General features: G+C 37.5%; 3 protein-coding genes across 6 annotated transcripts; 2 read left to right on the plus strand and 1 right to left on the minus strand.

Moving 5' to 3' along the window:
- Positions 1–26455: 26455 nt before the first annotated feature.
- On the minus strand, positions 26456–33279 carry CGGBP1 (CGG triplet repeat binding protein 1). Of its 2 annotated transcripts, XM_087418211.1 has the most exons (4): positions 33131–33279; positions 32375–32579; positions 31649–31719; positions 26456–30465 (listed from the first exon to the last, which is right to left on the minus strand). In XM_087418211.1, exon 4 carries the CDS (start codon positions 30444–30446, stop codon positions 29943–29945), a length of 504 nt encoding a protein of 167 aa, XP_087274337.1. In that variant the 5' UTR covers positions 30447–30465; positions 31649–31719; positions 32375–32579; positions 33131–33279; the 3' UTR covers positions 26456–29942. The 2 variants fall into 2 exon arrangements, with proteins under 2 accessions (XP_087274337.1, XP_004440126.1); XM_004440069.3 differs by lacking the exon at positions 31649–31719.
- Positions 33280–33573: 294 nt separating this feature from the next.
- ZNF654 (zinc finger protein 654) lies at positions 33574–114271 on the plus strand. Of its 3 annotated transcripts, XM_087418212.1 has the most exons (9): positions 33574–33804; positions 57888–58033; positions 79149–79230; positions 92670–92805; positions 95528–95730; positions 96314–96453; positions 104759–104900; positions 108169–110509; positions 111169–114271. In XM_087418212.1, the coding sequence occupies exons 1-9, from the start codon at positions 33628–33630 to the stop codon at positions 111174–111176; spliced, it is 3375 nt and encodes a 1124-aa protein (XP_087274338.1). In that variant the 5' UTR covers positions 33574–33627; the 3' UTR covers positions 111177–114271. The 3 variants fall into 3 exon arrangements, with proteins under 3 accessions (XP_087274338.1, XP_087274340.1, XP_087274341.1); XM_087418214.1 differs by lacking the exons at positions 92670–92805; positions 95528–95730; XM_087418215.1 differs by lacking the exons at positions 33574–33804; positions 57888–58033; positions 92670–92805 and having other exon boundaries at positions 79151–79230.
- Positions 114272–118527: 4256 nt separating this feature from the next.
- C27H3orf38 (chromosome 27 C3orf38 homolog) lies at positions 118528–125989 on the plus strand. The gene is made up of 3 exons (XM_004440067.3): positions 118528–119058; positions 121918–122156; positions 123940–125989. Exons 1-3 carry the CDS (start codon positions 118932–118934, stop codon positions 124609–124611), a joined length of 1038 nt encoding a protein of 345 aa, XP_004440124.2. The 5' UTR covers positions 118528–118931; the 3' UTR covers positions 124612–125989.
- Positions 125990–144179: the final 18190 nt, after the last annotated feature.

Genomic DNA, 144179 nt, shown 5'->3' on the forward strand with positions numbered 1-144179 from the left:
CGTGCTGTTGGCCAAAGCAGGTTACAGGGCCAGTCCAGATTCAAGAGATGGGGAGACACTGCCTCTCAACAGGAGGAGCTGCAGTCATGTTGAAAGGGTAGAGATACAGAGAAGGGACTGATGGAGGCTATTTTTGCAATCAATCTAACTTAGGATCATTATTAAATCATATATTTAACCATATTTGATGTATTGTAGTCAGTTGCAGTTATCCTTATTGATATTCGAATTGTCCATATTAGGACAGTGGGGGCCAGTGTTCACTTAGAATCACTGCCACGTCCTCTAAGTGGGGAAACTACATTTCCCAGAGTCAACTTTCCTGTGTGGTTTTGGGTCAGAGCTTGTTAATGACAAGAACTCGTGCAAAATTTGAAAGTTAGAAATGAAAGTCATTATTCTCAGGAGGTTGCTGTGACCAACTCAATCACTTCACAGACCTACCCATGAGCTCTCACTTTGAAGCCACCATACGTAGATTGACAGCGTCTCAAACTCTTCTAGAATTTTTGCCTTTCACACCGCTCCAAGCTTCAGGCTGAAGACATTAATGATGTGATCCCCTGGCTTCTTTCCCAGCTTTTCCACACTCATGTAAGTTCAAATTCTTATAATAAACCCTTTTATGTCCATAATAGTTGTTGTGGCTCTTCTCTTGTTTGAATCCAGGCTGATGAAGAGTTTCTTCAAGTAGACTCCTGAGTCCTTTTGACACAACATGTGCCGTCTTTGATAACTCACTCACTTACTTTCTGGTATAAGAAGATATTCTAAGGTCATCTTTTACTATTACTGCCCAAGATATAGTTCAGCCATTTCTAAAGGGACCTCTTGTTTTTCTGAAGTCACTTGGAATAGTTTCTGTCTGAGTGTACGATTTATTAATAACAGCTCCTATCACTATCCGACATTAAATCATCTATTTGCTCATAGTCTGTCTCCTCCGTGAATATCAGTGCAATGAGAGCAAGGACTTTGCTTTGTGCACTACTGCATCCCTAGTACATTTCCAGATACTAAAAAATTTTTTCTTACTCTTTTTGAGGGATTTCTTATAATTTCTGTTTTATTACCTATAGCTTGAGCCCCTTTAATGCAGGATTAACTCCTCCACCAGAAATGTAAGAGTTTATGTTCTTAACTTTGTTTATTTATAAATCTATCCCAAAGATTTCTGATGTCTTTTTTTTAAAGCTATATGCAATGAAGAAAATGTTGGCAAAATAAATGTTTAAATCTTTTATGTTAAAATTTACTATGCAAGGTGACAAGTTAGCTGCTGATTTCTTGTCTTTATTATACTGAAATTAAATTCAACATTTACAATCTCAAAAACAAAAAGTGTCTAGAAAAGTGTCTATGACATTCCAGGCATTTTTCCTCCAGGGACAAGACTTCGAATACGTAGAGGAAGAATCCACTACACTGGGACAAAAGTAAGTGTGGCTTTGAGCAAAAGTTTGCTGCAATGCAGCTGTTATGCAACACCTGGTAGCTCTGTGGTTTTTGTGGACACAAAAAATACACAGTGAACTCAGAAAATTATCACCACAGCAGTCTATTTTGTATGAGTACACTGGTGCCAAACATTTAATGCTAACCACAGAGCCAGAATGTCAGTATGCAGATTAATACATGGTAAAAATTGAAATGTAAATAATCATAAGCACACCACTACAAACCACATGTTTTTCATAAAATGTCTTCAAATTTCTTACTGGCAGCCTGAGTACCTGTAATTGGAAAAAGCCTTCAGACTAAAGAAATACAATCTTTCTACTATAAACTTCATTGATTTGAATTTATTGAGATAGAAGAGTAGCTATAAATTTTTTGGTGTTTTAATAAATCCAAATTACCACAGCTAAACTAAAAGAGTGTAGCTAGAGAGGTTCTTTATGTTTTACTAAATCAATATGCTTTAATATAAAAATTAACACACTGAAATTATATGTGTAAAAAGTGTTTCCAAAATACATAGGTTTTTTTTTTTAACAATTCTTATCTTATTATTTTAAATATGCATTCTTCCATCTTCTTTATGAACTTGCTTGTACAACCTACAAAGATATTCTAAACTATTGATGTCTGGATTCTTAAGTTTTAGTGTTTTGTAAGGTAGTAACACGTTAAAGATGGAAAATGTTAACTGAATGAGTCAGAAACCACTCACAGATTTCCTAAAGCCAAAAAAGTAAACAGGAACGACCTAATCAGTACTGTGAAACCAATATCCAAGTTGTGGTCTAGTCGCAAAATACATCTGTTTGGTAGACTATGAATGGGTTAAAGAGATCATGGTAAGCATTTGTGTTCTTTTTATACCACAAATATAAAATATGGTGTGTCAAGCCAGGGAAGCCTATAGAAAAAGAATCTATTGATCTATAATAAAAATATATCTATTTTTGAGAGCCCAAAATTCATTTTACTGTAAATTTTGATGAGGCAGGAATAGGAAAAGCAGAGCATGCTGGGTAACAACAGTACCACTCCCATGGCAGCACATGGTAAATGATCAGATTTCAAGTCTTCCAGGCTGGGCTTTCTCCTTAAATAAATACACACACACTCATTTTTTGGTCAGTCTGGGTCGTCCCGGAAGCAGACACCAAGATGGAATTAGAAACACAAGAGTTACAGTAGAGGTAACACCTGTGCAAGATCAGGAGCAGAGGGAGCAAACATGGGCAGAGAAAGCCTGCAGTCCACAGTGCAGGTCTGACACCTGTGGAAGTGAAAGGGGAAAGATGACAGACAGGGAGGAAGAGCCTCAGACTAGGGTGCAGCTCTGAGCAAGTCCCAGTCAGCCCTAAGGGAGCGCTGGTGCAGACCGCCCACAGAGGAGTCCGGAGCTGGGAGGAAATTGACGTGCCCTCGTACCCTTGCTGTGCTTAGTCTCTCCACGGAGCTGCCTGAGAGAGCCTAGCCTTGATTTGAACACGAGCAGATCTGGAAGGCACTGCAGTTGGAGACTGTCAGTCCACTGCCCTCCTTGTGGCAGCTTGTCTCCCGAGGGGAGGTCTAAGTGGCACACCTTCATTCCACCACGTTTCCCATAAAGATTATAGTGATCCATAAATCTCTTTCTCTTTAAGGATAGATCATTTCTAAATGCCAAATACAATATGTGCTATCTTATGGATGTCATATGGACTATTTGATCTTTCAGTTGTTGTGAAAATAAAATACGTACAAGGAAAAAATACTCTAAAAGTTTTCAGAGAGATTCATCAAAACATGTACAATGGAACAAGAATAAAAATGATGTCTGGCTTCTCAACTGCAACAGCAGAAGCAAGGGAACAAGAGAGTATTCATTTGAAAGTGCTGAAGGAACTTTGAATTAGAATTGTATAGCTAGGAGTCACTTAAATGCGAGGTAAGATGAAGATGACCTCAAGCATACAAGGTCGCAGAGGTTTGATCACACATAGGCATTACCAAAAGCAATTTTGGAAGAAGCATTCTAGAAAGAAGAGAAAGCAGCAATTAATAATATTTACTGTTTTTTATATAATAATTACCTCCTAAAAGAGAGAGAAAAAACAATAAAAAGATGGAAAAAAAAGGAAAAAGATGCATCAATAAGGATTCTGAGATAAATTAATAATAATATCAACATAGTTGGAGAGTGACAGACTGGTGGGAGTTGAGAGAGAGCTAAGATATTAATCTTCTTTGAAGGGAACATATCAATATTGTTTAGGCTGGATTTTCCCAGAATCAGACACTGAGCCAAGGATTTGGGTGAAATATTTTATTTTGGTAGTGACTCTAAGAAGCACCAATAGGGAAATACGGAATTGAAACAGGGGAGGGAAGAAAGTCAATACAAGATATGTATGTTAAGGAGTAGGTTATCACTTTGGACAATGAGATTAAACCCCACTGGGGCCCTCTGAGACTCAGATTTGTCCCATTCAAAGAGCAAAAAAGCTAAAGTGTTTACCCACCAACTCCTACCCCTTACGAATTAAATGTTGCCATGGGCATTAGCTCCCTGGAGATTCTACTCTGCCCCACATATGGCCACGCACCCTCTTGAGACCCAGAAAACCCTCTGGCTAAGGGTCACAGTGCTGGGAGTAAGAAGCTATTGGCATGTATGGGAAACATAACTGCACCACCAGTAACTGCTGCAGTCCACCCCTTGCACTGCACAGATCTACTTATGCCCAACATTAAATTCCCTCTCTCTGGTCACTATTCTTCAACTTAGTGACGAGTCACAATTTGAAAATGAAATGAAATGAAATACTAACAACAGGAAGCTAATGGAACAAATGCAATCTCTGTTGCTGTAGCTGGTCACGAGGCCATGACTTCTAGTCATCACCTTCCTTCTTTAGCAGCCGTTTTACATGCCACTCATCCTCCGCTAGCTCTTCTGCTAGTCTGGGTTGCTTCACTTTAATGAAACTCAGACCCTCATCCCTGAGGGGTCTGATCCCCTTTTTACCGTTTTCTAACCCATCCATGGCTGCTGTGATTGCCTTTTCACTTTATTGTTAGACATAGAAGCACCAAGAGGAATTCAGTGAATCCCCTAAGTTCCAGATATACTTCTCCTTATCCTCATTAGGTGTAGTAATTCTATCTCCTCATGATAATAAGTCAATTACAACTTCCTGTATAGTAACTGTTTCTTTGCTTGCTAGCCTATTGGCTCAAGGAGTCAAAAATGACCAGGGGGCAGCCACAGCTTCGGATTTAGTAGAACCTTACTGGTCCATTGGAGTCTAGCACAACCCAAGTTTTACAGATAAAAGTACAAACATCCAAACTGGTTCATTGTGAATAATGATAAGAGCCATCCTACTTCTATCCTTTGATTCCTGGACCCATGTGTTCTGGCTGTCACAGTCATAGCACATATAATGACCATTGGTTCAAAGTATATATCACACCCTGAAGGACAGCACTCCAATGCTACAGAGTGTCATCTACAAGCTGATGCCTTAGCTTGTACCTGTAAAGACACCATTTCGACATTCTATCAGAGCAGCAGATTCTGGTAATGTGGTATATGGTAGGACTGGTAGTCCCTGCTCATCCGCATATTGTCATGCCTCCTTTGCTGTAAAGGGGTCCAATGCAACCAACTTGCCATCAAGTTGTTGATTGATCTCCTTGAGTGGTAATACCATTTTAGGGCTCAGCATCAGTCTCTGTTGCTGGAAGATCTGATATTCAACAGCAGCACCAGTTGGATTAGCATTGATAGGAGGAAGATATGCTGTTGAGCCGTATACAATCTCCATCTCCACCACCATGACTGCTTTTTATGAGTCCATTGTGAGCACTGGCATGACCAAGGACAGAGGCTAGCTAACCTCCCTGGATGAGTTTTCCTGTATACTAGGTTGTTCAGTTCCTCCTCTTCGTTTTATACTCATTCCAAAGATCTATCCACATGTCTCTTACTCAGTCTTCCTTGACTCTGTTCTTTCAATCTTGTTCCTTCTAGGCTCCTGACCTACCAGCCGAGCCACGTGGCACTTCTCAAGATCTTATGTATAGTCTTCTTTCAGACTACTTTCTGTCCACACAAAGGTGGTGACCTAGTGTGCTGCTTGAGCTCTGTCCTCTGGGAGGATTTCTCCTCATCACTGTCTTTCAGGGCCATGCCTGAGTAGGTCCATAGTGTAGCAACAGCTCATTTTTAGCTCACTCCCACATAGTGAGCCAACTCATCTATAGAACCAGGCATAAAAGAATGCCTTAAAAAATCCCATGTGAGCCAGCAGTGATGGCCTAGTGGTTCAAGTTTGGTGCTCTCACTGCTTGGTGGCCTGGGTTCATTTCGTGGTCGTGAACCACACCACCAGTCTGTCAGTTGCCATGCTGTGGCAGCAGCTCACATAGAAGAACTAAAGGGACCATTACAACGATGATATACAACCATACGTGGGGCTTTGGGGAGAAAAAAAAAGAGAAAGATTGGCAACAGATGTTAGCTCAGGGTGAATCTTTCCCTGCAAAAAAAATAAATAAACAAAAAATCCCATGTGTTTGGAGATTTTAAATAGCATGCTACTAAATGACATTTGGTTAAGCAGAAAAAAATAAGGGGGACTAGAGAAATACTTAGAACTAAAAGACAAGGTACTATATATCAAGTCTAAAGAACATTCCTAAAGCAATGCTTAATGGAAATGCTACAGTTTTGAATGACTTTATTAGAAAACTAGAACAATTAAATGAGCTAAGAGTTCAACCCAAGAAGATAGAGAAGCTGGTGGGAAAAAAAAAAGAAGGCAATAATATAGAGGCAGAATGAATAAAATAGAGAATGAGGAAAAAATTAAAGCTCAAGGGAGAGATCAACAAAACCAAGAGCTGGTTCTTTGGAAAGACAAATAAGATAGACAAGTAAATACGCATATAACCTATGACTCAGAAGCCCCAGTTCTGGTTATATACCCGGAGAATTTTGCACAGGCCCATAAAGGAACAGATACAAGATAGCATATCTCAGCATTATTTGTTAAAGGGGGCATTTGAAGACACCTTAGTGGTCCATCATTGAGATAATGTAGATAAGATGTGATGATGCATATTATAGAATGCTATAAAGTAGTCAGAAATAACGAACTAATTGTAACCATAGCCACATGGATAATCTTGCAAATATGCTAAGTGAAAAAAAATACATAGTGTGATATCACTGGTGTAAATTAAAAACACATGAATACAAAAGAAACACTGTGTTTTAGGGATGCAAAAATTTTCTAGGACATAAAACATATTATTATATATGTGGGGGAAGGGGAGCAGATATGAGTTGGAATAGGATCTGAGGAGGAAATATAACAAAATTAAATAAGACAAAATCAAACAAGAGACGTGCTGTGCTAATAATGATAGTGTACCATGAACCAAAAAGTGAGACTGGCAACTATTTGCACCTGAAGTTAAAAAAAATTGTGTGTCACTATTAACTACTAATTTCATGACATGGAAATTGTCTTTTATATAATGTAGAGATCACATTCTTTCACGGAGCCAAGTAACTAGACACCTCTCTCTGAAAGATTTGGAGATTTAATTTCTAATTCAGGGTTCTGTTAAGCTTTATTATGCTTTTTCTGTGAGCAAAGTTTGGCCAAAATATTCTCAGTCCCTAAGGAATTCAAATACTTATCCAACTTAAAACTTCATAGAATATTGTCATTCTGGATGAGTTAATTAAAATAATAACATTCAGTGAAAAAAGGTCAATAGTATGATTCATAAATAGAAAATTTAGAAAATGTCTTATACTTAAAGATACCTAAACAAAATGTGTTTTTTCCTACATATCAAATGTTCTAGGCAGAAATTTCTAGATTTTTGAATTCTCAACATTTATACACATAATCAGAAACATTTTTTTAATAAACATCAAAATAAACATCTAAAAACAAGTACTCAGCAGAATAAAACATTCTCTAAATATCACCAGTATCAATTTTATCATGATATATTTTTTTAAAATTTCATATCTAAATAGGAAAGTTGGAAATCATGGAGAAGTATATAGTTAACCAAATAACAAAATATCCTAAAAATAGCGAATTGCATTATCTGATCCTAAAATCCTAGTTTTAGATCGACATTTTTAATGTTTTGATTCCTTTTTTTACCTTAAAATATTTTAATGATTTTTTAAAGTTGATGTACCTTAAAACATTTTTAGATCAACTCTAAATACTAATTTACTTATGTTATAAAGTATACATTTTAAAGAATACATTTTATAACTATAAAGATCTTTAACAGAGATATTAATTTATCTCTGTTTTGGACACTTTGAGAACATAACCAAATTCATGTACTTTCCATTGTTTGGAATACTGATGATATCTTTGTCCTAAACCAAACACAGTTTTGTACAAAAACAGACATATTTAAGTTTGGTGGTCAATTTTGGAGTGGAGATAAAATAAAATTATCTTTTAGGCAAAAATAATTATCTCAAAGAAATCTTGGCTCCAAGGTCACAGGGTATTAAGGCTGGAAGAGGCCTTAAGATAGTTCATGAAAACTGTTTGCTAAAAGAATAACTTGTGTTAAAAATAAAATTTACATGATTTAGTATACTGGAAATATAGCTAGTACTACAATAATACTTTTGAATGCATGAAGTGCCAACATATATTATCACAGCATATCATTTTCTTTTAAATAAACTTCATTGAACTCCTTTGTCTGGAGAAGACACAGGAAGGTTCAGGAGGCAGGAGAGAGGTTCTGGAGGGTGGTGCAGATGGGGCCGAGGGAGAGTTTCATCTGCTCTGTTTTCATTTTCCCTGGTAATGCTCCTCGTGTAGCCTATAACAGGCCTCTGACTGAATATGTATCAGGAAATGTCGGGTGTCCTTGAGGGTAGCTGACTTTTAGAGCTGATGTAGATCAGATGTAAACATACATATGTATGTACTCATGTTACTAGGTGGGCTACTGAGAAGTTATTCTGATTAGTTTCACTTTCAGTTTCTCCCGGTGTAATGGTCTGGTTCCGCAATGTGTGTTCTGCTACTGGCACCAACTGTTCAAATTTACCTTTTTTTACACTTCTTTAACAAAAGACAGCATCTTGTACCAAACCTTTTACAAAATGCCATTCAGAGGCTTACGTTAATTCCGCATATTTAATTCACTTGGGTTTTTGTTGCTCAGATTTTATTTAACAATATTTTACTTGTTCTCAACTTCTCTGTGATTTTGAGAACATGATTTGTCTCCTGCTTCACTTGGTGCTTATAGAGAATCTTTCCTGCTGAGTTTCACATCACTTCAGTATCTTAATAACTTCCCTGGATTTTGTATTCTGTTCTTTTAGCTGTCATAATGTGTAAATGAGCCCTTACAATTCCTCTGGTGTGAGCTATATGGTTTTACATATCTGATTTAATTTCCAAATTCTTCCCTGATCTCTGAGCTCCTCAAGGCCAGAATTTGTGACTCACCCACCTTTGTACGTCCAGTATCTAGATCAGAACCTGAAATATGGCAGACAATCAGTAATTGCTGAAGTGAACAGAAAGAGAAGCAATCTCCCAGACTTGAATCCAGGAGAAAGTTATTCTAATCATCAAATTTATCCCATACTATTCTGTATATCATATTTTATGGCTGAGTTATTTTATAGAAGATGCTTTTTTTATATACACTTGCTACCAGTCTTACAACAAAATAGGAATTATTATCCTCATTTTATCTCAAAACAAACAAACAACAAATCTAGTGCTTAGAGAGTTTGACTAACTTGCCTGAAGTGAAACAGGGTTAAGGTAGGTAATAAAAAATTCTCTTTCAAAAAGTCAGAGTTCTTCTGTCTAAATCCAGCTATGGAATTTCTCCCAATCCCAACATGGTGTCAACCATGGAAGGCAGAAATATTTTGGGGTAAATTGCCTGTTTAGAACAAGAAGTTGTTGGATCTTACCTACTGGAGCTTGGATTACCATTCGACAGACCTAAAGGAATTCTGGTGCTCTAATTGGCATGCGGCCACCCAAAAACAGAAAGGAGAAGGAGCAAAAAGGAATATAGGAGTAATGCAATTCTCTCTAGATGTAACATTCAAGAAGTCATCGAAAAGATCCAAGATTAGAACGTCTGATTTCACAAACTGTCTCCCCAGTATATCACAAACCAAATAAAACTTCAGGGGAAAAAGATCTACTTCTAAGAATCTTTATCATATTGTTTCAGTTACCTATTGCTGTGCAACAAATTTTAGCAGCATAAACAAGATTTAGCAGCATCAAACAACAATTTCAATGTATCTCACAATTTTGTGCGTAAGGAAGAAGAGCTGGTCTCAGCTGAGAGACTCTTCTGCTCCACGTGGGATTGACTGAGACCATCACTGTATAAACAGGTAGATGGGGTGGTCTGGAAGGTCCAAGACCTTTTACCCACGTGACTGGTACCTTGGTGAGAAAGTCTAGAAGGCTGAGTTCAGCTGGAACTGTTGACCAGAGCACCTGCTTATAAACTTTCTAGCCTGACAGTTGCAGGGTAGTTGCATTTCTTTTTTCTTTTTTTTTTTGTTTGAGGAAGATTGGCCCTGCACTAACATCTGTTGCCAGTCTTCCTCTGTTTTCTCCCCAAAACCCCAGCACATAGTTGTGTACCATAGTTGTGGAGTTGTGGCTCTTCTATGTGGGATCCCGCCTCAGCGTGGCCTGATGTGTGGTGAGTAGGTCCGTGCCCAGGATCTGAACTGGGAACACTGGGCCACCAAAGCAGAGAGCGCAAACTTAACCGCTGCGCCACCAGGCCTGCCCCAAGTAGTTGGATTTCTTACATGCCAGCCCAGGGCTCCCAGAAACAGTTTTTCAAGAAACAGGAAATAGAAGCTGCCAGTTTCTTCAGATCTGGTCCTGGAGACTGGCACAGTGTTGTTTCTGCCATCATCTATTGGTCAAAGCAGGCACAGAGCTCACTGTGATTTAAGGTGAGGGGGCATAGAACCTCACTTCCGGATGGGAGGAATGTCAAAGAATTTGGGGCCATTTTTAATCCACCACACAGCACAATTAACTTTCAGCAATTCTTGTTTGTAAATGACACACTTCAATGTATTGTTTTCAAAATCCAAACGGAAAAAAACTCTTTGCTCCTGTCTTCTCAGATTACTACTCCCCGCCTTGTCACATGCTACCTTATATTATGCTACTGGCTACGTTCTAGTTCTATCACCACTTCTAAAGGCTACACTAAGATATTTTTACATTTATGCCCAGGTTTTCTAGACAACAATATGAAGGAACAGTTCAGGCAGAAATTTCACAATGCTTCTTGTTGTCCCCACTCTTCCCTACCTCCTTGCCTGCAACTGTTGCAACTTCTACACGGTGCTCTTCCAAGAGCAGGTTGAGTGTGCTGCTATTACTAGCATCTCAGTGTGCACAGAATTTTTCTCATTATCATTGAATAATAGAATGTCAAGCCAAAAAGTATTTCAGGGACCATATAGACCAAACTTCACATTTCACAGAAGTAAAAACTGAGGTTCAAAGAAGTTTATATGAACTCATCCAAATCATGCAAATAATTTTTAAGTCAGGCAGAACTAACATCCAGGGCTTGTTGATCCTCTTCGGTTGTACTGATGGCATATGTATTTTCTGTTGGTATTTTTTCAAGAGGAATTTCATTAGGAAACTAAAAAGGAGAAACAAAAAAATGGAAAATTAACCAAATCCAAAATACCAAACCATGCAAACTATTGAATTTCCCGAAGGCAGGTTTTTTTTAAAAAACTTAACCAAAACTATTAATCATTAGTTAATAAGTGTATTATGGCTCATTCTAAATGGTATTCACGTCTCTCTTTTCTGGGGGGGCGGAGGGAGATAGGCCCTGAGCTAGCATCTGTGCCAATATTCCTCTATTTTATATGTGGGACACCTGCCACAACGTGGCTTGATGAGAGGTGTGTAGGTCCGCGCCTGGGATCCAGACCCTCGAACCCCAGGCTACCGAAGCAGAGTGCACAAGTTTAACCACTATGCCACTGCCAGGCCCTCTTTCTTTTTTTTTTTTAAACTAACTTTCTCTTCCTCAGCCCCATCTCCTTCCCCTTCCTCAAAGGCATCTTTCCAGTCCCTCGTCCTTCCTCTGGTTACCCTCTTAAGTCCTTTCTGTCTCCAAGGTAGTTCTGGTCACTTGAGCTTAATGGGACCACTGGCTCTTAATTGTTTACAAGATAAGTTCTTGCAGAAAACACCATGTATTTCCACCCATAGGAACGTGCTAACATTAGTCCCTATCTTACATATCCGATAGAAAACCTATAAAAGGCAAATCAACCTCAGATTCCATCTCAACCTATTGGCAAACACGGTTTCCCTGAAATTCCTCGAACTGCTTGCCTGGTGTTGAGAATATGAGTGATAATAGGATTTAAGTAGATAAAGTATAATGCCAACATTTGTAATTAATTCATATACTCATTTAATTGATTTTATAAATAACTAAAAGAAATTCAGTCCTTGTAAGAAATCTCACTCCAAGGAAATTAGTCAAATTGACAGCCAACTGTCTCAAACCACACAAGCAAGTTGAACATTTTTTATAGTTCTTTTCCTGTAGTTTATTCTCCTGACTGAGGAAACAACACTTGCTTTATGTGATCACTGTCAATAAGCTCTAGCTGTTGTAATTCTGAAAATACAGACAAAATTCTTTAAATAAATCAATAAACACACCAGTCCACTCGCCAGGGTTACTGAGCACCATACACATGCTGGTGTGTGTTAGTGGCAGTTGGGTAAAGAGGGAGGATGCCAAGACGTTATCAGTGACTCTGAAGGATCAGAGTATCAGGCATGCAGTGAGACAATCAACACCTTCCACACAAATCCTAAAGATTTTAATTCTAAATTTATATGACCAACATACCTTGGCTCCTCTCATACTCGTGAAAGCATCACATAAAAACAGAATCTTTTTGTAATGGATTTGATAGGCTCTCATTTCCCTCTGGTCAACTCTTTGCTCCAACTGTTAGCTCCCTCACATTTCCAGGTTAGAAAGTGTGAATATACATATACAGGAAAATAAACATCCCTGAGATTCTATTACCCAGAGATAAATGTGAACACCTAAGGATGGATTTATTTGTAATTTATTTTTTCATTTATTGTAAAAATAAAATGTGAAAATTTTTTCAAGTCTAAGTCCTCCTCTTCAGCATCTTTTTCTAAGAGTTGTGTAGCATTCTGCCCTATGGCTGGTTCATAAAAATGTACTAACTATTTTTTTTTTTTTTTAAAGATTTTATTTATTTATTTTTTCCCCCCCAAATCCCCAGTAGATAGTTGTATGTCATAGCTGCACATTCTTCTAGTTGCTGTATGTGGGACGCGGCCTCAGCGTGGCCGGAGAAGCGGTGTGTCAGTGCGCGCCCGGGATCCGAACCCGGGCCGCCAGCAGCAGAGTGCATGCACTTAACCACTAAGCCACGGGGCCGGCCCATGTACTAACTATTGAGCATTTAAATTAATTTCAATTTTCTGCTAGTGAAGAAAATACTGTCACGAATATCCTAGAAGCATAGTCATTGCATACATTCATGACTATGTCTTCACGACAGAATAAAAGGAGTGGAATCTCTGAGCCAAAAAGTTTACACATTTTAAGGATTTTACTGCATTTTCCCAGATTGTATCCAGAATCTACCAATTTTTATTCTCTTAGCATTGTGGGAGATATCCATTTTTCCCATACACTGACTACATTAAAAAAAAAAATAGTCATCTTTACTAGTCAAAAATAAGTTTACCTCACTGATATTTCAATTTTCGTTTATTTGACTAAAGTTATTGTGCTATCGTGGGATTTTTATTCTCTCAATTTTTTCCACTATTAGAGCCTCTTAAAAAGAGGAACCCAGTCTTGTGTCCCTCAGGTCTAGAGCAAAGAGTGTCTCACAACATCCAAACCACAGTCTGCACCTAATAATATTTGTTAAATAAATGAAGGTGACATCAGAAAACATTAGACCAGAAACATGGTAGATAGTGAGCATGGGTCACCCATGATTAGGAATTGGTTACACACACACACACACACACACACACACAAATATACAATAGAACAATTCACAAATAAATAAATAATGTTAATAAGAAATTCATTCTCTCATAAGCATAATACAGGAACTTTATTTGGGACTAATTGGTAAAAGATGAGTCTAAAAGAGTGAAAATCCTTAACTTAGGAATTTTTTATATGGTTTTACTGGGTTATGAATAGACTCCCACAACTTGAAGTAGGAGCTTCCAAATCCTTTCTAAGCCTATTTATGGGCTTGCTGCAACGAACAGATGAGATGCATCTATAATTGGAGCTTTCCCTTGCCTATATTAAATTCATTGCTAAAACCTCAAAAAAAAAAGTATATTCTTTTAAGTAATATGATGAATTCTGTTGCTTACTCAAATGCAGATAAAAGAAAAAACCTAGTTATCATACATAATATAATAAAAACCTTATGTAGATCAAGGAATATAATTCAAACCAGCAGAACACAAGGTATAAGTGTGTGGCACTGGTGGGTGTGTATGTGTGTTTGTGTCTCTCCATGATACCACCACTGATTGAAGGAAAGAAGTTCATTGCTCCGAAGACCTTCAGAGGGAAATCTTCCTTGATGACAAAGCAGTATCGATGTCTGCTGTTACCCCCGTGGGAACTCAGTTCAACCCCCAAGCACCTTTTGTTCTGTCTTTCTTCCTTTCACTAGATCCCAGGATTCAGCCAGCAAAGGGGGAGGAGAATGGAAGAGTGCGGGCAAGAGGTTAACGTTCAACTTCCACTCCCGCTCCACTGGCCAGAACTCCATCACCTGGAAAAGGAGGCTGGGAAGTGCATTCTAGCTCTGTGCAGGTTTGGTGAGCAGCTAGCTGTGCCGTGCCATATCACCTTTTGGGTTTTGTCATGACTGTGTAGTTTCACATGAAGCCTTAGAGTAGTTGACTCTACCCAAGTCTCATATATACTGTTATTTACTTGGTATATTTTACACTCACTTGCTTTTTTTGTTTGTTTTTGGTGAGGAAGATTGGCCCTGAGCTAACATCTGTTGCCAATCTTCCTCTTTTTGCTTGAGGAAGATTGTCCCTAAGCTAACATCCATGCCCATCTTCCTGTACATTGTATGTGGGATGCCACCACAGCATGGCTTGATGAGCAGTGTGTAGGTCTGTGCCTGGGATCTGAACCCAAGAACCCCAGCCCGCTAAAGCAGAGCCTGCAAACTTAACCACTATGCCAGGGGCTGGCCCTCACTTGCTTTTTATACTTCAAAAGATTTATTTAAAAAGAAAATTATCAAAACTGTAATTGGAAAATCAAAGTGAAATATCCATGAATAGAATTTAACTATAAAAATAAATATACTAAAAACAGAACAATGTTATAAATTCTAAGGCAATATTAGTGCCTGCAGAAGCTTATAAGCTGAGGCTGGCTCTTTGTTGGAAAGGGAGACCAGCAGGGATAGAAAGAGGCACAGTGTATATTTTATCAATACCAAGAAAGTATTCTATCCATTTTATAATTGTGAATTCCATCTGTTCTTAATTGTAATATTGTCAAAATTGTTCTTATTTTCTTAGCATTTGATTAGTATATTATTTTCAAATTTTTGGTGAAATTTTGTCATAAATATAGTTCTTTTCAATCATACATAGAGTTATTTTTTTAATCCAATATTCTTTTAATAGAAGAATTTTATCTATGATAATGACAGATATATTTGAACTTATTCCTGCCATCTTATGTTTTGTCTTTTGAAGTATTTTCTTCTTCTTTTATTCCTTTCTTGATTTGTTTGATGGATTGAATTTCTTTTTCTAAGTTTCTTTTCCATTAATGAGATTAGAAGTTATATATCCAGTTCCTGTTCTTTTTTCATTTATATACAAATATATATTCTTAGCAATATCTGTAGTTAATTATAGCAACATCTAAAAGTTATCATTTTAGCAATATCTAGGGTTAATCTTAGCACAGTTTTAGGTTTTATTTGCTTGGGTTTTTGTCCCATTCCTTCATCCCAATCATTAAATGTTGTTATCATCAGGAGTTTTATGACAATATTTTTCACTGTGTTTAAGCATTATACATCAACAATATTAAGACTTAACTGTGTATTTGTGTGCTGCTCTTTCTTGTAAATCACATCTTCTGTTTCCTTGTATTCATTCAAGTTTTCTTTAATGTAGTCTCATGTAATTATTTCAGACACATTCTGTGGGTGATAACTTTTGGAGCCTTTACAGGGCAGAATGTTACTTTATTTTGATCTCATATTTAAATTCTAGTGTGGACAAGTATGTTGACCTTAAGCAAACAGACAGCCAGTTATTTCCCCAGCAAAAATAGGTCTATTCGGGATTAGCAAAGAATTGCAATTCAGGGCCTGCAATCAAGGCAAGCCACCTGCAAGTCCCCCAGCAGCAAGGGGAGGAGGGACTCTTTTATAGAGGGGAAGAGGACGTTGCCAGGGCTATTGTAAACAAAGAGACCACTAGAGGAATTCAAAGTTCCAAGTGTAGTGGCTTTTCATTGGCTGAGTTGTGACAGTCTTTCATTGGTTGAGTTTCTTGCCAGTCAAGAAAGGAAGTCTTTCTACTTCCTGTTGGGCTCTGCTGTAGAGGTAGGGTGTGAGAGCTCCCTCTTCTGGCCTCTTGACTCTGTTTTAAATGAGGTTTCTGTTTATTAATATTCTCAAGTATATACTTGTGTTTTCAAAATACATCATACTCAGCATTTGGAAGTATTTCTGGAGTGTTTTCCAACACCGCCAAGCAATTCTCTGACTCTCAATGGACACTGACTGGGTGTCCTACAAATTTAACTCAATTCCGACACTCTCTACATGGAGATAGCATTATATCCCACCAGTTAAGGACTCAGTTCCATAAGACTGACTCCCTGTCAGATGCCAATCACAAGTCCAGGTTGTCACTTGTGCTTCTGACCCACTGGCTTCTAAATCAGAGGTTCCCACAACTCCCTCCTTGGTTCTGTTAATTTGCTAGAGCAGCTCACAGAACTCAGAGAAACACTTATGTTTAATACTTTATTATAAGGGATATAGATGAATAGCCAGATGAAGAGATACATAGGTGAGGTCCGGAAGGGTTGCCAGGACAGGAACCTCTGTCCCTGTGGAACTAGGGTGCATCACTCTACTGGCATGTGGGATGCATTCACCAACCTGGAAGCTCATCAAATCTTGTTGTTCAAGAGTGTTTATAGAACTTAATCTGCAACACCCTTCTTCCCTTTCCCAGAGGTTGGTGGGTGGGGCTGAAAGTTCCAAACTTCGAATCACTTGGTCCTTCTGGTGACTAGCCCCATCCTAAAGCTATCTAGGGGCCCCACTCTAAGTCACCTCATTAGCATAAACTCAGGTGTGTTCAAAAGGGCTTGTCATGAATCACAAAAGACACTTCTATCACTTAGGAAATTACACGGGTTTTAGGGGTTCTGTGCTATGACTCAGGGATAAAGACCAAATATACTTATTATTATACCACAGTATTGATCTATTGACTTCTAATACCCATCCAATACTAAAGCATTGCCCAGATCCAGGAGGTATTTTCTGACTTTGGGACACAATGCCAGGGAATGTCATGCACATGGTGCCTCCTGGAGTTTGCAATGCCTCTGTTCACGTCTAAATAGTATTTTTCCTTTCGGGAAGCTTTTAGCAATTTCTCTGAGTCCTAAGAGTTCTGAAATTTCACAAATAATTGTCTAAGACAAAGATTTTTATTGTCTTATCATTTGCAGCACTCTTGTGATTTTGAGTGTTATCGAAAATTTTCTTCAGTTACATATTTGATTATTTGTCCTTTTCATTTTCTCTTTTTCTGTTTTTCTGGTACTTTTATTTGATAAACAATATACTATATGCTGAATTACTACTTCATGTTTATTTTCTCACAGTAACTATCTCTTTGCCTTTTGCTCTACAATTGGGGAGTGTTCTGTAACTTTGTTTTCCAAATCAATCATTTGGTATTGATTGTCCGTTTATTGAATTTTATTATATTTAATTTGTAGGAACTATGTTTTCCTCTGATTGCAATCTTTTGTTGCAGCCTGTTCTTCTTTTGTGGATACAATATTCTCTTGAATGAGATCCTCTTGGAAGATAGTCAATGCATTTTCAAAATGTTCTCTTTTGGTTCCTTGGATCATCTGATCCGTCTTGTGAATGCCTTTTGCCTTGTCAAATACCTAGTTAACTTTTTGATTGATGCACTAAATTGATGAGTTAAGGTGGTATTATGGGTTGAACTATGTCCTCCAAAAAACATGTTGAAGTCCTAATCCTAGTACCTATGAATGTGAGTTTATTTGGGAATAGGGTCTTTGCAGATGTAATCAAGTTAAGATGAGGTCATTAGGGTGTGCCCTAATCCAGTCTGACTGCTGACCTTATAAGGAGGAAATTTGGATACAGGCACACAGGGAGTATGCCATGTGACAACAAAAGGTGAGACGGAAGTGCTGCAGTTACAAGTCAAAAGATTGCCCCAAACCCCTAGAAGCTAGGAAAAATCAAGGAAGGATTCTTCCCACAGGTTTCAGAGGGAGCATGGCCTGGCTGACAAGCTTGATTTCAAATGTGTAGCCTCCAGAACTGTGAGAGAATACATTTTACTCATTCTATTGATTCAAATGTTAATCTCCTCCAAGAACACCCTCACAGACACATCCAGAATAATGTTCCACTAAATATCTGGGCACCCTATGGCCCAGTCAAGTTGACACATAAAATTGACCATCACAAGTACACCCATTATCAACTTGGCATCCATATGCATCTCAATCTTAATCTTCAAATAAAGACAATAATAAGGTCATAATTCCACCTAACATGATACAACTATCCTGCATACAGCCAAAAAGGTACTAATCCCTTCCCTAGAAGAGGAGATAAAGTCCTCGAGTGATGTTTTCTCCTTGATATCCTGTAATTTAAATACTATGATGTAAAATTAATAATTCTTAAATACTATGATATAAAGTCAATACATTTATGTTATATGATAAGGGAATAGGAGAGAAAAGGAGACAAAGATATAGATACAGATGTAGATATATACACACACCAATGTATTCATAGCAAAATAAGGAGGGAGTACTCAATGACAATTGCCATTCTCATTTCCAAAATTGGTCATCTGGTCATAGCTGTTAGTTATAACTACCTTGTTCCACTACTCACTCTGTATTCCTTTTGCCTTTAGCAAACAAAGCTGGTCATGTTTCTTTACCTGGTGGGGTGATCCAAACCTTCATACCTGAAGGGGCTGGGCCATCAGTAGTCCTACCTGGATTCAGTTGCTGTAGATTTCCATTGATTTTAATCACAGGGCATGGTAATACTGAGACACTAAATGGGTTTCTAGAGTTTTTGACCTAATTTCAATGTGTAGGTGTGGGTAGGGGGTTCCCCACACCAACAACATACAAAAATTTAACTCAATTCTGACACTATCTACCCAGAGATAGCATCAGATTCCACAGGTGAAGGGTACAGTCCTGCAAGACATCTTCCTCCCATCTCACCATGTCTGATGCTAGTCACAAGCCCAGGCTGTTACCTGTGCTTCTGACCAACTGGCTATAAATCACAGGTTCCCATGACACCCTCCTTGGGTTTGATTAATTTGCTAGAGTGGCTTACAGAACTCAGAGAAACATTTTACTTATTAGATCACTGGTTTATTATAAAAGGATGTAACTCAGGAACAGCCAAATGGAAGCGATGCAAAGGGCAAGGAATGTAGGAAGGGGCACAGAGCTTCCGTGCCCTCACAGAGCACAGCATTCTCCCCAAATCTCCAAGTGTTCACCAACTTAGACGCTCTCTGAACTCCATCCTTTTGAGTTTTTATAGAGGCTTCATTACATAGGCATGATTGATTAAATCATTGGCCGTTGGCGATTGAACTCAATCTCCAGCACTTCTCCCCTCCCTGGAGGTCAGGAGGTAGATTGAAAGTTCCAACCCTCTAATCACATGGTTGGCTTTACTGGCAACCAACCCCCATCCTTAAGTGCTTTTCAAAAGTCACCTCATTAACAACAGTTTATCACTCTCAAAACTTTCAAGAGTTTTGGAACTGTGAGCCAGGAATCACAGACGGAGACCAAATATATATGAGAAATATATTTTGGTTATCTGAATGACCAAATATAAAATTTTCTTATAAATCACAATATCACAGACATCCTAAAGGATCTGCATATCCTACACATACTCTTCCTTACCTCCATTGTGGAGTAGCAGTCAGCTCCCCCTTGGTAGTCAGGATCCATCACCCCAGCCAGCACAGTAGCTTCCTTCCTGGCCTGTTGTTTTAGAGGCATGAGGAGTCCAAAGTGGCTGGGTGGCAGTCTTAACTTCCAGTTCAGTAGAAAATCATTGGTGTGTCTCATGGTGGAAGCATTCCTCCCTTTGGAACTAAGACCTCTAGGCCAGCAGAGCATGAAGTCATGGGAATAGGAAGCACGAATTTTGCTAGTGGGTCACTAGAGGTAATAGCGAGTGGTGCCACTCCCATTTTCACCCCTTGATTCCTGCACGGACTATGGGAGAAACAGCACCATAGGTTGGATGTTGATTCAGAGTATATGCAGCCTTCTGGAGGACCTTGTCTGAGTCCTGCAAGGTATTGCACTAGCTGGCCTTGTTAGCCCTCTACCCTGATGATTACTCAGGACAACTTCTCCTGCTCTTCATATTTGTTCACTTGGAGCTTGCCGTTTTTCTGGATCTGCTCTGAACTCGGAAGTGGTTTTCTTCAGGATGTGGTTTTCTTCGAAGCATTTGGGCCTTGGTTTTTCTCACTCTCTCACTTCTCAATTAATCTAATACAATCTAATTTCCATTGTCCATACAATTAATCCTCTCACACAATCAATCTTTCCATCATCCAGAAATTCCTCAAGATGTCTTATCTGTTCATGGAACCCTTTCTTATTTTATAATGCTGCTATGCATTTCTTCTCAGATTTTAAGGGATTTAGGGCATACAGGGAAGTAAATGTCCAGAAGCATCCCCAGGGCAGGAACCTCTGTCCCTGTGGAACTGGGGTGCACCACTCTCCTGGCATGTGGATGCATTCACCAACCTGGAAGTTCATCAAATCTTGTTGTTCAAGAGTGTTTATAGAGCTTAATCTGCAACACCCTTCTTCCCTTTCCCAGAGGTTGGTGGGTGGGGCTGAAAGTTCCAAACTTCGAATCACTTGGTCCTTCTGGTGACTAGCCCCATCCTAAAGCTATCTAGGGGTCCCACTCTAAGTCACCTCATTAGCATAAACTCAGGTGTGTTCAAAAGGGCTTGTCATACATATCCACTCTGTGGCTTTGATATTCAAATGTAACATATTGAGACCAGAAGCAAAGGACTCCTGGTGAAAAATGGTGAATTAGCATCTATTTATCTTCTTTCTCTCATAAAACTTTACTAAAATAAAAATACATGAATTAAATATATATATGTGTGTGTGTGTGTGTGTGTGTATAAAAGGTAAGGACAGATGAAATGGAAAAGGACACATAATGTACGAGAAATTTCCTCAACTTGAAAAAGATAGTTGAGAGCATATGTGGTTGGGTGGGTGATGAGCGACCAGCCAGAGCAGGCTGCAAGGATGCTCTTGAAGTGCTCCAGGCTCACTCCCTAGACCACACAAGTAGGTAACTACTTTCCCACTCACATACACACCCCTCACCAAGAAAGGACCAGAAGGTTATTCTCTGGATAATTCGAACCAGAGACACTCCAGATTCAGGAAAGCCAGTTGAATAGAGGGTTGTAATGAGGAAGGGGCTAACAACATGGGATTAAAAGAATTATTGCATATTGAACCATAGTTTCTTCACACTGCTGTAACAAAGTACCACTAACCACTTGGTGGCTTAACCAACAGAAATGTATTGTCTCACAGTTCTGCAGGCTAAAAGTCCAAGATCACGGTAGGCAGGATTGGTTCCTTCGGAGGCTGTGAGGGAGAATCTGTTCCATGTGTTTCTCCTAGCTTTTGGTGGTTTGCTGGCAGTCTTTGATGTTCCTTGGCTTCTGCTGCATCACCTCGATCTCTGACTTCATCTTCTAATGGCATTCTCCCTGGGTGTGTGTAGCTGTGTCCAAATGTCCCCTTTTCACAAGGCACCAGTCATATTGGATTAGGGGCCCATACTATTCCAGTATGACCTTATCTTAACTAAATACATCTGCAATGACCCTATTACCAAATAAGGTCACATTCTGAGGTACTGAGGATTAGGACTTCAACATATGAATTTTGGGGGAACACAATTCCATCTATGATAGCTTTCTTTTCTCAGAATTCCAGTAATTGGGCACATTATACACATCCTGGGATGTCTCTTTGCTTACCTGCTTTTCTGGAGGTAAATATTTATATTATAAATATAATCTAAAAATAATATAAAACCACCTTATAGACTAAAGAACAAGATTGAGCAAAGCTCTAGACTTCTTAATACAACACTGGACACTAAAAGACAATGGAGCAATGCCTTCCAATTATCAAAGAAAATTATTTTCAACCTTCTTAGCCAAAGTTTCAATTAATCGTGAGAGAATGATGAAGTTATTTGTAGTCATGAAAGATATCAAGAAATAAACCTTCCGTACAGTCTTTCTTAGGAAGCTTTTGGAGGATGTGCCTTACTCAAGCAGTGGATTAGGCGTGAGATGTGGGACACAGGAAAGGAAGGATCTGGCCAGAGAAGCAGCAACACATGCCAGGATGACCACTAAACACGTTCAGATTTCAGCACGAGGAAAGGAGGCTGGGAAGGTAGGGAAATAAATGGAATTTTCCAGGAAAATAAATGGAATTGATAGTTTATTTGACATTTTTAAGCATGTGAAAGGTATCTGCCATATATAGGTATTTGCCATATCTCTTGGTGTATTTGGGAAAAAAAGAGAACACAAGCAAATGAAAAAATGATAAAATTATTAACATTAAGAAAAGTTAAAAAAATGTATGAGAAAGGAAATAATCTCAGTACACTATTTGGTTTCATGGGAAACAATCATTTACATGGCTGTAAAAATGAACATTTTCTATTGATTTTAACTACATAAAAATCCTATGGTGAGGGAAAGTGTGGGATGATGATAGTGGAAAGAACAAAATCTTCACTTTTAAGCATCATGTCTAAAATTGATAAATGAATTGTAGTATAGGCATATTATTCAGAAATATGAAAGTAAGTATCAGAAGAAACAGGTAAAAGAATTTAAAGTGTGTGACGGGGAACTGAAGACCAGGGAAGGGTGGGAGAGGAAGGCAGGATTACTGCCTATCGGTCACTTAGCAGTATCTGACATTTTAAACTAGGTGCACGTATTGCTTTGACAAAAATAACAACACAAGAATACAGAAGCAAATAAAATGACAACAAAATATGCTGAATATAATGAAAACCTCTCTTTAAATGTTCTTTCTTTCCTAAATGTAGTATGATGATTGATACTCTACATAGCCTTAAGAAAACAATTAAATTGAGCAGATATTTATAGTATTAGCTTCATTATCAACATTGGTTAACAAACAGAAAAGTCAGTGTGGCAGACACATTAGTATATACTTAATGAGTTGAAGATTAATTGCAGTTAATTGCAATGGCAGGGAATTCTATTGTAAAACCTATTTTTACAGAAATGTAGACTAGAGTTGTGTGCACGTATGACTCAGCAAAGATACTAAACGCAGCATTTCGGCAGTGTTTGCAGTTTGAATTAAAAAAATCTGCTTCATTTTGTGGGCACACCTAAAAATGTGGATTAATGACTACATGGATTATAGACATGAATTTGCTACTTACAACTCCTGTGATCTCAGGATAATATTTTGTTGATAATATCGAGTTGATAATTTGAGTTGATAATATTTTGTGTTTGCCAAAGATATAGCATTAAGAATCTGCAAGCGGAAGAGAGGAGGAGGCATTAGAGGAGAAAGAAGAAAAATCAGATAGGAAAGAAATATTAAGAACAGATGGTTATGCGAAAGATCGCACCTTGATTGTTCAATGTTACTACTATACTGAGTAGCAAAGAAATTACTGTTGTGTCAGTAAGCAAGGAGGGGCCAGGTGACTCCCTAGTAGAAAAAGAATATCCAAAAGACTAAGTTCCGAAATAGCAACCTTCATAAAGAGGAATAGAGTTAGATGACAAATGATTACCAGACATGGAGTTCCAGTCTGATCTAATGCTGGTTTTCTGAAATAGGAAATGAAGGTGTTATTAGAAGCTATAAGTGATATAGAATTACCTGAAAATATTTTAGGACATTCGTCTTATTCCAATTAACTGACAGATTTTGAAACATGTCTACAGGGTTTTAGCAGTGGTTAAATTTATGTTTCTTATAGGCATTATTGAAGCACAGTGACATAATGTACACAATTACTGTAAACAGCTAGAAAGTTTAGGCTGTTTATAGAATAAAAGTACAGGGATACTAAAGCCATAGCTTTGAAACTGACTCCTCATTACATACTTAGCAATGAATAACTTGGGAAAAAGAAAGATGACTTAACTTTGTAAATGTGCAACTAAATTTTATAAAAGTAAATTTTAAAGAATTAAAAAAAGATGTTTTTAAATATTTGCTCAGCAATTAAAATTCTTTGATATTTCCATTAATAAGGTAGATAAATTATGTGATATTACTATTCTTTATGGTTTGGATATAACTATCATGTGAGCAGGTTTCAATAAAAGTCTACTTCATATCTTGTGTGTGTTATAAAGATAACATGTGCTTGTTGTAAATAAGTCAACATACAGGGTGTATAAAAAAAGGCAAATATTCTCCCCTGCCCCATTCAATATCACCACTTGCTAGTAATCTTTAGTGTGTGTTGATCACCAGATACAAACATAGTACACTTACATAACATTGTTCTTTTTTTCTCAAGAGAAAAATACACTGTGTAATTTTTTTTAAACTTAGCAATATTGTAGACATCTCTCTGATCCACACTTTTAGATCACTTAAATGGCTCTGTAATATGCTTGTGTCATAATTTTTGGACCATTCTTCTCTAGTCGGACATTCATAATATTTGCAGTTGTTTACTACTATAATATTAAAATGAACTTCCTTTTACATATATCTTTACACATTGACTATTTTGCTTCTGTAGAATAGATTCATAGAAGTGGAATTTGCTAGATTAAAAAGCATACGCAAAATTATTATCCCTATTGAATAGCTACTATATAAGCATGGTAAGAAAAAATCGAAAGAGGAAAAAGGCATATAAAAATGTCTTCCATTACACATTGATTCCTTTTATGCTTAATAAACAGAAAAGTTTGGAGAGTCTGTTATCTAATATACACACCAGCCTTGGGGTGAGGATTATGATGATCATTAGTTAACGTGTGATTAGGTACACCAGTGACTATCTTGATATCCATTATTCAATGAAGCACTTGATTTACCATGGGCGGTGTATTAAAATATGTGGCAGTTCTTATCTTAAAGGCATTTAAACTGGTCAATCCCAATGCTTAATAGATTTTAATCTGGAAATTGATATTTTATGGATTACATAGACTACCAGATTTTCAAAGGATATGCAGGCTGTTTAATCTGCAAATTTTCAATTTTTATTACTCTTCTTGTATAAAATAAGACTTCGAGAATCAAGAAGAAACCAGTGATAACTATTTGGCTGGGAACTAACTAGTCTCATGAGGAATGCTTAAGGGAGGTGCCTAGAAAAGTTGATATGTGCCCTCCTCCCACACCCCATCCCATCCCTGTAAATCGTCACTAGAATGTATGCTCCTTCAATGCAGAGATTTTAAATTTTCTCTGATGTGTCCCCAGTGGCCAGAGTAGTATCAGGCCCATGACAGGAACTCAATAAATACTGATTTCATACTATTCAAACTTAACCAAGAACTTGAAGACATGAGCTTTTAAATCTGATTCCAACATTTTAATAGGAGAGCGCTAAGAAGTATTCACTTTAAATAGTATGCATAAAAAACAACTGAAATCAAGTAACATATTGGAGGGGTAATCAGATGCAAGTCACATCTTACATAGCAGATGCATCACATCAAAAGTAAGTCCTATTCTACTTCCTAGTTTTAGCTTTCACAGGGCTAGGTTAGCTAGTCTGATCCCAGGAGCATCTCTGCATCATGACACACTGAATTACAGGTACATAATAAAACTCAATTTATACACATAAAAAAAAGAACTGTTATGAGACCCAGAGGCACATATATTCAATTGGTTTACATTTAGTAAAGGTTATGATGAGATTCTTTAGGAAAAATGAAGACAGGTCTCTGATGGTTTGGAGATACTAAACTGAAAGCAGAAGTATTGATTGATTTCTTCAAGTCTTTTCTACCATTTTGATTCCAGGAAACAAAAGTTAATTACTTTATAAATTCATTAATTTTTTGCCAAACAGAAGTGAATAGAAGGAGGAATATTTGCCCTCAAAACTACATAAAACTACTAAAAGGCAAGAAAATTTTCAACTTCTATGCATTTTTTCTTTTTGCCCCCAATGGCAAATAAGAATATAGCAAACCTTGCAAAAACCAATTAAACGTATGAGATGCAAATTAGGCCCTTGTCTTTCACAATATTTCTAAAAGGGGAAAATTAAAACATATTTCTAATTAAAAGCACTGATTAAGCTTATTTAAATACTACCTATATAATTTTTGGGCAAAAGGGCTATCTGTAGCTATGTGAATCTGATTTGACAATATGCTTTTACATTGGGCATGAGGACTAATCATCCTACAGACATACAACTGTTAGAAAAATAAAACTCAATTAGTAAAATTCTGTTGATCTTTTGGAATTATGAAATGTTATTGACTCACAGAACACAATGTGCTTTCAGAAACTTCTGAAACAATTTTTTTGAAATTTATTTCTAAAAGTCACAGAGACAAAACTTTAAAAGCGACACATTTATACTAAGCATACATGCATGAGCAAAAAAAAATAAGCACTGGAATACAAAAATGGACATAGTCAAATGTTAATGAATACAGTATTCTGGATACAAGTAGAATACCACTAGGTGATAACTGTATTTACCTCAGAAGTCTATGATAGTGTGGATTGAGATAAACCAAGGTTTAGGATAGCCACTTCACTATTCACATTTTAATCAGTGCTAAAGCAATTTATTTCAGGCTAAGATTTTCAGTGAATTTGTAGAAGAAATCTTCTACTTGATGAACATGTTTTGAGGTGATGTGTCCTCAATTAAAGGCAGTTGGGGCAAGTCAAACCATGGAGAGCCCTTACAAAGACTAAGCACCAAATGGCAAACTATCTGTGGCTTTTGTTTTGGGCCACCTTAAATTTTATTTTGTTTAAATGTTTTCCATTAACGTTCACATACAAACTCTTTCAAGCAAAAGTTTTAACATGGAACTTTCTGCTTGGAGATCTTGCCAACTGTTACTTAACGGTAGTTTTTAAGCAATGAATACTTCAGAACAATCCGAAGCCGATATTTAATTGGTTACAATTCTAAGATACAGAACTTTTTCTTTAAAGTTTTCTGGTCCCTGAAAATTCAGTAGGGCCAAATGCATTAACTGGAAGTAGCATTTGTTTTTAAAAAAAGTCTTACTCAAAGATGATAATGAATAAAATAACTATTTAGGCTCTCATACACAACATTTCTAATTTTCTCCCTGTAAGAAATGATTACAAATGTCCTTCAGGCTTGCTATATGCCCCATAGAATCAAAAGAAACCAACAAGGAATTTAACATTTCAACAAGCTAGGAATTATTTACTGTAAGCATATAGTGAAATTCTGGAAGACCTACTACTATACCTTGAGAAAACACTATTAACAGATAAGCATGTGTTGAAGAAGGCAGTTTATAAATGAAACATTACAAATCTTAAGTTTCTGCATACAACTTATAAAATAGAAAAAATTCCTATTTTTCCAATAGTATAGCATCACACTAACACTATATAGTTAAGATTGAAAGCTTCTGTACACATGTCCACTGCACCTCCACAGCAGCATATGCCTCTTAGACATTCCCATTTGTTATCTAACATATGCCAACCATGGTTTCACTGATTTGTACCAGTTTGAGCAGGCTAAAACAATCATTCTGTTTTATCTATTTAAGTATGAGACAAAGTTAACCAGTTTCAGGGAACGAAAAGTTTCGTAATCAGTAAAGAAACATACTAAACATCCACAACAGGATGGAAAATGCTTCTAAGGACATGATATAATCCCAACAGGAGGGTGGATTATGCCCCTAGACAGGGAATATGGGAATAATTAGGAGCCTGGAGAAATACATTAAGATATACGGGATCTAAATAATCATCAAATCAGTCATAACTACCAGAAACTCCAATGTGAACTATCAGTGTTTTTCCAGTGCAGCATCATCCAGTCATGGCTCAGGCCGACTCAAAGCTGTCCCGCACCATGTGTTTGCTGTTGGTGCAAATCAATATCCACACAATACGGAGCAGTCTGAATCATATGCAATTTTGAAAAATTATAATGATTGTATATCTAACCTTATTTTTGTATTCTGAAAATAGTACTATAAAACTCAATTATTTTCCTAGCTTCTTAGCTCTTCTATCTTAGATAACTGAAATTAAACATGGTTGCCTAAAAATTCTTTACTAGAGGAAGTAAAAGCAAAGTACATTTGATTGTGTTTTACTGCTGGTCTCCTCACGTATGTGCTTTGTCAGAGAGCACTACTCCAGGCATTTATTGTGCTACTTCAACATAACTGAACATGAGAAAAACTGTTCATTCAAAATGAAAACAAAAAAAAACCCATATAAAATCTAAACTCAGATGAGCACTTTGACAACCTGAACTAGGAACTTAAGTCTGTAAAAGAAACTCAGACATGGAGAGCCGTTTCTGAAAAATATAAAATCTAACTTTTTTCTTAATTCACTTTGGTTTTTTCTAAATGGTTTGTAGTAAAATGACCTCAAAGATAACTCCAAGTCACATAGGGCATCAGCTGTCAGTGCTTTGTAATAGAAATATATTTTATAAATATTTTTAACTTGAATGTTTTCAAAGAATTTAAGATTTTTTTTAAAGCTCTAGTCCAAGTTTTCAGCTGTTCAGTTTTTTAAAAATATAATTTGGGTCTCCCATAGAGAAGACATAACTGGGTTAAGCTACTCTGCTAATATTACAGGATAGTGAGGTTCAGATCGAGATCATTTCCTGAACATGGCTGACCTTTAACAGAACTGATTATTTCCTCACCCAAACAGTTGTGCAGGATACTGCCAGATCTCCACTACAAAAATCTTGCCAGTATTTCTAGACAATTGTTTACCATCCATGTTTAAAAACTTTGTACCACCAGAGGCAAAGCACATGAAAGTGAAAGTAAGTAAACTTGTTTCTAGTCTATTTACCTAAATAAACTCTTATGAAACCATATGGAAAAATTAATGTGTAGAAGGTAATTTCCTTATTATCTGATCTGTCAGCCAAAAAGTACTTACTAATTCTCTGTAAAAACGGGAAACTCAGATCATAAAACATCTACGTGTTTAAATTAAAATGCCAATCTTGAAGTCTTTTAACATCAAGACATAAAAAAAAACGCTCGCAAATTCAAGATGATGCTTGAAATGAAAGCTGTTGTTCAAAAATTTGTATTTATAATAAGAGACTAAAATCTTGTCACTGCAAAAGAAAGATTTTAGTCTTTTGGTCACTTGAAGCTGCTACTGAATACAACAATAAACCTTTAAAAAAGAGGAAAAAGACAGTGAGGAACTGAAGTATAGTCAAGGTAACTACATCACATACAAGTAAAGCACAGTCTGAAATAAACAGTCATTTTCTGCTAGGGATCTGAAGATACAGGAACAGTTTCCCACCATCCCTTCCTTTTTGAAGAGGATCCTCTAATCAGAAATAATTCCTTTAAGTGACTGTGAGTGGTGTTGCCTGGCAGCAGCTTCAATTTCCTAGACTAGTCTTCAATCCAAGTAATTAAGTAATCTCACAAGGATAATCATACATGGCAACAGGGTAAAAAAGCAGGGCAGTTCTTCCATGCACGAACATTTCAGGAGAAAAACCATCAATTTGAAAGATAACCATCAGGTTTCAGGTATCCTAGCACACTCTAAACCCTAAGTTTTGCTTACACCATTGGTGACTAAAATTAACAAGTTTTGCAGTGAGGTTTTTTTTTTGCCTGCAACTATATACACATTGCAAAACTATTCTGCATCACATGATTTTAAATGAAATAAATATAAAAATGAACCACACAATCAACACATAACTTTAATACTCCACATTATTTATCCTGATCACAATGGTGGTAACCTTGTCAACAATCTTGTGAGTTGAGGAGTTGATTCTCATTCTCATATCCATCGGGCAGATACGCTCTCCTCAGCTGGTCTGACTTAGGTATGGAGCCTCCATTCTTCACATGGCGAGACAGGAAAGCACGGACTGCTGGGTGATCAGCCTTCTCAAGTGGGATGTTGGCCTCCAGGCACATTTTCACAAAGTCCTGGATGACACTGACTTTCTCGGTTTGTGCAGTACTGTTGCACTGAAGGGATGCAGTTAGGGGCCTCTGCTTCTTTCTCACATTCTGCTCTTCAAATTCTGCCTTCCTCTTGGTATGAGTCTTTGACTTGAGGTGGTCACTAATGGCAGACTTGCGAACATGATTCAGAACCACATTGCAAGAAGTGCAGAAGAGCTTTCCTCCATCCTCGTGCAGCTCGCCTCCAAACTCCGTGACGCGATCCAGGGGAGTCACGTACAAAGCAGTCTTAGAACGGTTTCGCGCAGGTGGTGCCGTCACTACAAATCTTTCCATTTTGACTTTGAATAAGGTTCTTGCAAGACATGAGAAACAAAACAACAAGTGTTAAAACAACAGTGCATTCAGAAAAAAATTAACAATAAAAGACAAGTATAAACATTTTAAGATTAAAGACTTCAGAAAACTTAATTCAAATTAATAGACTGTGTGTCTATTAAATCTTAACTTACCTGAAATATGTAAGAGAAGGCAAAACCAGAGCAAGTTACTAGTAACAACTAGGTCCATTCCTTGATTTTTAAAACATTCAAAGAAATTAGAACTATGAAAAGAGAACTCCAATTATCCCATGTCACACTACCTTTTAGAAAAACCTAATCACCGGTCAATATTTAGAGTATTAATTACATGTGTATTTAAATTTAAAAGAGCTGCTTTCCCTTCACAGTTCTGGGCCAACTGATTTTAGGAACATAATTTTAGGGAATTGTGTAGTTTGTTCAAACAGGTGGACCACTAAACTGGCATAAGTCTGTTATGAAGACAGACAATCTTCAAAATTGTTCTGAGAAGAGAAAAACAAACCAAGAGAGAACACAGACCAAATGCAATTAACAGCAGCAACAGTGACAGTAAAATTTAAAGCCAAAATATAGAGCTCAAAGTAAGTCATTTTTTAATGCATATATACCTCCACTAAGTTTTCCATTAGGTGATAATCAAGATATGCAAAGGGCTTTTTCTAACACTCCTCTTTTTTCCATTCAAGACTAATACTTACATTTGTTAATATTTACTTCACTTATTAACTGTTAAGTCAGAACAAAACTAAGAATATAGTGCCTAGTAATGACAGATGCTCAATCACAATTTGCTGATGGATTAAGCCAATGATTATCTTCACTATTTTTCCACATATTTAACTCAGACACAGCTTATTAATTTCTTAATTTATCCTAATAACAAATTTTTATGATCATTGCCCAAATCATGAAAACTTGAGATAACAAACAAATGCTGTTGGTGACAACCATTTGTTCCCTGGGGCCATGTCTTTGGGCTAAGCTCTTACATTAATCTAGATATAAGAAATCAAAATGAATTTGATGGAATTCTGTTCTGTATAAATATGCTAGAGAAAGATTCCTAAGAGTGCTCTGAAGATCTATGCCTTATAAGTGTAATCAGAAACGGTGGAGTATTTCATGAATCCATACCAGAGAATTCATAGCTGGGTGACGTGAAATCTCTCTCACCTTTAAATTGCCAATGTGTTAGACACTTGTGGACATAAACTCAGAGAAGGACTTAAGGTTTCACAGAAATTCTGGAAAATATGATAAAGTTTAGGTTTTGATAGGTTTAATTCAATTTTTTTCCATTAAAAATTTGTTTAATGCATGGCTCTCATGTGCCAAAAACCACGTTAGGCTGTAGGTGTTCAACGGTGGATAAGACTGATATGATTTCTGCCTAGTAAGCGGTTAGGGAATTACCATTACACGTTTGTACTTTAAGTTAACGGTATGTTTTATACTCCTATAGCAAATCAATATGATTAATGGCTCTAAGCTAGTTATGAAAAACATTAAATATTTGTGCCCAGTAATGTCTAAATCTTTCTATGTGAAAAGTCTTCTGTCTATAACTTTTGGATTTCAAACTTTAAAATAAACATGTTCGTTATTCTTTGAGGCATAAAACGCTCAATTACTCGTGCTAATGTGCAAGGCCTATACATTCCTATGTCTTGTAACTCTCAAAAGTCTGTTTGTGTAGCTGCAGAGGCAAATATCCACCCAGCAGAGGATGCTCGAGTTTACAGACCCGAAAAACAAAAGTGTTTTCAATAGAAAGTAAAGATATTTTAAACGAGAAAGTTAAAAAGTTAAGAGCAGGAATTAGCCAACAAAAGAGCAGCAGCAAATCATTTACTAGATCAAAATAAAACTCATCATAAGTTTTCAAGTTTAAATGTTTACCGGATTAGTTTCCAGTTTTTTTCTTCTTGATACTTAGCAGGGAAGGGTCTCCAGCGCAAATCCAGAGACGCATGAAATCCTGGCACTTTCCGTTCGTTCAAACCCGGAGATGCCCTCAAATCAGTTTTTCAACAAGTGGTGGTGGGGAAATAGTTTCTGGGCTTGCACCCGATTTTCCCTGCCGTGCCAGGAAGTCATGCCTTTACTGTAAAACACGAAAAACAAATGGAAAAAAAAAATGGGGGAAAGGGAGGGAGAGAGGGGTGGATGAAAGACCAGCAAGAACGTCAACAGCAGCCACCACACAGGTGTCTTTAAACTGCTCTCCGGGGGTGACTCCACACCACCATCCGATCTCAGCGCCGACCCCAACCCCGCTCGCCCGGTCGCCCCCGCCGCCCGCCCCGCACCTCCGCGCACGCCCCAGCCCCGGGTGCGGAGGGGGGCGGCGCGGGACGCTGCGGCGTCCGGACCCTCCTCCCGCGCCACGCCCGCCGCCGGCCCCCGCGGGCGGGCCCGGCCGAGTCCCAAGGCGGCCGCGGGCCCCGCACTCGACGGCCGCGCCGACGGCGGTCTCCGGGGACGAGGCGGCAGGCGCCGGCGGAGGGCCGCTGTCAGCTTCCCGTCTCCGCCCTCGTCCTCCCGCCGACTCGGGCGCTCGGCCCCGCCCCCGGCCCCGCTCCGGGACAGAAGGCCCGGGCCCGAAGCCCGCACCAACGGCCGGGCCCAACCGCGGCCTCCCGCGCTTCTCGGTACCGTAGGATCGGGGCCGCCGCCAGGGGAAGTGGACGAGGCCGGGCCGGAAAGGAAGGAGGAGGAAGAAAAGGAGGAGCAACGGCGAGAGGGAGGAGGACTCGCCGTCGCCGCCGCCGTCGCCCGAGCGAGCCCCGCGGCGGCCGCCGTGTCCCCCGCCGCGCCCCGTCCTCCTGCGCCGCCTATGGCAAAGCTCGTAGGCGGTCCCCAGCAACGCCGAGCAGCATTGACCAACGGGCCGCGGGCCTAGCAAACAGACGGCTGACTTGGCCAATGGAAGTGGAAGGGCGGGCCTGAGCATGATTGGCAGAGAGGGTTCCCCAATGAAAGCTGGGGGCGTGGGGGGGCGGAGCCGGAAGTAGAGCCGGCCGAGAGGCCCCTGTCCGGCTGGGGCGGGGGAAGGGGGAGGAACTAGCGGAGGAGGAGGAGGTTAGCCGAGGCGGCGGCGGCAGCGGCGGCGGCGGCGCAGGGGTTGGTACGCGCTGGGCGGCGAGAGCCTCATGGCGGAGGAGGAGAGCGACCAGGAGGCCGAACGCCTCGGGGAAGAGCTCGTGGCCATTGTGGAGTCCCCGCCAGGCCCCGCCGGGCTCCGAGCTGCGGGCGCCGGCCGGGGCGCCGGCGGCGGCGGCGGCGGCGGCGGGATCTGCAGTCGGGATTACTGCCGGCGCTTCTGTCAGGTGAGGCGCCGTCGGCCGCCCGCTGTCAGCGGGCCTCCCGCGGCCCGCGCCGGGCTGTGTCCGGTGCCCGGCCCGCCGGCCCGCCGAGGGGGGTGCGGGGAGCCCTCCGGCCTCGGGCCCGGGTGGGGGGCGGGGAGGGGCCGGTGCCGCGTCCGGGGTCGCGGGGAGGGGCCGGAGGAGCGCGGGGTCGCTGGCGGCAGCTCCGCGCTGACAGGCCGGCCCGGCCCGGCAGACCCCTTGCCGCCCGGGGGTCCCGCCTCCCCGGGTTCCTCCCCGCTTCCTTCTCCCGTCGGAGTCGGGCAGCGTTTCCTGCTTCCCTCTCCGCCCTCGCCCCCCGTGTCCCCGTCCCCGCCGGCCTCTGCTGTCACCGCGCCCCGCGGCGCCCCGGGCCTCTGGGAGGTGGGGTTAGGGCGTGTGGTTGTCACCGGTCCCTGCCGGCCACTCTCCCGGCACGCGCGCTGGGCTCCGCGACTGCGGGCAGAAAGTAGTTTCCCCTCAAGCGCCGCTGCGGTTACATCACCGCCTCCTCGTTCTTTAAATTACGGCGTGTGTAACGCAGCCTGGGGGACGGTGTCCGCACGGTGACAGGCGGTTACTGGCTCGGTCGACTGCCGCTACAGTGGGTTGTAGTTTCAAGTGTTTGCCCGTAATCAAACATTATAGCGCCAAAGTACCCGTCTAGGGGTGAGATTCACATCTACATATATTTGTAGTTTAAACATTTTGTTCTCATTTACAACACTCTTGTTTTGCAAACTGTTTCGGAATAAATTTTTGCTACTCCTTTTCTGCCTTTTTATTTGTTACGTTGGATGTATAGGGTTCAAATCATGGCTTCACCACTTCCTAGCTGTGTTACCTTGGACAAGTTACTTAACCTCTCTGTGCCTTAGTTTCCTCTTCTGTCAAATAAGGGTAGTAATTAAACGAGTGAATATGTAGAGTTTGGATCCTTTAAGTATTAATTAAAGTTACCTATTAATTTCATTCTGGTAACAAGTAGGAAATAAAGTTAACAAGAAGTGGGCATCATGTTTGCTGAAATTTGATTTTATGCCTTTCCAAGCATTGAAAGAAAAAGGATGGAGTTGACATTTTCAGGTAAGTTTTTAGTACTTTAGTTTAAATTGTCTTTTGATTTCAAACTCTCCCCTCTTCAATAGATAAGTTGGTTTGAAGGTGGAAATTGTCTTGGTGAAGAGTATTGTCAGTTTTCTTTGCCATTGGTCTCTATTTAGTGACTTTTTTGAAAATGTGGGGATTTTTTTCCTGGTGTTGGCATTCACTGGAGTTAGAGGTTCGATGTCTTTACAGTGCTTGTTTTCTAACTATGCATTCTACGTCTAGAAATCATGTTATCGGTAGACTTTGTATCTACAGGAAATTTAAACTTCTGAGAATTAGACTACAATTGATCTTTTAAATATATTCACAGGCAGAAAGGCTTTTTATTTTTTTCTATGTTTTGCTTTTTATTTCATTAATGAGCAACTTGGTTTTGGTTACATTTAGCTTTGTTAATTTACTTGATCAGATAACCCTTAATTGCTGTCGAGTTTGAAATTTTATTTGAGGGCCAGAACATTTTTGGAGAACTTTTAACTATTCTTATTCTATTTCTTGAAATAATTTTAAGAACAAATGAATGAATTCAGCCTGTGAAATACAGTGTCCGAACAGTGACAGTAAATTATTGTAAGAAAATTGAAGTTGACTATTGTATAAAACTACACTACCTCTTAAATATCCAAGGAAATAAAACCAAAGAGGAAGAACTTAATGAACTTTTATTTTATATTGGTAAATTATGGGTGTTACACTGACGTACTTAAAGGTTGCCAGCTTTTACCTGAAGCCTCCTTACTTATTTTATAATACTCTGGATTACCAATAGATCTGTCTTAGGGTTCCTGCCCTCCTTCTGTCTTGCAGGTGAGCTTTGTGAAGTCCTTTTTTGTATTAAAACTTTAAGATGGAATAAAAGATTACCTGTATTAAGTTGAGTTTTATCCATTGTTTAATATATTTCTAGGATAGTAGTTCTGTTTTATTTGCCAGTGAGGGAAGCAGTGGATTATATAATCTAATTCCCAGTGATTGTTTCTTTTTAAACATTTGGTTTCCTGATATTTACTAAGGGTAGTAGTAACTTGCATTCATTAGTAAATGGCTTAGTCATGAGTAATCCATAAAATGTATAATATGCACTAGGGTGGGTGACAGTTAACTACATATATGAATTATACACACAGCCTTGTGGCATTGAGAAGAAAGGCTCCCATTTATCTTCCTCCTTTTAGAGAGAAATATGAATCAAAATTTCTTAGCAGTTAGTTGTGTGGGTGAACGGAGAGAGGAAGGAACACTTCTTTTCAAGAGAGGTTCTTGTGTCTTTTACCACCAAGAAAAGTAAAACAGAAGACAGTAGATAATATAAGTGATAAATTATGTATGCACTTAATGCATTTGATGATATGCTTTTTTATCTGAGAAACAATACCAGTAATTCTAAAATCTCAAATTTAGGGAATAAAGGATTACCCTTAGGCTTCAGCTGATTTTTGAGATGGTGGATTTGGGAGATTGCAAGTGTCGATTTCCAGACATTTACATGTGTAATGCTGGACTCACTGCCCCATCACATCCTTCCTTGGCTCTTATTAGTGGACTGTCAACAAATTTTAAATAGCATTTGCTCTTAACTGATATTTAATTTGCTTCGAGGACAAAAGGAAGGGAAAAGTAATTTTTATTGAGGACCTGCTAACTCTTAAGGCCTTCAGATAAATCTTGTTATGCAAGTTACATAGTTGAAGTTGAGGCCTGAACAGGCTAACTTGTCTTCAGTTCCTGTAGGTGGACAAGCTGAGATTTGAACCTAGCCTTCAATTTCTGCTGCAGGCAGATTGAAATTACAGATAAATCCTTAAATAATCATAAAGTGGATTTTTTTGGCAAGTTGTGTAAAGGGGAAAAAAAGTTACTGGAAGTGCTCAGGGAATCATGGATGAAAAATTGAGAAAGTACTCTTTCATTATGGCACAGTGTAAAAAATACTTCAAGAAACAGATAGTTATTCTTTCTCTGACTTGTTAGGTGCTATGAACATTTCCCCAATTCCTGAAGGTTTTAATAATTCAATTTATTTTGTTGCTAGATGTATAGAAATGTTTTGATCATAAATTGATTGAAAACTAAGCAAGTTAAGGTACTTTCTTCTTAGTTCGGTGCCGAATGAATATAGTAAATGATAAATAAGTATTTCTGGAAACACTTTGATACGTTGATTAAAACAGACTTGAACATTGTTTCTTAACTGCAGTGGAGTTAATACCCGTTGTGAGGATGTCATGAGTGTAAAATGGGAGAGTGAACGTGAGGTGCTCAGTGCTGTACCTAGCACATAGATGCGCTTAAACAGATAGAAGCGATTAGTATTTCTCGAATGTGAAACCCTCTGAAGGCTTAAAAGGGACATTAGTGATAATCCAATCTGTGGGTCACTTATCGTTTGTATCCCACAATAAACTTTAGAGAAAATTTAGAAATGTTATACTTTTATACTTCTAAAATTCTGTTATTTAACTAGAAAAGCTGAATGCTCCTGATGAAGCATTAAATGGTTTCCAAAAACAACTACATTTTCTCAGGGATTTTGTTTCCTGCGGGGGACGTTTGGCAATGTCTGGAGATATTTTATTTGTTTTAATTGGGGGGTTGCTACAGGCATCTAGTGGGCAGAGGCCAGGGATGCTGTTGAATATCCTACAACTCACAGGGCAGCCCCAACAACAGAGTTATCTGATCCAAAATAGCAATACGTAGTGCTGAGGTTGAGAGACCCCGATACCCTTACTTTGGAACTCTTAGTGGATACTTTATGTCTGTAATGCTGATATAAATGGAAACAAGTATTTAATGAGCCTCAAGTAATTTCAAGCAACTTCTTTGTACCAGGCACTTTAATAGGTGCCTAAGAGACAATCTAACAGAAAAGAGTTTGCCTCATGGTTTTATAAAATACATGCTAATATCTCTTACTTGAGAGAAACTAAAATTTAATTGTTTTAGGAAAGTACAATCCTTATCTCTTAGTCTTGATATAGAATTTACATAATATAGTTGTTTGAGTAGTTTCTTAGGGTATAATAATACATTTTTACCAATTCTTGCTATTAATTGGAATTATTTTTTAATATCCTTTAAATTTTATAAATGTTTTATATGTACTTAGTTTAAAAAGTCATAGAAGACTTAAATGTCAGGAATTTCGTTTTGCTGCTAATAGAAACCTGACTTAAATAGCTTAAACAACAGTACACATTTATTTTCCATGTGAAAAGTATTGAATGGACAGTGTAGGGATGATATGGTGGCTTTATCATTATTGTACCATCATTTGCTCTTTCTTTCTTATCAGTCATCCTTGTCTTCTTATCTCAAGTTTGCCTCATGATCCAAGATAGTTGCTGGAGTTCCAGCCATCTCATCTGAGTTCCAAGTAGCAGGAACAGTGTATCTCTGGGGAAAGCCAAAAACAGCTTGCTCTAAATCCTACTCAGTAACTTCCACTTCTATCTTGTTAGCTATCCCCATCTAAAAAGAATGTTAGGAAATTTTTTTTGTATTATTTTTTTTCCCTGATAAACACATGTCTATGATTCTGTTAGGAAGGAAGAAAACAAGAATGGATATTGTAGAGCAACCAGTTTTGTTTTTTTCCCCAACGGTTTATAATAAAAAATAGTGGTTGTACTCTGACCCTTTCCTTCGCCACATATTTCCCAGAGGCAGTCACTTGCAGCTCTGTTAGTACTTATGATATTTACTTCCATGTTTATCAGTAATTTTTTTTTTCCTAATTGTAGATGTGCTGAGTTAACCTCATTGACAGGGGAGGTGGGGACTACCTTACCATCTCAATGTACATGTTGATTTTACCCTGTGTTCTCTCTAAGCCGTTCCCTTACCTCCAACCTCTTCCTCCCCTACCCGGTTATTTCTGAGTCTCTGCAGAGAATTAGGAGTTTTCCATTGATCTGGCAGGTGAGGGGGTCTGGGGGAGATTTTCAGCTCATCTTTCTGTTTTTGACGCTACTTTCATCTCCTCTGTTAGGGTATGTGGTGTTTCAGATTCCTGAGGTTTTCTGGGAATCTTCAGCACAAATCAGCTTGCTCCCTCCTTGCTAAATAATAACGACCCAAGGGTTGTCATCTCTCTGTTTTCATTGTGTTCCTCCTTGTGGGTTTAGGTCTTTTAAAATAAAAATATTTTTACTGTTTTTTTTTAGTGGAGTTTTTGAGTGGAAGCAGAAGTAGCTGTGTGTTCAATCTACCATCTTTAACTAGAAGTCTCAAATTAGTTTCTCAGCTCAATAAAGAATAATAGATATGAAAAGATGATGGAAAGGAAAGTGTTGAAAATAATTCATAGTGATTTATTTACTTTTGAAAAAGAGCATTCTACTTCATGGTCTATTCTGTAGTGCATATTCAGAGCTAGAAATAATTTCATCACGTGAATTTATGTTTTCCTTTTGGCAAAATTATTTTTATCACTAAATTGCAAATTAAAATTTTAGCTTTTGTAAAATGGTTTTCAAAATTTGACACCTTTGGGACATTTCCAGTGTTCATAAAAGGTGAATTCTGTGGAAAGACATTTTATTTATTATAGTTAGGAAAAACAAAACAAAATGAACACTGAATCTTGATAGCTGTATTTGGGGAGCTAAATGCTTCATTGTTGTTGTTGTTTAATGCTTTTTTAGGTTCACTTTCAGAATTGAATTATAGTAATTGTTCATAATGACATTATTTGTAATAGCAAATCATTAAAAATAACCTTAGTGACCAAAAGTTAGGGGAGTAGTTACATATAATGGAATCCTATGTTCTCCTCCTAACATCATGTTTTTAAAGAATATTTATTCATGTGGGAAACTCTTCATGGTGTAATAACTGCTGAAAAGACACAGGAGACAGGTGATTTCACTTTTGTAAATAAAAAAAGACTGAAAAGACATATAGCAAATTGTTAACAGTGGTTGACTTCTTACTGATATGTTTATAGCTGAATTTTATTTTTTTCTTTACATTTATTTTTTTAAATTTTCTTGATTAAACCTACTATCTTTATAATCAGAGGAAAAATAAAGTATACAAAATATATTTTATTTTTTTCTCTTTCTACCTCACAGATTGCTTATTTTCTGTGAATAAATCCAAGATTATTTTGAGTATGATGAAATTTAACTCCTTGTTTCTCAAAAATATGTGAAATTATTTTTTTTAAATGAATTGGTTAAGTGAACTTATGAAGATCATTTTAGGTTAACCAATGAGATGCTAAACTTAAGTAACGTCTTTGTACACAATCTCACATTAGATATATGTCCGTTATTGCTTTCTAATAACCACACATCACATTGGCTTAAAAAAATCTATCTCAATTTTAATTATGTAGATAAAATGGTAGGAGAAACTATTTTTAAATGAAGTTCGTTGCTTTTAAGTTTTTTAATGATACCATCATTTTATAGTTCTGCCAAACAGAAGTAAGGCACCAGTTGTACTGTTATTGTTGGCACTGAATCTTTATGATTTTCCTGCCAAAATGTTCTAAACTATACCTTAACAGCTACAAACAAAAGGAAAAAAGAGAACTTTAAATTAAATTTAAGAAAGCTATCGTAAAGTATGTGTCTGGTGAGGTATTTGAAAAAATAAAATATGATCGGTAAAATATGATCAATTGATCTGCCTTTTTAAATGTACATTAATGTGTAATGGTTAAGGGTATTAGGCCATTTAAATTTAAAGTAACTTATTTAACCAAATGTTAATTCTAGTTATGGTGTAAAGCAATTACAGCAGTACCTAGTCTAAATTGGAAAGTATTTTTTTGTGTGTGTGTGTGAGGAAGATCAGCCCTGAGCTAACATCCATGCCAATCCTCCTCTTTTTGCTGAGGAAGACTGGCCCTGAGCTAACATCTATTGCCAATCCTCCTCCTTTTTTTACCCCAAAGCCCCAGTAGATAGTTGTATGTCATAGTTGCACATCCTGCTAGTTGCTGTATGTGGGGCGCGGCCTCAGCATGGCGGGACAAGCGGTGCGTCGGTGCACGCCCAGGATCCAAACCCCTGGCCGCCAGTAGCGGAGCGCACGCACTTAACCACTACGCCACGGGGCCGGCCCTGGAAAGTGTTTTTAAGTTTTGTAATTTCTAGTAAATCTAATACTAGGTAACCTTCAGTTTTCATGTAATATGTATCACATTGATTTCTTAGCTCCCTCTTTCTCTGACAGGTCAGCTCATCATGTTAGCAGTACATGGTATTAAGTGTGGGTCTGCTCTCTAGGATGAGACCCACTCAGCTTCACTGGGTTAGAGTTGCGGTGGCACACTGGTGGCAAGCTAAATCTGAGAGGAAGTTGATCTGTATGATGTGTTACATAAGATCTTAAAGTCCAGTACATTACGCTGTACCAAGCACTCAGTACCCTCAACTCTTGAAAGCAGTGGTGAATATGAAAATAGTTGAGAGGCTCTCCATCTAAGCAGTAGAAAAAAGAGTCGTTGCTGTTAGGGTTGAAGCTTCTGGTGAAGTAAAGCACTTGGCATATGGTGGTAAGCAAACAGGCACTTTTCTTGTTTTTGTGTACAGTTATAACTTTCATAAGTTCTGTGAAGAAAAGGTATATAATACCATAAAATGGGGGCTAATAAGAGGCTTGCCTGTTTTTGGATTCTTGGGCAAGTTGAACTCTGCTGAGATTCTTTGGTTTAGTTTGAACATGTTGAATTTAAGGTGCCTTTCCTCATCCAAGGAGAGGTCTTCAAGAGAGCTGGATGCACGGAACCCAGAGCTCAGAGGTGAGGTCTGGTCATCACAGCTGCATGCGTGGTGTTTGGAGCCGTGTGTGAGCGCACTCACATAGGAGATAATTGAGAGTGGGAAAAAAGAGGACTTAGAAGTGAAGCTTTAGGAACTCCACAGTTCAATGACCTGGTAGGAAAGGGTGACTCTTCAAATGAAGTCTGAGAAGGATTAGTTAAAGAGGTTGGAGAAAACCAAAGAACTGTGTTGTCACAGAAGACAAGGGAAAAGAATATTTCAGGATGGAGTGGATGGTAACTGGCATCAGACGCTGTGGAGATTCAACCACTGAGTTAACATGGAGGTCTTTGGTGACTTTAAGCAGAGCCGTTTTGCTGTAGTGATGGGAGCAGGAGTCACGCTGGAGTAGTTTGAGGACTGTGAGGGCAGAGAGATAGAGACAGTGAGTGTAGATAACTTGTAAAGGAGGGGAGAGGAGTGGAAGCTGAGGAGCTTGTGGATTGAAGGTGAGGGTTTTTTTAAAAATAGGTGAGAATTTGGCATGTTTAAAATCTGATGAGAATGATTCATTTAAAAGAAAGAGGTAAATCTACAAAAGAAGAAAGAATCTATGAAATACGATACCAAAAAGGGAAGGAAGGACAAGATTCAGAGCACAAATGGAGGGACTGCTTCATATAGGAGCTTTGCGGTAGGAGGGAAGTTCACCTATTTAGAGCAGATGGGGGTAGTTGGAGATTTAAGGTGAATGGAGGTCTAAAATGGAGTTTCTTACAGAGGTAGATTGAATTGACCTCCAGAAGCATTTGAGTTTCTTTTGGAGAAAGACTGGAAGGTCTTCTCATCTGTACTTTGGTTCTAGTCTGTACTTTGGTTCAGCAGTGCTTCTCTGTGTAGGTTAAGGCAGGGAGAACATGATTAGTTATATTCATTCAGGGTTGAGTGATACACTGTAATTGATCAGTTAATTAACTTTGAGAAAGAATGGGACAGGCTCATTTTCTGGCTCCATTTGTGGTAAAACATACTACAGAGAAGTGAAAGGAGAAAAGATAGAGAAGGAAGAGAAGTGGTTATGATATTAATAGATAGGTGCACAACATTGTTCTCTGTACCGTGAAAATATGTATATATATATGTGGGTATATATAATGTCCCAATAAAAAATGTACATAGCTTATTAATGTATATTTCTATAACTAGAGTTTACTAAAATTAACCAGTGTCTGTTTTGGTTACCTTAAAGTTGAAATGCTCTGAACACTCACTAATCACTGTTGCCAATGATTTGATATGTTTTTAATATTTGGAAGATTTACTTATTGTATTGAAATGTTCTGTATATGTCTATAACTCATTTTGACTGTTTTTCATGTATCAGGTACTGTACTAAATCCTTTACCTGTTTTATCTCAGTCCACTACCCTACAGGGTATGTACCATTATTCTCATTTTACAGATCAGAAAACAAAGACCGAGAGAGATTAAATGGCTTGACTAAGTCAGTGTAGCTGGTATGTGATAGTCAGATTGGACTCTTTGGCTGTTCTGACTGTCAGGAGCCTGTGCACTTAGCCACTCCAATACAGCCATACATGATATTGTCTCTAGGAATGTGCATTTGGTATCTATTATAGCATCTATGCATATGTATTTGATATATACCATAGCATACTAAAGGAGTTATTGACTGAGTAGAAGTAGTGATTAAAAAAGACTGAAGGCAGCGAAAGCTAAAGATGTTCATGAATGTAAAAGAGAGAAAAAATTCAGACTTAAGCTATTAGAAGTTCCCTGTAGGAAGTGATTCTCAACCTTTTTATTTTTTTCCTCCAACCCACCCGAATGGGATATAGTTCTCTCAGAGGCGGTGGCTCACTATAGTGGTTATTCTTAAGATGCAAGAGTTATGATGAATACAAACCAGCAGAAATTATTTTATGTTATTATCTTGTGTTTTGAAGGCAGGAGGGTATGGAATATGTTTTAGATGTTTACTTAGATATTTATTGATTGATTGATTGATTTTTGTGAGAAAGATCGGCCCTGAGCTAACATCTGCCAGTCCTCCTCTTTTTTTCCTGAGGACGACTGGCCCTGGGCTAACATCCATGCCCATCTTCCTCTACTTTATATGGGATGCCGCCACAGCATGGCTTGCCAAGTGGTGCATCAGTGCGCGCCCGGGATCTGAACCGGCGAACCCTGGGCTGCCGCAGTGGAATGCAAGCACTTAATCGCTTGCGCCACCGGGCTGGCCCCTAGGTGTTTATCTTAAATGATTAAATTTGAAAGTTTAGTGTCTCCATATCATTTAGATTTAACTTTGAATATAGGGAAATCTTACTAATCTGGAATACAGTGGATGTGCATTTTTAGACTTTATTATCTATCCTTTTACCATACTTTGAAAACTCTTGCCGAAGATCTCTCAGGTTAACTGACTAGTGGTTACCAGAGGAGAAGGGAGTGGAGGGAGCAAAGGGGGTAAGGGCCACGTATGTATGATGACAGATAAAAACTAGACTATTGGTGGTGGACACAATGCAGTGTATACAGAAACTGAAACATAATAATGTACACCTGAAATTTACACAGTTATAAGCCAATATGACCTCAATAAAAAAAAAAAATCAAAGATCTCCCAGGTTATAGAACTCATTAGTAAAGTCTAAAATTTATATTCTATGCTCATGAAGGTGCAGTGAAATGGATATCTCATTTTCAAGTAAAAATCACCACAACTTTTCTAGAGCATGATCCATCAAAATATATTAGAAATGTTAAAAATAATTTGTACCTTTTGACTTAGTAATTTTCCTTATAGCATTAATTTCTGAGGAAATATAAATTTGGACATAGAGCTGTTCATCCTAGCATTAATTATAATTAATGAAAGGAATGAATTGAAACTGGAAAAGCAAGCAGAACATCTAAAATAGTGGAAAACTTTTCAACCCTCATAAGCTAAAATATTATTTAGCCTTAAAAAATTATGTTTTCAATGACTATGTAGTGACCTAGGAAAATATAATATTATGATAAAAAAATTAGATGGAACAATTTGTTTGTAGCAAGATTATGTGATTTGAAGATAGGCTGGTCCATTCCCACTGTGCTCATGTGGATTTTAGAGGGAGAAAGTGCTGTAAAGAAAAATCAAATGAGCTACTTCACTAGAAACAGGATTTCTTGATGATGATCTATAGGAGCCATTTGTGTACTTCAGAAAGTCTGTTAACTCTCTGAAATTATTTGCAAAAAGTTGTATTTGCATTTCCATGGTGAGCAGGTCTAAGGTTTTTTTGTTTGTTGTTTTTATAAGATTCTCTTAAGAATTTCAAAACTAGCTAAACAAACATAACCCAACAACAGTCCAAATACACGAGAAGGTTGTGAACCCTTGCTGTAAGCCATTGTGACACAAGCAGTACTGCCTGTTTTTACAAATAAAACTTCATTGGTGTATGTCCGTTCATTTCTATATTTTCTATGGCTACTTGCATGATGCAGCAGCAGAGTTGAGGAATTGGGATGGAGAATGTATGGCCCATAAGCTGCTTTCTGGCCCTTTAAGAAAAAGTATGTCAGCCCCTGTCCTACATTCTCATTTATTCTTTGCAACAACCCTGTGAGATAGGTACTATTTTTATCTTCATTTTATGAATGATGCAGCTGAGACTCAGAGAGGTTAAGCAACTATCCTCAAGTCACACAGCTAGAATGGGAAATATACCAAGATGTTGATAATGGTTATATGTGAGCCGTACAATGATGGATGATTTTTTTTCAGATATTACCCAAATTTACTATAGTGAGTGTACATAACTTATAATCAAGTGGGGAGAAAGTTGTAAAAAAAATTAGGTAGAACCGAGTTGTGAGAATCTTAAAACTCATTCATCCTTTCTTATTGATTTCCTACATGTCATCCTGTGTTTATAAACTTAAGAGTGGATATGCAATTTTGACTTCCCTTCTTGGCACTTAACTCTCATTATGCACCCCCTTCTTAACTCCTGATTTTATGAAAAAAATAAGAAATTATTCTACTTACAATTTCTTGAAAACTTTCTATATTAACTGAAGCTGTTTTGTCCTTCTTCTGAAGAACTCTTGAGATTCTTTGTCCTCTCCTTTATATTTTGAAATTAACTTGAACAACTATTAAGTGCTCATACTTTTGTAGGTGCTCATAAAATGCTGCATATGTCTGTCCGACAGTATATAACTTACTTTTTCTTAATGTCAGTCAACTGAATTATTTTAGACATAGATCTAGATACATCAAGTACCATAAAAGTGTTGTAGAAGGTATTCCTGAAAGAAAAAATTGGCTGTGTACTATGTGAAAAACTTGATCCTAATGATTATAGGGGCTTTAAGGAGGAAAAGGTCACAACCCCTACCCTCGGGGAACTGAATCTTCTAGTAAGGGAGAAAAGGCACATCTGACTAGTGTGTCCACTCTTAGGACCTTGACCCGGACCACAGTCATCTTTCCCCTGGATTATTTTATCTCCCTGCTTCCAATTTTTCTCAGTTTATTCTCCACACAGCCGAAGTGATCCCTTTAAAGACATGAGTGAGATCTCTTCTAAACCTTACATTCTTTTCTGTCTCCGAGTCAAAGCCAGAATCCTTACCGTGGACTGCAGGCTTCACGGTCCCACCCCTGTCCAGCTCTTTGACTTGTCTCCTGTTACTCTTTGCCTCCACTACTTACCTTCAGCTACACCAGCGTTTTTGCCCCTTCTTCAGCTTGAATAAGTATGCTCCTGCCCCTTGGCCTTTGCATTTGGTCTTTGTTTTGTCTGCCAGAAACACTTTTCATTTGGATATCTGTATGGTTTGCTCCAGGACCCTGCTCAAATATCCTTTTATCAGAGAGTTGGAGGCCTTCCCTGAACACCCCAGATAAAGTATAAAGTAGCATCCCACCTCTCACATTCCCTTTTCCCCTTACCTTGTGTTTTCTTGTTTTCCAAGGTACTTAACACTGTTTAATTTATATTTGTTTACCTATTTTCCTTCCACTAAAAATGAAAGCAACAGGGTACTTGGAACATAGTAAGCACTGATTAAGATTTGAATAAATGAATGAGTAAATATAAATAAACCCTAAAACAGGAAAATGTGTATTAGCGCCACTAACGTGATATATTGTAAGTCCTCTGGAAGTTCACCTGGAGAGACTACTTCTAATAGAGATAATTTGGGAAGGTTTCAATGGATGTGATAATATTTGAATTGAGTCTTAAAAAATTGTTAGTATTAAAAATGTAGGCATGAAAAAGGAAGTGATATGGGTAGGAGGAGATTCTGAGTAGAGCAGATAATTTTTGAAAAGGTAGATGACATGATGTATTTATGAATGGGGGTAGTTTGTGATTCCCCTGGACAGCAGTATGAACATCACCTGAACAGTATTAGCAATGCAACTTCTTGGCCCCACCCTAGACCTACAGAATCTGAAACTTGGGCTGGGGCCCAGAAATCTGCGTTTTTCATGTCTTCCCGGTGATTCTTCTCCAGTTTGAGAACCACTGGACTAGAATATATACTCAGAAAAGTGTTGGTAGGTATTAAGATTGGAAAAATGGATTGGTCCAGATCTTGATTTAGGCTTTTGAATTTTGTAGGAGGATTTGTAGGTTCAAGGACAAAGCAGTGCCATCATTAACTAATCTTAAAATGTTGCTTTAAGATAGACTAGAGGAGGTAAAGAATTAAAGCCTAGACCAACAAAGGAAGCTATTGGATTATTTCAGAAAAGGGGTAATTGAGGGCTTGGCTGGGTAGTGGCAATGAAAATGTAGAGACAGGAACAGTTTAAAGAAATATGGAAGGAAATAAAGTATTTAGGATCTGGTTGAATGTGGAGACAAGGCATAAAGAATTTTATGAAATTGCATTGGGTTTCTAGTCCAAATGTCTGGGAATATGGTGGTAGTATTAACAATAAATGGTAGAAGGAACAATTAAGGAATCTAAATGAACAGTAGAATTTTTGACTGTTGGGTTTGAAGAGTTAATGGATTCTAAAAAAAGGAAGAACAAATTATTAATCATTAGCCAAAATGGACATTTTTATTAATCTTGAGGATACTCATGCTCATTTAAGAACAATGCATTTTCAAGTAACTGATGATAAAGTTTATCGAAATGTAGAATCCATAATTTCTTTTCCTTTTTTAGCAATACTTCAGTAATTCAAGGATAAGGCTTTTTAATAGAGGCTGCTTCTGTGTTTTCGAGTTAATTTACCTATGACAGTTTTAAATTTAAAATTTTCTTTCAGGTTTTAATTTGAGGATAGGGGACCAAATGTCAATAAAAGTAATAATGTATCAAATTTGGTCAAATGAGTTGTCTCTCATTATCAAGTTCACAAAGAGAAATTAAAGTCTAGAGTTCTAAAGAGGTTAAGATGCCAAATTCCTCCCTTACCAGGAGATTGCTTAATCAGAGCCAGTGGGTCTCTGTGTGCCTCTATCCTTAGTGCTGGGGAATTTTCAGGAGCTGTAGCGTCAGTTGTCTTCCTCCAATTGGGAGTGGCTCCTTTTGCACCTCTACAGGAGAATTATTTAACCCCCAATCTCTTTTGTGTCTTACTCTGTTAAGAATCCAGAAGGTCAGTAGAGCAAATATTTATTACCCTACCAGCCCAACACCCATTAAATTTAGAAACACTAGCAATTCCTTGAAAGGAGTACATGGTACAGTTGACTCATATTGCTTTGCCAGTAGGATTTAGTGATATCTGAAGGAAGATGGGTGCACAGAAAACAGAGTACCCAGTCAGTTTTGGTTTCAGCCTTACCAAGGTGCCAGTCAGTTGTGCCAACTGCCAGAGTCTGTGATTTGTACTTAAATTTTACTGGGAAAATTCATCAAGTGGTTAATTTTGCCACTGTATGTTTAACATCTTGTGGGGGTTGAGAGCACTTAAGTCAAACAGTTCTTTTCCCTTGAAAGTTGTATCTGAATTTCTGTCTTGCAGAGTTTACAGATTACTGTGGATGGCAGCCCTGGGCACCAGGTCGTGCTTGATGTTTCCTCCTTTAGATTTCCTTCATATTAAAGCTTTTCATTTCCATGTCTTCTGTATTGTCCTGGTACTCCTGTGCTGCAGTAAGTGTGGATTCTGTTTAGTGGCACAGCTTCGATACTGCCTCTTGTGAAGAGTACATCACTGACTTGTCACGTGTAAAGGTCAAAGCACAATCTCCATGAGGCTCCAGCCTTGCAGTCTCCACAGCCCTGGTGTTCAGCCCTTGTCTCTGGATTTCTCTGTCCTCAACCTCATGCCAACACATTTTTAGTCCTGTGCTGCCTTGGCTGTTGCCACTCCCCCTGAAATTCTTAGGCCTGTTGAGCTAAAATCATAGAAGCACTCCTGTTGGCCCCATATTTGTATTATTCAGATAATAACCATAAACAGGTACCTGAAATGACCTGCTTTTGATGTTTCTGACGTGTGTGCTCATAGGAGCCCAGTGAAGACAATATTTTTTCTGCCACCTGCTCTTCTAGACCTTTTCTTTACTCTGCTTTTAACAATTCTAGGCCTTACATAATTTGTTCTAATTCACTGGCAGTGCAAACATTCGTTTTTGTCACATTACTGTCAGCAATAGTAGGATGTGCCATTTCAGATAAACATAGCTGGTTTTGTTTTTGTTTTCATTTTAGACTATTGTTAAGTTGGCCCCTCTTGTCTTCCTTTTCCTTCCTCTTTGCTTTTGGGCCCAGGCTTTCATATTCTTCAATTATCTCTTGTAAGATTTCCCATAATATCAGAGATGAAAGTCAAGGAATTCTGAGTTTGTCAAAAAGCATTCGTCAAATCAAACAGATTTTGTCCCTTCTTGTTTCCCTGACTTAATAAAATCTTACCAGCTCAACATCAAACCTAGAACTGACCTCTTATTTTGTTTTTTTGCAGTGTCGCTTTTCCTTAATCACCCCCTGAGGCCTAACTTTGAGTTCCTGGGTCAGTTTCCTCTGTGGCGCTGTGCCATACCATACGTTGTGCTCTGTAATAACTAGTAATTTGAAATGCACCTGAAATGCTTCAGGTGTTTGAAGGTAGTCTCCTAGCTTTTTTTTACTTTTTAGGTATGTATAGATTTTATGTTACCTTATATAGCAGTCTTAGTCTTCCAGGTGTGTTTTTTTGCTTGCTCTTAACATGGACTTCATCTATGTCTTTAAAGGAGCATCTTGCCACAGTTGGATTTCCAGTCTGGTTCACTCTGAGATTTCCATCCTGCAGTTAACTTCTGTCCCTCTGTTAGGTCTCTTTGGAACCAGTCACTCTTCCTTTCTAATGAGGAGCAACTAAAATACTTTTTTCCCCCTAATTCCATCTTTAAGAAGACATAATTTGTTATGTATATTTCCTTTTTCTTTTTTCATATCTGGCCAGTCTAGCTTCTAAGAGTGAACCTATTCTTAGGGAAGTCCCTCTCTTCTTCCATCTTAATCAGCGTGACCTCCTTCAGTTTTTTAAATTTTTTTCAACTCTCCCACAATTATTTTAAGTATATCATCTTTTTTAAACAAATTTAGTTCTTCTTGAGACTGAGCAACAGCTATTTAAAAGCTAGTGTTTGAGACACGGGCCTTTTAAATTTCACTTTTGGCCTTTGGATTTGTAATAATTCCATTGAGTTTTTTTTCTGACTCAGCCTAAGAAGTGATTTATGCGCTATATAATTAGGAGCCCGACCCTTCTTCAACTGTTCACTTCAGCAACTCCACTGGCCATCTTTGTTGAACTCAGATAAAATCTTGACATCTACAGCTTTGATTAGATTTATGTACTTATCAATCCCAGAAGCTACTTGAGACCACATTATTATGACAGTGACTCTAGAAGCCTTTGGACAAGGCACATAAACCTAAGAGCTGTTCTTTGAGAACAAAATTAAGAGAGAGAGGGACAGAATTAGGTCAGTCAATCTAGGACTAATAATAACAATTTAAAGGCTAGATATTCACACACTAGTGTTCTAAGACCCATGTGAACTTAACCAACTTTTCAGTTTAATCCTCTGCTTGTAGTCTTTGTTGAGAAACCAGGCAGAAGGAACAAAAAAATTTCTACCTACTAATGTCTAAAAGGCCTGTATGACTAAAAGACATTTAAAAAAATTCTGTAATATAATCAGTGCCTCAGCCATACCTGCAGTACCATCTGTGGCCAGGCCATGCTAAATTGAAGTCAGATGCAGAGCTCTCCTTAGCCCATGCTAGTTAAGACGTTATCATGTGCACACACATCTGTGGATACCGTCAGCTGCAGGCACACAAAGAGGTTTGTTCACCCCATATTTTCATTTAATGTTCCTATACATTTCCTTGAGCATGTCTTTTGGGGTTCCCTTGTCTGTGTGTCAATTTTAATGTTTATGAGGAAAGCATTTAATATATTACTCTCCCTAGTGAGTTTAGAATCAAATGAAAAATTGACAGGGATCAAAATTTATCTAAAGCCTTGAAAATGAGCCTGCTATTTACCTTCTTTGGACCTACTTAAGAGAAAAAGTTGGGTTTTTAAGCAGGTAATCAGCCACGTGGCAGCCACATGGAGGACCCTGACCTGCCTCACATCATATGGATGCAGAAAACTAAAGGAGATGAGAGCCTTCTGGGAGTGATCTTGTAATGGATATTCCTGCTGTGGTTGGTAGCTTCGACTAGATAATCATGAAGATTCCTTTTAATAGTAAGATTGTATGGAATATTAAGATTTAGAGATGCTTACTCCATTTTTCGTTTTGTAAAAGGTTTAGTCTTATTATGTTCACAGAACCTATTGAAGACCTTAATGTTGCCACAATACCACCTTAAGGAGTAGTGAGCTGAACAAACAATATGCTTTATTGAGCCCCCAAAAGAACTGGGTTTTAGGTTGCTTGCTACTAAAGATTATGTCCTGTGCAGATTCCAAACAACTTTTTTTTTTCTTCTGAGGAAGATCAGCCCTGAGCTAACATCTGATGCCAGTCTTCCTCTTTTTTCTGAGGAAGACTGGCCCTGAGCTAACATCCATGCCCATCTTCCTCTAGTTTATATGGGACGCCGCCACAGCATGGCTCGACAAGCAGTGTGTCGGTGCGCGCCCGGCATCCGAACTGGCGAACCCTGGGTTGCTGCAGCGGAGCGCGCGCCCTTAACCTCTTGTGCTGCCGGGCCGGCCCCGCAAACAACTTTTAACTTACTAGAATCTATTTCTAAACCATTTTGGTGGTTTTTTTGTTTATGACTTTAATTTTAGATTTTCTTTAGATTGTCCTGATAGAAAAAGTCAAATGACAAGTGACTGCTTCTTTTGAACAGAGCTTTTCTTTGTCTTCTTCATTCTTAATGGAAAACTGTAAAAACATGAAATAAAAAATGAATCCTCAAGTTTCTATTAAGCCATGAAGCATTGTATTTGCTGAATCTAGGATATACTTTGTATGTCAATGAGTATTGAACTAAATAGTTGAAACTCAGCAGTAGCTTTCTAATAGATTTTATTTGGGAGTGGCTTGTCTGCCTGCTAAAAGTGAGTAAAATTTGTTGTAATTAATCACACTTGGAAACAAATAGTTAACCATTTCATACTGATGGCAATGAAAAAGTCACCAAAGTAAGCTTAACCTTGCCATTTTCTTAGAACAAAGTGCACTGGTAGTAATAGCTCTTGTTATGTCCCAGGAATTATCCTAGATTTTAATATATTATCTTACTTAGTTCTTCAGTAGCTCTGTGAGTAAGATGATGTTAAATTCATTTTACAGGAAACTTAGACTGAGAAGTTTAATAACTTTGCTAAGGTTACACAGCTAATAAATGACAAAGTCAGGTCTGTCAGGCTCCAAAATCTGTACTCTTTCCACAGTGCTGCCGATCTACTTGCTTTATTTTTCCATCTGACTCTAAAAAAATACCCATAGGCAAGGGTAAACCTTGATGTGTAGTTAGTAACAAAGTAGAGAATGTAAATGTAGAATTGTACTTATAAAGTAGCCTCCAGAAAATAAATGAGAACGTTGAAATTTGAGGAAAAAGTTTGAAACAAAATAGTTTTGTTTTTAAATTTTTAAAAATTGAACTAATTTTATACTTATAGAAAACACAGTACAGTTATTAACAACAGGAAAGTAACATTGGTGTAATATTCACTAAATTACAGACTTTATTAGAAATTTACCAGTTTTTCCACCAATAATGCTCTTTTTCTGTCCCAGGATGTTATTTCTGATCTCACATTGTATTTCGTTGTTATTTCCCCTTAGTCTCTTCCATTCTGTAACAGTTCTTCAGTTTTTCCTTGTCTTCATCACCTTGACACATTTGAAGAGTGCTGATCAGGTTTTTTTTACAGTATCCCTCAGTTTGGGTTTGTCTGATGATTTCTCATCATTGGAATGAGTTTATGCATTTTTGGCACAAGTACCACAAAAATGCCATTGAGCCACTCTTGGTGCATCATATCAAGACATTTATGATAATGATATGTTTCATTTCTTACTGATGATATTTACCTTGATGGCTTGGTTAAGTTTATGTCTGTGGGGTTTCTCTACTCTGAAGTTACTATCTTTCTATTTGTAGTTGATAAATGTCTTGAGGGAGATACTTTGAGACTGCAAATCATGAATCTCCTCAAGCTTTTGCCCACATGGTATTAGTGTTGATCCATGGATCTTGTCTGCAGCATTTATTACTGTGTGTTTGCCTAATGGTGATTCTCTGTTTCTCTCTTTCCTTCTGTGTTTATTAATTGGGATTCTACTCTGAAGAAGAGCTGTCTCATCTCCAATGTTTATTTATTTATTTGATTATTTATTTCTGTCAGTATGGACTCATGGATATTTATCTGGTTCCATGGATTAAAGTCCGATACTATCATTATTTATTGTTCTAGCTTGAGCCATTAGAGCTCCTCCAGGTTGGCTCTTGTGTTCTTATATCTCATCATTTTTTCAGCATTTCATTACTTTCTAGCACTACAAAATGTTCCACTCTCATCTTGTATTTCCCTGCTACAGCCCTGCTGGAGGAAGGCTTGAAAAGCCCAAATTCCTTTTATTGGAGAACAGTATTTAGAAACCAAAATGTGGGCACTAAGTGTGTATATTGCTACTGAGGTGTCGTTGCTCCTAGCCCCTCTCAGTGGACCGAGCTAGGAAACATGTGTATGTATGTAGCTACATTACCAGTGAATAACATAATCATACTGCAGGGGGTGGGGAAAAGATTAACAATGTTTATTTTAGGTTTTTAGAAAATGAGCAGATTTACTCAGCGCATAGGTTGCATTAATATGTGTTCAACAGATTAGTGGAGGCATGTATTATAGCCATTTTTTAAAGCTCTTAGAATGGAAGGTAATTGTGATATGTCTTCTGGTTTGTTAATCAGATTTAAAAAGTGGATGGATTCACTGTAAACAAGGGATGAAATTAACGTTAGTGAACAGCTTGACACCTGTGAGCTGTGAGGTGTTTGAAATAATGAAAGTTGATGACAGTGGGAGATTTCAGGGAGGAAAATGACAGGGATGTGAATGGACAACTAATAGAAATAAAGTCATGCTTGATACTGTGTTAATGATCTAGTCTATTATTACCTGGATTTAGAAATCCAGAAATTTAGAAAGAGGGTTGTTTGCTCGGTGACAAACTAGTATTTGGTAGTCTTCGTTGTTACATCAGAAAAAAGGAGAACGCAGTTAAGAAACAGATAACCATATTTTAGTTGATCACTTTATTGATATTTTTTGGATTCCTAAACTGCTACATTTGTATTATTTCTATACATTTGTGTATTAGTCAGCTCCGGCTGCCGTAACAAAATACCACAGACTTGGCGGCTTAAAGAACAGAACTTTGTTTTCTCAGAGTTCTGGAGGCTGGAAGCCTGCGATCAGGATGCCAGCATTGTTGGGTTCTCGTGAAGATGCTTTTCCTGGCTATAGACAGCTGCTTGCTCTCTGTGGCCTAACCAAGGTCTTTCCTCGGTGCATGTGTGTCCTCTTCTTATAAAGCCGCTAATCCTGTCTGATTAGGACCCTTTCCTTATGATATCATTTAACCTTCATTACCTCCTAGAAGCCCTGTCTGCAAATACAGTCACATTGGGGTTTAAGACTTCAATGCGAATTTTACGGGGACACATTTCAGTCCTTAGTAATTTGGATGACGTATTTTAGTATTCCTAAATAATGAATGTAATTTTACCTTAATAGGTTTACGTTAAGTCTGTCTTTTAACAGTTTTAACAGGGAATGAATCTGTGCTCATTCTCACAATAATTTGCCCTGGTAAATCTTTCTTTGGTTATATCTCTGCCCTTCTCTTCAACTCCCCTTATATCATGGCGTGCTTTTGGCCTTGGTCATAACGTCTTTCAGCAGTATTCATATAGTTTCTGTAAATTATAGTAAATTGCATTGCAGTAGTGTTTGTTATGCCCTTTAAAATGAAAAACAGGTTTGTACCAATCCCTAATGAACTGCTGATCTTGATCCCCTGTTTCTTAGACCATTTTCTTGAAAAATTTAGAACTGTAGTAATAGTTGATTTTAAAGATCCAGGTAAATATTGTTCCTTTTTTTGCAGCAACTTGAGCATTATTCTGGCCATTATGTTAAGACTGTAACTTAATAGAATAGAAAAGAAAAGGAAAAATGGAAGATCTGTTGCTTGCTGTACTGTGGCCTGGTAGAGCACATTCAGGTGATGATGATGTGGTATCAGCTCTCATTAGCTGAGTGCCTAGATAGCGCTTATAGCACAGGAGACAAAATTCAAAGTATAAGGGCAATGTATCGTATAGTTTTAGATATTTTAAGGAAAATATTTATGAGAAATAGTGTTATAGTGAATGTTATAGTGTTATGTTAATGTTATAATGAATTAGCAGTGTTTGGCATAGTATTAAACAGTGTAAGAAGATATGTAAATTTTAACCAGCTTTTTTACATCCCTTCAAAGATATTTTGGCAAACCTATTGGAGGTGTTGCCCACAAGGACTTTTATTGTGTTACATTTGGGTTCAGCTATATGAGGCAAGGTATTAGTAGTTGAATCTTGGTGAATGAGGGAAGCTATAATGAAAATAGAAGCTGAGAAAGTAGAAAGCTTCTCTTCTAAGGAGATAAACTCAGCCTATAAATAGGAAGTGAATAAAGTTGTAAGTAGATATGGATTAAGGCAAGCTATTTGGGATTGAGGAGAGGAAAAATGTGAGACTGTCAGGTACCTATTTTTTATGTGGCACATAATGGTGTTGTGGTGGCCAAAAAGAGGCAATATAGCTGGTCAGACATTCTAGTGAAGAGAAAATTTAAAGCCAGGAAACCACTGTTTATCTAATATTCTTTCTTTTTTGGCCTGTAGTGGTTTGGAAAAGTCTGTCCTACTCAGGGTCATCATAGTAGTAATTTTTACTTTCCAGCTAGTAAGGACTATAAGATCTGGAGGGGATACAAGTTCACAGAGATAATATCCTCTAGCTTTCTTTTTTATCCATACATGTTCCTAGAAACATTGGAGACATGTGCTAGCTACCTGGTATTGTAATTTGGAATTGTCAGAGAACTGTGAAGGGTCTGAGATTTTATCTAAGTTAGCTTGCCACAGTTTCATGGGTGCTGGCAGGACACATGAAACTCCTGGGTCAAAGATAACGGACTTGATACTCATGGCACAGTAAGCAGCTTGAGCTTCATATTCACAATGGTTCCCCTTGCCCCTCAAGTTCTGCAAAGGTGATGCGAGTGGCCCAGGTGGATCCTGCACTCACAGTAGGTTTTCATCACAGAGGAGGAACCCCAAGTTTAGGGAACCCTAATTTTTATAATGATCTGCAAGCATATCTGGCTGACCATTGCCCCAGAAGGAGACATTGTCAAGATTATACTGGGCAGTATAGACAGGCTCCCTGTTCTGGAGGGAGACATCCTCTCTATTTTTCAAGGCTGTTTCCTATAAATAACTCTGAAAAGATGAAGGCAGTCAAGGCCTCTTTTTGAAAAACTAGAAATACAAGAGACTCATGGAAAATTGTCTCCCAATAGGAAGTGATTAGTGTGAAAAGTACTTGAGCTCTGAGTGTTCTTGGCTTTTGTACTCTGCTCTAGTTTTCCCAGCTTTTAAATCAGTTGGCAAACTTTTCCTGTAAAGGGGCAGATATTAAATATTTTAGGCTTTGTGAGCCATATGATTCCTGTCACAACCCTTCAACTCAGCAGTTATAGCAGGAAAGCAGCCATTGATAATACGTAAATGGATGAACCTGGCTGTGTTCCAATTAAACTTTATGGACATTGAAATTTGAATTTCATATGATTTTCACACATCACAAAATATTTTTTTCAACCGTTTAAAAATGTAACATCCGTTCTTAGCTCGTGGGTTGTACAAAAACAGGTGGCAGGCCAAATTTGGCCTGTAGTCTGTAGTTTGCCAACTTGTTTTATATGATGAATTTTTAAAATATAATTCATTGTTTTAATACAGCAGTCTTCCATATTAACATTTTATAGCAGTTGATAGTTCTAAATGTTTTCTCATAAATTATGCCAATTTAGTTTCCGGGTAAACCTGCAAGATAAGCATTATTATATCCATTTCATGGTGAGGAAACTAATGCATAGAGAAGGACGATGACCTACCCAATTCATAAAACTAGTTAAGTGACAGAGCCAAGACCGATTATATTCTGGACTCTTTTATCCATAATATGGTACAGTTTAAACTTTCATAATCAGAGCATTACACCACTGTATCTTTATTACTCATTTGTTGCCAGAATGCTTAGAGTTCAGTCTAATAAGTAATAATGACAATAATAATGCATGCTCATTTCTAATTTTCTTTATTACTATATTCTACTGTCTAGCTATTTTAATATTTAATAATTGGTATTTTGACAAAAGCTAGATATAGGACATGAGGGGTATTTGTTACAAAGTTTGGTAAAGTTTTGGAAGTCTGACAGTGCAGTCATTCATATATTCTATTTATTTTCCACATTTTCAAAGATAATAGTTAATTTTATTTTCAGATGTATGCCATGAAAATAAACAGTATAGAAATTTTTCTCCCCCTAAATCATTTATGTTCATGGTTAACTAATGTTTTAATTTATCTAGTAAGTTTTATCCAAATTTTTGAACGTGAGATGTTGGGAACGTTTTCTATAATAATGTACTTTTTGGATTGCTTCCCTGTCAGGTGGTTGAAGATTACGCTGGAAGATGGCAGGTCCCTTTGCCACAGCTTCAGGTTCTTCAGACTGCACTTTGCTGTTTTACATCAGCCAGTGCATCGTTCCCAGATGAATGTGAGCACGTACAATATGTTTTGAGTAGCCTTGCTTTGTAAGTACTCTTTACTTCTTATCGAAGTATTATTTTTCTTGATGTATTTGAGAATTGTTTTTTGATTATTTTCTCTGTGGAAGGAACCTTTTCTAAAGCCTTCCTTCAAAAATAAATTTCCATTTCTTCATTTAAGTATCTAGATTTAATTTTGAACATGTAACCACAATTTTACTTTTAGTTTTAGAGTTAATTGGAATTGTTACAGATTCTTATGGTCACTACCAGCACTATCCTTTTTAATTCCCCAGATTGCCTCGGCCAGCTCTAATGGTAAGTCCCAGAATACAGCAATTGAGGCCATCATAGTTAGCAGAGGGACCTTAAATCAGGCCAGAAAGAAGTTAGGCAACCCCTGGTTTTTAAAAATACTTGTAGAGGACTTTGAGTTAAGGATCACAAACTGAGCACTTGTGTTTATCCTTTTTGCCCTCCTAGATCCTACTAAAATTATAGTAAAGAAGTAAGAGAAGTAGAGTGGAAAAAAAATAGAGAAGAGTCATCAGTGAATGAAAGATTTCAGCAATTTTCTGGGGGACAGAAAACAGAGGAGTGGTCATTGAAACATGGCAGAGCAAGTGACAACTTGATTTTTTTTTTTTGTGCCTCAGACTGCGCTCATATCACAATAGTGTGTTGTGAAATCATTTATCAACATTACAAAATGCAATAGAAAATATCAGAGTACGTCTCGTAGGACAAGCATTATTTTGTGAAACTCTTATTGTTTTATATATTTATTTATGTATGTGTATACTTGATTATTTGTAAAACATTTTTTAAACCGTGGGTAGGAGTTAAAACAAAATTATTTTATGCCTTGTAAGATAGGAGGAAGACAGTCTGTCCTGCCTCCCTCTCCGCAGAATCCTAGAGAGGTGTAAAATTTGAACATGCAAGGTATGAAATAGAGAGTAGGAAATGAGATACTTCGGAAGAATGCAGATAAAAGAGTTAATTGCAGTTTTTCCATTCAGGCCAATCACCAGGCCTTAAGGCCAGAGTAGGGTAGGGAAACAGTGTTTGCTGCTCTTTTTTTCCTCTAAAAAAATTAAGTGACTTTGGAGCAGTGACCTTTGCATTCTGGCAATTAAAGCTTCCTCTTTGAGACAGCTAGCTAATCACTTAATTATCCTAGAGAAAAACTCAACAGTCACCAAGCTCTAGACATGCTCATAGGGCTCCCGATTAATCTGCTTATGGCCTTATTCTTAAATATTAATGGGTATTCAAGAATCATCAGACATTTGAGGAGTGCCTTCAACATGAAAAAAGTACAATGAAAATGAACTTAAAAAAAAATTCTGGAAGAAATAGTATTAATATTGAAAACAGAAATAAATTAAAAGAGAAATATAAAATCTATAATTAGCATTTTAAGAGAGTTTAGAAGATATGTATAACGTTAAACCATCAACATATCATGCTATGTGAAATGAATGATGAGATAACAAAAATGAGTTTGTAGAAATTAAGAAAATATGATGGTTAAAATTTAAAGTTGTAGGAAATTTGGAAGGTAAGGTTGAAATAATCCACAATGTAGAACAAAACCAAAGAGAAGGAATGTGTCAAAAAACAATGATATGGTGGCTTCATGTAGGAGGTTCGTTATTGAACTAGTTGGAGTTCTAGGAAAAGAACTTGGAGTAAATACATTGGAGGAAATTTTCAAAGACATCATAAAAGAATTTCCCAGAACTGAAAGTCATGAACCTCTAGACTGAAAAAGCCCAAGAAGTGCTCAGCGCAATGACTATAGAAGTTACTCAGCTAACTACATCATTTTGCAATTTCAAAATGCCAAGAATGAGAAAAAAGTTTTGAGTACCTTCTAGAGAGGAAAATCTACGTCACCTCCAAAGGAACAAATATCAGATTGGTATCCAGTCTTCATACAGCCAACAGAGAGTGGTAGAATATAATGAATAGTGTTTCTGAAGATTTGAGGGGAAATTATTTTCAATGTAGAATTTTATACTCATGCAAACTGTCTGAAGTGTGAGTAGAAACAACATTTCCAGGCATGTAAGGACCTAAAAGATTGACTTGTCAACATACCTTTTCTTGGGAAGTTATTAGAGAATGTGCTCCAGAAAAATGAGGGTGTAGTATAAAAGAGCAGATGACAGTGGTAAAGTATGAAAAGTAGAAGAAGTATGGTAAGCTTTAAGTGGCTTTTACTTAAGACAGAAGGAAGAGAAGTCCCAGAATCACTGCCGAGTAGTAGATCTTACAGATGTGTCACCTCCAAGAGGGAAATATCCAGTAAAAATGGAGACTTGAGACTAATCTTGAGAATTTGGAACTGTTGAAGGTAGTGATAAAAGTAGACAAAAGAAATAAAAAGGCAATTAGACACTCCAGAAAAATTAAAAATAATCTGAACAGGAGAGGAACACAGAGTCATAGCAGACTACTTAGTTGTGCACTGAATGTTATTTATATAGTTTCTTAATGATGTTTATTGGCTTTAAACTTTTAGATAAAGTATAGTTACAGAACAGAGGGAAATTATTAACTTTTCAATATGAGAATATTTGATGGAAATTGTGAGTTGAAAGTGAAGGACGAGGGCACTAATATCCTTCCTTTAACTCTTATTTTACAAAATGGGAGTGTCAGTAGTACAGGAAACCATAAATAAAAGTGTAAGTAAAGTTACAAAGATAAATAATAGAGTAAATAATAATAATGAATAACTATTGGGAAGATGGAATTGGTTGTGTGCGGCGTTAAATTCTATTCTGTCACAGCAGGAAGGCACGGGGTAATATTTAAAATGTAAATCCAATACTAGCAGAGCTTATTGTCAACAGCTGTTAGAAATATTGCAAGTTGTTAATTCTGGGGTGTGGGCTGGTGAGAGAGAGGGTTGAAGCCTTTCTGTACACTAAGCATTTTTAAATCTTGAAGATGTGTTAATTTCATATATATGAACTATGTTTTTTATTTTATATATATGTATAAAAATTTAAAAGAGTACATGTACATTGTACTTCTTTTAAAGTTTGTGTATATTTAAAATTGTAGGAGGGAACTATGTGAGGTGATGGATATGTTAACCAGCTTGATTGTGGTAATCTTTTCACTATGTATGTGTATATCAAAACATCAAGTTGTATACCTTAAATACATATAATTTTTATTTGTCAATTATACCCCAATAAAGCTGAAAAAAAAGTTGTGAGGGGAGGAGAATTTAGGATATAACATTATTTAGATTTGTAAGAGCCAAGCAGTTTTAAAAAACTATGTTATTTTAAGAAATACATATATATATATATATATATTTTTTTTTTTTTTTTTTTTTTTGGGTGAGGAGGATTAGCCCTGAGCTAACATCTGTTGCCAATCCTCTTCTTTTTGCTGAAGAAGATTGTCCCTGGGCTAACATCCATGCCCATCTTCCTCTACTGTATATATGGGACACTGCCACAGCATGGCTTGATGAGTGGTGTGTAGGTCCATGCCCAGGATCTGAACCTCTGAACCCAGGGCCGCTGAAGTGGAGCATGCCAGCTTAACCACTACGCCACTGGGCCATCCCCAGAAATATATTATTTTTATATTTATTCTATGATGCCTAAATGAACATGGGAAATGTATTAAGAACTTTTGATTATAATTGACAAATCTTACTCTGGCTAGTTTAAGCAAAAAAATGCAGGGGAGGGATTAGATGACTTAACCACGGAAAAGCAAGGACTAGAACTAGTTTCAGGATTTTCTCAATCCAGAGAATAAAATATCCTCTAGAACTGTTCTCTCTCTTTCCATCTTTCTTCTTTTGGCTTCGTTCTCTCAGGGCTGCTGAGAATTCTGTGATTAGGCTTAGTTATTAACCAAGGTAAAAGAAACCTCCTCCCTCCACTTCTAATCCGCAAAATAGTTTGGGAACTCAGGCCCAGCAGAGGTTATGTGCCCACTGCTTGGACTAATCACTGTGTTGAGGAAAGTATGGTAAGCTCTTTGGCTCAGTCTAATGACAAGCCCCTCTCCCTCCCCCCCATGGCTATGGGAGACAAAGATACTATGTTGGCAGCCCCATCAGAACCATAGAAATGTTGGAGGGGTAAACAGTTCCCTCAAGAAATGAGTGAGGTAGTGTGAAACAGAGCTAGCTAGGTAGACAAAAATTATAGATGTCCACTACAGAGAATATTTGTCTGTTATTTTGAAAGCTGCCAAAAACAGTTTTAGTTATTCTCTACTGATTTCTAAGGAAAGTAAATTAAGTATTAAAAGAAATACATTATTTGTAAGCAAGAAGTATTATCCTTGTTTCAGTGCCTATTTGGATTTTTTTCCCCTTTCATCTGTATAATCTTTGTTAACATTAGTGTTGTAGTGTAAAAATGCTTTTAAGGCTTTCCAAAGTACTTGTTTTTCCCCAAGTTATTTGTTGACTTCTGTTTTATTGCTTGCTAGTTCTTTTACTACTGCTCATGAAAAGGATAATTTATTAAGCAGAAGCAGATCTCATCTAAGATGGACAGTGCTAGGTAAAAGAAAATTAACTTAGCGGTTTGTCCAATAGTAGTGTTTCTTATAAGGAAAACTTTCTGCGTTGTTTGAATTTACTTTAACATCAAAGTTAATTGTAGTTTTAATACTAGAAGAAAAATGGGGAAATAGCAGCATGGTGGTACTATTAAAAGAGTAGTAAGTCTGTTAACAGTATTCTATTTTTTTGAATAAATATTTAAGCCAGAAAATTCTTCTAACAGTTATTCCATAATTAGTCATTCATTCATTTTTTAAATTTTACTTGGTTCTAGGGATAAAATGGAAAACAAGATAGATAAGTCCTTGTTCTCAAAGACCTTATGAAGCTAAAAGATATTAAACAAACATTCACAATATTATGTAATTGTAATTATGAAAGAATTACAGGGTACAGTGAGAGAGTATAACGGGACTTGACATGTCTGGGAAATCAGGGAAAGTTTGCTGGATGAGCTAACATTTGAGCTGAGCTCTGAAGGAATGAGATGAAGGAGCAGAAGAACCTTCCAGGGGTGGCAAACAGAATGTTCAGGGTATCTGGAGAGAATGTCAGGATATTAATGGATTTCATTATAATTCATATCTGTTGGTAGAATTCTTGTTTATGATATGTATCATGTGTTTTTAATTTTTTATTCACTTGACATACTAAAAATTTATAGGTGACCTAAAGAATTAAATAATATCTGTAAGATTCTGTCTTATAGTATATAGCATATATATGTATAATATATATATAGTATATATAATATGCATATAAAATATATATTTCTTATCATGAAAAGTATAAGAAATTTATACAAGAAATTAAAGAAGACGCAAATAAATTAAAAGATAGTCTATGCTCATGGATTCAAAGAATTAATATTGTTAAATTGTCCATACTACCCAAAGCAATCAACAGATTCAGTGCAATGTCTATGAAAATTCTAATGGCATTTTCCACACAAATAGAACAAACAATTCCTAAAATCTGGAACCACAAAAGACCCCGAATATCCAAGGCAATCTTGAGAAAGAAGCACAAAGCTAGAGGCATCACACTTCTTGATTTCAAACTATATTAGAAAGCTAGAGTAATCAAAACAGTATTTAACTGGCATTAAAACAGATACATAAATCAGTGGAACAGAATAGAGAGCCCAGAAATAAACCAAATAAACCCATGAATATATGGTCAGTTAATTTATGACAAAGGAGCCAAAAATATACAGTGGAGAATAGACAGCGTCTTCGATAAACAGTGTTGGGAAAACTGTACAGCCACATGCAAAAGAATGAAACTGGACCACTGTCTTACACCACACGTAAAAATCAACTCAAAATGGATTAAAGACTTGAACTTAAGATGTGAAACCATAAAACTCCTAGAAGAAAACAGAGGCAGTAAGCTCCTTAAGATTTTTTGAATTTGACACCAAAAGCAAAGGCAACAAAAGCAAAAATAAACAGGTGGGACTACATCAGACTAAAAAGCTTCTGCACAGCAAAGGAAACCATCAACAAAATGAAAAGCAACCTACCTAATAGGAGAAAATATTTGCAAATCATATACCTGATGAGTTTAATATCTAAAATGTATAAAGAACTCATACAACTCAATAGCAACAACATAATTCAATTAAAAAAATGGGCAGAGGATCTGAATAGACATTTTTCCAAAGAAGACATACACTTGACCAACAGGCACATGAAAAGGTTCTCAGCATCACTAATCATTAGGTAATTGCAAATCATACCTGTTAGAATGGCTATTCAAAAAGACCAGAGATAACAAGTGTTGAGAAGGATGTGGAGAAAAGGGAACCCTTGTTCAGTATGGGTGGGAATGTAAGTTGGTGCAGCCACTATGGAAAACAATATGGAGGTTCCTTAAAGAATTAAAAATAGAACTACGGTATGATCCAGCAATACTACTTCTGGATATTTATTCAAAGGAAACAAAAACACTAACTTGAAAAGACATCTGCACCCCTAGGTTCATTGCAGCATTATTTACGATAGCCAAGACATGGAAGCAACCCAAGTGTCCATCAAGGGATGAATGGATAAAGAAAATATGGCGCATATATATAATGGAATATTATCAGCCATAGAAAAGAAGGAAATCGTGCTGTTTGTGACAACATAGATGGACCTTGAGAGCATTATGCTAAGTGAAATAAGTCAGAAAGACAATTACCATATGATCTCACTTGTATGTAGAATCTAAAACAAAACAAAACAAAACAAAACTGAACTCATAGATACAGAGAACAGATGGGTGGTTGCCATAGGTGGGGGTTAGGGAGTGGGTCAAATGAGTGAAGGTGGTCAAAATGTACAGACTTCCAATTATAAAATAAATAGGTCATAGATATATAATGTACAGCATTGTGACTACAGTTAATAATACTGTATTGTATATTTGGAAGTTGCTAAGAGAGTAGATCTTGAAAGTTTTTATCACAAGAAAAAAAATTTGTGACTGTGGTAAGGGATTTTAACTAGACTTGTGGTGATTATTTTACAATATATGCAAATATAAAATCATTGTTGTACACTTGAAACTAATATAATGTTTTATGTAAATTATATCTCAATAAAAACAACTCCCCAAGGATCAAGGTACCAAGACAAACATTTGTTTTAATATTTAATAAAAATAAGTATGTAACTCATGTTGGCTATAGCCTATTGGTTATAGTTTTAAGCCATAATATTTTGAAAAACTTTTCCATTCTAATTTTGGAACCGGGGGAATAGAAAATAACTTCCTGCTTGTCTTTTAGGCAATAATCAATACATTTACTTTTGTTTTCTTTTTTTATTTATTTTTTATTTTATTTTATTTTTTCCGAGGAAGATCGGCCCTGAGCTAACATCTGCCAATCCTCCTCTTTTTGCTGAGGAAGACTGGCCCTGTGCTAACATCCATGCCCATCTTCCTCCACTTTATATGGGATGCCGCCACAGCATGGCTTGACACGTGGTGCATCAGTGTGCGCCTGGGATCCGAACCGGCGAACCCCGGGCCGCTGCAGCAGAGCGCGCGCACTTAACTGCTTGCGCCACCGGGCCGGCCCCTTATTTTTGTTTTCTTTTTCATTAAGATATATAGGTTATTTCAGTCAACATCTAGTTAGGGAAATGCAAGTCATGCTAGATAATTCAGTAGAGGAAATTTAATTCAAAGAGCCACTTTCAAAGTTTATAGAAGGTTTGAGAGAATAGACAAAGAGAGGATGGTGAAGCCAGACTTAGCAACTTTAGTAAGTTGTTAGCCATAGAAATGGAAGGAGGAGGTATTGCTAGAGCCCAGAGACTGGGGATCGTTGATGGACAGAAGGAGCACTGATATGTGTGAGAGGGAAACTTGGAAGAGATATAGTTACTGCTAAAGAGGATCCAGAAGAATGGCAGGGGAAAAAAGACCTCTTATTGCTCCCTTCCTCCTTTCAGTTTTCCACCATTGCCTCCTTTGGCTAAACCCAGCCAGAAGCCAGTGTGGCTTCTGTATAATTGACAGAGACCTCTGTTTTTGAAAGATATTTCCACCGATTGTTGACTTCTAGGTTGACAGGGTTTTTTGGGGTTTTGTTTTGTTTTGGTGACGATGATTGGCCCCAAGCTAACATCTGTGCCAATCTTTCTCTATTTTTTATATGTGAGACACTGCCACAGCATGGCTTGATGAGCAGTATGTGGGTCCACGCCCGGGATCTGAACCCACAAACCCCGGGCCGCCGAAGCGGAGCCCACAAACTCAATCACTATGCCGCCAGGCCAAGCCTGACAGAGTTTTTTTTCCCTCGGTACTTTAAACATGTCCATCCTCTGTTTTGTGGCTTGCGTTTTTTTTTTTTTTTTCTGACGAGAAGTCTACTCTCATTTCTTATTTTTGTTTCCGTGTGTATGATGTGCCCTTTTGGGAGATTGCTTTTAAGATTTCCTCTTTTTCACTTTTTCTGTTTATTAAAGTTTTGAGTAGGTCATACATGCTCATGGTTCAAAATTCAAAAACTATTATGAGTATACAATGAGATATCCTGCAGTTTACATTTGCATGACTCCTAGTTTCCATTTCTGTAGGCAACCAATGTAATTTTCTTGGGTTTCCTTGCGGAGATATTTTGTGCATATACAAGAAAAAAAATCCATATTTCCTTTTCCTCCATTTTATAAAAATGCTAGTGTAGTATATACACAGTTTTGTACTTCCTTTATTTCACCTGGATATCTTTGCCCATCGACATAGAAAGAGCGTCATCAGTCATTAAAATGTCTGAAGAGTATTTCACACTTATGGATATATAAAAATTTAATTAACAAGTACCCTATTAATGGGTATTTAGATTTTGTTCCAATCTATTGCTGTTATCAACAAGCCTTTGAAGAATTACCATGTTTGAGTGGCCCTTAGAATATGTACAAGGATATTTGTATATTGTACATCTATCTTAGGAGTAGAATTGCTAGATCAAAGAGTATTTGTCATTTTGATTGGTAACACCAAATTTCCTCTGTAGAGGCTGAACCCATTTGCAGTACTGCCATCAGTGTAAGAGAGTACTTGTTTCTCCACACCTTTGTCAACAAAGTGTTTTTAAAAAATTTTTAATAATGACAATTTTCAAACCTACACAAAAATAGAAAGACTACTGTACTGAACCTCCCTTACCCGTCACCAGCTTCAACAATTATCAATATATCATCAATCTTGTTTCATCTATACCTCTCCACTACTTATCCATTGGTAGTTATCTTTTTTTATTTATAGATTTATTGAGGTGTAATTTCTATATCATTAAATTTACGCGTTCTAAGTGTATAATTCAATTATTTTTAGTAAATTTACAGAGTTGTGCAATAGTCACCAAAGTCTAGTTTTACAACATTTTCATCACTCTAAAAAGCTCCCTCATGCTCATTTGTAGTCAGTCCTCAGTCCCTCCCCAGCCCAAGGCAACCACTGTTTTCTGTCTCTATAGTTGCTATTTCCAGAGATGGCGTATAAACAATATAACATAGTATGTAGGCTTTTGCATTTTACTACTTTCACTTAGAATAATTGTTTTGAGGTTTATCTGTGTTGTAACACTTATAAATAGCTCATTCCTTTTTGTGCTGAATAGTATTCCATTGTATAGATAAAATATATATTTTTGTTTATGCATTCAGCAATTGATGGATATTTGGATTGTTTCCTGTTTTTGGCTATAAACATTTGTGTACAAGTCTTGTGTGGACAAATGTTGTTATTTCTCTTGAGTAGATACCTTGGAATGGAATTGCTAGATGTTATAAGTTTATGTTTAACATTTGTTTAACATAGAACTGCCAAACTGTTTCCAAAGTGATTATACCATTTAAAATTCTAACCAGTTATCTGTGAGAGTTTCAGTTTGTCCACATCTTCACTAACACTTGTTGTTGACTTTTTCGTAATAGCCATTCTAGTAATTGTGTAGTGGTGTCCCATTGTGGTTTTAATTTGCATTTCTTCAATTCTGTTGATGGCAAACATCTTTTCATATACTTATTTTATTTATTTATTTTGTGAGGAGGACTAGCCCTGAGCTAACATCTGATGCCAATCCTCCCCTTTTTTCTTGAGAAAGACTGGCCCTAAGCTAACATCTGTGGCCATCTTCCTCTACTTTATATGGGATGCCGCCACAGCATGGCTTAACAAGTGGTGTGTCGGTGCGCGCCCGGGATCCGAACCTGGGAACCCCGGGCCGCGGCAGCGGAGCGCACGCACTTAACCACTTGCGCCACTGGGCCAGCCCCTCATATACTTATTTGCTGTTGCATGTCTTCTTTTGTAAAATGTCTATTCAAATCTTTTGCCCATTTTTTTTCTTTTTTTTTTTAAATTTTTTTTTTAAATTTTATTTGTTTATTTATTTCCCCCCCAAAGCCCCAGTAGATAGCTGTATGTCATAGCTGTGCATTCTTCTAGTTGCTGTATGTGGGACGTGGCCTCAGCATGGCCGGAGAAGCGGTGCGTCCATGCGCGCCCGGGATCCGAACCCGGGCCGCCAGCAGCAGAGTACACGCACTTAACCACTAAGCCACGGGGCTGGCCCCATCTTTTGCCCATTTTTAAATTGGATTGTTTGCCTTCTTATTGAGTTGTAAGAGTTCTTTATATATTCTGGTTACACATTCTTTATCAGATATGTGGTTTGTACTTTGTCCCACTCTGTGGCTCGTCTTCTCATTTTCTTATTGGTGTCTTTTGAAGTTTATTGCTGGTTTTAAGAAATATGTAATTTGCCTTATGTAGTTTCCCTCATATTTCTTGATCTTAAGCTTCTTAGATCTTTGGGTTTATAATTTTCACTAAATTTGGGAAATTTCTTTAGAAAAGTTTTTTGTAGAAACCACCATTATGCTTTTCTAAGGGATGCCACTCGAAGGGAATCCACAGTTGATCTATAACTTAGTTATCGTTCTGTTCATTTTTTTTTCAGTCTTTTTTTGGTGTGTTTTATTTTAATAATGCTGTATCTTGTTTTCACTGTTATTATCTTCTGCATTGTCTAATCTGAAATTAATCCCATACAATATGTTTTTCATCTCAGACACTGTAGTTTCTTAATTTATAAAAGTTTTATTTGGGTCTTTTATATCTTCCATTTCTCACTTAACATGGTTATTCTTTACCTCAGGATTTGGCAAACTATGGCCCATGGGTCAAATGCTGCCCATGGCCTGTTTTTTTTTTTTCTAATGTGACTCCCAAGCTAAGAATGATCTTCACATTTTTAAACAGTAGTGTGAAAAAAAAAAAAAATGTGACAGAGACCGTACGTGCCCACAAGCCTAAAATGTTATCTGGCAAACCAGCATCCACCCTAAACCTTATATAACAGTAGAGGAGTTTGAAGCCAGTGGTGCACTGTGGGTAATGATAGCAACAACATAACACAAACCTAGATTTACTTAAATGCCCCACAGTAAAGGCCTAGCAGAAGAAAAGGTATGTTATTGCCAGGTATAAATACTATTAACCTCAGTGGATACTGTTGTACATCATGAAGTCCAACTTTCAACGAAAAACTATGCTCACATAAAAAAGAGCAAGAAAACAGTGCACTGTCAAGAGACAAAGCAATTAGTAAAACCAAATTCAGATGTAAAATCTCTAGTGGAAAAGGTGGATAACATGGTTGAACATATTGGGGTTTTGAGCAGAGAGATGGGACACTTAAAGATTCAAATGGAAATGCTGGAAATAAAAAACACGGTAACAGATGAAGAATGCCTTTGATGGGCTTATCCAGTAGAGTCCACACAATTGAGGATAGAATGAATGAACTTGAATATAAATCAATAGAAATCACCCAAATTAAAAAGCAGAGAGAAAAAAGAGAGAAGAAAACAGAACAGAGTATCTAAGAGCTTTGGGAAAATATGAAACTGTATAACATGTCTGCTGGAATCCCAGAAGGAGAAGAAAAATGAAGAAATGACAAAATAGTGGCTATGAATTTCCTAAATATAATGAAAGAAATCAAACTGTAGATCCAAGAAACTCAGAGAACAATAAGCAGGATAATTTCTGTCTTTCTTTTTTTTATTATAACTTTTTTCCAGTAAATTTATTGAGATCATAATGGTTTATAACTGTGTAATTTCAGGTGTACATTATTGTGTATCAGTTTCTGAGTCGACTTCATCATGGTCACCCCAAGTAGTCTTAATTATTGTCTGTCACTGTACACATGTGTCCCTTTACCCCTTTCACCCACCTCCCACCCCCCTTCCCCTCAGGTAACCACTAGTCTGTTCTCTTTATCCATGTATTTGTTATCTTCCACATATGAGTGAAATCATGCAGTATTTGTCTTTCTCTGTCTGGCTTATTTCACTTAACATCATACCCTCAAGGTCCATCCATGTTATTGCAAATAGGATGATTTTGTCTTTCTTTATGGCTGAGTAGTATTCCATTGTGTATATATATATATATGTATATATCACATCTTCTTTATCCAATCATTAGTTGATGGGCACTTGGGTAGCTGCCATATCTTGGCTATTGTGAATAATGCTGTAATGAACACAGGAGTGCATAAGTCTCTTTGGATCATTGGTTACAAGTTCTTTGGATAAATGCCCAGTAGTGGGATAGCTGGATCATGTGGTATTTCTATTTTTAATTTTTTGATAAATCTCCATGCTGTTTTCCATAGTGGCTGCACCAGGTTGCATTTCCACCAGCAGTGCATGAGGGGTCCCTTTTCTCCACATCCTCTGCAACATTTGTCGTTTTTTGTTTTGGTTATTATAGCCATTCTGATCGGTGTAGGGTGATATCTCATTGTAGTTTTGATTTGCATTTCCCTAATAATTAGTGATGTAGAACATTGTTTCATGTGTCTGTTCGCCATCTGTATATCCTCTTTGGAAAAATGTCTGCTCATATCCTCTGCCCATCTTTTGATTGAGTTTTTTTGTTGTTGAGTTATATGAGTTGTTTATATATTTTGGAGATCAACCCCTTGTCGGATAAGTGATTTGCAAATGTTTTCTCCCACTTAGTGAGTTTTCGTTTTGTTCATAGTTTCCTTTGCTTTGCAGAAGATTTTAGGCTGATGTAGTCCCATTTGTTAACTTTTTCTTTTGTTTCCCTTGCCTGGTCAGACATGGTATTTGAAAAGATGTTGCTAAGAGATAATTCTGAACACACACAACGTGCATGTGCGCGCGTGCACACACACACACACACCCCCCCCCACACACCCCTTACCACCTAGATCACCTAGATGCATCACATTCAGCTCTGAAAATCACAGAGAGAAAATCTTGAAGGCCTCCAGAGAAAAAAGACATTACCGTTTAGAAGACTAAAGATAAGAAATGCAGGAGACATCTCAAACTCTGCAAGCCAGAACACAATGAAGTGGCATCCTTAAAGTGCTGAAATAAAAAAAGATCTTTTAACTCTCAATTTGAGAAGGAGAAATAGAGGTATTTTCTGGGAAGCAAAAACTGAAAGAATTCATTCCCAGAAGACCTGAACTACCAAAAAATGTAGCACAAATATGATGCCAGACAAAATGTGTACCTAAAGAAATGAAGAGAGCTGGAAATAGTAAAGTTGAAGATACATATAAAATTGAATTTTTCTTATTTTTAATCACTGTGAAACGTAACTGTGTAAAGCAGGGGTTGACAAACATTTTTTTTTAATCGTCAGATATTTCAGACTTGCAGACCATAGAGTGTCTGTTGTAACTACTCAACTCTGCTTTTGTAGCATCAAAGCAGCCATAGATAATACATAAATGAACGCAGGTGGCTGTGTTCCAATAAAGCTTTTACAAAAACTGGCAGCCATCCTATGGGTCATATTTTCTAAACGCTGAGACTAAAGCAAAAATTGTAGTGAAGTATTGTTGGTTTATAGAATATTTAAAATTAAAATGAATGACAAAAATAGCACAAAGATTATTATACCTAAAGCAGCATAATATTATTTGAAAGTAGGATGGGACTTATTATAGATATATATTGTAAACCCTAGGGTAATCCCTAAAAACATTGAATATAGAAGTGAATATATTAAGCCAAAGTGGAGATAAAATGGAGTCATAAAAGTATTCCATCCAAAAGAAGGTGGACGAGGAGGTCAAATAGGACAGTGAACAGATAGAGCAAATAGAAAACAACTATTAAGATAGTAGGTTTTAATCCAAACATCAAAAATTACATTACATGTAAATAGTCTAAACCTATTAAAAAAGAAATTGGTTGAATAGAAAAGCAAGATCCAACTAACAGATAATATATCCATACCCCATGCCCTTTTTTAGATAAGCAGATACACACTGTTCTCTACTCTGCTCTTTTCACTTAATAATACATATTGGAGATCACTCAATAGTGATATAGACATAGTCCAAATTTCTTTTTACAACTCATAGTATTCTTTTGTGTTAGATGTGCCATTCAACATGTCTTCTAATGACAAGTATTTGGATCGTTTCCATTCTTTTCCTATTACAAATAGTCCTTGATTAATATCCTTTTACACACATCTTTTTGTATTTTTGCCAGTAGATTTTTGGGGTAGGTTCCTAGAATCTATGTCAAAGAATGAATAGATATGTAATTTTGCTAAGTAGTCCCAAAGTTCCCTCTATACAGCTTGTACCATTTTACATTGTTAGCCACAAAATGAGGCTTTGTTTACCTCCAACCTCACCACAGTTTTGTATTGTCAAACTTTTGATTTTTTGTTAATCTAATAGAAGAGAAATGGCATCTCAGTGTAGTTTTAATTTGTATTTTTCTTATTGTGAGTAAAGTTGAATATCTTTTTGCATGTCCTTAAAGACCATTTGTATTTCATTTTTCATGAGCTACCTGTTTATATCGCAAGCTCATTTTCTATAAGTTGGAGTTTTTCTTCTCAATTTTCATAAGCTCTTTATGTATTAGGGATATTAACCCCTTCCTGTGAGGTAAGTTGCAAATGTGTATTTTTTCATTTATCTTTTGGTTTGCTTATGGCATTTATATTTTTAGACATTTTTAAATGTAATTAAAATTTGTTGGTAGTCCTTTATTGCTTCTGAATTTTGAATGAGAGTTAAGAAAGATTTCTCTATAATCAGGTTATTTGAGATTTTTTTCTGCTATTTGTACTGTTTTGTTTTTTAAAGTTTTTGATCCATATTGAATTTTTCCTTGTGTTTGGAAGTTGAGTGAATCAATTTTGTCTTTAACATTTGGCTGTCCAATATGAAGTCAATGTTTTCCCTATTGATCTGAGATGATGCTTTTGTCATATGCTCACTTTTCACATGAATTTGGTCTGTTTTTGGACTTCCATTTGGTTTTATTAGGCTATTTGTCCATGTACCAGTACAATGCTGGTTCGATTATAAAGGCTTTACGAAATGTTTTTAATATTGGCTAGTTCCTTTTCACTGCTTTTGCTGTTTCATGGTTTTTCTAGATATTCAACTTTGTAATCAACTGTCTACTTCCAGAAAAACTTGAAAGTACTTTTACTGTGTGTAAATTCACAAATTAGTTAAGGAGAATTTAGTGCTTAACTTATTGAACTGTATACTTTATATGTACTTCACTTTCCTCTAGTCTAAGGACACTGGAACATTAATGCTGAAACTTCTCCTTCCAACTTAAATGCTATTGATGTCATGTATTTTTGCTATATTTTTCAAAGCCCAGATGAGATTATTATTGCTTCATGCTATCAAATTTTTTAGCCTATATATTTACTAATTTGCATCTTAGACCCTTCTTGCTAATTTAATTTTCCATTTCTTTGTAAACAGTCTATATTTTTTTCTGATTTGTTTATACATTGCTTTTTGTATTTGGTATTTTATAGTCTACTGTGATTAGCTAAGTGTAGATTTATTTTTATTATTCCTTCTTGGGATTTCCTGGCCTTCTTGGATCTTTTGTAAACCCTAATCTTTCATCAGTTACGAAAAATTCTTACTCAGTTTTTGTCTTTGCCTCACTCTTTCTCTTTTTTTTTGTAGAAGTACAATTAGACATGTTAGACTTGTACACTCCATTCCTCATGTCTGTAACTCTTACTTATATTTTCCATTTCTTTGTCTCTCTGTATTTCACTCTAGATAATTTTTTTGGGTCTTTCAGTGCACCAGTTTTTTTCTTCAGCTGTGTCTAATCTGTAATTAAATCTGTCCACTGACTTTTAATTTCAGTGATTTTACTTTTCGTTTCCAGAAGTTTTTTGACTGCTATTGATTATCTTTTTCTTTATATTTTCAATATTTCTTTATTCCTTAAACTATATTATACTCATTGTATGTTCTGGGTCTGGTTGTAATATAAGTCTTCATGGATTTCCTGTTGGTTCTTGTTCTGGTGTTAAGTTTCCTTGTAAGCTGTGGTTTTTATCGTTAGTATCATTATTATTTTTATTTACATTGTTAATTTGTATTTTCTTGGAATAAATTTATTTGTGATAATTGAAGCATGGATTGGAAGTAGGTATTCAGAGAGGATTTGCATTTGTTTCTGCCAGGGGGCTGGGGATATTACTAGACCAGGACTAATATTAGCTAAATTCTTGGCTTGAAAATTTTTGAACCACCTAAGTAATATGAATTCAGGTTACAGCCTACATGAGAGGATTTTAAAAGTAGATTTTTTTTTTTCTTCTTTTTTTCTACCTGGCTCTAGGTGCAGACAGGTCATTTTCTTTATAGTCTAGAAATGTGGTGAGGTGGATGAGAGGAGTATATTGGTGTAGCTACTTGAACTTTTAGTCAAGGCAAAAGCTGGCTATTTTATTGAGCATATTGTTTTCAGGGGGAGAATCATTAAGGGTACCTAGTCTGTCATACTTTAGAAAATGTACAGTTTCTTTATCAGTCTATATTTGAAAAAAATTAGGAACCTTTTCCTTCCTCATTAAAAACATATTGCTGAAGAAAGTATTTTGAAGATAAATGCATTAGAATGCTTGAGTATGTTAAAGTAGATCTTTTTGTTAAGTTTAAGTAGCACTGAGTTGAAATTTCTGTATGATATCAAAGATTTACGGTTAATAAGTATAGAAGAAATTGTTAAGAATTCAGTGTGTATGGGGCCGGCTCCGTGGCTTAACAGTTAAGTGCACGCGCTCTGCTACTGGCGGCCCGGGTTCGGATCCCGGGTGCGCACCGACGCACTGCTTCTTCGGCCATGCTGAGGCCACGTCCCACATACAGCAACTAGAAGGATGTGCAGCTATGACATACAGCTGTCTACTGGGGCTTTGGGGGAAAAAATAAATAAATAAAATTATTAAAAAAAAAATTGAGTGTGTATTAAAGTGTGGGTAATAACATTTATTCCATTCTTATTTAATTCATATAGAGTAGACCTAGTTTTCTTTGGCTCAAACCGTTAAGTGGATTTCTTGTATTTTGGGTTGTTAAGCAGCATAATTTATAAATGCACAAATCCACATTCTTGTATTTCATTGTGAAAATTACATATATGCTACAGAGACCCCAAAAGAATAATACATCTGGTTATAACTACCAATTTATGTGTATCTGTGTATTCTAAGGAAGTCTGGTACCTTATTACCATTTGTAACATATGGAAAAATATGGTCTGAATTCCAAGCTTCCCACTGATAGAATGTAGTTTGTTTAATAAATAGGGACTCTAGTGGTACTCTAGTTATGTAAGCTTGCATAGCTAATAGGAATATACTGGTTGATGAAAGTCAAATAAGTATGATTATATATACTATAATTTTTTTAATTCAAAAGGCATACCATCTATAATGTATTTGTCCCACTACAAATAATTTGTGTTTTTACATAAATCATTTTGCTTAGGTGATCCTATTTTGAATAATTGTTTCAATTTAGGTAATTGAACTGTAGGTAACCCATAATTTAGACTAAGGTTAATTATAAATTGATTAATATATAGACTATTACATATTAAACATTATATGAAACATATTCAACATTAAAAACCAATATAAACATTATATAATAGTAAATTTTTGGAAAGAAACCTTTTGATGAATTTAGTCAGATATCTTAAAAATCTTAAGTGAAGAAAAATTGGTATTTTGTATTTCAACAAAATTGACACAGGCACAGCTGAGAAGAACAAATCTGTGATGATCTCGTGTTTTCTCTTAGATTGTTGAAGGAAACTTTGATGGCAATACTAATAAAAATAGTAGTACTATCTTATTCTTAGCAAACACCTATAGCACTACCAGGGATTGTTGTAAGTGCTTTACAAGAGGTAGCCACTGTTATTGTTTCTATTTTACAAATAAAGTAACTGAGGCATAGAGATATTAGGTGACTTGCCCAGGGTTACGTATCAAGTAAGTGATGGAGCTGAGATTCAAAGTTAGTGTGGCTCTCCACTGTGGGTGAGTAAAGGGCCAGATAGCAAATATTTTATGCTTAGTCCATAAGGTCTCTGTTGCCTCTACTCAGTTCTGTCATTGTTGTGTGAAAGCAGCCATAGTCGATATGTAAATACATGGGTGTGGTTATGTTCCAGTAATAACTTATTGATTGACAGTAATATTTGGTTTTTGTGTGTGTGTGTGTGAGGAAGACTGGCTCTGAGCTAACATCCATTACCAATCCTCCTCTTTTTGGTGAGGAAGATTAGCTCTGAGCTAACATCTGTGCCCATCTTCCTCTATTTTGTATATGGGATGCTGCCACAGCATGGCTCCATGAGCAGTGCGTAGGTCCACACCCGGGCTCCGAACCTGCGAACCCCGGGCCACCAAAGCGGAGCACGCGAACTTAACCACTATGTCACGGGACCGGCCCAACAGTGATATTTGAATTTCATGTAATTTTTACCTGTCACGAAATATTATTCTCTTGATTTTTTTTTTTTTTTTAACAATTTAATATGGCTAACTATTCTTATCTCATGCATTGTACAATAACAGGCCCTCCTTGGGCCAGATTTGGCCCATGGGCAGTAGTTTGCCAGCCCTGCTCTAGACTGCTATGTATATTTTGGGGTCCTGCTTTGTTATATTTTGGACTCTTTTATCCTGCACCTTGTAGAGTTTGCTTCCATGAGGGCTAGACAACTTGATCTCTAAACATTTAGTTGATCCTTTACACTAGTCAATAGGAAATACAACAGGTTTGAAACATGAAGTTTCTACTACATATAATCTAGATTTTTCCCCTAGTGATTTCACTACTAAATAATTACTTGTTGACTTCCCTGAATCTTACCCTAAGGCAGAGCTACTAGACCATATTTTTTAACCTTTTTTTACTCTTTACTTATTTTGTATGTGGTTTTCTCATTTTACATCATTATGATGGAGTTGGGCCTTGTTGAGGTTACTGATAGTGGGGCATGCACAGATCTCTCTTTTGTAGTGTTGGCTCCCCTTTCATGTTCACATAATGCAGATATTTATGATTCTGCATATTTTGTTTGATTCTCTACAAGAACATGTTGATCTGCTTACTTATTTCTAAATTTACTGCCGTAGTATATGTTATTTCTACTATTAACCTTTGTATCTCTCACTCCTTTAACACAATTAATTGCCCTACCAGTCAGTACTATCTGCTCAACATAATGATGCAATCCCATTCTCTTCTCTCTGTCGCAGATTTAATGTCTCCATGTTTTAACATGTTACAATAGAGATATATGCAAGGTACAGTACTATGGTAGTACAGAAGACAATGAATGAATGGATAAAGTTGTTGTATACAGTGGAATATTATTAAGCCATAAAAAAGAATGAAATCTTGCCATTTGTGATAACATAGATGGACCTTGAGGGCATTATGCTAAGTGAAATAATTTAGAGAAAGACGAATACTGTATGATCTCAGTTATATGTGGAATCTTAAGGGAAAAAAAAAAACAAGCTCATAGATACAGAGGACAGATTGGTGGTTGTCAGAGGTGAGCGAAATGGGTGAAGGGAGTCAAAAGACACAAACTTCCAGTTATAAATAAGTCATGGGGATGTAACTGTGGTTAATAATACTGTATTGCATATTTGAAAGTTGTTAAGAGAGTAAATCTTAAAAATTCTCATCACAAGAAAAATCCGTAAATATGTATGGTGATGGATGTTAACTAGACGTATCATGGAGATAATTTTGCAGTATATACAATGTCAGATCATTATGTTGTACACCTGAAACTAATATAATTTATGTTAGTTATACCTCAGTAAAAAAAAGGCAAAAAGTGTTTATAAAAAAATACAACTTTAGGTCTTCTTAGTTGAGTATCTTAGATGAATTAAAATTTAAAGATTTTGAAGGATTTGTCACTTGTGCTACTTTAGGATTGCTAAATAATATTAAATAATTTTATAGTTTTCCATGTTCATGATTAGGAAATGTCATATTTCTTCTTGTGTGAAGTCATAAACTGTTAAAGGCAAATAAAGTTTTTAGTAACAGTATTTTCCGAATAACTTATTTAAAAAGGAGGAACCACAGAATTTGGGCAGTCTGTCATGAGTGGGATAATCAAGGTAAGCCTAGAGTTTGAGGACCCATGTGTCATTTATTAGATACATAATTGGTAATACTGCAGTAATATAAATGTTGGCTGAGAGTTTCGTGGTGACTTTTTAACTTTCTTATATTTTTGTGTCAATTTTATCTGTCTGTTATATCCCACTGTGTTTTGACTTTTTAACTTTCTTATATTTTTGTGTCAATTTTATCTGTCTGTTATATCCCACTGTGTTTTGAATTTTCTCTGGGCCCGGTTGTACTAGGGTGAAGGTGGACTGTGTGCCTATTTTGGATCTTCTTGACATGTGTAGCTACATTTTTGCCACCTGGTATGCCACTGTATTTTTTTGCACTGTGAACACTGGTAGGCATGAGTAATGTACTGTTCATTCTATAGTTGTAGAATTTCAGTGTATTTCTTTGTATTTTCCTTGAAGACACTTCTATTAAAATTTTACTGAGAACATAACATGAATCCTAAATGATCAATATAATTTTTCAAAACCAACTATTTTAAAACTAAATATTTGATATTACATAGTTATCTCTTGAGAATCTTTTAATTTGGGACAAAAAAATCAAAGAAGTAATGAAAGTTATCATTCACTTATTCTTTCTAGGAGTTTCTTTGAATTGCTGCTGTTCTTTGGAAGAGATGAGTTTTATGAAGAGCCCTTAAAGGATATTCTTGGATCATTCCAGGTAAAACAGTTACTACTTCACGTTTTGTCTACATTTAAAACAGGCTTTAGTCTCCCCTAAAAATAGTATATTGGTTATTTATTGCTTATAAATTTTTATATTTACTAAGGTGGCAGTGCTTAACATCCTATTATACTGGCAGAAAAAGAAAGTTCTTAAAATTAACTTTCAACTGTATTTCTAAGCAGTTCATAGAATTCCAGTTGCACATTTGTTAGACCAGAGCCTGCTGCCACCACCCTTGTAGATTCCTAAGCATAGGAATACATACACTTTTCATTGCTACAGGCTTTGCTTCCAAAGCCCCATAGAGAACTCGGCCCAAGTGGAAAAGGACTCTTCTTGCCTAGACTAGGAGCAGGCTGTGTGTCCCATGCCACTTTGTCCTTTGGCTGTACCCTGATTTTCTCATCTGTTTTCTCAATATCTTTCCCAAGATAGGAGGCAGACTCTTTTTTGCACTTGCTGTATGAGAGAAGAGAGTAAATTCAAAAGGGAATGACAAAATATCCAAGACTTCTGCTCTAGATGTAAGAACATTTGCTCTTTTTAGCATTTACTTAAGAAGCGGTACCTAGGACTGTGGCTCACTGATGTATCTATCCTTGGCAATATCTCATTAGCACTTCTCTGGGGTGGAATAAAGGAAGATGTGCTTTGAGCTCCTCCTAGGGGTAAAGTGTTCAGACAGCATATCTGACATTTATTCCTGTGGTGTTCACAAGAAAGTCCCCCAGGAGCATTGCTGTCCACCTTGAGAAAAGGGAGCAGCAGAGTAACAAAAAAGTCATGCAATGTTTTCTCTCACCAAGAATTTTTATTTCATCTTTATTGAAAGAGCTTTTAGACTAAATTAAAATAGATTTTTATGATCGATCACTCTGGTGCATACATAAAATAGGAAAATTATAAATAAACTTAATTGGCTAAGGTATATCTAAAAATTCTTCACATTCAGAATCTGACTCTAGAATTGCTTTTCCACTCAGTCATCAGTGTCTGTTTTTCTATACCATTTTGTCTTCAGTGGCATCAAAAGTGTTGGTGATGCAGCATTTACTAAAATAATAATAAAGAACTAAAAGCCATTGGTACTGGGCTTTTAAAAGCTTAAGCTGGCTTTATGGTTCTGTTTAACTAGCCAACTTTTGTCTTCTGCTTCAGGGGTGTTGTTAAATTAGATTAATTGCCCTGTACCCTCCCCACACCATTTGGTTCCCAAGAGTTAAAAGAAGGCTCTGCTAGTCTCTTGGATTTTATCCTGAGTCACCAATATATCCTTTTGCAAGTTTTCATACGGTCTCTTTGAACGCCTGTGCATGCAGAATGGCGCTACATCATGACCATTACCAGGCAATATGGATTCTAAGGTAGTATTGAATATAAAACATATTTTGATTTCAGAGTTATAAAAAGATGAAAAAAATGTATCTTAGAATCAATGAAATTAGGTACACTATATTGAACATTCTACTTTATCCATTCTTACATTCAGCAAAAGAGGTAAGAACACCTGTTTTCATAGAGCTTACATTTTAATTAGAGTCTGTATTCAAGTATTTAAAACTTCTTAATTCCATTCCATTTCTCCTTTGACACTTGTGTTCTTGGCAGTCCATGCTTGAACTTTTACTCAGCAAATATTTATTGAGTCCCCATTGTGTGTTGGCCCTATGCTCTGGGAAAAACTGCAGAAAGCAACAGCAGAAAAACCCTGCTGTTCTGGAGTTTAATTCTAGTGTAGAGACAGAAAGACAATAAATCAAACCTCTGTAAATTGAGAGTATTTTAGAGAGCGACAGATGACTTAGAGACAAATGAGGCAGGCCAGGCAGATAGAGCGTGCTAGCATGGTGGTGTTGGGGGAGGAGCTGCAGTTTGAAATGGGGTCTGGGGAATGTCTCATGCAGGTGGCTCTGAGCACTGACAGTGGGAACCCTGGAGTGTTCATAGAGGAGCTGAGAGACAGTGGTTGACTTCTGTTTTAAATGTGTGAAATCATAACATTTGTGAAGAGACATATCCTTCACTTTTTTCTTTTGAGCAGGGTGTCCATTCAGTTATCCAAATAATTCCTCAAGGGAGAGTTCATAGTTTTGCATCCTTTTCTATCTCCTACTCAAATTCTAAAGCCCACCCCTTCTCCTTTTTAATTTGTTTTGTTTTTAAATCTCTCTGCCATTTCTGCCGCTTTTGTTGCTGTGGCTTCTTCCTACTCTGAATTTTCTTCAGCTTCTATCTCTTGCCCTCCTAGGAGAGATTTCACCTTTTGTTCCTGTTTTAGCTTTGCCTGGAGAATTGTCCTCTGTTTTCTGAATTGAGCTGCTGCTTTTAGTGTTCCCAGGCCTGTGCCCTTAGGGACCCAGGAAGGGCCAACACGTAGTCCATCCTGAACACCCCTCTAAAACCTTGTGTTTGCTAAGCTTTGTGAATTCTCCAGGCATTTGACTGACCTTTGATAATCCAATGACAATCCCAATGTCACCTTTTGAAATTCTAAATATTTTCTAGGTGGTTCATTTCTGTCCATCTTTCATACAGATTCATACCAGCTTAAGATTGTGCTCTTTCTCCTCTACCATAAGGAGGACAGACACAGTGCTGCTCATACTTTAATATACATAAAGATCACCAGGGGTCTTGTAAGGATGCAGATCATGATTCAGTAAGTCTGGGGTGGGGCCTGAGAGTCTGCATTTCTAACAAGCTCCGAGGTGATGCCTATGGTGCTGGTCCTTGGACTATACTTGAGTTAGCAAGGGACTAACATTGTTTGCTGGATTTGAGTTAATTATTCCTCTGTCCCCTCTCCCATCCCTCCATTTTCCAAATGTGACTATCCTAGCTTTGCCACTCACTTTCTTTCATCTTGGACAAATTACGTAATTTCTTTGTCAGGTTCCTCATTTGTAAAATGGGACAATAATTGTACTTGCTGCATAGGGTCATCAGTTTGCCATCATTCTTAGCAAAATGATCAGGCTTAATAGGTCTTATAGCCTGTCTGGTGAAGGGTGTGGGCTCTGAAGTCATAGTACTTGGATTTCTGTTTTCACAATAAGACCAAAACCTAGCCCATAAGCTTATTCTATTCTTCCATGAATTTCTGATTTCCTAAAACCTGAGCTGTTCAAGTAGACCACTGACTATAATTTTTCCTTTGCTTTTTTATTCCAAGAGAAAACTTCATTCTTAGAGCTGGCTGTTCCATGTACTGGCTTCTAAAAGCTTGCTTTCTTAGCCCTTCGCTTCCAGTAATTTTTCTTGACCTCAACATAAGAAGATGACACATTTCCTATATGATGCATTTACCTCATTACTATTATTTTTAGTCTGTTCTTTTGTGAGCTTTCCATAGGCTAGTGATTGAATTCATACAATGGGTCTCCGAAACCCATTAATTTTAATTAAATCTTCCAGATTCCCAATGAAAAGATAAAAATAGTATAAAATGAGGAAAAAAGTCCTTATGAATGCTGGAAACTAGGACGAGAACCTATATCAAAACCAGACTGAGGGATGGGCAAAACAATACGTGATAAACTGAATGTGATTAAATAGGGAAATGCAAGAGAGAGAAGGGGAGGGATGGCTAAAGAGAGACCTTACGGTGCAATCCAGTAGTGCCCCCCTCACTCCCCCACCAGCTTATAGCAACAGGGGCTGGAGGAAATAGCAGATGGTGGGGCATTTGGTGTGTGGCCAATCTCATTCTTGGTGGTGCTTTCAAAAGTGCACCAGGTGTGCAGCAGAGCCCACAGAACATGAGAATCGTGATGTGCCTATTATACCTACGTTAAAAACGGGATGTATGGCTCTGCATGAGAGCTTTCCTTCCATTGAGAGAATGAGGCTGTGACCCAAGCTAAATGCAGCCTGCCTCAGTACCCAGAGGTAAGAAAGTTTTGTAAAGAGATGTGGTTGTCTCCCACTGTAGCTTCCTCTTTAATGCCTCAAGAGCCATTGATCTCACAAATTAAACTTATAAACTTTTCCCTTCTCTCTTTGTTTGGGTTTGAAGGATTCACTTAGACCTATTTGCCCGTTAGTAAAACAGCTCTCTGTTCTAGATAGTCTAGGTAAAGATAAAGAGAATACCAGTTACCATCAATTACATGGTAAGATAAGACAGTTTTAAAAAAAAAGATTAAATACGTTCTTGCTGTGGTTGAGTTCAGGGTATCTTTGTGAAACTGGAAGTGAAATTGTAAAGAAGGGACAACCCCAAAGAATGTATGGAGGTGAAATATTGTATGGAGTTGAAACTGCTAAATCACAAGTGTAGTGAAGGTAATCAATAGCAGATTAGCTCCAGGAAAAACCAAATCAGTGAAGGAAATGATCTCTAAACACTAATTTTCATTTCATAGTCACATGCAGTCATATCTTTATAGTCTTCAGTTTTCAGGATAAAGGAAAGTTCCTACAAATGCAGAGCTCATGTAGAACAAACAGGATTCCCACAAAGGAAAAAATAAAAGCAGGCTGGCAACGAACTTCTCCATTGTAAAAAATGCCAGAATAAAGAATTCTAGAGTTTTTCAAGGGAAAAAATATTATTTAACAATACAGCTGCCAAGCCCTATAGTTTATGAGAGAAGGCAACAGAGATAAATAGTCCCAAAACTTGGAAAACAAACCAAGTATGTGTCTTTTATCAGGAAAACAAATAAAAGAAGCATGCCAGCTGTTTTAGAAATGATCAAAACAAGTAATTTACAAAAAGAGTTGTTACACAATAAAAGAAATAGAACAGACCTGAGGGAACAAGTAAAAAATTAGTAGATTATTGTCAGTATGGCTATTATGAAAATTCTATTAATGTCAAATGATTCCGAAAAAAGAAATTAGAAGTTGTAAATAAAAGCACACACATAATAATCGAGAACTAAAATCACAGATTATGGTATTGATTGGATGGGGGTAAAGAAGATAGGGAAGAATCGAGTACGTTCTTGGGCATCTGAGCTGAAGTAGCCGCACAGAGTAGTGCCATTCACCAAGTGGGCAGTGAGTGTAGCAGGAAGAGCAAGACACAGACAGAAGAGAAGGTCCATTCTAGACACAGGGTTAAATATCTTTGGAACAGCCAAGTACTAATGCCCAATAATGATTTAGATTTATGGGTCTACATTTGTATCTTCCCAGTTTGTTTTTCTTTAAGCCAAGAACAGGTATTACTTTTGTAAATCAAGAGAAAAATAGGTATTATAAAGACTTTTTTTTTTAATTTAGGAAAAAAAAAGATACCCTGGGGTAGTCAGCAAAATGCCAACCCGTAATCTAAAAGCCTTACTGTAGAGCTCTGCAGATGTTCTAATGAGCCTGCCCTGACCTCAGGGAAAACTCTGTCCGCATTCCTTGGGGTCAGTGTAAAAGTCACAAAGATCTTTTTTGTTCAGACTAGAAGTAGGCCTTAATTAAACTCTCTTTCCTGGGATTCCACCCTATTTTTTAATCTGCTTGTTCATCTTTGGGTGCGTGGGGGAAGGAGCTGGGAGGAGATAGGCGATATAACCTCACAAACAGGAGGAGGCCTAAGACTCTCTTACTGCAATAGCATTGTAAGAGAAGAGCAAAAAATCTAAAGGAAAAGAACCAGCCACAAGAGAGGAGTTAAATAGATCATTATGCCCACCCTGTTTAACTGAGGCAAGTGTGCCTTTCCCCTAAGAAGTTACAGTATATATTCATCATCATCATAAACCAGCACACCTCTCATATTTTATTATTTTTAGCTGATATGAAGAAGTTCAGAGCTATTTACTTTGTACTAAAACCTGCTCAAAACCCATGTCTCTCTAGACTACTTGGAGTAAGTTGCCCAAGGACTTAATTTGGCAAAGTCTTAGTTTAAGTATTCAAAACCACCTGTATAGTGCTGGTTAAAAGGCTTTTTAAAGAATACAACCATATCAGCTTAATAGCAAGACAGTTTGTGAGGAGCAGTTTCAAAATTGTGTTCCCATATTTTCTGCTCTAATACAAGTTCTTTTCTGTCTCTGCTCAACTCCATTTTGACTGCATATGACTTTCCCCGCCCTGGGTTTTTCCACTGTTACCGAAGCACTGATCCGTCTGTATTCTATCTGTGGTTCAATAGTCTCTCCAACTGTGCTGTTAGATCTGGTGGGCAGAGACTGACTTTCATCCCTATGTCTCCGACGCTTAGTAGTCTTAGTCTCACAGTACTGATGTTTGCCAACACAAGTGAAGGATAGATAAGTCCACAGACATTTCTATCTGATATCTAGCCATTTCTTTCTTTTTAAAATTTCCTTTTAGAGATGTGTCTTTCTTGCTTAATGCTAAAAAATAAGAAACAATGAGGTATATTGTCTGAGGCTGTTTACCTCATGGTCCATTGGTTACTACTATGTACAGTGAGATGGGGGAGAGATCAATAAATTTATTTATGGGATGAAACTATCAAGTAGTTACTGTGGACTTTACTTTGACAATGTGTAGAAAAAAGAAATTGAAGTATGCTTAATTGTGAGAAAAGTATACGAGAAAAGATTTCACTGTCTATGAGAGAAACATACTTGACAAGTGTGCCACGTAGTGAAAAGGATTGATGTTAAAATTAAAGTTTCAGATTCTTAAGTCGTTTTGTAAAGATGGTATTCCTTAGATAAATCTTGCGTTGAAATGGGTAATGCTTTGATATTTTTCCACTGGCATTTAACTTTCTGAAATTGTTATTCCTGATTAGTAATTCCTGTATATCACCACCTCAAAAATATTTTCAATTTCTCTGTGTATTTTTTTAAATAATCTGTTTGAGAAGGAAACACCTTACTTCAGTTTAGCTGTTGAAGTTCTATGACCACTTTGAAGAGATACAAGAGCAGCCAGAGTTATTTTGAGCATAAAATATATAATAAACTTGAGACAGTTAAGCTCAAGGGACCAAGAGCAAGCCTCTAAAAGATAGGGCTGTCAGTGTCAGTAAGTTGCACATCTCAGGAAAGGCCAGTGTACCCTGACACATGGCATGCCCGTCATCTCAAAAGATGGTACTGAACATTGTGCCTTGATAGTTCTTCACACCGCAGTATCCAACTGTAAAAAAGGTCTTATGTTCTGTACATCGTGCAGTCTTGTGTTGTCAGGAGCAGGCGTGTAAGTACCTTCAAAATCAATGATAGGACTGACTCTTTGAAACCATCTCTGAAAGTACATCAGGATCTTTGAGGTATTCATTGTTCACTGAGTGATTCTGTAGAGTGTCCTAATACATAATAACTAGAATTATCACCAGATTAGTGCTTGAAGTAGTTTGTATTTTCTTAGATAAAATATTAGATCATAGAAAATTTAGCTGTAAAGAACTGTAAGAGCGCATCGTCTAATCTAATTTTTTAATAAATGATGAAACTGAACACCAAAGAGATTCATTCATTCATCCAGTCAGCAATATTTATTGGAGATTAAGTGACTTTCCCAGTTTGTAGCATAGTCAGTACTGTGACCTGTTCTCTTGACTGACTCCAGTGCTCTTTCTGCCGAATCAGATTTTATATTTATTTCTTTGCGTGGGAATCAAATAAATCTTGCATGCACCTTAATTCTGCTTCAGGGTCTGTCTTACAGGTTAGAACTGTAACAATAAACTGCTGTAGGCCGGATTATTTCATTACTTATTTAAAGATGTTAATGGTAGGGTTGTGCTTTCATTAGCATGGCAACCAACAGTTAATTTTGAAATTTGATTATGCTCTCAGTTGATGATTTTACTGTATTTATGATTGGCTTCTCCTTCACATAAAACTCTGATTGCAAATTTAAGTAACATTTACATTTAGTACTTAAAATTTTTTAAATGTATAAAAATGTAATCATGTTTATTAAGGAACAACTATTTGTAGTTAAATATTGATATTTTTCAGAAGTCCCAAGAGGAGTATCTTAAATAGTTCACTAACTGTGTGGTTCTAGTTATTTTTAAAAATCAAATATGTATAATTTATAGGTATTCATGCATTTTTATAGTTCTGAGACTGAGAGTCACCTTAGAAATTGTTTAATCCAATAATCCCTTATTTTACAGATCAGAAAATTAAGCTCCTGTGGAGTTGAGGTTTAGAGAAATAGAACAAGGGCCTGAGTCTTACTCTCAACCCAGCATTCTTTTCAGTATTCCCTCATCTATTATGTGACATGATGTAACCATGTGTTTGCAATAATGGATATGTCAAAGAAATGTTTTATTTATACTACTATCTTAAATGCTTCATGGTCTAACATTTTAAAACCTTCTAAAGACTGCCTTACTGGGGAGAGGGAGGAAGAAGAAACTTGAGTGTGCTTATCTGAGTGATAGCAGATGAAGGCTAGGGTGTAGGCTGTAAAAATGGCAAGGAAGAAGCACATCAGGACATGTAGGATCCATAGAGGAAGGCGAATTTTATATTTGATTCCAAACGTGAAGGTAAAAACAAATAATACCTAAAACCAGGAGTTTCCAGACCTCTGATATCATACTCGTCTAGGTTTTTTAAAAAAATTTTGAGCACCTATCTCCAATATATGTGTATTTGTTATTTATGTACATGTACTAATACTATATACATTATGAAACAAAAATACATTTAAAAAGGATAAAAGTAAAGTGTTTTAACAGTGTAAAAACTTTAATACCAGTGATTGAATGTGCTTTATTCTTGAAAAATTTTAACTCTTGGTCATATAGTACGTCTGATTGTAATTTACTTTGATACTTGGTTTTAATAGCTGTCATAGATGAAAAAGATACCTTTGGTAAATCCAAATGGAAAAATTTTATTTTCTAAATTGTCATACCCAGTTTTAAATGCCTTCCACCAAATTTACAAAGAATTTTTTGAAATTTGACTACTAAATTTCTGTCGTTCCTGACATCAGTGTTTTCTTGAATACCAACCAGTTTTAACAAACGAATTGAAAACTCATTAAAATGCTCTTGAAAGAGTTTTCAACAGAAAATTCTAGTTTAAGTTTTTAGTGGAATAGATACAAGCATTATAGGTGATGTATTGATTTTTGGCAACAACAATCATGTAATGATGCAAACACTTCCAAACATTCATTTTAAATTGTTTTCTCCAAGGGCTTTCTTTTGAAAAGCACTAACTTTTTCATTGTTATACTGTCCTCTTTACTTTATATGGGCAAACTTAGAATGTTTGTTTTTTCAAAAACTTCAGGTAAATACTCCTTAGGAACTTATCACAGAAAAGAACAGCACATTTGTGCTAGTTTTCTTTTTGTAAAAGAAAACTGCATAACATCTTTAAATTTTACAACTCTTTGAAGTGCTTTGCCATAAGATAACCAATGAAAGAGTAATAATAAAAGATATCATGGTCATTCTCATCTCATTTCAATGTATTGTAAAGATTTTACTGTATTTTAAAGGCTTTGTTTTTTTTCTTTTATTTTTTTTATTGAGGTTGCATTGGTTTATAACATTATATAAATTTCAGGTGTACATCATTATATTCCAATTTCTGTATAGACTACGTCGTGTTCACCACCAAAAGTCTAGTTGCCATCCATCACTGCGCACGTGCCCCTTTACCCCTTTGACCCTCCCCCACCCCGTTTTACTCAGCCATAAAAAAAGGCTTTGTCTTTATGAAATTAACCACATTGAAGAGCTTTTACATTTTTGCTTTGATTTGCTGCAGGAGCTTGTTTATGGATGCATTTGACATGTGGTATTCTGTAATTTTACTCTGGAATCTACATTTCATTCAAAATAAACAGATATTGCATGGTACTTATACTCACACAGATTTCCATAAAACTCTATTTTGATTTTAAAAGTTACTTATTATTGAGTATATATCGTCTCTGATACACCTTTCCTTTCCTGAAAGGAAAAGTGTACCTGTAAGAAGACACTTTTAACTCCCTAGGAAGTAAGATGTCAACACTCAATTAATAATGCAAGGCCCTTCTCTTGTATGATAAGTACCAGAGAGTGGACTGGTACAGATTTTCAATACTGCGGCGGAAGGAATTGTTTATTATGGATTGAGGTAGCTAGTGGAGGCTTCTCAGGGAAAAGTGGGACTGTGGGAAGATCGTTAGGAAAGGATTTAGATAGGTTTCTGGGAAGGGTTAGGTAGGTGTACAAGAAGTTGTAGGAGAAAAAGAGTGATATGAGAAAAGGCATAGGCAAGAAAGTACAAGATGAGTTTAGGGGACAGGGAAGTGACCAGGCTGAAGAAAGGGATTCGTGATGTGCAGTAGGTGAATGCATTGGTAGGTGAGTCCAGAGGTCCTTAAATGTGACGTTGGAGCGCTAAGGCTTGCGTCCTATGAGAAGCTGCTGAAGGGTTCAGATCAAGTATAGAGAATGGCTGCAGCACTGACCTGCAGCTTCACAGACAGGCTGTAGCAGCCAACTTGTGTTACGGCAATGAGTCAGGGAAGAAAAATCTTCTGCAGCAAAACATTAAGCCCACACCACAAGGGATTCTGAAAGAAGAGTGAGGGAAGGAGTTGTGTTTTCTCTCTACTTTGTCAAAGACAAAAGTTGAATGGAAGTTTCTGAGGAAATTGTATGTAGCACAGTGCAGTGGGTATCTGATAGTAGACAGATGACTTAATAAATGATTAGGTTAATATACAGGTCCAAATTTTTAAGTAAGTGAACATTCTAAAAAAAATACAATATGTATATACTCTAGAAAAGATAAGTTGTAAATTCTAGAGATTTAAGTGCTTCCTTTTTCACTTTGGAGGCTTTTAAATTGAATATCATCCAAAAAAGCTACCCTACTATGTAAGGAAGGAGGTGCAAAAGATAATTACAAACTTATTCTCTTTCCTCCTGTGTCTTTTTAAATAGACCAAAATGAAGTCTTTATTTTGTCTCTATTTCCTGTCCAGAGCTATTTCCCATAGAAGTGGTCTCCAAAATATGGTGTACTTACTTAACTCAAGAAGTGCACACATACAGAAAAACAAAACTCTCATTTATAATTTTTATCTTAGAAAAATGAACTTAAAGCTAATTTACTAATTTTTAATGGAAGGATTGATGGTACAGGTATATAATTTATAGTGTAAACATTTATGAAAGTGCACTCTAAATGTAGGAGGTGCATTCAAAAAGTATGCCAAAGTGGACCATGGGCTGGGGGTTGTTACATATACAGATTATCAGGGCTTTCCCCTAGAAGTTTTGATTTAGTAGGTTTGAAGTGGGGCCTGGGAATCTGTTTTTTAACAAGACCTCCAAGTGTTTCTTACTTTCAGCCAAGTTTAGGAAATTAGCAACAGACCTGTTTCACCAAATCTTGACTTAGGCCTAAGTCCAGTTCCAGGTCCCGCAGTTCTAATGGCTGTGTGGTTGGTGCCTCACTTGCCCTAAGACAGCTAGAATGCAGGATTGTCCAAGAGCTGAAGCTCATCAGTGATGCAGGGACTAGCATCCAGCTCACCTTATTTCTTGTGCTTTTCTTGGACAAAAGCCAGCTTAACAGTAGTTGAAATATAGGGGCAGCAATATGTGTGTCTAGAGTAATTTAGTAGTTTGTTTACCTTGAGGTTTGAAATTGATGATTGTTTTTAACCATGAAGCTGTTGCCACAGATCATTACTGTGTTCCATGTGTTAAAAAAATCATGGCTGATCAATAACTCTATATCTTATTTTTATGAATGCTATAACATACTGACACATGGAATTGTAGAAATTAATTTTATGCTAAGGTAATTGGTTGTCCTAAAATAATATATTTATTGAAAATGTTAAAAAATACTTGAAGAAGTAATAGCTGATTTATTAAGTGCTTACTATGTGCCAGGCACTAGTCCAAGCACTTTTCAATACTATTATTTAATCCTCACAACAATCCTATGAAGTAGGTGTTTTTAGTATCCATTTTTCCTAGGAGTTAACTAAAGGAGCACAGAGAGGTTAAGTAACTTGCCCATTGTTAATAGCGTTTTTGTTTGGTTGCTTGTTTTAATTTGGGAATGCCCTAAATAACTTTTAGAAGATCCTTATTTTCATGTTTTGACTGCTTTGACTTCTTTGACTGAATGATCCTTTGTCTTTAAACTTGATTTCTTCTACTGCCTTGTTATCTTATAAAACCAATAAAACCTCTTTTGTGTATTATAACAAGGTATGAAAAAGTGGCATATAGATATCACTTTGGAATGTTCAAATGATGACAATTAAACACTGCCACTTTGAGTATGTAGCCTAATGATTTTCATCTAAGTAAAATTTGTGAATATATATTGTTTTATCCTAAGCTTACTTTATAACAATTATTAAGTTTTTAATGTCTGAGGGATTTTTTTGAGCACAGAAATAAATTCTGGCAATTGTTTGTGTTTTAATTGATGTGCAGTTTATTCAAATTTTTAATATTGCCAATTCCAATATCTAGTTTTTTCTTAAGGCTTTAAGCTCAATTTATGCATTTAAAAAAATAAATCTATTCATACCTTCACTAGACCTTCAGTTAATCTTTTTAAATTATCATATTAAATTCCTTGAAACATTTTAAAAAACACTACCTAACAAAGCATACTGAATCAAAAAAGCATAACCAAACAATAAAATCTTATAAATCTAATAAGTCAAATTTATAAATTCAGTAAACCAAGTTCTCTTAAATATTAAACGCTGTTCACAAACTTCTGTTACATAATTCATATTATAATCACAAGTCTAGATAACAGATTTTCTAAAAACATTTCAAATATCTTTAAAAAAATCCCAGAAAATGCATAGACAAATTATCAGTTTATGTCCAACTTATCAATACATCTTTATCTTAAACCTAATGCAAAGTCTTCATTTCTTCAACCTATCATTTCTTCATCCTGAGACTACAGATCTACTTACACAATAAAGTGGAATAGAGTTTCCATCTTCCAGCCTTCTACCACAACTAAGACTATACATTTGGGATCAGGGCAGGGGATCTGTCTACCTGCCAACCAGAGTCTGCATTGGACAAGAACCCCCCTACCCTCTTCTTACTGTCAGGCTCTTGCCTGCCATTGGTAACACAAACTTTATGAGCCCTCACATAAATTTAATTGAACATGTAAGTTTTACATTTTTGCAACCTGGTTCTTTTCCTAGAAATGATGCATCCTGTAAGTTTTTCCCCTAGGTTTTTGCAACCTGGTTCTTTTCCTAGAAATGATGCATCCCTTAAATTTTCCTCTTAGGTTACACTTCATCCCTATTATGATGGGATTTTCTAAGTCAAATTATGTACAAACTGTGTAACCTTTGGCATTAAAGCCTATTTGTGTACTAATGGGGTTTTGACACCCTGCTTAGGTTACTATAGCAATTCTTTCTCTTTTATAATTTAATATCTGCCTCATTGACCATCTGTCATTTTACTGACAACGATGATCAAGTTTAGTTTTTAACCCCTTTAAATTCACAAAGCCAAAATGATTTTTCTCTCCTAGGAATGCCAGAATCACCTCCGCAGATATGGAAATGTGAATCTGGAACTGGTGACTCGAATCATTAGAGATGGTGGCCCATGGGAAGATCCAGTGTTGCAAGCTGTTCTTAAAGCCCAGCCAGCATCTCAGGAGATAGGTACTTCAGGAGACTCAAAATCAAAACCAACATTTGTGAGAAGCAAACACAATTTCATTTTCTAACTAGAGCAGTAATAGTGATTTTTCTTTATTTTATAATACTGAATAAGAGTGATGTATTTTCACATAAAGTATGTTTAATTTGTTATATACTAACCCAGCCCAAGAGTGATTTTTAATATTAAATTAGGTACATTTATTTCTAGTCATTTCCCATTTATTCTAATGGAAATCCAGAGTGTTAACACATTTACTATCCAGATGTTACTTATTTACATAGAGTTTATTTGTTTTTGTCACTTTAGTTATATTTTTAAAATCTATTTAAGTAGGAACACCCTTAAAAAAAAACACCCTCTTAAGCACATGGAATCTCCCTTATATAGGAAACTCTGTGAGGGCTGGAACTCTTTCAGTTTTTGTTACCACTGTTGCATATCCTACACCTAGCGCAGTACCTGGTACAGAGTAGGTGCTTAATTTAAGTATTTGTTGATTAAATGAATGACTACGTGATGAATGCATACGTGAATGCGTGACTAATTGAATAAAGAAGTAAATTTCAATTCCAAATACTCTAGAACAGTATTTCCCAAACTCTATCCATTAATAGAAGTTGTTTTGTCTCATCCCCTTACCACCTGCATACTTCTTGGACATTACTTCCTCTCAAACCTAGATCCACACTGGCTCCTGTGGGCCAAAATTTCCTTTTGAGGCAGGAAGCTCTGTCAACTACTTCTAGTTAATTCTTTTAAAAAACATTTGACATATTATTCCTAAGCCCCAGAACATTTTGGATCACCAAAACTTAGAATGTAAGCTCAGCAGTAGTGAATAAGCACAAAAGTGTGGACAGCATTTGAAAGCATGGACAGAGCCTGTGGAGTGCAATTACAAGATGGCCAAAGGGAAAAGACAAAACCTCCCAGCTCTGGAACCATTCAGACCTTGGTCTGGTGAGAAAGATATTTCACACCACAGATTGTGCTGAGCAGGTTAGCATCTTTGCACTTGTCTCAGGTTAAGGGTTGGGGGTGGGTTGAGAGTAGAGTTGAGTAGAGAAGGGACTATGATTCTTGGGCTTAAGATCAAGCTGACCCCAGATACAAGTGTGGAGGACTGCGACAGAGATGTGAGAGAAGATGAAAGAGAGAGGTAAGCCCAGGAGAAGTAGTGCAAAGTAATAGGAAGAGATGGGAGGTAAGACAAGACTAGGAGGAAAGGGCTAAGGTATATGTGACAGTGGCATAGTGGTATATACCCAAGGGATACAGAGGAGACTGGCACTTGATATGAGGGTCTCAGAAAGGAATGAAAAGACTGAAGAGGGAGACAGTGGAAACTGAAGAGGGCAAGTTGGATTATTGAAGAAAAGTATGAACAGTAAAATATAGGGAAGGCAAGGGTGACAGCCTGAAGGAAACTATCAGGAGATTGGAGAATATGGCCAGAGGAGACAGGAGCTAGACAAAGATAGAGCTTCAGAAGGAGTGAGAACAGGGGAGAAGGAAGTTTAGGCTTTTTGGGGAGTTTTTCGGCTTCTCTGAGTAGGAGCTAGAACAAACCTGTTGTTGGCTGATGTGAGGGCTGATGGCCTCCCTCTATATAGTCCTTTCATACATACTCCTTTCTGACTTACACTAGTGTACCTCAGTTTGGGAAAAGCTGCTCTAGAGCCTCATTAATGTGGGTGACGCTCCCCCAGTTGACCCTACTAGTCCTCTACTAGGGTAAAGACCAGTCTGAAGTTTATCTTTGTGTTAACTGTACAAATCAGTGTCTGCTTATCATATACTGTAAACAGAATTGCAAGGCAAATGTTGAAGCCCAAATAAAACATTACTCATAGGCATTTTAGAAGCTACTGATTAAACATATATAAGTAAGTAAAACACTTTTGAATTTGAAATCACGAAATATGGGTTCCAGTTCCTGCTCTGCCACTTACTAATTCTTCATCCTTGGGCAAGTCATTTGACCTCTCTGAGACTCAGTTTTGTGATCTGTAAAACACGTATTATGACACCTGTCATAAGGTTGTTGTTAGGTCTGAATAAACTTATGTAGATAGAGGTGTTTATATATTTTTAAATTGTGTAAAAGTAAATATTAGTAATTATCCTTAGTGAAACATGAGCATATATTAAGCAGCAGTCCTTTTTGGCAATACTTTTGGCGTAGTTTTTTGTTGAAAATTAATCAAATATATTTCTTTAATGATTTAACTTTTTTCATTAATTCAGATTATATTTCTCTGTAGTCTGAATTAATGTAGTTTTAATGACATATGTAGGATTCAGCCTTTTAATCTTACAGTAATGAAAATATTGAGCAGTAAGAAGATAAAGTACATAATCTTAGACTAGAAAGAAATTCCAGACCCCATGTTATTTGAAACATATTTTAACATATTAGTGAACTGAACAAAGAATATTTCATGTTTTTTCTTTTTAAATTTTTTTTTTTTTACTTTTTAGACTGAGAAGAAATCAACAGATATTTCTTAAGCACTGTTTTGGTGTCACTCATTTCCATTTTTCCAATCATAACTAAATATTCTTTTCACAAATAAACTACTACAGAAAATACTATTTAATTAAATAACTGGTTAATCTAATTAGATACCACATGTTAGTGCTAAAGTTTCAAACAACAAATCAAAGTTTGAGAGAATCTTTTCTTGAGAGTAATAAGAGTCTGTTTTCTTTTTAATATAGTGAACAAATATTTAAGTTCTGAAAATCCACTGTTCTTTGAACTACGTGCCAGATACCTAATTGCTTGTGAACGCATACCTGAAGCAATGGCTCTTATTAAATCTTGCATAAACCACCCAGAAATCAGTAAAGACTTGTACTTCCATCAAGCACTCTTCACATGTCTGTTTATGTCACCTGTAGAAGATCAGCTATTCCGGGAGGTATTGTTTGAGATTATGTTTGCCTGTTTTAACCTTAGAATAAAAGAGAGTGTAGCCCATTCTTGTTGTTAAATTCCTTTAACAGTAATACCAAGGGTTTTAAAAATTACATTATCTAGATGTGTTCTCTTTGGCCATTGTTTAAGCTTATTGAATTAGACAGAATCTGATATTAACAAATGATGAAATTAACAAAACATTAGTAAGCATAATTCACGTTAAGCTTCTTGTGTAACAGAGGTCAAATAAAAACTGAGGAGCATTATGATTTTGCCTTTTAAATAAAATATTAAGAAAATAAATGCTCATGTTATTTTATTTTTTTTTAAGATGAAAGAATTGATCTTTTCCTAGTATGGACCCTACTTACCCACAAGTTTTGGAGATAAATGAGATTAAAAGTAGTCATTGTAAACTGTAGGTGCTATATAGTGAAACCATGAAAATATTTCTGTACAATTCATCGTTGTTTTTGTGGAAGAAAACTGGGAGTCTAATTTCTTCTGAATGTTTAAACAGTTATTGCAACTAGCTTTTTAGATATTTTTGATGATATGAACTGATTTTTCTTTTCCTCTTATAGCATTTATTGAAAACTGATTGTAAGAGTGGAATTGATATCATCTGTAACACTGAAAAAGAAGGCAAGACTATGTTAGCCTTGCAACTCTGTGAATCCTTTCTTATTCCACAGCTCCAGAATGGGGATATGTATTGTATCTGGTAAGTGTTCCTAATACAGAAACTGAAATGGTAAGGTGGGGAACAGAAGGAGAATTGGTTAGCAGAGTTTGGACTTTATATTTTTTGTAAAGTTATGTGAAATGTTAAGCCACTTTTTTTTTTTTCATTTACTGTGCAAGAAACAATAGTAGGTTGTAAGACCTAAAGATTAAAAAAGAATATGATCATGTACCAGTAATTGATAGTGTAAATGTTTAAGGTATGTGCTATAATGAGATAATTATGTTTTAAAGTAAGTTTGGAATGTTAGATTTTTTTTTTTCTTTTTTATGACTTTATTTTTTAGAGCAGTTTTAGGTTTACAACAAAATTGAGAGGGAGGTTCAGAGATGTCTCACATACTCCCTGCCTCCACACATGGATAGCCTCCCCCATTATCAACATCACTCGCCAGAATGATACGTCAAGCTTCATTTTTTATGAAGCTTGAACCTACATTGACACATCATAATCACCCAAAGTCCACAGTTTACCTTAAGGTTCACTCTTGGTGTTACATATTCTGTGGGTTTGGACAAATGTTAATTTCCTATTATCCATCATTATAATATCATACAGAGTATTTTCACTGCCGTACAAATCCTCTATGCTCTGCTTATTCATCTCCCCTCACTCCCATCCCCATCCCTACCCCTGGAAACCACTGATCTTTTTACTGTCTCCATAGTTTCACCTTTTCCAGAATGTCATATAGTTGGAATCATATAGTGTATCATATTGGCTTCTTTCACTTAGTAATATGCATTTAAGGTTCCTCCATGTCTTTTCATAGCTTGATAGGTCATTTCTTTTTGGTGCTGAATAATATTCTATTGTCTGGATGTACCACAGTTTATTTATATATTTGTCTACTGAAGGACATCTTGGTTGCTTCCAAGTATTAGCAATTATGAATAAAGCTGCTGTGTGCAGGTTTTTGTGTGGATGTAAGTTTTCAACTCCTTTGGGTCAATACCAAGGAGCATGATTGCTGGAATGTATGGTAAGAGTATGTTTAGTTTTGTAAGAAACTGCCAAACTGTCTTCCAAAGTGGCTGTATCATTTTTCATTCCCACCAGCAGTGTATCCTCACCAGCATTTGATATTGTCAGTGTTTCAGATTTTGGCCATTCTAATAGGTGTGTAATGGTATCTTGTTTTAATTTGCATTTCCCTGATGACATACGATGTGGAGCATCTTTTCATGTTTATTTGCCATCTGTGTATCTCCTTTGGTGAGGTGTCTCTTAAAGTTTTTGGCCCATTTTTTAATCGAGTTGTTTGTTTTCTTATTGTTGAGTTTTAAGAGTTCTTTGCATACTGTAGATAGCAGTCCTTTATCATGTGTCTTTTACAAATATTTTTCCCAGTCTGTGGCTTGTCTTTTAATTCTGTTTCACAGAGCAGAAGTTTTTAATTTTAGATGAAGTCCAGCTTATCCATTATTTCTTTCATGGATCATGTCTTTGGTGTCATATCTAAAAAGGCATCACCATACCCAAGGTCATCTGAGTATTCTTTTATGTTATCTTCTAGGAGTTTTATAGTTTCACATTTTACATTTAGGTCTATAATCCATTTTTGAGTTAATTTTTGTGAAGAGTGTAGGGTCTGTGTCTGGATTCATTTTTTTGCATGTGGATGTCCAGTTGTTCCAGCACCATTTGTTGAGAGGACTGTCTTTGCTCCATTGTATAACCTTTGCTCATTTGTCAAAGATCAGTTAACTATATTTATGTGAATCTATTACTCGGTTCTCTATTCTGTTCCACTGATCAATTTGTCCATTCTTTCACCAGTACCACACTGTCTTTATTACTTTAGCTTTGTATTAAGTTTTGAAGTTGGGTAGTGTCAGTTTTCCAACTTTGTTCTTCAGTATTGTGTTGGCTATTCTGGGTCTTCTCCCTCTCCTTATAAACTTGAGAATCAGTTTGTCAATATCCATAAAATAACCTGCTGGGGTTTTGTTTGGGATGGCATTGAATCTGTAGATCAAGTTGGGAAGAACTGACATCTTGACAGTATTGAATCTTCCTGTCTGTGAACATGAATATCTCTCCATTTATTTAGTTCTTTGGTTTCATTTATCAGAGATTTGTAGTTTTCCTCATATAGATTTTGTACATACTTTGTTAGATTTATTCCTAAGTATTTCATTTTTTGGGTGCTGATGTAAATGGCATTGTGTGAATATTAGTTTTTTTCAACATTTTAAAAACTACTTAAGGGGCCGGCCCCATGGCTTAGCGGTTAAGTGCGCGCGCTCCGCTGCTGGCGGCCCGGGTTCGGATCCTGGGCGCGCACCGACGCACCGCTTCTCCGGCCATGCTGAGGCTGCGTCCCACATACAGCAACTAGAAGGATGTGCAGCTATGACATACAACTATCTCCTGGGGCTTTGGGGATAAAAATATAAATAAATAAAATTATAAAAAAAAAAAAAATTACTTAAAAGTTTTTAGTAGGATATATGAAGCTTCTAATTACCCAGCAATCATGTAATTTAGAAGGTGGTATGAGAGTGTTTTTAGTACCGACCCTTCAAGTGCTATTAGGAGAAATCATGAATAATAGTTATAAAAGATTCTAGTAATTTCTGCCTCCCCTCCCTAGTACACACACACAAAAAAAAAACTCAACCACTTTGACAGTTCATTAATTTTTAAGGGAAAACTAGGTTTCATTTGTTGAACATAATAATCTGAAATGCTATGGTCTAGAAACATTTTTTAATCAACGCTTTTGAATTTAATTTAATTTTATTTTTGCTGAGGAAGATTGGCCCTGGGCTAACATCCGTGCCCATCTTCCTCTACTTTATACGTGGGATGCCTGCCACAGCATGGTTTGATGAGCGGTGACTAGATCCGTGCCCAGGATCCCAACCTTCGAACCCCAGGCCACCGAAGCAGAGCATCTGAACTTAACCACTATGCCACCGGGCCGGCCCCATTGAATTTTAAATTCTTAAATATTTAAAACAGTAGCTTGAAGGGGGATTTAAAAATAAACTCATTTAATATTCTTGTTTTATAGATTAAAATCTTCAGACTCAGACTCAAATAGCTGAGCTGGGTCTAGAAACTAGTGGACTTATCTTCTAAGGGAGTATACTTTTAGTTAGATTATGCAAATTTTTATTCAAAAGTTTACTGTGTAAATTGGAATTTCAAATAGAGAAGGGGATCAAGAGGCAGTGGTAAGACATACTTTTTTAAAAATAGTTTTCAAAGTATTATCTTTTCTTTATATGTAGTTATTCTGAAATGGAATACAGTCTTGACTGTTATAGTAGATCTTTTCCTATGGGGATAAGAGTGTTCTCTGTAGATCTTCTGATGGGGATAGGAATGTCCTCTGTCCTTGGCTATATTAAACTTTTTTGTGTGTGTGAGGAAGATTAGCCCTGAGGTAACATCCCTTGCCAATCCTTTTTTGCTGAGGAAGATTGGCCCTGGGTTAACATCCGTGCCCATCTTCCTCTACTTTATATGTGGGATGCCTGCCACAGCATGGCCTGATAAACCGTGAGTAGCTCCGCTCCCGGGATCCGAACCTGTGAACCCTGGGCTGCCTGAAGCGAGCGTGTAAATTTAACCACGACACCACTGGGCTGGTCCCACATACATATATATATAAAACTTTTTAAACAGGGTATCTTTAGTCTTTTCATTTTAATATACTCGTAAGTAAACTAGAATCAAGTGTAAACAAACAAAAAAATGGGAAAACATATTTTATTTTCTTCTTCCCTTGGCTAACCAATTTCTGCTCTTTAGGGAAGGACCTTAAAAATAGAACAGTGCCTCTTTCCTGCTCCTGGCCACAGTCCTCGTCTAAGAATAGAAGCCGGGTGTGTGACTCCCAGCTGCCTGACTGGAAGGGAGTCTTGAGCCTGCTTCTGTGCCCTTCCTTTTGAGTAGGCTGAGTTCTGATCGCCTGCCCTCTTATTTCTTCTACCTCTTCTCTATATTTTTGAATGCTGGGGTCCTTTTTCTTGCTTCTAAAAGTTGATTTTCACTGTAACTTGAAGAGCAGGATTCTTTCCAGCGTAGAAGGTCTGTATTGTCTGTTTCATCTTTGGCTTTCCTATGAAGCAGCTTACCCTTCATTTCCCTTCTCTGAGGACGGAACCTGATTCACAGTCCAGTTTTGCTCTGTCTCGAGCCAGTGAAGCAAGACACTAACCCAATTTCTCTCACCATCACTAATAATAATAATAATGATAATAATAATAGCAGCTGCTAATATTTGCTGAGTGCTTCCTATAGTCTTTGCTTTATATATGCATTATCTCATTGATTCCAACAGTCTTGTGGGGTAGATAATATTATGCCCACGCCATTCAACTAGTAAATAATGAAGCCAGGATTCAAACCCAGGCAGCCTGACTCACAGCCTCAGTTATTAAACATTACTTACTATAAATGGGTCAAATATGAAAAAAATCTATGTTGTGAGGGTGGCTGTAGACCCCGTTATAGCCTGTTTTCCGCAACTAGATAACTTGATGATTGTGTTAGTAGTTAGTACCTGGGAAATGTGTTTGTTTAACACATGGGTTTTGTGTTTTCTAAAGGACCCTCTGAAAAGAAAATGTAAGCTTCGTTAAACATTCCTTTGTTCTTTGCAAAGAAGACTATTCAGTGGTTTTCAGGGTGTTTTGTTTATTTGTTTGCCTTAAAATCCAGTATACAAGTAAAACCGGAGATCCCTTTTGTAAGTTCAGTCAAAATGGAGCTTCATAACCAAATCTTGAGATTTCTGCTTTGCCTGCTAGAAAGCTAAATTCATATTGGTAGCCCTCTTCTGGCAAATTTATTAGGATCTTGGAATTAACATTTTGTTTACAAGTTTCCTCCTGAGTTAACAGACACAAAGGGAAATAAGATCTCTCTTTTCAAAAAAGAAAAAAAATATATCATACACCAAGAATGTCTGTAAGGTGTCTCAAATTATTTTTTAGAACAAGTTGGAGAATAAATATATACATTTCTAATATGTTAAACATTCATTTGTGTAATATTGAATGGAATACTGTCCCATAATTTCCAACAATCATTTTTTGTCTTTAAATCTGTTGCAGAGAGGGGCCGGCCCGGTGGCGCAAGCGGTTAGGTGCGTGCGCTCCGCTGCGGCGGCCCGGGGTTCGCTGGTTCGGATCCCGGGCGCGCACCGACGCACTGCTTGGCAGGCCATGCTGTGGCGGCGTCCCATGTAAAGTGGAGGAAGATGGGCACGGATGTTAGCCCAGGGCCGTCTTCCTCAGCAAAAGAAGAGGAGGATTGGCGGATGTTAGCACAGGGCTGATCTCCTCACAAAAAAAAAAAAAAAAAAATCTGTTGCAGAGATATGCCATAGCTTCTTAAACACAGTTGATTTGTTTGCCTTTTTCCATCCACATCCCTTTGTACATAACATAACCCTTATTTAGAATGTCTACCATCATCTTCTACCTCATTCCATGTCTACAATTTCTCTTAATATATTTCCTCAAGAGGCTTTCTTTAAATGCTTTCAGATTATTAACCAACATATTTATTGAATAAATCTCACTGCTTGGTACTATGAAGATTATAAAGACAAGGAAAATAACAGGAAACTAGCGATTTATTAAACATCAGTATATACCAGACATTTCACTTACATGGTTTCACTTCTCTCAATTCTTTCATGTATAAGAAAACTCTGGATAAAAGAGATAAAAGTCACAGCTAATAACAAAATGGAGTTGGAATTTATACTAGTCAGTTTGCAAGTGATAGCATCTTATGTCTAATTAAGGAGTTTAGGGAACAGATAGTATTTATTGAAATGATACTGGGGTATAACAGGAGACATAAAAAGGACAAGGATGGGGGGCTGGCTCAGTGGCATAGTGGTTAAGTTTGCATGCTCCGCTTTGGCGGCCGGCGTTCGTGGAATTGGATCCTGGCCACAGACCTATGCACCACTCATCAAGCCATGCTGTGGTGGCATCCCGTATACACAATAGAGAAAGATGGGCACAAATGTTAGCTCAGGGCTAATCTTTCTCAGCAAAAAGAGGAGGATTGGCAAGGGATGTTAGCTCAGGGCCAATCTTACTTACCAAAAAAAAAAAAAAAAAAGGCAGGGATATAGCTGGTCCTCAAAGATCACTGCTACCAAGGACATTGAGATTGCTAGGGTTTTTTAAAAAAGTTGTTTCTCTTTTCTGCCAGTTGGTTTCAGTCTCTCCTGTTGCAAACCAGAAAGAATGCCAGCAGTCCCCAAACTTCATAGTTTAGACTTGAGAACATTCCAGGGATTCTGCTGGCCTGACTGGGGTCAGTTTCCTACCCCTGAATTAGCATCTTAAGGAAGGTATGAGGAAGGTCACATAGGAGACATGGCCACTGGAGTTCCAACCTTGTGTATTAGGGCTATTCCTAGAAAAAGGCGGCTCACTGTGAACTGAATAGTGCCATGCCAATTAGTGTATAATGCCCTATTGAGAGTTAGGTCTTCCTTATTCCCAATCTTGTGTTCTTGCCACTCCCTCCACTCTACAATGTGTCATTGAGATTTACAATGTATTAATAGTTGGGGAAATAGGACCTATAAAATATAAACAAGGAAGTACATGATAGGCATGAAATTAATACAAGGGATAAGATCTCTTCTGAAGTAGCTATCACTTTAGTTTGGGGTATTCATGAAGGCTTTGATGAAGAAGAGGCATTTGATATGGACTTGGAAAGATAAGCTCATCTTAGAAATGAAGAAGTACTTTCCATGTAGAGCGATCATCATAAACAAAAGTAAGAATAAGTGAAGCACATTAACTGACAGTGAGGAGACCAACCTAGAAGAGTGCCCAGGATTCAAATCCTGATCCTTCTGACTCTAAAACCTGTGTTTCTGTTGCTCTTAACATTATATACGGCATATTGAATAGACACTAAATGAAATGATCTACGAGGCTGGAAACAGATAAATTTAGCAACCCCTGTAGAAGTATATGTATAAAATTAAAGGTGGTAGCATTGAGAAGGAATGGTATGGCTGTGGGCAAAAATATAATAGAAATATAAAGACTGTGGAAAATAAATAGGTTAGAAACAAACAGGTTAGAGGAATGTTTAGTGTCTTTGACTGATGTAGGAAAAGATAATCAATTTTGTAGGAATATGATTTGTTCTATGTGGGTTAAGGTGATAGAAGGCAGTCTTAATTGAAATACCCAGGCATAGATATTGGGAAAGAACTCAGATGGAGATTTAGGAGCAAGGTATGAAACTTGGTGAGCTTTTTAAAGGACTGCGTGTGCAAAACAAAGTGGGTGGTGGACTGAAACTTATGGATAGCCACACAGCTAGTATGAAATGAAGATGGAATTTTGGTTTTACTTCTTCTGTTGCTTGACATCCTTTTCTGTTTTGTGTTTTCTGTATCACCTCAGTAAGTAAACTATGTGCACCTTCACGATAGTAGTCAAGCTGTCCTTAGATTTAATAGCTGTATGTACTGGCATCAAAGTACATACTCAGTAAACCATATTTTTTAAAAACATTTTCATCCATTATTTTAATACTTTTTAGATTATGATGCTTTATATAACTTTTATGATATGTTTTAAAGAATTCTAATTTGCTAAAATGTGATATCCAGATGTATCAATTATATCTTATGATTTTCTGTGCCTGAAAACCCACTAGTCCCACCTTGCTCATGTAATAACCTTGGCCATATTTTAGAAAAGAATCTACCTGTGAAAAACGTTAAATGGCCAATAGCTTGTCTGTTTAAAAGTACTACATCTTAATGGAAGAGTAGATGATCCAAAACATAAAACCTCAGAATCAGTACTATAATATAGTTACACTTTTAATTTGTAGTACTGTTGGTAACTTAACAGATTGAAAATGAAAAATATGAAACATTTCTTCTTTGCAGAAAGTCTACAACATTGATTTCTAAATCTGCAAATAGGGTACTAATTAAAGGCCAAAGTTTATTTTTTTTAAGTAATATCATTAATATTGGTACACTGGGATTAGAATTTGTTTTGATCAAGTACCAGAGATGCCTTAGGTTTGTCAGCATATGATTGGAATTCATTCCTTCCCACTGCAAAATTGCCATTTCTGATCTCTCTTTTTCTCCCAGCTTCTGTTATTCCCATTAGGTAGCATAAGTACTTGGAGGTTAACATAATATCCATTTATGCTCACTTTGTATACATCTCAGCCAGGGCACTATAGAATCAAGGAAAGATGGCTAATGTCTGTATTGGAATAAGCTGTATTTTTGATCTTTCTCTTTTTTTCTCATTTACAGGGAGTTGATTTTCATATGGAGTAAACTTCAGCTTAAGTCTAATCCTTCAAAACAAGTTTTTGTAGATCAATGCTACCAGCTTTTAAGAACAGCAACTAATGTGAGAGTCATATTTCCTTTCATGAAAATCATTAAAGATGAGGTAAATAGGATATATTTATCCCTTCATTTTAAATGAAATTTAAATGACAGTTCACTGAAACTTGAATCTCTTATAAAATTTATCTGATTATAAAACTGAAGAGAAAGGAGGATTTTAAGGCCACATTCTCCATATATTACATCCTCCCCTCCCCCACAACCTTAAACTCCCAACGTGGTACAAAGGGTATACATAAATGAAAATAACTGAAAAAAGAGAAAAAATTTTACTTAAAATTTAATATGGGAACAATTGCTTCCATAAAAAGCTATTATCTCTTCTTGTAATTACATAAGTTTGTCACTTTTAACATTATCCTAAGTCCTGTTTGTAGAATCTTAACTAATTTGCAAATGAACTTTGTATATCTATAGTTAATACTTGCTCTCTGTCAGAGAGAAATATAATTCATAGTTTTAAGTCTGTTGTTTAGGTGAAAAGGAATAATGAATTCTGAGGTACTTTTGAAACTTAAGGATAAATTTTTTAAATGTTTATTTGAAGTGATAGTAAAAACACATTACCTGTTGTTAAAAATAGTTCTGAAGCAGGTTTTTCATGGGCCACTTGCAAATGAGTACAATTCTGCATATGACTGTTACATAAAAAGTGGATCCTGCAGATCCTCTAACTCTTCTCCCTCGGATATTAGCAGAACTTAGAATACAAAGATAGGAAAGATAAAGCTACCCTACATTTTAGGTAGCTCCATTTAACTGAATCTTTATGTGGGTTACTTTTAAATATATAAGGAGGCATCCATTAAATAATATATTTTAATTTTTTCTTATATATTTATGTGTTTATCACATCTCTCATTAGATGTATGACCACGCAGTAATCATCTTCCCATGATATAAAGTTGGCAGCATTGTATCAGAGGGTTTTTTGTTTTATTTCCTATTTATTTTGCTGACTGCATTAATAGCTTCATTATTAAACAATGAAATGTCATTCAGATGGATCAAAGATCGTCTCCCTGCCAAAAAGGGGAGAAACACAAACTATGCTATAGAATACTTCTCAGCATTTGAAGTGCATCAGAATCACCTGTAAAACTTCTTAAAAAGTAAAGATGTATCCATATATATTTTTTTTACGTATGATTCTCATTTGCACCAAAAATTGAGAGACTTTTGTTATAGAAAGTTTACAGTATAGGTGAAGTTCAGCCAATTATCATAGAGCTTTCTTATTTTCATATGTCTGGTCAACCTAAGGATACATTATAAGAGGAAAAATTCAAAGGTGAAATAAATATTAAAAATGTGCTTAATTGTTTACAGTCAGATCATTCACATGCCTTAGTGCTGTGAAAAGAGGCACAGCCAATGCTATGTGACTTCAGAAGAAGGAGACATTACAGATGGCATATGTGAAAAGGCTTCACAGAGGAAGATGCTTTAAGCTGGGTTTTGAATGCTACATGAGGCTAATACTAACATTTGTAGAGGATTTTGTAGTTTATAGAGCACTTTTGCCTCATTTTTTGTTTCTCACATCTGTCCAGTGGCATTAATAGGGTAGCAGAGAAACATGGGGAAGTGTGTGGGAGAGGAAACTATTGAGAGAGACTTCAGGGGCGGGGGTGGGGGTGCTGGAGATCCTAAAGGGCCTTGAATGCTACACTAAAAGTTGGAACTTTGGTCACTAAATATACTGGAATCATTAAAAGATTTCAGGTAAGGAAGTAGCTGTTCCCTTTTGTGATGATCCTTAAATTTTTAAACTTGGGCAACTGGGTACATTATAATTTCATGAGTCAAGAGAGAGGATGTAGATAGAACTTTCGATAAAGAGAAGGAATTCTGTTTTGAAGCAGTGGATTCTGAATTTGCTGTATCTGGAAAATCTAGGTGGGAATATCTAATTGTAAGAGACAATTAGAAATAAATTTGAATTCAGAAAAGGATTCCAAGCTGGAAATGATGGATTTATAGGAGAAAACTAAAGTCAGTGGAATAGATCTGATCCCATTCATTCTGTGATTCAAAGGTCACACAATATGCCAACTTCTACGCTAACCATAGGAGGATACAAAAAATGAGATCCTGTCCTGGTGATTTAGAAATTCAAAGTCAGGGGGGAGGGGCATACACAGATACTTATAAAACAGTATGTACATGCTTTTCAGAAATAAGTATGTTATTCTCAATGGAAAGAATAGAGAATGTTTAACTCTACCCCAGGGCAGGGGCCAGAATGAATGGGGAGAAAAATTTTCAGAGTCGAACTGATTCACAAAGAATGAATAGGAAATGAGTAGGAATTTACCAGCTAGATAAAGTGGGAGTATGATGTGCAAAGTTTAAGTCTGCTTGTGGAACTGTAAGTAGTTCAGCAGGGTCACACAGCACGTAAGGGACTAAGAGGACACGAGGCTGGCGAGGCAGTGTTCCTCCTGTCATCTCTGATACACTGTATGCAAGCAGTATGATGCACACACACATAATTTTAAAGACATATTTTTATTGTATATCTTTCTATTCAAACAAGCATTTATTTCGTTCCAAATCACTACAGGCATTATTTATAACTTGAATTAAGGTGGATACACAACAAATTCCCAAGTAAAAGCTGAAGCAGTTATCTTGGAGTCATCAGTAAAAGTTTCAAAGCTTGAATGATTTTCAGATAACTTCCAGTAGGTTCATTATTCTGATAACCTTATTAGATTTGTAAAGATTGTACCTGCCCTCTTCATGTTGGCCACACTTCTCCCCTTAGTTGGATAAATAATATTACTGAAAAAGTAAAATAATATTATTTAGTACAGCTTCATAAAAGAGTTTCCATAAGCAGATTTTTTTAAAATCTATTTTTATTTTTTATCAAATATTCATAAATATGTTTAAATGTATATAACCTTTCTTGCCACAGAATGTGTGGTTGGTACCTAAAATAATAAATGGGGGCCTAGATTTGTAAGAAACTTGAATCACCATAAGTTTATGAAGCATTTTGTATTTTAATCACCATAAAGTTCTGAAGCATTTTGAATTAGTAGGCCTTGTCAAACTTGAAAATAAAGTAAATTGGAAGCTAAAATGCTATCTTTTCCAGATTATTCTCAAGTTTAAAAAGAAAGATTTATTTATATATTAAAAAAGAATTTAAAAAGGTTACCCAATGAGGAAAATTACACATTTGGAATACTGTGTTTATTCAGCTTTCATTTCAGAGTTGTATTTTAAAAAGATAAACTAGTTAGTGTAATAATTGTTTTAAAAAAGGTATTTAGTTAGTAGTAATATTTTTCTTTTTACAGGTTGAAGAAGAAGGCTTACAAATTTGTGTTGAAATATGTGGTTGTGCTCTACAGCTAGACCTTCATGATGATCCCAAAACTAAATGTCTAATTTATAAAACAATTGCACATTTTTTGCCAAATGATTTGGAGATCCTCAGGATTTGTGCACTCTCAATATTTTTTCTTGAGCGCTCCTTGGAAGCTTATCATACTGTTGAAGAGCTTTACAAACGTCCAGATGAAGAATATAATGAAGGCACAAGTAGTGTTCAAAATCGTGTTCGTTTTGAATTACTTCCAATTTTGAAAAAGGGATTGTTTTTTGATCCTGAATTCTGGAACTTCGTAATGATTAAGAAAAACTGTGTGGCTTTACTGAGCGATAAATCAGCAGTTAGATTTCTACATGAAAGTACACTGGAAAATTCTACAGGTAATCTGAAAAACGCAGTGGAACAGCAAGGTTTAGACGAAGGGCTTGACTCTCTTACAGATCAGAGCACTGGAGAGCTTGATCCTGATGAGCTATCTGGAGTGCAACCTAAAGGTCATATTAACACGAAGAAAAACTTCACAGCTCTTAGTGCTTCCAAAGTAGATCACAGTGTCCCAAGACATCGGTGTATGTTATGTAACAAGGAATTTCTAGGTGGTCACATTGTAAGGCATGCCCAGGCTCATCAGAAAAAGGGCAGTTTTTCATGTGTAATATGTGGTAGGAAATTTCGAAACCGAGGACTTATGCAGAAGCATTTAAAGAATCATATTAAGAAAATACAGAGACAGCAAATTGCTGCAGTTCAACAGGAGGATCAGGAAATCCCTGCTTTGGAAGAACTACATTGTTCCAATTCTTTCATTTCATTTGAAAATGGGAATTCTGATAATAAGGATTTGGAAGTAGAGACTTTTACTGCTTCCAGTGATGGAAACAAAGAAGTCATCCCTGCACATGTGGCTGAATTCATTGAAATTCCTGTAAGTGTATCAGAAGATGTTATTGAAAACATTATTGAAAATGGCAGTCCTGATACTTCTTTAAATAATGTCTCGGAGCCTTTACCTGTATGTGAGGATGACTATGAGGAAGAGGATGAAGGTGATTATGAAGAGGATGATTATGACCTGAATCAAGAATCTTCAGTACTTCATAAAATCAATGGAACTGTATGCCACCCAAAAGACGTATATGCTACAGATCAAGAAGGAAACTTTAAGTGCCCTGCTCTTGGCTGTGTCAGGATATTTAAAAGAATTGGATTTCTAAATAAACATGCAAGGACTGTTCATCCAACTGATTTAAATGTGCGGCAAACAGTAATGAAGTGGAGCAAAGGAAAATGCAAATTTTGTCAAAGGCAGTTTGAAGATTCTCAGCATTTTATAGATCACCTTAATAGACACAGCTATCCAAATGTGTACTTTTGTTTGCATTTTAATTGCAATGAGTCGTTTAAGCTGCCATTCCAGCTCGCTCAGCACACAAAAAGTCACAGAATATTTCAAGCTCAGTGTAGTTTTCCAGAATGCCATGAGCTTTTCGAAGATCTTCCTCTGCTGTATGAACATGAAGCTCAGCACTATTTAAGTAAAACACCAGAATCATCTGCACAGCCAAGTGAAGCAGTTCTTTGGGATGTTCTTACAGACACAAATCCTAATTGTCAGGAAAAAGACTCACCTAGTAATGAGAAACAAACTGTTAGTCTGCCAATTTCTACTAGCAAATCAAGGAACGATTCTGCAGAACCAAAGACATATATAGAAAGTATGGAAAAGGAAACAGACAGTTTAGTTCAGAATGGAAATGAACATTCTGATGACACTGTTTCTGATGTAAGCTTGATAGACCAAAAGATGCCTGACATAGAGCCAAATGCTGAAAATAACTGTAGTGTTAGTGATTTAGTCAATGGACACCGTGGAATAGAGCAGACACCTTTAGTTTCATCAGATCCTGCTTTGAAAATTGATACAAATAGAATTGGGACAGAAAACGGTTCCATTTTACCCAATGTTGTACCACAAGAACACAATACCCTGCCAGTATCTCAGGCACCTTCCAAACCAAATCTGACGACTGAACATACTTCATATGGCTTAATTTTAACAAAGCCATATGTCAGACCATTGCCTCCCAGTTACCTGGATGAACGGTACCTTAGTATGCCAAAACGCAGAAAATTTCTGACTGATAGAGTAGATGCCTGTTCTGATCAAGATAACGTTTGTAAAAAATCAGTGAAAAGATTGAGATGTGGCAAATGCCTCACCACCTACTGTAATGCAGAAGCACTTGAGGCCCACCTTGCACAAAAGAAATGTCAGACACTCTTTGGATTTGATTCAGATGATGAAAGTAAGTCTTCTATCTTCTCAGTGGGTATATCTATAGAAATAGAAAATGCCATAGATCTGTATAAGGTTAAAAAATGAACATTTGTATAGCAGATGATAAAGCACTACCCCATACATCATTTCCTTTAATTCATACAACCACTATACTATTCCTGTTTTATAGATCAAGCAACTGAATACTGATGGAAAAAGTACCATCAGTAACTTTGGGGAGAGATGGGAGGAATCTAAGACCACTAAAGGCTATCTAGTTGAAGTTGAGCAATTTGCATAGGCACAAGCCTGTGAACTTGTGGAAGCCACAACTGGAACACAAGTTTTGCGTACTCTTTGATCATACTCATTCACTGTGTCTAAGGCTTTTCTTCATTCTAAGTGTCATATAATAAAAGTTCTAGAACAAAGTAATTAAGGTGGAAATGTTTTTCATCTGCATGCCAAAATATAAGCCAAGTGAAGTTGAGCCTCTGTTACAAAAACAGAAGTAAAAGAGAACCAGCAAATAATTGAAAAACAAAATTGAGCAAAAGAAGAGCTTGCCTTTCTACTAATATAAATATTCTTTGAATGAGTAAGGGTATCAATTAAACAGGAATCTGACTTAGAATTCCAGTTGAACATCTATAAAATTTGAATTAACAGACATGTTCTGTTTTACAGGTGCCTGATAAAAATGTTTCAGAAAGATCTGTCGATCAAGCAGTAGTGTGAAAAAAGCACTACAAGAAAATGCATCATCAGTTTGCTATTTCCCTGATGGCCTTAATTTTAGAGCGGTCTCGGATTACTAAAGATAAAGACAAAGCACATTTTCTAGAATGAACTCACAGAGGAGATGTGCTGGTTTAGACTCCAAAAGGGTTATTACAAAACTCCCAAAGTACCAGTTATCCCGAAAACCACATTTTATAAAAGTTGATGATGATTAATAGCAGCATGTTCAGTTTCGCTTGTGTGAGAAATATATTCAGTCAACTAGTCAGAAAGAAAAACCAGCTATGGCCTTACAGAAAGGGAAAAGTTAACCCACTATAAAAAAGAGGGAGGGTTGGTTTACAATAAACAACTTAAAGTATTCTACAAATGAGATTCGTTTTCTTGTCATGCATAATCAGATTATGTCCTCCCTTCTGGTCAAACATGGTTTAAGGAACCTTGCTATTTGGTTTATTATAATGATTTATCACTATGCTATCCATGAAAGATTCTAAGTTGTTTCTACATTACTGATTAGGTCAAAGTTCAGTGAATGGCATGCCAGCACTGAAAATTAAAAAACAAAAGTAAACAAGACAACAATGCTTTGGTAATAAGCTCTTGATAGAAATCTTCCACTTGCCATTTCTGTAATACCAATGAGTTATATTTAAAAGGCAGGAGTGTCAATTAAATGGAAAAAGTACCATCAGTAACTTTGGGGAGAGATGGGAGGAATCTAAGACCATTAAAGGCTATCTAGTTGAAGGAAAACACTGAATTGCAAATTCCTCAATGTGAATAATGGTATAAGCACACTGGGATATTTCTATTTGTACATAAGAGTAGTGTTAGGACATTGCTTGATGATTCATAGTAAGGTCCTTTAGACATTAATGTGAGTTATCTAAGTAAAGTCCTATAAAAATAACTGGCTGTAAAAAAAATTTATCAGCTAAGAATCAGGTCAAGAATTCATTGGTTTTATTCAATTAGAAGAGTTAATTCTAAAATAAGCCATATGACTCATGCTTTCTTATTTATTAGTGATGAATTTGGTCTGAATAGTAATTTTTATATATAAAAGGAAATATTTACACAAAAATTTGCACAGCAAGAACATAAAATATACTGATGCATTTATTTTCCTTGATGACCAGTAATTTTCCTAAGGAAGATTTTAACTTAATAGTCAATAAATTGTTGAAACAAGAAGTGTTTTTTAAAATACCCTCTCAGATGTGTTCCACTTGTACATTCTCTAAAAGAGGAAGCTTAAAGATCTTTTACCTAATAGTACTGTGTTAATCTATAGCAGGTATAAAATGAACAAAAATGCAAAGGCAAATTCTTCAGAAATGGAGCTACTGATGTACCAGTGTCAACTAAATATTCCAGTTATTCCAACTGATACATTTTTGTTCAAAGCAGATCATCTCATCAGACCCTACTGTTACAAATTTTTGGATATTAAAGCTTCTTGAGGGAAGTTACTAAGGAAGTGGAACATTTCTTCCAGGGTAGCATCCAGACTTTATTAAATTAGGATTTCCAGGTCATGATAGATCAGATAAAAAAAAATTTTCCAGTTTTACTAGTTTATTTATAATAGGCATTCACTACTATGCAATTGATAGTCATAAGTCCATTCCAGTCAAATTTAGGTTTGTTTTTGTTTTGTTATATAGCCTACATTAGGCTGTGGAATTTATATTTAAATGATAGATAAGTAAACACAATCAGATTTGTAAATCCTTTAAGGTCAACTTAAAAAAAAAAAAATGTTTTTCCATACTTCCTGATACTAAAAATATAATAGTTGAGTTATATTTCAGTTCAGTCTAAAATACATCATATAATAAAAAGTCTGTTTAAAAACCAGTTCATTTGGACAATGGAGTTTTTTTTTAAAATATAATTTCTGCTTTGTACATTTTCCAGAGGTTTAAAATTACAACTTAACATTTTATCACATTTTTAACCTTTTATTTTTTTATAAGTAGTTAACTGTTGACATAAATCCATGTCTGGAAATTATTTTCATGATCTTGCAAGATGTTTTAAACACTTGTTATTCTTTTGTCTTTAATTTGAGGTTTTATTTCTACTTTTGTGTTGCTAAGGGAAAACTGTTTCTGAAAGACACATCAAATTGGTTTATATATAACTAAATCAAGGAATGTTTTATAAAATTCTATTTGACCACACTGTTCTAACCTCTTTATATGCTTCTCAAATAATTGCTATTGAAAGAATGTGTACATTTTATTGTGTATGTCTTATAAAACATAAACTTTTACATCATTTTGCTTTTATGGGGTGCATAAACTTCCAACAGTTCTAATTTGAGATTCAGAAGAAAAGGAAGCTTTCTTCTTATTCCTCGGATTCTTCTCCTTTTTTCTTTTTTTTTTAGTTTGAGCATGTATTATCTGACATGGACCAAGATTCAATCCCTTGCTTTTAAATAAAAATTTCCTTCAAAACATTAAATATAACTTTCTGCTATGTTTCAGTAAGGTCAAGAAAATAGCAAATCTGAATTTTTGCTGCTCAGATATTATGGAGGAGGTAGAAAAGGGGACTCTCCGTGGACAAGGACACTGGTACTTTGGGCTTTAGCCATATTCATTTTTTGTAAAACCACCAATTATATAATAAGTAGATAATTTATAACATTAAACTTGTGATTCTTTTCAAATCACACTTGAAGGTTCAGCCGTACTCCTTTCACGTTTGGTTTAAACTGTTGTATGGATGAGAAACCTAAAAGGGATGATAGTGTTTATTTTTTAATTTATTTGGTACTGTAAAACACCTTTTCAGAATGACTAAATGCTGCATATGCATTTTGGAATTGTTAATATGTGAAAGATATTACAGATTCAGCAAGAAAGGAAATTTGTGCTTCCTTGTTGAACATTAAATTATTTTACTTTGCATTTTATAAGAGTACAAATTAAAACTGAGCCATTGAACTGCAATAAATCAACAATAGTGTCTCATTTCAAGAAATTTTTTGTACTGTACATAGATTTGTTCAATAAAACATTGTCCTTGTTCGTAATGAAGTGTTCAGTTTTATGTAGCACATTGCTTCAAAAGGAATTAGGCTTAAAATATATATTAAATAAGAAATTTCTATTATGTCTCTTAAGAGAATGATATATTTCACTTAATATTATTACCATATTTAGATTATTGAGTGATTTTTAAAAACATTATAGAAAAACAAAAAATCTAAAAGTTTACACAAAATAGACATTTTAACTAAGGTCCATACACAGGAATTACAAGTTGATAGAACACTGGATACTATAGTCATTTCAGGTGAATGGTTTCAGTGTGATACAGTACCCTCTGCAGACTTAGTAGGTGGAAGACAAATATCAGAACTTTCCAAAAGCAAGTGGATGGATTTACCTACATTGGTAATTCTTCAAAGACAAAGAGCCTCTGGTGGAACTTAAAAAACAAGTGACTCTGTGAAGTCACTTTGAAATTTGTAAATGATGATGAAAATTACTTCCCACAAAAGCATTTCAATGGGAAAATGTTTAAGCCAATTAATAATCTGTATCTAAAAGTGAATGAGGTCCTTGGGCATGAGGACTCCTACTTTTTTGGTAAGAGGAACTAACAGAGGAAAACCCTGTATACTATTTGCTCTATAACTTGCAACTACAAAAAAATGGGGGCTGAAGAAGAATCTCTTTAATGCGATGAGATAGCACTGCAAATGAAAGAATGGATATTGTGTTAAATACAGTACTTTACACATATTACAGATATGCTTTGAAAAACACAAATGAGAGTTATTGAAGCATCCTAGAGCCGAGATCTAGAATTCTCGGTCTATGATTTATAGTCGTATGATCTGAGACTATTAAATAAATGTATTGAGGTATTTAGATAAAGCTATTGGAGTTATCTGGACTTTTCATTTTTCTTTTCTGAAACTTGAGGAATTCTGGGAAGCAATCAAGTATAACTAAATACGCTGCCAAGGTAAATGTTACTTTTCATAGCATGAGATCCATACTGATTTCAAGAATCAACTGATAATGGACAGAAGTTGTGGCTATAAAGATTTGAAATGGAGGCAATCCAGTATTACATGGAATAAAACTAAAAATGAGAGATGTTCATGCCTTATTTATAGGTGCTGCACAATGGAGAAGAAACGGTTTCTGGTTTACTAAATTATTTACCAGCTACTTTATGTGTTACCTCTAATTGTTAAAACAACTCAAAGGCAGACACTGATTTTTAGACACCAAGGCTCTGACACGTTAAATAACTTGACTAAAGTCACTCAGCTAATAAATGGAGAGGTGGGAATGAAAAAATCAGATGTGTCCTCCTAAAACCAGAATGTCATGCAGTTGCCATTCTGCGGTGCAGTTTTCCCTGCAAACGTATGAGTGGATCTAGTATATCCAAATAGAGAGGGCCACGCTTGCCCGAGGATCAGTGATTTCCGAGACAGGATGAAGTCCGGGGGAGATGGCTGGTTGATGTGTCATTCTCTTTTACTAGCAGTGATTCTTAACAGCGTGGTCCTGGAAGCAGCAGAAGCGGCATCACCTGAAAGCCTGTTAGAAATTTTGGTCACCTGTGGGACCAATCTGTCGTTTAACAAGTCCTCCAGGTGATTCTGGTACTTGCTAAGGTTTAAAAACCACAGATCTACAGCAACAAGTTTCTTCCTATTTCCCTAGAAGGTAAACTATTTCCCGTTAAATTCATCGAGACTTCTTAGAAACTCTGTTTCCAGGGTATTTAAAGAAGTCCACTATTAATAAGAACTTAATAATTTAATAACTACTGTTGGATGAATGGATATTTTAATAATAAGATCTAATACTCCAAACCACTCTAATCTAGAATTCTTTTTGAAGTATTCAAGTAAGTGAAACTACCAAAACTCGATTTAATGGGAACGGGTCAAAGAGGTGTGGGGATCTGTTGTATTCGGATTCCAGCATGCCAGTTTTCTGGTTGTGCCTTAAGCAATGCAGTGCATCCACTGAGCGCAGACTTCCTCCACTGTTAAAAGGGGACAGCAGTTCTCGAAGGTTCTAAGAATGAAGTCTGAAGAGCCTGGTCGAGCCCTTCCTCTCACGATTTTATTCAATTTCTCTTCTCGTTAAGGCTCCTTTACTGTCTTTGGCTCCAACCAAAAACAACCACGCTGTTTCATTCCATGCATTTTTCACTACTGCTCCCTTTACCTGCAATTCTTCAGCCTCCTGCCGCCCCACTCCTCATTCTTTGCTTAGTCCTTCGTGGACATCACCACTTTTCTCCAGGAAGCCTCATCTCTCTTGATAACTCCTGATTTCTCCACTGAAACCCACTCCTCCCCGTCTTCCTCCTCTCAGTAAACAGTTGCCCAAGCCTTGCAGTCATCCCTGACTCATCATCTGTCTGTCCTCCACTCACTCAAGCCACACTCTCCTCTCGCCTGGACGGTGGTAGCAGTCTCCTAATTGGGTTCCCTGCCAGTACCCTTGTCCTTCTTCAGTCTGCCCTTCACACCAGCAACGCTATGATCCTGTTTGAAACAAGTCAGATAATGCCATTCCTCATTAAAATCCTCCAATGGCTTTACAACTCATTTATTCAACAAATATTTATTGCTACCTACCATGTGCCAGGCTCTGTAACAGGCAATGAAGAAAAAAAAACCCACAGATAAAATTGCCTGGCTCACAGAACTCACATTCTACTGAGGGGCAACACACACGCAGTATGTACTAAGTGCTATCGGGGAAAATCAAGTGGGTAGGAAAGGAATAGGTAAGCATGGCATTGCTGGAGGTGATTCAACAGGAGGCTGAAGGAAGGCCTCTGTAACAGGGGATGTTTGAGCAGGGGCCTGAATGAAGTAAGGGCAGGAGAGCCATTCAGATATCTGAGGGAAGACTGCCCAGGCAAAACAGGACCAGCAAAGGCTCTGAGGCAGAAACCCGCATGGCAAGTTGAAAGAGCAAATAGCAAGGGAACCACTGGGACTAGTCTGGAGTGGGAGACTGAGCAAAAGATAGGAAGTGAAGACAGAGGTACAAGATAAAAGGGGCCGCCTGGTGGCGCAGCAGTTAAGTGCACGCGCTCCGCTGTGGTGGCCCCAGGTTCGCAGGTTCGGATCCCTGGCGCACACCAACGCACTGCTTGGCAGGCCATGCTGTGGTGGCGTCCCATATAAAGTAGAAGAAGATGGGCAGGGATGTTAGCTCAGGGCCAATCTTCCTCAGCAAAAAGAGAAGGATTGTCGTGGATGTTAGCTCAGGGCTGATCTTCCTCACAAAAAAAAAAAAAAAAAGATAAAAGTCAAAGTCTTTATAATGGCCTACAAGGCCCCAGATCTGCACTAATTCAGTAGCCACTAGCCACATGTGGCTATTAAAATTCAACTAAAATTCAAATACAACTTAAAATTCAGTTCCTCAGTTGTACTGGCCACATTATACGGACTCAACAGCCACATGCAGCTGATGGTTACCGCACTGGACAGCAGATTCTTCTCAGACAGCACTTGCGGACAGGCGGTTCCACATCAGCGGTTCCCAGCTGGGGGAGATGCTGCTCCGCGGGCACTTGCACCCGGGAGCTCTTTCCGGCGGCCCTCGCTGGGCGCGGAGGTCTAGCGGCACCTAGCGGGTAGAGGCCGGGCTGCCGCGAGCAGGCCACCAGGCACGGGGCAGCCCACGACGACGGCTCCTCCCGCCGAACGGCTCTCGCCACAGCGGAGACACGCCGCCCTGCGGGCACCGCCCTCCCGCGCCGGGCCTCCGTGCCGCCCGCGCGCTCCCCGTCCCCGCGGCCTCCGAGCAGCCCTGCTGGACAGCCCGCACGAGCAGCAGCCTCTCACCGCCTCCCTCGGCCCCGTCTGTCCACGGCGCGTCCTGGCGTCGCGCTAGTCCCGCCAGAGCGCCGGCTCCGGACGGCCGGCCCTGGGCCCGGCACAAGCAAGGGCGCCCGGCGACGCCAGGCGCTCGAGAAACCACGCAGCCGGGAAACGGCGCGGCGCGCCTCCCGCGGCCGCGCCCCACGACGAGCGGCGCCGTCACGCCCCGGCCGCAGCCCCGGCTCCGGCCCCGGCCCAGCGGGCGCTCCCCGCGCCGCCCGCGCGTCGGCCACGCCCTGTTCTCAGGCCCCGCTCCCGGGGACTCGACGGCCGGCGCTCCACGATGCTTCAGCCACGTCCAAGCGGCTCACCTGGAGCTGAGGCGCGCGCGCGTCAGCCCCTCAGTGCCAAGACCCTGAGCACACGGGAGCGAACGTGACCCACGGGCCGCGGCGGCCGGCTCTCCCGAGCCCCTCCCAGTCTCCCTCAACTCCTCCCGGCACGACGACGAGCAGCACCGAGGCCGCCCCAGCCGCCGCGCCCCTCAGAACGTCAGCGCCGCGGAGCCCGCCCTCCACGCGCCCGCGGAGCCTCCCGGCGCCGCGGAGGAAGGGCTCCCCGGGAGGGGCGCTGCGCTCGGGTACACGCGGGCTTCCCTACACAGCGCTGCGGGGCCCGCTCCGTCCCGCCCGGCCCGGAACGACGAGTCGCGGCGCCGCCTTCCAGCCCGGCCTCGCTGCGACCACTTCCGCCCAGGGCTCCGGAACACCGAGGCGCCGCGGCGGAGAACAACAGGAAGTCACTGCTGGGGCCTGTTGCCTGGAAACTGCCCGGCCCCGCGACGTTGTTGGGCGTCCTCCCCCAGTCGGGGGTCGACATGTCGGGGCTCAGCCTCCCGGAGATGGAGGGCTGTCGGGCCCTGCTCGGCCTGCTGGACGACGCCGAGATCACGGCCCTGTGCGACACCGTCACCGGCCGCCTGGTGCGGCCCGAGCACCGCCACGGTACGGGACCTCGGCCCGCGGACCCCGACCCCCGACTCCCGCCCCGCGGGCCCCGACCCCCGGCCCTCGTCCCGCGGACCCCGACCCCCGACTCTCGCCCCGCGGACCCCGACCCCTGGCCCGTGGGCCCTCACCCCCGACTCTCGCCCCGCGGGCCCCGACCCCCGGCCCTCAGCCCGCGGGCCCCCACCCCCGACTCTTCGCCCCGCGGACCCCGACCCCCGACTCTCGCCCCGCCGACCCCGACCCCGGCCCGCGGGCCCCACCCCGGCCCTCGCCCCGCGGACCCCGACCCCCGGCCCGCGGGCCCCCACCCCGGCCCTCGCCCCGCCGCCCCCGCCCCCCGGCCCGTGGGCCCCGACCCCCCGCGGTCCCGACCCCCGACTGTCGCCCCGCCGCCCCCGACCCCCGACCCGCGGGCCCCCCCCCCCGACTCTCGCCCGGCGGACCCGCACCCCCGGCCCTCGCCCCGCGGGCCCCGACCCCGCGGCCCCCGACCTCCGATCCCCGGCCCGCGGACCCCGACCCCCCGCGGCCCCGACCCGCGGCCTGGGGGCCGGTGGCGCTGAGGACGGCGCGGCGGCCGGATGCTCGCCCTGAGCGTTGGGCGGGTGCGGCCGTTGCGAGGGCTCGGAGTGGGGCCCTGGCCCGTTTCCTCACGGTGTCCGGGGCCCGGGGTCTCCGCGTCCGGCCGCGCTCAGGGAGGGTGTCTGCTGCCGCGCGGACGCTTGTCGTCCGGCGGGCGGTCACACTGTCGGTCTCCCGGCGACGCGGCTGCCGCCGTGAAAGAGCCCATGGTTAGAATCCGTGTCTCTTTGGATCCAGAGTTTTTCTGATGATTTTGTGTAGTCGGACTACGTTACTTCCAGAGCCAAATACACGTTTCGCAGAGTAGATTTTAAGGGTTAATAACATTCAGCCTTGATTGTAACCAGTCCGAATAAAAATGTAGTCAGTAGCTTAAGCATTTATTTCGTTTTGTATATCAACTGGCTAGTTTTCAGCAGGGAATTTTACTTTAAAATGTGGAAACTCTAGAATTCTGTATTAGTATATGACTTAACTGTCTCAAAAGGTTCTGCCTTCTAAAACTATTTCTTTGCTTTTAAATCAGATTTACATTTTTGCCATTTAAGAAAATCATTCGTTTGAAACCTGAAACCAGGAAGATTAAAAGAATAAATTCCTAAGGATTTAGACTGAAAATAGTTTTAATCTGATGTAGTTTTTCAGCATTTATATATTTTACATGCTAATCACCTTCTGGTAGTCATGGTGAGTGTGAATTTAAAATTATAATAAATAAAAATGCAGGATTTAATTGATAGTGGATCTGAAAGCAAGCAAGAAGAAAAAGAAACTACCCAGGACGAAAACGGTAAAGGGTTTGAAGAGACACTTCTCAGAGAGGAAAAAAATAATCAATAAGCATATGAAAAGATCATCAACCTCTTTAGAAAGCAGTGAAATGAAAACCGAAAACACACGGTGTCTTTTCTGCGTACCAGATTGGCAGAACACTAACCCTGTGAACTTGGAGCGTTGGTGATCATGTGCAGCAGCTTGTGAGAGCTGCTGGAGGAGTGTCAAGCAGAACCACCACTTTGGAAAACGAGTTTGACATTTTCTCCTAAAATGGAAGATTCGCTTACTCCAAGGCATAGATTCTAGACCTGAGCTTCTCAAATGCGAATGTGCCTATGACTCCCTCAGGGACCTTGTGAAATGCAGATTCTGGCTCAGCAGTTTTGGGGTGGGCCCAGAAATTCCTCCTTTCTAATGAGCTCCCAGGTGATACTCGTGCTGCTTGCCCCTCTGTGCCCTGGGAAACATGTATGAGCATGTTCCAATAGTGCTTGTAACTGGACACACAGAAGGAAAGTCTGTAAACAGAAGGAAGGCACCTTGTGGTATGGTCATCTAGTAAACTGTGGTACAGCAGTGGGAATGAACTAACTAGAGCTATGTATATCCACATAGGTTAATCTCAGAAACAACATTAAGTGAAAAGCTAATTATAGAAGACAATATATTGATGGATTGAATTTATAGAACGTTCAAAAGATACCAAACTATATTGTTTAGGGATATATAGTTATGCTATACAACTATAAAGAAAAACAAGGGAATGCTACATGGCATTTAGGATAGTGGCTCCTGTGAGGTGGGTGAGGAGAGAGGGACTAGCATTAAGTAGGGAGGGGTAAATGAGGGCCTCAGAGAGACTAGTAATTTCCTATGTCTTAAGCTACATGGTGTGCATATGGGAGTTCATTTTATTGCCATTCTGTATACCTCACACCTGTTAAAAATAATCTTTGCTCTGTTTAATATAAAATTTTTTTAAATTAAAAAAAAAGTACAAGTCTTGGTTCTGCCACTTCTTAGAAGTATGATTGATACCTCATGGATCCTTGACTTCATTATCTGTAGAGTGAGGAGATGGCACTAAAAGTCCTTGCACATCTAAAATATTGTAATTTTACCTATTTTTGGGGATTGTAAATGAATTTAGGTCCATTGGCCTTACTAAAAAAATAATTTTTTTTCTCTGGCTTAATTTTTTTCTTAAAAGACACCATTCTTTAAAAGGAAATGCTTGAATTTCACTATCTCTTATGAGAAGTGAAAGAAAGAGGGAATTTTAGGTAGGGAAGTTTAAAGCACAAAGAAGTTTTTTTTTTTAAACCCAAAACCTGACAGCCTACTTCCTGGATTTTAAAAATGATAACCATCTCATGCAAAAGCAATAATGCCATATCAAGAGTTTATAAAGATTATTTGATAGAGTTTCTACTGACCCTCTGCAAATTTACAGTGATTCATGATTTTCTATTAATCTTTACAATTTCCTTCTAGATGCCATCCATGCAATATTAGTGTACAGTCAAAGTGTAGAAGAACTTTTGAGGCGTAAAAAAGTCCACCGAGAAGTCATATTTAAGTACTTGGCAGCACAGGGGGTTATTATACCTCCAGCTACTGAAAAACACAATCTCATTCAGCATGCAAAAGATTACTGGAAAAAGCAATTACAGCTGAAGTTGAAGGAAACTCCAGAGCCAGTAAAGACAGAGGATATTAGACCCTCTCAACAGGTAAAATAGATCTTAGTTATATTCTGAACCATACTTCTGTCTGAAGTTCTTTAGATAATCCTGGTTATCTAAATTGGTTCGTTAATAATATTTTACTTGTTTTTTATAATTTTAGCTTTATATGTTTTGCATCCTAAAGGAAGACCAGTAAAGCACATAAGAGACAAAATATTTCTGACGTTTAGTACTGTCTATATAATCTATTGATTTATGAGAAAAAAATGTTTTTAGCCCCTTATCGAATGAGGACTATTGGATTTTTAAACAGAGTAGATAGACTGCAGGATGGGTTTAACTTTAATTTAGCCTCTAGTTCTCTGTAATGCTGTTGTAAGCCCTTTCTTGTTTTGAAGACTTTTTTTGGTATTAAATTGCAAAAAATTCCATGAAAGAAACTTAAATATTTTTTACATTTGATTTTTTTTTTAGTTAGAAAATATCCTGTTGTAATTTCCTCCAGTTGATGTTGGCTATTCCTGTCTCTTTGTATGTTCACTGTACATTCGAGATATTGTCTGACTATTTAAATGTAGATTGACTGAACCTCTAGGTAATTTGCAGATTTTTAAACTACATGCCACATGTTTTGAATTAATGAGGTTTTACAGTGAGAGATATTTGCCTTTACATTAGGAAAGGGTCTTCTAAGGGTTTTCTTAATGTACTAAAAAGAACATTGACTCTGAAATCATAAAGATGTCACTTCAAATTAGAGTCTGCCATTATGCTAGGTGTGAACTTGAGCAAGTAACTTGACCTTTCTGAGCCTTGTTTTCTTTATCTATAAAATGGGCATAATGATAATATCTGTCATAAGTCTTGTGAAGAGAGAAGGAAATAGCATTTAAGTGCCAAGCACAGTGTGCAGTATATTCACTAGTATGTGCTCAGTAAATACAAGATCTCTTACCATCTAAGTGAGGTACTACGCTCTGGAATACAGAGATGAATAAAATCGAACCTATCAGGTATATTTTGGCAATAACATTTCCTTTGAAAAAAAGAAAAATAATAGTATAAAATTAATCCCAATCATAGAATATAGCCTATTTCAATCATATTAGAAGTATCTGTTTAAAGACAGTGAAAATGAGGCCAGCCCAGTGGCATAGCAGTTAAGTTCATGCATTCCACTTCAGTGGCCTGGGGTTCACTGGTTCGGATCCTGGGCGAGGACCTACTCACCACCCATCAAACCATGCTAAGGCGGTGTCCCACATAGAAAAGCTACAACTCTACAACTGTGATATACAACTATGTACTGGGGCTTTGGGAGAAAAAAAGAGAAAAGAGGAAGATTGGCAATAGATGTTAGCGCAGGGCCAATCTTCCTCAAAAAAAAAAAAGTGAAAATGCTAAATTATCAACTTTATTGTTATACAGTTTATATGTAACAAAGAGTATCCATTTAAAGCATGCAATTTGAAGGTTTTGACAGATATACAGCTGTGAAACCACTGCCACATATGATCCAGAGAAAATGCTTATATAAATCATTATTATTGACTGTTTATTCATGCTGATATTTTAAGAGGCATTGTTAAATCTTAATTTCTTGGCTGAATTTTCAGGTGTTTAAGCTAGGAGATCCTAAAATGATTTCTCCCCTTTTTGAAAAAAAGAATTAACTATGCGTGATGGGCTCAGAGAGTTCACGTGTTTTTATTTCTCTTCTACTATAATCAGTACCTTAAAACTTAGCTCTGAAACAGGCTAGATAGAAAAATAGATACGGAAATTAACCTTGGTTTTCTTTTATATTTACTTTCTTTATCTTAATCAGCAGGAAAAAGGAGATGAGAAAGTTGATTTCCCTCGATTAGGAGAAGAGTTCTGTCACTGGTTCTTTGAACTTCTTAATTCCCAGAATCCTTTTCTGGGACCCCCTCAAGATGAGTGGGGGCCACAGCACTTCTGGCATGATGTGAAGCTCAGGTTTTATTACAACACGTCTGAAGAAAACGTGATAGACTACCATGGAGCAGACGTTGTGAGCCTCCGTCTGCTGTCGCTAGTGAAAGAAGAGTATCTGTTTTTCAGTCCCAACCTGGATTCCAGTGGACTGAAATGCGCTGCTTCTCCCCATGGTCTAGTTATGGTTGGAGTTGCTGGGACTGTCCACCGAGGGAACACTTGTTTGGGCATTTTTGAACAAATTTTTGGACTCATCCGCTGCCCTTTTGTGGAGAATACTTGGAAAATCAAATTTATCAACCTGAAAATTATTGGAGAGGATTCCCTTGCTCCTGGAAAATTAATGAAACCAGCTATTACATTTGAACCCAGTGATCTAGAGGCCTTTGATAATATAATCACTCTATGTGGTACCAAGGAAGTACAGCTTAATGTAAGGCAGGCACTGGGTCGTGGGACTGGAGACCAAGCTTTATGTGGTGGGAATGAGGCATTGTTGAACAAAAGAGAATGGAGTTTACCTAACCTTCTGAAGCACTGAGCACTGTATGCCAGTCTAAAAAAAATCTTCTGTACAGAAACTCTTCCAGATGCTGCATCAGTACTGTCTAAGTGATGGCAGATGCGAGGATTGACATATTTTAGCTGAAATAGCTTTCTTGACTGCAGACTAACATGTGAATACTTGCCTCTTACCTGAGGTACAGCAGATGTTCTGAGAGCTTCATGCAGTTCTTCAAATAAATTCCATTTTAGTTGTTATAACTAACGGTGTGCCTTAGAAACCAGGTAATATTTTCACTTTACTTAGTGAATATTCGGCTGGTATCTGTACTTTTCATATGGGAAAGGACTAGTAGTGTTCACGGCCCCTTGTTAAGTTGCTCATTTACTTTTATCTAAATCTGGATAATTTTAAAAAGACGTCTCATGACAGCATTGTAAAAAACAAAAAAGGTACATATTTTAGAGATGTTTAAACTCAGAGTTCTCATTTTAGAAAACTTGAATGACGTTCTTATGCAAAAAGTTCAGTAATTTAGCAGGTGGAGAAAAATTTAATTTGCCTTTTTAAGTATTTGAGGAACATTTTTCAAACTTATCTTCTGTAGTCCAAAATAAAAATCTTATAATCTGCAACATTTTCTGAACTATTTGGGCAGTGATAAGTGCTATTCTCAAAACAGATCTTATTGTTATCAAAGGCTTCGGCTAACGGTTTTATAGAGCATTTATTACCATATAAAGGAACGTACTGCTGAAATCTTTAAAAAGGTGTGCCCAGTTCCTAACTTTTAAATGTATTACTGTTTTTCTTCTTGATAGATCTTGGAAGAGGTGACTAAAAAAACCCCCACAAATTTATAATGTGGGCATAAATACATATATAGACATAGATATACTCCCACGTCATAAATTAAAATTATTAGGATTTATTCACCTCTGATTTGTTGTACGAGGTTTGAGTTACAAGGTTAAGTTGCCAGATTAATTCCATAGTTGCTTCGAAGTTTAAATTCTTCATCACCTAGCAGCTACTTGCTGATCTTGGATTTAGTAATTTTAATTTACAAAAATGCCGTTTGGAAAAAATTAAACTGGGAGATGTCATGGTGATATATTGTACGTGTTAACTTTTACCCTTAACTCTACTCGTGATCATCTAGAGTGACTAATAAGAATTTGGAAGCAGAAGGAGAAAACTCATCTTTTTTGTTTTTTTAATGCCATGCCTCTTATGAGGAGTACAAATTGGTCTGTCCTAAAATAAGAACTTAATAAAGGGGGGAAGTCCCTTTTGTCTGCTGTAAGAATAGTGTATTGTTTAGATTTAAAGCCAAATTTTTTCTTTTAGTTTGACGTATCATTGTAACATGTAATTGATAAATATCTTAAGTAAAGGATAAAATTAAAAACCATTCCCATCTGTTTTTTTTGTGCTGTTGATGTCAAGTACTGCAGAAATATTAGTACAGATGCTCAGGATGGGCGGGAATTGCTGCTAGCTGTCTTCAGTATTGAGTTTTTGAGTTTGTGTAATGCTCAAGTAAGGCTGCTGTCTCTGCATGCTCCTTTAATTACCCCGAAAATTTGAAATCCTCCTGATAGGCTAAATCTCTTAAGGATTGGAGCTGTTTTATTTCCTTTGAATCCCCACAGCTGGGACACAGTAGGACCTAATGTTTAACTGAATGGGTGAATGAGTGAGCAGACGAAGCTTACATTCTCTGTAAAAGACTTTTCTGCATCTAGATTTTGTCTTTGGTTCTCATCAGTGGTGGTGCTTTGATCATATCGTCTGGTTGAATTTCATACGTGGACACAAAGAAACTTTTAGGCCCAAAACTAACTCAGATTTGGGGAACATTTTAACTTTTCTTTGAAATTTACTGAATTTCAAAAGCCCAAGGTCAGAGTGGGATATTAAGCGAGTCCTAAGACTACCTAGAAACCGTTATAGGGGAGGTGTAGATTCCCCTGTTGGGAGAAAGAAGACCTGGAGGAATTGAAATTTGTTCAGGAAGATTAAAGCTTAATCAGGCCTTTGAGATGGTCCAGAAGCACAGTGCAGAGTGAACTCCTGACTATACCACCCATTGCTCTGTTTGCGTTAGGGAATGGCAGAGACCCCGGCTTTATGTCTCTTTCGCTTCATTACACTCAGCTGGTGTTTGGAACATCTGGAGTCAAGTAGTAGAGGTGCAACACTCTCCACATAGTTCTTAGTAATGGGGTGGTCAGACTGGGGGCATGTGGGCTTGCTTTACTGCAGGCGGATTTGTCGGAGCCTTGTAACCGAGTGTACATCAAGTATCCTTTCTTGTTAAAGTGAAAAAAAATCTTAAAGTAATATTTACATTGGAATGTTTTATTAGTATCTAGAACGCCAGAAAACATATTTCATGTGTCTTATTAACTAAAATACCAGATAATAGAAAAAAGCTATCTCTAATTTATTAAATCAACTTGCAAATGGCAAAGATAGGAAAATGTCCCTGGGTTTTCAGAAAGGTAACAGTTTTATGCTAAAGGAAGGCTAGTTACCTAGTCCCAGTAAGAAATTATAATAGCACCAGCAAAGGATTTAAGGAATAGTGGTTTAATTAAGAAAAGAATCATCAGAAACGTGTTTTAACAAAATGGCTCTAATGGCTGAGTAGATCATAAAAATGAATGAAAACTGGGCCTTAACGTTTTTCTTAGCATCTATTTTTGCAAGTTTAAATGCGCTTTTCTTCACTGGTTCTTAATTTGGGTTATGGGAGGAGTCATTGACTTTTTGAGAAATGAGAGCTCTTGTTCTTTCTCCTCAGAAAAAAATGTTTGCATATAGTAGTATGATTGTTGCATATTTCAGTGAATTCATGGACTTCCCTAAAGCACATCTGTGAGTCCTGTAGGGATCCTTATACTCCGTGTTAAAATCTTGCCATAATAGGTATATTTCCCCTAGATTACTACTCTGCTATATTAAAGGTTAAAATTATTTTTAGAAAATTTTGTGCCCTTGGCTGAGTCCCTAAGCTAGAGGACTAAATTAAATCTTTCTTATGAATGAAAGAATAATCTCTAGGAAATTGTTAGTTTATGATAGTTGTTAATTTGTGAATTTTGTTTTTCAAAAGATGTCATATTAAAATCTACAGAAGTACTGTCAAGTGAAACAAATATTAATTCAGAATTCATTTTATTTTGACAAGATAAATGTAATGAAAAACAATGAAAATGCTTTGGAGAAAGTGATAAAAATGTGAAAAGAAAAAATATTTTTAAAAAAATTCTCAAGACCTTTACAAAAACTTTATCCTAAGAAGATGTTTATTTAGTAATGATTGTAGGTTGCTAATTCTGATTAAGGATTTTAAAAATAGAACATTTCCTGTGAAGAGCCTGTGTGTGATCTTACTTGACACCACCCGCTCTTACCTCCCTTCACCCCAACACTTCTTACCACCGTTGTATGGAGCCAGCTGGACTGCAGACAGCACAGCTGCGGTGCTGGGAAATGACTTCCTGGGTCTGGCTACTCCTCAGCTTTATTTGGCATGCGTTTATTGAGCATCTACAATTTGTAAATCACTGAATCAAGTGAAAGATAAAATAATACATCAATAGGTTATTTACCTAAACTTCTTATGTTGAATTCAAATCTCAGTCTCTGGGTTTAGATTTCTTTAAGTGAGAACTACTTTTGGCCCTTTGCAGAAGGATTTGGTTAGATCCTATTATATGGTCAGAAAAAAGAACATGTAAGTGAAATTTTAAATAGCTATGGCTCTAGCTAAGCCATATGGATTTTATCAATACAGAATACAGTATATTTGGACAGACCACTTTATTGGGAGTTGGAAGGAAGATATTTCAGAACTGTATCAGTGCAATAAATCCTTTTAGCTTTATTTTTTTCTGGTTTGAACCTTTCCAATAGTCTTTCAGTAAAGCTTTAATATTAAAATCTAATGTGATATTTACTGTAAGTTATAGTGTATCCCAAAATGTTAAACCAGGAGCTCCAGAATTGCTGTGTCAGTCGTGAAATGTTAATAGAGTCACTGGCCTAGAGTTGGGTATCTCTTCATTTCTATTCCCAGTAGTACTGCCAGATCTCATTTTCCTTTTTAGTGAATTGTTTTGTAAGGGTTCTTTGGTTGGTAGCTTTCATCTTCAGTTTTTAGACACCCTAAATCTTAAGTATGAAATTAGTTGCATTTAGGTTAATGAATGTAAGGATTGAAGGAATCTCCTGCTGCCCACTGCCAGTTGTGTTATTTGATCTGATGTTTTCTGAACAAAAACTAAAATCAATAACTGCTTAGGAAAGCCTTTTTTCTTGAAGCATTTAGTTTCATAGTTTGTGTTAATCTTTTCCATCTCTCGTCTTTTACTATATTAATGATTAGTATCACACTTAAGTGTTCTCAAATTGTTACATGTAAGGTACCTTTGCCTCCCTAAATAGATGGTAAATTCCTAGAACTGGTGATTCCTACTTGTTTTGCAATCTTCTTTCCCCCCATGCCTTGCACAGGACAAATAATAGTTATTATTTATAGTTTGGGTGCTTATTATATATGCCAGTTACTTTTCTGTGCACATTGTGTGTATTAACTCATTCAGTCTTGTGGACAGCTAAATGAGGGAGATACCATTACCCATCTTTTACCAGAAAACAGGGTTGAGTAACTTCCCAAGCTTTCAGAGCTAATGGTAGAGCCTCGATTTAAACCCAGGTTTTCGAGTCTGAGAGCCATGTGGTAACTACTATACTATATTGCCTCGTATATAGTAGGTTTTTGATGAATCTTTTTTTTTTTTTTTTTTTGGTGAGGAAGATCAGCCCTGGGCTAACATCTATGCCAATCCTCCTCGTTTTTGCTGAGGAAGACTGGCCCTGGGCTAACATCTGTGCCCATCTTCCTCCACTTTATATGGGACGCCGCCACAGCATGGCTTGACAAGTGGTGCCCGGGATTGGAACCCGGGCCGCCAGCAGCGGAGCACGAGCACTTAACTGCTGCGCCACAGGGCCGGCCCCTGATGAATCCTTTTTGACTGATCATCCCCAGTATGAAGGTTGTCATTTCTAAAGCAAAGATGCGTTTAATCTGTATTGTTTATCTAAGTATAGAGTAGGAGTGTTAATGCATACTGTATCCTCTTGTAATTAAACCTCTTAAGTTGCTTATTTACTGATTTAAAACTGCTTGGAGAAAAGATATGGAATATTCATGTATGACAATATTACTTATGAAAAAGAGTAAAGGTAATTGGATAATGTAAATATACATGTAACAATTTATTTATATCAAATTTCTTGAGCTCACTGTCTCACCGCAGTCTCTAGTCCCCTTCCTTCCTGTGTATGACACTGATGTGCTTTCACTTCAGAAGCAGTGTGTGTTCCACATGGTTGATTTCTTGCCCTGTCTGGATGTGACAAATCTGCAGTATGGTTTTCTGTTTCAGCTGCTGCTGTAGTTAGACCCTCTTTACCTAAACGTTGACTTACATAACAATTTCTTCTTTCTTTGCTTTAATATTTCTTACATATTTGTGACAGATTAAAATTTCCTTCAAGTACGGCTTTCATCATATTCTCCATGCTCGGAACTATTAGTGGTGTTGCATTAACCTCCAAAATAAAGTCCAGATTTCATATCTGGTTTTCATCACCATCTGGTTTGACTCCACTCATTTGCACACACTGTTTGGTCCAGCCAACATCTACTACTAAGGAGTCTTTGTATTTGTCCTGTGCTTAGTTAGCCCTTTGCTTTTATTGGCAAGTATCCAAAATTGTAGAATTTAATTTTTTTTGTTGTTGCAGACAGACTGGTAATATATTTTAGAAAGAAAAGGACTATGATCGAAATAGAGTTTAAAAACTGGAAATTTCTTCAATAAGTCAAGCATTTTTTCTCTTCAGGAGTTTTGTATACATTGTCTAGAATAATGTTTCCCCAGCTTTTTGCGTGGCTGCTTCATTTTCATCTTTGAGGATTTGGCTTAATTGTTTTATCCTCTCTGACTAAGTGGACCTTCTTGTTAATATTTATCAGAGCACCTTGTTTGTTTCAGTCCTAGCACTTTTAGATATTACTGTTAATTTACTAATTTATTAATATCCCCCACTAGGTTTTAAGCTGAGAACAGGGACTAAAGCTATTTCACTTGCATTGTATTTCCATTGCTTTGCACAGAGACTAGGGATTCAACAGATATTTATTAAAGATATAAATAAGGGAACAAGTGCTACTTTTTATTCAGAGCCTTATAGATTCTTAGTCCTTTCCCTCTCTGCTAAAGACAATGCCTAGCATATGTATCAGGTGCTCAGTCAATATTTGTTTAATGAATAAAGCCAAAGTTATCTTCCTTAATAATGACATATGAGCTCTATCTAATACCATCAGCAACACTCTTTGGTAGATAGAATCATTCAAGTCTTATTAAACTGAGGCCCCAAAAGTTAAGTAATGTGCTGAAGTTCATAGTTTTCTTGTAGAGATTTTTTTTGGTTGTACTTCCTTTTTAAGCTACAAAGCCTATGTTTTTCTTGCACTTTATTTCCAGTCTGACTACTGCTACTACCTTATTTTGAAAGAATTTAAACTCTAATCCTCAATTTCTTCAGATGTAAAAGTGAACCAGTTAGATTAGATGATTTCTAAGGTCTGCTATAATTTTGCAGTTACATGGTTTTGTGATTGTATATCTTCTTAGCAACTCAAGAATATTACTTTTGAGGAAATTATTATTTTGCCTCTTCATGAATCGTGTTCATTGAAAAACACTTCATTCTTTGTTTTTTCAAACAAGTATACATTTTTAAGTATATGTGTGTATTTCGATTTACAAGGGGAAAAAAACAAGGGTGAAAATATTACACATCATATCTAGACTAGAAAAGGGAAAAAAGTATGAAGCTTTTAAATATTCTCCTATTTTCTAATCGCTAGAAATTCTGAAGTTGTTTGAAACTGCTGTTCTGTAAAACTTTTTTGCTTTGTTGCATATGTTCAAAATAGATTTACATGTTTTAGTCAAGAAAAGTGGAAGGTAGTTGATGGAAGGCCAAATTATAGACTGCTAGTAATCCCTAGTAAAAATAAAGATGTTAATAAAATAATCAATTATAGATAATTCCTTCAAAGAGACTGAGCAATAGGAGTTGACAAATATTTAAGAATGACTTTGGACGGGACCGGCTCTGTGGGGTAGCCATTAAGTTCACGTGCCCTGCCGCGGCGGCCCGGGGTTCGCAGGTTCGGATCCCGGGTGCGGACCTGCACGCCGCTTGTCAAGCCATGCTGTGGCGGCGTCCCATATAAAGTAGAGAAAGATGGGCACGGATGTTAGCCCCGGGCCAATCTTCCTCGACAAAAGGAGGAGGATTGGCAATGGATGTTAGCTCAGGGCTAATCTTCCTCAAAAAAAAAAAGAATGACATTGGAGACAAATGGCAAATTTGGGATAGCATTTTTCTGTAGGAAGCAAGGCCCTGGATGGGTGCTACTCATAAGGTTGTTCAAAGTTATTCCAGGAAGTTTAATGGAAACATTTGTTTAACAAAGACAGGAGGTTTTCTGTACTGACTGTACTGGTTGGAGAAGTACAGCTTCATGGTAGGGGGAAACTAGAGTACAGAAACAAGGTAACAGTAGAAAAGGTAAGCATGTCAGGGGCTTGGATGCTGGAACTAGTAATAGAACAATTGTAAAATTGTTGAACAACAATAGACTCCTAGGAATTAAGAGAAATTGCAGAATAAGCCATAATTTTAATTCTAAGAGCAACTTTATACTAGAACAAGAGTTTAAGACTGAGAAAAAAGTTGATTTTAAATAACGTATCAGGGCCGGCCCCGTGGCTTAGCGGTTAAGTGCGCGCACTCTGCTACTGGCGGCCAGGTTTTGGATCCCAGGTGCGCACCGAGGCACCGCTTCTCCTGCCATGCTGAGGCCGCGTCCCACATACAGCAACTAGAAGGATGTGCAGCTATGACATACAACTATCTACTAGGGCTTTGGGGGAAAAAATTTAAAAAAAAGTTTAAAAAATAAAATAAAATAAATAACGTATCAGTGTTTTCTCTTAGATGTTTTTCTTTCAATTTGGTAAACATTTATTGAGCACTTACTATGTACCAGGTCTTTTTTTTTTTTTTTTTTTTGTGAGGACGACCAGCCCTGAGCTAACATCGAATGCCAATCCTCCTCTTTTTGCTGAGGAAGACTGGCCCTGGGCTAACATCCGTGCCCATCTTCCTCCATTTTATATGGGATGCTGCCACAGCATGGCTTGACGAGCGGTCTGTCGGTGCACGCTCTGGATCTGAACTGATGAACCCCGGGCCGCTGCAGCAGAGCATGCTCACTTAACCACTTGCACCACTGGGCCGCCCCCTGTGCCAGGTCTTTTAACAGAAGACACTTGGTACATAAAGTAGCTTGTCGTTTCTTATGCTTTTTTCACTTTCACTTGTATAAAATAATATTTTCTGTTTAATAAAGAGTTTATTTTATTAGAAAGTGCTTCTCTGTGACTCTCATTGATGGCTTCTTACCACTTTAGCCATTGTCATCTTTTGGCACTTAGTCTGAATTGTAGGTAAAATTCTAACCTTTGGTTTAGAGCAACGCTGCTCAAAGAATGTGATCTTGGTAAATAGTTTTGCAGTTTCAGAGGGAAAAAAATGCACTGAAACATTTTTTTCACATATATTTTGAAAATTTTATGCACATAATTCACATTTTGTGAATTTTAAATGTAAGATAGGATTTTCATAAAAATCTCATTAAGGGTTTAACAGTGTTAATGTACAGTCATTAGTTGCATATGTACATGGCAAGGACTGTGTCAGTCAGTTGACCTCAGCGAACGTGAAGTCAGCAGGGTGTTCATCTTCACTAATGTACTTTCCTGTTAATTTTAATGTTTGTTAAATTTGCATTTTACAGTTGATACTCTTTTATTTCTAATTCACAAAAATGGCTTATTGATAAATGATGAGAATAGTAACAAATACCATCATTCATAAAAATGCCGTAATGTAAGTAGTAGAAAGAACTTCAGTGTGAATGCAGAATTGGAATCTGTATATGCTGTGCAAGAGGTTCTGTGAGTGTAATGTTTTCAAAACATCAGCTGAACCATATGAGGAAGGACAATGACTATCTGGACTTTTTCATTTGCCTGCAGTCCATTCACCACTGATCGATAATAGCACATGGCCTGTCAAATATTTGCATGTCACCATCAGAGTTTTCACATCATTTTTAAAGAAAATTGGTTTCTCTGGTAAATGAATTTAGTTAATTTTATTTTTCCTGAACAAGTGTAAAATAATACATCTCAGTTTAAAATTTGTCATCAAGATGGAGAAGAGTCCAAAATTATAGAAGCATCATCCAGAGTTGCATTCCTTAAAATAAAACCAAATATGAGACGCTGTTGCGGGTTTCTGTCCCAGGTACCTGGTACACACAGCCCAGCCAGCGCTTGGTGGCATGAAACCCCCTCTCCTGAAACCCCTCACCGGGGGCCCGCCTTACATCAGTCACTTGCACCCTGAAGCACGTTGTAGCATCTCTTGTCTTAATGATCGTGTCCGTTTGTCCTTCGTGTTTTCTGTGTCTTGTCATCGGAAGTAATCCTCGGAAATAATGCACGCTAGCCTCTGACAATCAGGAAGCAATCCGTTCCATGTGGGTCTAACTTGTAGACTTGTTTAAATATCAAGTAAATCTGTAACAAAGTAATAAAAAAAGACACTGTTGCTGAGAAGCTTGTAAAAACAGTATCAACATTAATAACAAATATAATGAGAGAACAAAACAAGCTATTGTAAAAGTTCTGTCAAAAAAAATCACACAATTCAGTGACAACATGGAAGAGGGATTCCTATCACATGCGTTCTAGAGGTATTTTATTTTGCAGACAGAACCGCTGGTGTGCAGTGCTGAATCATTATTTGGCATACATTTGTTACATGTATAAGTGAGAAGTCCTTAACTTCCTGTTCTATTCATGCCTGAAAACCCATGAATATAGAAAACAAGATTACACTGGGAAGTAAGTTTTGGTGAGGACTAGACAGAAAGCACCTTGGTCTTTCATGAAGGAACGCCAGCTATTTGGGCAGCAATGAAGGTGGTTGTTAGGTAGATAAAAGGGTTATACAAAAAGCCAATTGACTCATCCCCTTCTTAAAAGAGAGCAGTTAATTATCAGCAGTAAACTGTCAAGATATTGATTCAGTATTGAGGGGAATAGGAAATACCATCAAATTTTATTGCTTGAGTCTGCATCATTTTTATAAAGCTGTATGAAAAATTGGGCAGGAAGTTACAAAACTTCCTTGGATACTGCCTGTTAGAGGAAAGGTGTTCACATGACGTTTTGAGATAAGAGCAGAGATTAAAAACATTTCTCTGGGTTATTGTTAATGTCGGTAAAGGGCTTTTCCTTGATTTTAGGTGACTTGCCTTTCTACTGTCTCAAAGAGACATCCCTACAGATCCATAATGTGAATTGTAATGGCAAGGAGATGAGATTAAGATTACACGACCCTTGTGCAAGTGGCTCAGTGCTACAGGGCTTCACTCCCCACTTCCCCTGTCTCGTTCTTGGCTTACTGCAGAAATAATATATTCGGGGACTTATTTAAAGCCACATCCAGATACTGCAACATAACATGAAAGAATACTTTCCTGAGCAGAATGCAAAGGACAGATTGGGAACCCATTTAATACTATCTGCAAGTAGATATTTCTTTTGGTGACTCTAGGTAAGAAGATTATTGTGAGAGAAAGTATATGACTCAAAAAAGAATTTTATATGTGGATCGATAATAAAGAAGTTTTGCAAATCACATGCCTACCCTTAGAATACTAGAGCAGTGACAAGCTTCCTCTTTCTATAGGAACATAACATAGAACAGAATTGTGAGAAAAAATAAAACTGCTTATATATCATTCTTGTCGAGGTTCAACAAGTTGTACACTGGAAGCTTGTGCTGGGCCAGCCCTGTGGCATAGTGGTTAAGTTCGCATGATTTGCTTTGGCAGCCTGGGTTCATGGGTTTGGATCCTGGGCGCTGACCTACACCACTCATCAGGCCATGCTGTGGCGGCATCCTACATACAAAATAGAGGAAGATTGGCACAGATGTTAGCTCAGGGCCAGTCTTCCTCAAGAAAAAGAGGAAGATTGGCAACAGCTCAGGGCCAATCTTCTTCACCAAAAAAATAAATAAAAAATAAAAGTTTATACTGACCTGACTTTATATATTTTTTTGTTCAAAAAAAAGCAGTAATCACCTTTTCACACAAGCAGTTTAACTGAAATCATCACCTGCATTTTTTAGCAACCGTTCAATGCCCTTGTTTTTTGTCCTTTCATAACTCTGGGATTCTGGCAATTTGTCAGATCATTTCACTTTCTCCTTTTACTGTTCACTCAAATAAGGCTAGATTGAAAGATTTTAAGTACTTCAATGAAAAAACTTAAAAAAATATTTTCTTTTGCTCACATTCTGTGAATTACAGTTACATTTTCAGAATGACGTTATGTATCAGTAGACAGTTTTTCTTACGGAAGTATGTAGAACAAGAGCATATTTGCACAATATGTTGGGGGGAGAGGAGATTCTTATCAGATGATTTTTATATTCTTTTTTATTTCCTAGCCAAAATAAAGCTTTTATTCGTTATCATGTTTAGTAAAGGAGTGGGTATGTCATAGTTCTGTACCTGTATTCACATGGCTCACTGTGATGTTTTTCTTCATTTTATAGGGTAGTCTTTGTAAGGCTGGCACTTTTGAAGCTCTTGGATTTGCACATTGGGGAAAGTCCCAAGAGTTGTGCACATATACCTTTAAAATGCTTCTGGTCCCAATTCCTGGACTTTGCCTAGTGAAGAGCTTAACTTTTACCTGTAATAAATGTGGCATGCCAATACACAAGTTCTCAAGATATACACTCTCTTCAATAACTAAGCAATAGCTAATTTTTTCAAGACTAAGTGAACTTGAATTATAAAAAGTTTTAGGGGCTGCATAGAACTATGTAGATGAATAAACAGGTACATTAAAATTTCTAAGGTAAATTTTCTTTAATGGATAGGTTTATTTTTTATCTAAAATATTAATTTTCTGAGAGTTTTAATTAAATATTTATTTCTACAAGTTGTTCCATTTTAGAATACTTACTTTAAATTATTAAATTTTAATTCCATTTAAACATGTTTATTGGATTACATTTTGCTGGAAACCAACTATAAATGCCCAGACAGTATGAGATAGTATGGCAAAGCTACCTGGCCTTTCTTCAGCATCCTCTTTTTTTCACATCATATTTTTTTTCTTTTAAAATCAAGAAGGAATCAAGGAGCCTTTATCCTCCTCTTGTTTAGAACCCAAATGCTGCTGATGATTATTTTGAAGGAAAGGACCTTGCAATAGCATCTTCAAGTAGCGTTTGGGATTTTAGTGACATCTTGTGGCCAAGGCTTTTCTCTGAGTGCTCTATGTCTATGTCATAGGATTGGCTTTGTACTATTCGACTTCCAACTGGAAAACATGTACTTCTGAGAGTACCTGAAGACTCTAAAAATTTAAGCTGGTATAAAGAGTTTTAAGGCAGTTGATTTCCTTGTCGTCAGTCTCCTGCCCTCTCCCTCCACGAACTTGACCATGCCTGTGGTCTAGGCATTATACCATTTCCTTTTTATTCAACCTTCCTTTTACAGTTACCATTCTCCCACTTTACAGAAGAAAGACCTCCTTCTCACCCATCCCGAGTGTAGTGCTTTATATAGTGCATTGCCTGTGGTATCAAAACCTCTGGGTGCTAAACACAGAGAATTTTGAATTATTGGTGTTGGTGGAGGGAAAGGAAATCACTACAGTGATTGTTCAACAAAAGTTTTGCAAGTCAGGTGGCTGCTAAACTTCGTTTAAAATTATTTGGTTTCAACAGAACTAAGGAAAAACCAAATTAAGTTTTCATGTGATAGATCATTCACTAAAAATAAATCTTGGCAATAAATCACTATCTGATTTTTTCTCTTTAATGTAAAATTTACATACACTAAAATGTACAAATCTTACTTAGGAATATGTTCAAAATATTGGGTGGTATTATAATTTTATTCTCTACTTATTAATGTAAGCATGATTTCTCATGCTTATATCAAAAAAAAAAGGAATAGAATTGATGATGAACTCTGACTTAACCAGCAATAAACCCATCTCATTAAATTATGGATTTCCAGTAAAATGTGTGAACTAGTTATGTTGTTTTGATCAATTATATAATACTAAAAATTATAATAATTCAATCCAGAAGAAACATTTAGCACTTAAAACATTGTAGGGAACTTTTTAAAAATTATGATCATATAGTTGCATGGAAGTGTTGTACAGTGATCAGTAAGTCTTTTAAGCACAAAATATATCACATTGGGATAAAATTCTGTGGGGCACCTGGAATAAAAGTACAAATTAAAGGAGTACAAGTAAAATTTCTAACTGTAAAGAGGAGCTTGTTTGTAAATATTTAAGTAGATACTGGTGAGTATAGAATTCAATGAAGTTGGATATATTTTAAAGAGTTATTAAATGCTTTTATTTTTAAAAATGGAAATGACTCCTTTTCAGCTATTTAATAATAGAATGAAATCTCAGATGTTGACTCGGAATTTCTGACAGCGTAAATTTGCAGCATTCTTTAGGGGGTATGCGAGCACGCAGGTTAGCAGAGCAGGGCTATCTATCAGGAGCCTGGCCTCCAGTCCATTGACTCAGATATTTGGGAGGAAAACTTTCACTTGTGCTTCAGATATGTGGTACTATTTTCTGAAACTAAAATTAGGACAAAGTCTGAGTACTCTATAGAATATTTCACATTAAAACCATATTCCTAGATCTAGGAAGCTGTGGTCATTATGTTATAAGCTAGAAATCAAAACAAGAGAAAAATTTCCAGGAGAAAGTTTTTCTTTTTCTGATTAGGTTGAAGTGTTCTGTATTTGTCTGATTGTAAGATTCCATTGATTGTAAGCTGCACCTTTGATTCAATTACCTTTTGGTGCTAAAAATTAGCATCGCCCTCAATGGATATATAGAGTAAAAAAAAAAATCTAATGTCAAAAATATTAAAATAAGAGTGTGTGGGTGTGCAGAAGTGTCTTAAGATTAAAGAAATAGGTACGTATACACAACAGATTTTTAAATAGCAGGTTTTTAATTTTTCTTTTTATGTGGCAAGGTTAAATGTGATGTGACTAACATTCATCAAAGTTATTTTCATTAGTGACAGCAAACAACAAATGCTGAGTTTCTGTTATCGGCGTGACATCATGCCGGGCACTGGGGTTATACAGAGGTATGGAATATGGTCAATTTTTTTATATAAACAGAAGAAAATTTAATAAGGGGAAGACAGCCCAGTTGGTACTAACAATTTGGAATTGTTCACAGAATAGATTGAACTGTAGACGAAAAGCAGGACTTAGGTCCGTATAGAACAGAGGGTGGCGACCTATGGCCCAAGAACGGAAGCCCACCCCACATCAGGTTTTGTATAACACCTCGAGCTAAGAATGGTTTTAATATTTTTAAATGGCTTTAGAAAATTAAAAATAATATTTGGTAATACATGAAGATTGTGTGAAATTCAAATATTATTGGAGTACATCTATGCTCATTCATTTGTTGTTGGGCTGGTTGTGCTCTACAGGGCGGAGTTGAGCAGTTGTGACAGAGACCATATGGCTTGCACAGCATAAAATATTTGTTATCTGATCTTTAACACAAAAAGTTTGCTTATCTCTGAAGTAGAGAAGCAAGTTCACAGCCAGAACTGGTGACGCCCACGAAGGCCCAGTGGTGGGAGTGCAGTGGGATGAAGTAGGAGGAGAAGAAATTGGTGGAGGTGGGCCAACTTGAGAAACTTGACGTTAGGCACTGAGATGCCATGGCCACTTTCTGACCACTGAGATGCCATGGCCACTTTCTGACCAGGGAGTGATTGTCATAGTGCTCTTTAGAAAGATTAATTTGGGAGCAGTATGTAAAACAGATTAGAATGCAGTATTGACAACTGGGTTAGAGAAGCAAGTGAGAAGATTACAGCGATGGTGTAAACATGAGGCAGCGTGTCTTGGGAGCTCAGTGGCAATTCAGGAATGAAAAGAAAGGAACTGATAAAAAACATTAATTCTAGTATTTATTATTAATAATTAATAGCAATATGACTTTAAAGATCTTTTAATTTGACTTTTGCCCCAGGGTTAGTAAACATGATTTGACCCAAATCTGTTATACAAAACCATGTAAATAATAAGATGCTACTCCAAATGTGAAATTAACCCATCACAAAATCCTCTCTTGGAGACAGTGTTGTTCACTTACTCATCTATTGCATCACTTATTCACTAAGAGTTTATTCTGTGCTTCTGTGTTCTAAGCACCCTTCCTGGTGGTGAGTGAAAGAGTAGTGAACAGAAGAGACAGAGACATTTCCATCCTCATGGAGCTTACATTCTAGTGGGGAAAGAAAAGAAAGAAACGTGCAATATAACAGGCAAATGATGATAAATGCTACTGGGAAAAAACAGCAGGCAAGAGGGAAAAGTTGTGAAGGGGGTTATTTTTATATAGCTCAATGAGGGAAAACTTCCCTGAGGAGGCACCATTTAAACAGAGTTGAATGCGGTGTAGGCGTGAATCATGGCTGTCTGGGTTGAGGGAAGAGCAAGGACAATGGCTTTGAGTGGGAGCACGGTCAGCAGGTTGAGGGACATCGAGGAGACCAGTGTGGCCAGAATGACTCAGTGAGCAAGAGGCAGAGTAAAGGAAAGTGAGCAGGAGCAAGGGAGCACAAAGCCAGGGCCTTGTAGGTCATCATAGGAACTTTGGCTTATACCCAAACACAATGTGAAGCCATGGGAGGATTTTGAACAGAGAAGTGGTGTGATCTGATTTTTTAAAAGGATCCTTGAGATGAGAATGAGTAAGGGCAAGGGTGGGTGAAAGCAGTAAGACCAGCTAGGAAGCTATTTGTAGTAAATCGGGTGAGAGAGGACGGTAGTTTAGGCCAGGGCAGTAGCAGTGGAGGTGGTGAGAATCAGTCAGACTCAGGATAGTGTTTGAAGGAAGAGCTGACAGAATTTCCTGGTGGCAAGACAAAGAGGTGAGACAGCAGTGACTCCAACGTTGATGGCCTGAGCCCCCGGAAGGGTGGAGTTGCAATGAACTAAGATGGAGGAAACTGCAGGAGGAGCAGAGTTGGGGTAGAAGTGATGGGGAGAGAGACCAGGAGTTTGTTTTTGCATATGCTAATTTGAGATGTTTATTAGATATCCAACTTGGAAATACCAAGTTTGCAGTCGATGATGAAATAACAATACCTCTTGAGTTTCTCAAGGAGTGTCTGAAAACTGCCAAGAAGGCCTAAAATATGTGTTTAGAGAACAGATTCCAATGAAAGGTATAAATTTGGAAATTACTAGCATAACGATGCTATTTAGCACCATGAGAATGGCTGAGACCATCAAGGTTTGAATTTAGGTACTGAAGAAATCTGAGTCCTGAGTTCCAAGTTTCTCCAATGTTAAGAGATCAGGGAAAAAAATTAAAAAAGAGGTCAGGGAAATGAGGAGTCAGCAAGAGAAATAGAGAAACGGTGGCCAGTTAGATACGAAGAAAAGCAAAGGAGGGTGGTGTCCTAGAGGGCCCTTGAAGAAGGTGTCTCAAGGAGGAAGGAGTGAGCAACTGTTTTAAATAATACGTTGGTGACCTTGACTAGGGTCACTTTAGTCTAGTGACGGAAGGTAGAAGCCTTAAATGTATGGGCTCAAGAGATAATGGAAGGAAGATATTGGAGTAATAAACACTCTTAACGAGAGTTCTTATCTAAAGGGGAGCAGAGAAATGAGAGTAGTTTGAGAGAAATGTGGGGTCATGAGAGGGTTTTTAAAGATAAGAGAAATTTTCTATTCTTATGGCAATGATCCAGTAGAGATAGATAAACCAAGGTGCAGGATAGAGGGGAGAACTACTGGCGTGATGTCCCGGAATAGTCAAGTGGGGATGGGATCCAAGGCACAGTGGCAGGACTGGTCTTAGAGAGGAGCACAGAGATTTCATTCATACAAATGCAGCACAGCGGGAAGCAATATAATGAAGAACTTAAGAGAACAAGCTTGCCCAGTCACTGGCTGTGTGACCAGGGGCCAAGTTACTTTACCTCTCTGTATCTCCAGTCTCTCATTTGTAAAATGAGGGTAAAAGTGGTCCCTGGCTTATAGCGTTGTCATGAGGATTAAGTTACTTACTTGATGTAAAATGCTTAGACTAACTTCCAGTGAACAGTCAGGGCTATGTAAATGTTAGCTGTTGTTATTATAATGATAGGAAAAAAGCTACAAGTGCACAGGTGCAGAAGGCAAGGTAGATGTGGTGGTAGTGGGAGAATGAAAAAATTCCTTTCTGATTGCTTTTATTTATTTATTATTAAAATGGGAAGCAAGGTCATTAGTTGAGAGTGAGGAGGGAAGTCAGTGTTAAGTATGTGAAAAGAGGGAAGAAGAGATGTGAAATAGTTATTTAGGAAAGTAGAAATGTGCCTGGATTAGGAAAATACAGTATAATTTCTTGGTAGCATTTTATGCCCACTTGAGGTTAGTGAACATAAATTCAAAGTGAGAGATGGTTGTACTTTACTCCTTCCATGTTATCTTTTTGGGTGCAAGTGAGGAGTAGGCAGAGAGTTGAATTAAATTGAGCTTGAGGTTTTGCTAGAATAGCACAATGAAGGGACAGGTAAGAGAATTGAGGGTGATTATAATGATAGACAATGGACCCTTGGTTGGTGCTGAATTGAGCAGAATTTGTCATCCCAAAATATGCCTCTTTGGCATGAGGATTATTTTGAGCTAAAGGCAATCAAAACCCAGCAGATTCAGGAGAAGCTCTTTATCTCTCCCTCAACTGCCTAAATTACATTAGAAAGGAGTCTTGTACTAGCAAAAGAGCTTTTAACAGAGATACCTTTTTGCCGAGAAACTTATCTGCAGAACAGGGCAACTTTTGTTTTCTAAACATCTTCCCTGCCGTCCTGTGAATGGCCTTCCTCCTCTTTGTATCACCAGACCCCTAGTCCTTTCTTTAGCTCAGAATGCTCTATAAGCCTCAATTATTTGGCTGCCTTTTGAGCATCATATCTTTGGGGTTCCTGTATGTACAAAATTAAATTTGTTTTTCTCCTGTTAATCTGTCTTATGTCATTTTAATTGTTTGACCAGGCACAGAACCTAGAAGGGTAGAAGGAAAATTTGTCCTCCCCAAAAGTGCAAAGAGAGAAAGGACTAAAAGCCAGACGTGACAGTGAAAAGGTTGTAGGATTAATGGACTATAAGTTTAAGAATTTTTGGAATCAGGGCATTAAAGGGAGTGAGACGGAAATATAAGAGGTAGTGGTTAGAAAATAGGATACCTGAAATTGATATTAAGAAGGGGATGTAGTCATAGGTAATAAGGTGTAAGGTAGGCTGATGGGGGAGGATGATGTCTTAGTCAGCTAGGGCTGTGCAATATTGTGATTTATAAGAAATGTATATTGGTTCATTCAGATGACTAAAATATATTTCTCATGTATATTTGGTCTTCATCCATGGTTCCTTGCTCACAGCTCCCCAATTTCCTGAGCTATACGAGCAACGGGAGCATCTTTTGTTATAATATTTGGTCTTTTGTCCTCACTTTTTGAAAACACTTCAGAGCCATAAAGTTGAAACGGGTGTCTTCTTACTCATAACAAGCCCCTTTCCACCACAACTGGGTTTATGTTAATAAGGTGACTTTTGGAAAGCACCTAAGGATGGGAGCTTGTTGCCAGGGGAACCAACCATGAACAGATGGTTGGAATTTTCAGTCCCACCACCCAACCTCTAGGAAGGGGAGAGGGGCTGGAGATTGAATTCAACCACCAGTGGCCAATGATTTAATCAAGCATGCCTATGTAATGAAGCCTCCATAAAAACTCAAAAGGATGGGATTTAGAAACTTCCAGATTGGGGAACCAGAACAATTCCACATGTCACCCTGCTGGGCCCCAAACTCCACGAGGACACAAGCTCCTTTGCTCAGGACCTCGCCCTGTGTATCTCTTCCTCTGGCTATTGATCCATATCCTTCAATAGCCTTTGTAATAAATCTGTAATCTAGTGAGTAAATGGGTTTCCTGAGTTTTGTGAGTCACGCTAGCAAATTAATCGAGTCCAAGGAGGGGGTTGTGGGAACTTCTGATTTATAACCAGTTGTTCAGAAGTACAGGTAACAACTTAGGCTTATGATTTGCATCCGAGGAGGGGGGCAATCTTGTGGAATGGAGCCGTTAACCTGTGGAATCTGATGCTATCTCCAGGTAGTGTCAGAATTGAGTTGAATTCTAAGATACTCAACTGGTGTCAGAGAACTGCTTGTTGGTGAAAAAATACCCCTCCACACACATTGGAATTCAGTGCAGAACCTAAATAGGCAGCCATAACAAAATAACACAGACTGGGTGGCTTCAACAACAGGAATTTATTTTCCATAGTT

This window comes from Ceratotherium simum, chromosome 27, assembly GCF_057802395.1.
Source record: "Ceratotherium simum simum isolate JZ-2026a chromosome 27, ASM5780239v1, whole genome shotgun sequence".
Lineage (NCBI taxonomy): Eukaryota > Metazoa > Chordata > Mammalia > Perissodactyla > Rhinocerotidae > Ceratotherium > Ceratotherium simum.

Bases quoted from the DNA above. Each gene is read 5' to 3' on its own strand.
- CGGBP1 (XM_004440069.3), bottom strand. From the start codon at position 30,446: ATGGAAAGATTTGTAGTGACGGCACCACCTGCGCGAAACCGTTCTAAG.
- ZNF654 (XM_087418212.1), top strand. From the start codon at position 33,628: ATGGCGGAGGAGGAGAGCGACCAGGAGGCCGAACGCCTCGGGGAAGAG. The intron at 92,806-95,527 runs GTACTTCAGGAG...TTTTTAATATAG, and splicing joins GCCAGCATCTCAGGAGATAG to TGAACAAATATTTAAGTTCT. The intron at 95,731-96,313 runs GTATTGTTTGAG...TTCCTCTTATAG, and splicing joins AAGATCAGCTATTCCGGGAG to CATTTATTGAAAACTGATTG.
- C27H3orf38 (XM_004440067.3), top strand. From the start codon at position 118,932: ATGTCGGGGCTCAGCCTCCCGGAGATGGAGGGCTGTCGGGCCCTGCTC. The intron at 119,059-121,917 runs GTACGGGACCTC...ATTTCCTTCTAG, and splicing joins GCGGCCCGAGCACCGCCACG to ATGCCATCCATGCAATATTA. The intron at 122,157-123,939 runs GTAAAATAGATC...TATCTTAATCAG, and splicing joins ATATTAGACCCTCTCAACAG to CAGGAAAAAGGAGATGAGAA.